Raw genomic sequence first — 143,128 nt, 5'->3', positions numbered from 1 at the left:
TTCAACTGGATCAAGTATTTTATCCAAATATCCATAATTATCTAAATATTCCCTCTAAACCAATATCCAGCTGAAAATCCAGTTTTATTCCCTTTATCCCAATATCCAGCTGAAAATCCAGACGTTTTATTCCTTTTATCCCAATATCCAGCTGAAAATCCGAATGTTTTATTCGCTTTATCCCAATATCCAGCTGGAAATTCGGATGTTTTATTCCCTTGATCCCAATATTCAGCTCGAAGTTGGGATGGTTTACTCCCTTTATCCCAATATCCATCTTGAAAATTGGATATTTTATTCCCTTTAAACCAATATCCAGCTGAAAATCCAAGTGTTTTATTCGCTTGATCCCAGTATGCAGCTGGAAATTGGGATGGTTTATTCCCTTTATCCCAATATCCAGATGGAAATAGGGATGGTTTATTCCCTTGATTCCAATATCCAGCTGAAAATCCAGATGTTTTATTCCCTTCATCCCAATATCCAGCTGAAAATCCAAGTGTTTTATTCCCCTTATCCCAATATGCAGCCTGAAAATCCAAATGTTTTGTTCACTTGATCCCAATATCCAGCTAGAAACTGGGACATTTTATTCCATTTATCCCGGTATTGAGCTTGAAATTGGGATGGTTTATTCCCTTTATCCCAATATCCAGCTGAAAAATCCAAATGTTTTATTCCATTTATCCCAATATCCAGCTGCAAATCCCGATGTCCATCAGAAAATGAAAGCAATAAATAAGGAAGCATCCCATGGGATTTTCCCCTGTTCCCTGTGCAATTCACATCCTGCTTTCCGGGGCCTCCACGATCCCATTGGGAATCACATCTGGGATTCTCTTTATCATGGAATCATGGAATGGTTTGGATTGGGAGGAGCTTTTAAAGATTTAACGTTCAACCCTTTCCCATGGCAGGGACCCCTTCCACTATCCCAGAGTGCTCCAACCTCCATCCAAGCTGGCCTTGGACAATTCCAGGGATGGGGATTAAGGCTGGAAAAGACTTTTAGGACCATTGAGTCCAACTTCAAATATCCTTGAGGGGCACCTTGGCCCCACAGGGACTTTTAAGGAATTTTTCTCCGTTTGGATGTGGATGAACAACTCAGACACTCCCAGGCGCGAACCTCCTGCCCTCTGCGCCTTCTCAATTTCCATGGAAAGAGATAAAAATAACTCCATGGAAAAGCTCCGTGGGCAGGGATGGCCTCGTTTGTCAGGGGTGATTAACGCCATGAATAAATTATCTCCAAGTGCATTAATTAACGCCCTGTTCTTTCCATTCCGAGGGGCATGGATTGAACCTTGGGATTGAGCTCCCAGCCAAAAAAAAATGGTTAATCCCAAAAAATGGGCATGAGCAGGAGCCAAGGACACAACCTTTGTTTTGCCACCAGATCCAGCAAAACAAACGTGGGGTGGGAAGAGAAATCCATGGAAGAATTCCCAGCGGGAAAGGAGTTACTCATTTATCCTGAAGGTCGTTGTTGGCACTGGAAGAGGAGTTAAAGATTGACCCAGCCCGAGCTGAGGTTGGAAAACAGGAGGGGAATTTGGGATTGGAGTCTGATCCCAGGCTAGGTGATCCCAAGCCACAGGAATAACTTCCTACATTTTCAACAGGATCCTGGGAGCACTTGGATAACTCCTGAAGCATTCCCAGAGAATCTGGAGAGCAGCAGCCTGTATGCAGCTCCCTGGTGACTCTGGAATCCCAGATTCCTGGAATCCTGGAATCCCAGAATCCCAATATCCCAGAATCAAAGAACCACAGATTCCGGGAGTCTCGGAATCCTAGAATCACAGGATTCCAGAATCCCAGAATCCCAAGATCCCAGAATCACAGAATTCCAGAGTCCCAGAATCCCAATATCCCAGAATCACAGAATTCCAAAATTCCAGAATCCCAATATCCCAGAATCACACAATTCCAGAATCCCAGAACCCCAGAATACCAATATCCCAGAATCCCAGAATTCCAGAGTCCCAGAATCCCAATATCCCACAATCACAGAACCACAGACTCCAAGAATCTCGGAATCCTAGAATTCCAGAATCCCAAGATCCCAGAATCACAGAATTCCAAAATTCCAGAATCCCAATATCCCAGAATCACAGAATCTCAGAGCCCCAGAATCCCAGAATCCAAATATCCCAGAATCACAGAATTCCAGAATTCCAGAATTCTAGAATCCCAGAATCCAAATATCCCAGAATCCCTGAATCCCAGAGTCCCAATATCCCAGAATCACAGAATTCCAGAGTCCCAATATCCCAGAATCCCTGAATCCCAGAGTGCCAGAATCACAGGATCACAGAATTCCAGAGTCCCAGAATACCAATATCCCAGATTCAAAGAATTCCAGAAACCTAGAATCACAGAATCCCAGAGTAACAGAATTCCAGAGTCCCAGAACCCCAGGATTCCACAATCCCACAATCCCAGAACCACAGAATCCACCCTGGGTACAGCTGGAAGGGAGCGCAGTAGAACCCGAACTCTGATCTGAGCTCCCTGCTCCAGCAGGATCAGATTTTCCCAGTCCTTCCCAACTTTTCCAGCTGCAATTCCTCACATCTCACTTCCAGAGGATCAGCTCCAGATCCACGTCCCATATTCTGGGCTCTCTGTCCCATATTTCACTGGCAGGGGTGGAAATTGTCCCAAAATTATTAAAAAAAAAATTGTCCCAAAAATATCAAAATGTGGTGGACTTGGAAGTGCTGGTTTATGGCTGGATGCGGTTCTAGAGGTCTTTTCCTTAATAATTACCTTAATAATTCTCTAATTCCACAATTTTTAATCTAATTTATGGGATAAAAGATACAGAAACCACTTCAAACCCTCTCAGGACTTGTGTGGGGGGTGGCAGCATTCCCAGAAAACAGCTGAGAAATTGGGAATGTTCTGCTTGGAAAATTCCTTCCTCAGTAATTCATTCCAAAATTATGGAATTTTGAAGTGTGAGGATGAGGAATTGGAGAAAGGGCAGAACTTGAATCCCCCAGCCACAGGGATTTGGGGTGTATTTCATATTCCTGCCAGGAAGGGGCTGGATTGGGATCCTGTGGCTGCTTCCATAGGAATTCCTGACTGGGATTTCCCTCTCCTTAAAAGTATACCCCTTAAAAGACCGTTTATAGTTCAATTTAAAAAATTGAAATTTCGGCTGCTTCCCACTCCCCCAAATCCTTTCCAACAAGATTTTTCTTTTGAAAGCTGTGAGGAGAGTTAAACTTGAGCTGGGCAGGAGAGCTGAGCCCAGCTCACCTGTGAAAAGCCAGGCCTAAAATTAAACTCAGGCAATAAATTCCTTCTTAAAGCTGGACTTTGAGCTGAGGCGAGGTAATTCCTAGAGAGGGGCTTTTATTGGGAACTCTGTGGGTGGCTTAGAGGGATTTGATCCATTTTTGTTCTGCTTTATGTTGGAATTCCCTGATTTTGGAAAAGAGCTTTTTCCTGAGGTTTCTGAATATCCAGCAGCAGGGACTGGAATTCTGTCCCAAGGACTGAGGGCATGGATCACACCCAGAATCACCTGGATATGAGCCCCAGCACCTCCACAGCCTCCCTGCCCTTTCCTGAGGATGCAAACACTCCCATTCCAACAAATATTTCCAGGGATTCGAGTACAGGGATCCTAAAGCCCTTCCCAGAATTCCGGGATGAGGACACGGCTATAGGATTGCAAATTCCCTTTAAGCCAGGCCCAGCCACACCCGGTCTTGGGAAAAGCTGCAGCAGTAAAAGTTGCTGGTGTTGACCTGGAAAATCCGGATTTATCTCTTTATCCAGGGGGGATAAAGGTGGGATTTGTTGGACCTTCCTGTCCTAACGGAATGTTCTGCATCCCGTTATCCGTGAACTTTGCGCTCATCTCAGTCCCACCACATTTTTCCGAGTGCTGGGAAACTGAATTTTCCTCGTTGACTAAAAAAAAATGGTAATCTCTGTTTCAGCAGAAGCACACCTGGGATTTTCCATGGGTTTTATTTTGTTTTGAAACGGGAATATCCAGGTCTGAGCTGCTCCAGGGATGATATTCCCTGATATTCTCTCTGTTTCCCAGCCCCTTGCTGAACTGTGAATTCCCAGATTTGTAGCTCCTCTGTAGAAATCTTCACTCAAAAAGGTTTTCCTGGAGCTTTTCCTTTCAGAAATTGAATTTCGGTCCCATCCAGGATCATTTAAAGAGAATTTCCCCCATTTCAGTTCCCTTCCATTAGTTTTCCTCATTCCTGTAAAAGCTTGAATGCTTCCAAGTGCTTGGAATGCTCCTTTATTCCCATTTTTTTGCAAATCAGAAGGCAAATCCAATGTTGCAGGATGAATATAAATGTCTGGAATTCTTCTTTATTCCCATTTCCTACAAATCAAAAGTTCCCATTTCCTACAAATTAAAAGGCAAACCCAACGTTCCAGGATGTATTTAAATGTTTTAAACTCTTCTTTATTCCCATTTTTTGCAAATCAAAAGGCAAATCCAACATTGCAGGATGAATATAAATGTTTGAAATTCTTCTTTATTCCCATTTTTTGAAAATCAAAAGGCAAATCCAATATTCAAGGATCTATTTAAGCCTCCCTACTGCAGCTGATGGAAATTTAAGAAGTTTTAACATTTTCAGTGACTTTCTTGGGGCACGACTTTCATCCAGGAGCTGCCAGGGAATGTGCAGGACCCTGAATTCCACATGGATTTGCTCATCCCACAAGGAAAACTCAGAAATCACAGACAGCTGGGATTCCATCTTCAGCCTGAACAGATATGGAGACTTTTATTTTAAACACCAATATTTTTAAGCTCAGTTTTATCTCTCATTATCAATATCTGAGCGGTTTGAACCAAAACTCATTCCTTAATTCCCAATTTAATCTCTGAGTGCTTTGGGCTGTCCCAGCACCTCTCAGAACTCCCCCATCCCAAGCCTCCAGATCCAATGCTGCTGTTCCCAGCCCTAGGGAATAATTCTTGGAGTCGGTTGGTATTCCCCAGAGAGCCAAACACTCAGGGAAAAACTGGAATTTGTCAAATTTCCAACATACTGAAGGAGGAGTTGGACTTCTATTGTCCTTGTGGGTCCCTTCCAAGCCTGGATATTCTATGGGTCTATGATTCCACATATTTGGAATCTCACTTTTCCCAAAATTCTTCATTTTCCCTGCTGCCCAACAGGTCCCATTGCCTTTCAGGGAAAGTTTGGAATCCATGGATGCACTGAGCTGCAGATGGCCCCAGGATCTGCTTTCTCCCTTCTCCATCTCTCTCCATATTCTCTGAGTAATTCCTAAAAAAATCCCAACTTTACAAGAGTTAAAATTAATTTAATGAATCCCATCCTTGCTTCCCAAGCCCAGAGCAATTCCATGAAGTTCAAGCAGCAAAAATTGTCAGTGATTCCCTCAGATTCCAGTTCAAGCTTCCATGAAAACAAAGAGGAGCCACATCTGGCCACGAGAAGAATAAAAGCTGTTGATGAAGCAAATCTTTGACTATCCTGGAAAAAGCAAAGCCTGGGGAATAAATCAAATCAGCACTTCCTGCCTGGAAAAAGCAAAAGGTGGGATGCACAAGATCTGATCCTGAGCTGGATTAGCATTCCTTGGAAAAATGGGAAAGGAGATGGAGCTCTAATCTCTTTCAAATGGGGCCTCCACTGCTGACATCACTCAGCATTCCCTGGAAGAATGGGAAAGGAGATGGAACTTAAATCTCCTTCAAATGGGGCCTCTACTGATGCCTTGTGCAGGCTGCCCTAGACCAGAGGCTGGACAGAGCTAAAGAATAAAGCAGGGATTTATTAAAAGCATCTCCTCCATGGATGCACCTTGGGCAGCACAAGAGCCCAGCCAGGGCTGCACCCAAGATGAACCAAAATGGCCCCAAAATGCACGAGCGCTCCCGGGGTCTCTCCCTGGGATCAGTTCTGCTCCATTTGCATCTTGCAGTTCATTGTCCCATTCCAGCTTTAGCCCCTGCAGTCCCACCCTGCTTGTTTTTCTCTCTCCAGCCCACGGTGTTTGTGCTCTGGGGCTGAGATTTGGATCATTTGTCCTTGGTGCCCAGCTGGAGCAGGAATTGTTTTGTCTCCCTGCTCTGTGCACAGAGCTCAGCATCCCCTCATGTGAAGCTCAGAACTCCACACTAAAGCAGCACAGAATCTGAAAATATAAAAGAACAGAATTAAATACATATTAAAAAAAAAAAAACAGAATCTGAAAAATATAAAAGCTAAAATATAAAAGCTAAACCTGAGGCATCACCAATGCTGACATCCCTCAGCATTCCCTGTTCCCTGGATCCCAACCCAGGCACTGTTTGTGTTTTCCTGCTTTGATTCCTGATCCCGGGATCGTCCTGCTGACTCTGGCTTTGTGTGTGGCCGAGAACAGACCCAGCCTAAGGCCTTCGGAAAAAGCTTTGGAGCAGCTGGTTCTGCCTCCAAAAAATGGGGGAAATTAATCCCCAAGGAATAATTGGAATTCAGTTGTAGGCAAAACCAGTGGAGCACTCTAGCCTGGACTACTCAGGCCTGCTCTGAGCTTCTCAGGTCTGCTCTGGGCTATTCAGGCTTGGTCTGGGCTTCTTGGGCTTGGTCTGAGCTACTCAAGCTTGTTCTGGGCTTCCCAGGTCTACTCTGGGCTTCTCAGGCCTAGTCTGGGCTACTCAGGCCTGGTCTGGGCTACTCAAGTTTGGTCTGGAATGCTTAGGTCTGGTCTGGGCTACTCAGGTCTGGTCTGGACTACTCAGGCTTGTTTTGGGCTACTCAAGCCTGGTCTGGAATTCTTAGGTCTGGTCTGGGCTACTCAGGCTGAGTTTGGTCTACTCGGGATTGTTCTGGGCTTCTCAGGTCTGGTCTGGCATTCTCAGGCTTGGTCTGGGCTGCTCAGGCTTGGTCTGGGCTTCTCAGGTCTGGTCTGGGCTTCTCAGGTCTGGTCTGAACTTCTCAGGCCTAGTCTGGGCTAGTCAGGTCTGGTCTGGGCTTATCAGGTCTGGTCTGGGCCACTCAATCTTGGTCTGGGCCACTCAGGCTTGGTCTGGGCTTCTTGGACTTGGTGTGAGCTACTCAGGTCTAGTCTGGGCTTCTCAGGCCTGATCTGAGCTTCTCGGGCCTGTTTTGGGCTACTCAGGGTTGGTCTGGGCTTCTCAAACTTGGTCTGAGCTACCCAAGTCTAGTCTGGGCTTCTCAGGCTTGACCTGGGCTTCTTAGAGCTGGTCCGGCCTACTTAGGGCTGGTCTAGAATTCTCAGGTCTGCTCTGGGCCACTCAGGCCTGGTTTGGGCTACTCAGGGTTGGTCTGGGCTATTCAAATCTGGACTGAACTTCTCAGATCTGGTCTGGGCTACTTGGGTCTGGTTTGGCCATCTCTGGAGCTCTGGCCATCTCTGGCCATCTCTGGCCATCTCTGTGCCCAGCAGGAGTTTCCCTCTCTGTCCCCGTGTCCCCAAACCGTTCCTGGCTGTTTTGCTGAGCTCGCAGCTCGCTCCGGGTCCGGCTGACCCCGGGCTGGCTCATCCCGAAGGAATTGGAAAATTCTCCCTCTCAGGTGTTCATTACCCACCCCGGGTGAGCTCTGGGTAAATCATCAATTTCCAGCTGGATTTTAACCTCAAGTTTGCTGAGGTTTGTGTCGGTGGGGGTTGATTCTTAAAGAAACCGTTCCACAGGCAGGGAAGGAGAAATCGTGGAATTATGGAATGGTTTGGGGTGGATGGGACCTTAAATCCCATCCCAGGGTGCTCCAAGCCCCAATGTCCAACCTGGCCTTGGACACTTCCAGGGATCCAGGGGCAGCCACAGCTCCTCTGGGAATTTGGTGCCAGTGACCAATCTGGAAATATTTTTTAGGGTAATCCCCCAAAAAGCATTATTAATAAATTTCTTGAAATTAATACATAAAAATATTAATGTAAAAATAACATCTATAAAATATCAATACATAAAATAATAATATATAGAATAATAAATATATAACCTAACAAATATATTAATTATTAATATAAAAACAATAAATATATAAAATAATAATATATACTGTAATAATAGACACAGTGATAAATGTATAAATTAATTAATGTAAAAATAATTAATATAGAAAATTTTAAACATGAAAATTAATAATCTATAAAAGAATTAATAATAATAAATAGATAACTTTTTTAACATTAAAAAATAAATATATAAAATGAGCTCTTAGCAGAAACATGACCTGGAGGGAAGGAACCCACACAATTAATTCTGGAAAAAGAAATAAACAGTAGGAGCTTTATATAATAATGGGATTTTATTTGCTCTGTAAATGGGAATTAAGAGCAATCAGAATTTTGGCTGTACCAGGATCATTGGAACAACACAAAATGTCTGTTTATGTTTTGATAAAGCTGGAAAAACTCGGAAGGGATCAACAATAATTTCAGTTTTTGAGCCAGCCTTGTTTTGGCAGCCAATTCCCAAACTTTGCCCGTGGCAAAGTGCAACAGGACACCAGGAGCAGCGGGACGGCTTCTAATAAAGCCTGGATTAATTAAACTCAGACTTTGCAGAGTGTGGGCTGAGTGACCAGAGAGCAGCTGAGCCCAGACATCCTCAGAATCCAAACAGAGGCACAATCCTCGTGTTTCCATGGCCACTTCCACTGCTTTGCTCCTTGCCTTTGTTCTGCAGCTGATTTTATCAGTTAGGCTGTAATTAACGTGATTAATTAATTAATGCAATTAGTTCATGCAGTGCAGGAGGAGTTACTGAGGTTTGCAGGAACCAAACCCTGCAGGTTTGGCTGACAACATGAGAAGTTTCTCTTTGGTGCTGCAGGAACGAGGAGCTGAACCTTTCCTTCTTCACCTTCCTGGATTTGGCGCCTCCAGAACTGACAGGAAAGTCCCCAAAATCGTGCTGCCCCAATCCCAATGGTTTTTTTGGATGTTCATGTTTTATTCCCTTGATCCCAATATCCAGCTGGAAATCCAAATGTTTTATTCCCTTTAACCCAGTATTCAGCTCGAAGTTGGGATGGTTTACTCCCTTTATCCCAACATCCATCTTGAAAATTGGATATTTTATTCCCTTTAAACCAATATCCAGCTGAAATTCCAAATGTTTTATTCCCTTGATCCCAATATTACAAGGATAAAGGCGGATAATCCCTCAGGTGATCGGAGGTTTTCTTGTGTCCCAAACACTGAGATTGTTTTTAGTCCAGCCGGAATTTCGCGTTAAACAAAACCAAACCCCCAAAAATGAGGAATTGTTGGTGATTGGCTGGGAAAACACATGCCAGGCTGGCCCATCCTGCTGGATGAGAGGCTGGATGTGACCCAGCCGCGTGTGGCAGCAGCCCAGAGATCCAGTCATGTCCTGGGCTCATCCAAAGGAGTGTGGGGAGAAGGTCCGGGGAGGGAATCCTGCCCCTGTGCTCAGGTGAGGCCCCATGTGCAGAGCTGCCCCAGCCCTGGATCCAGCACGGGAAGGAGCTGGAGCTGCTGCAGAGAGCCCAGAGGAGGCTCCAGGATGATCCCAGGGACGGAGCAGCTCTGCTGGGAGAGCTGGGAATGTTCACCTGGAGAGGAGAAGCTCTGGGGTGAGCTCAGTGTGACCTGGAGGAGCTGCAGGAAATGTGGAGAGAGACAATTTCCAAGGGATGGAGGGACAGGACACAGGGAATGGCTTCAAAGTGAAAGAGAGCAGGGATGGATCGGATATTGAGAAGGAATTCCTGGCTGGCAGGGTGGGGAGGACATGGGATGGAATTCCCAGAGCAGCTGCGGCTGCTTCTGGATCCCTGGAAGTGTCCAAGGCCAGATTGGAGCAGCCTGGGATGGTGGGAGATGTCCCTGCCATGGAATGGGGTGGGAAGGGATGATCCACAGTGAGGTCACCCCAAAGCTTCTCTTCTCCAAGCTGAGCATTCCCAGCTCTCCCAGCCTTTCAACATCCCCAAATGTTACATATAAATAAACTCTCCCCTTCATCTCCTGCCAAGGAAATCTGAGATTCCATTTGAGATCCAGGGCCTGTGGGCTCTGACCAGGCTCCTGACCCACCTGAGATGTTTTGGACCTTGATTTCACTGAGGGCTCAGCGTTTCCCAAATTATCCCAGGCTGACAAATCCTGGGAATTCTCCTGCTGGTGCTGCTGTTCCCACAGCACTCTGGCATTCCAGGACTCTGGGATCTGTTTTCAAATGACCTTCCCAGCAAAGATTCCTGGAAATCCAGCTCCAGACAGGTTTGTCTGGGACCTCTGCCACTCTTGAACTCAGCGAACCGAGGTGGTGGAGGAGCAGGTTCTTCTTATCACCTTCCCGTGTTTGTCCTGCTTACCTCCTGGAATTCCATCGGAATTGCAGGGGAGGCGGGAATGGAACGAGAAGGGCCAAGGGTTACTGCCATAAAGTCACGTGGGAATCCTGCTCCTGCATTCCAGAAAAAGAACAAAACAAATCCCAGGGAAAATCACGCTGGAAGGTCTAAACCAGCCCTGTGTTGAGATATCCCAGGAATATTTCGCCTTTTTCCCCTCCAGGCTCTGCTTTCCTCTCTTTCCAGCAATCCTGGATGAGGCTTTGGTGTTTTTCTGGGATTTTTCCACGTGTAAAGTCACCAAACAATTCATCCCCACTGCCCCTAAGTCAGCAAAAATTCCTTACGTTGATAAAATTCGAGTCTCCGTTAACAAAGTCAGAAATTCCAAAGGGAAATCTTTCCCCTGGGAAGGTATTTGGGACAAAATGGTGAAATCACCATCCCTGGAATTTTTTAAAAAACAGTGGATGCGGCACTTTAGGATATGGTTTAGTGGGAATTTGGTTGAAGGTTGGAATTGATGCTCCTGGAGGTCTTTTCCAACCTTCGTGATTCCATGGTTGGCCTAAGCCTAGAAAAATCCTACAGGAGAGGGAAAATAATCCAAATATTTCCTTCCAGTTAAGGAGTGTTGACTTTGCAATAATGATCTCAGGAATAATTGAATTTAGGGAATAATTAGGGAAGAAGTGGCACAGACCCAGCCCTGCAGCTCCAGGACAAGAGTGGAAGCTCTTCCCTTCCTGATTCCTGGATATTCACAGGGAGGAGGGTGGGATGAAGGAAGAAAATTCCTTTTTCCAGGTTTTTTGTGTTTGGTCTTGGGTTAAACATTTCCACACGATCCAAATATTTGCACTTGGGTCCAACACAAGGCTGAAGCTCCTCTCCCAATTGGATCATGGGCACGGATATTTTATTGGCATTGCTCCCCAGCCTATGGAAAAGGGAATTTCCTGCTCATTCCTGAATTCCCATGGGAATTTCCCCCACACTGGCTGGGTCAAAGAATTTCTGGAGTTAAAACCAACCCCGAATCAATGGAATTTGTTTTATTCTGGTTGAGTTTTCCTGCTGGTCCAGTAGGATTGGGGTGGTCCAAACATGGATTGGAAGGAGCAGGAATTCAGAATTAATAAGGAATATTCAACATATATTTATTAATTTGATATAATTTATTTATTTGAACATGTATTTATTAATTTATGTATTTTATTTACTTAAATATGTATTTATATATTTAATATCTATTTATTATAAATATTCCCATATATATTTATTTAATATATATTTCTTCTTTTAAAATATATTCATTTAAATAATTTATATTTATTTAATTTATTTAATTAGATTATAGTTCTATTAATTATGAGGAATCTCATCCTGGCATATCAATGAGGAAATTAATAATTCAGCTGGGTTTAAATTGGAAATTTGGCTTTCCATAAAATGTCCATCATGGAATTATTTATAAAAGGGGCTCATGCTGGGGCTGGAAATCCCTTCAAGGCAAATTTCCATTTCCCTTTTCCCGTTGTCCAAATCCTTATTTCCAGTCACAGGAGCGGGATCACTCCAAGCTGGGTATTCCCACCTGAGGATGGATGTGAAACCAAACCTCTGGAGCTCCAACTGCTCCTTGATTTGGGAAAAAAGGAATCCAGGTCACGGATTTCCCCTGGACACCCCCCTTCCATCAGGAGAAAAATCATGGACAGTCTTATTTGAATCACCAGACAAGGATTTATGGGATTTGGGATCAACTCCCAGCTCTATAATTCCAGTTTTTATGATCCCATACCATCACTCCGTTCTTGGGTGACTCTGTTCACCATCTGGGAATGAGACATTTTTCCTTGACTCATCCATGAAATTCTTGGAGTAGGAGCCATAAATCTTCCCATAAATGCAGCACTGAGCCAAACACATTGTCCTGGCTGAGGAGTGCTGGGATTCCTGCTCAGCTTTCCTGGGATTTTCTCTACCCTTTGGGAATTCTCCTTCTCCTTCTCCTTCTCCTTCTCCTTCTCCTTCTCCTTCTCCTTCTCCTTCTCCTTCTCCTTCTCCTTCTCCTTCTCCTTCTCCTTCTCCTTCTCCTTCTCCTTCTCCTTCTCCTTCTCCTTCTCCTTCTCCTTCTCCTCCTCTGTTCTTCCTCTTCTCCTTTTCTTTTTCCTCTTTTCTTTTTCTTCTTCCTTTCCCTTTCCCTTTCCCTTTCCCTTTCCCTTTCCCTTTCCCAGAACTTACAAACCTCTTTATCCCTTGCATCTCCATCCCATAATTTTGGTGGCTGATTTTCCATTGCAGCCTCTCGTTTAGGAGTTGTTTTTTTTTTTCTCGTGGAATTTTCCCTCCACTCTCACGGTCGATTTTGACTGAATTTACACAAAATATTTACGGGACTTTCATCCTTCTGGGAAATTTATTTAAAATTGAGCAACGGGGTCGAAAGTTCCTGGGGCAGGGACTGGGAGGCCTGGGAATGCCAGGGATAAAACACATGGAGTAAAAATATTCAATATCATATGAAAAACAACTGGGATGAACTTGATGGTGTTGATGAGGGAGCTGGGAACGTTCATCCTGGAGAAAAGGAGCTCCATGGGGACCTTGTGGGACAGGAGGGGGCAGCCAGAGGGAATTGGGATCTGCTCCCAGGGGAACAGGGACAGGAGGAGAGGGAACGGCCCCAGGTTGTTCCAGAGAAGGGTTAAATTGGATATTTGGGATCATTTCTCCATGGAAAGCGTGGTGAGGCATTGAAACTGCTCAGGAGGGTTTGGAGTGCCACCCCTGGAGGTGTCCAAGGAATTCCGGGATGTGGCGCTGGGGGCTCTGGTGGGATCAGGCACAGCTTGGACTCGATGATCCCAGAGATCTTTCCCAGCCTCAGTGATTTAGGATTCCCTGGATGCAAGAGCTGCTTTTCCCAGCTCCACTCCTCCTCCACACCCTCCAGCCCCTCCCTCAGCCCTGCCAGAACTCTGCAGGTGAATTGAGGAACTCCAGGAGAGGATTTTCCTGCAGTTTAATCCCAAACCCCTCAGGATTTTTGGGAAGTAATTAACTCCCAGTTCCAGCACACCTGAGGCAGGCTCAGGTTGGACACCAGGAGGAATTTCCCCACGGAAAGGGCGCTCAGGCCTTGGCAGGGGCTGCCCAGGGAGGTTTGGACTGCCCATCCCTGGAAGTGTCCCAGGAATTCCTGGAGGTGGCACTGGGGGCTCTGGTGGGATCAGGCACAGCTTGGACTCGATGATCCCAGAGATCTTTCCCAGCCTCAGTGATCCTGGAATTCCGTGATTCCAGCCCCACCTGCATCTCCCCTAATCCTCAACATGGAGCTTGATCCATCCACTTTAATCCATGGATTTATTCTTTTCCCAGTCCTGCACACGGAGAGGGATCCCAGCGTCATCCAAAGTCATCCCTGCAAGGACGTTTTGGATGCAAATATCCAAATTTTTCCCTAGAAAAGATCTTGTTTCTGATTACCCAAATGCTGAAATAAAAATTCCTGAGTTGGGAATTTTATTATAATCCCAAATTTCCTTTATCACCCATTCCTGCTAAAGCAGCACCGTTTAAAACTAAGAATTTTACCAGACAAGTTGCAAAACATTCCTGCAGTGAAAATTCCTGAAATCCTGGCAAAAAGCAAATGTTCCAAAGGCTGGGGTGGATTTTTTTTTCTTCCTTTCTCCTTTATTTTAATTCCCAATCTGCTCCTTTATCCTTTTGCTTGGCTGAGCTGTTGGAACGTGCAGGAGCCAACTTCCAGCTTTTCCTTAGGCAGCAAAAAATTTTATGGAGTGAAACCATCCCAGATCCCAGAGTATTTTATGGATGGCCTTTCCACATTTCATGGAAGTGTGGAGGCACAGGGATCCCTCTAAATTCCATCTGGAGTTTAAGGAAAATCCCAATTCCCAGCTGCCAGGTGTGAAAAAAAAAGGGAATATAAAAAGATATAAAGGAAATATCAGAACCATTTAAAATTGTTTTAAAATATTTCCATTCCTGTAAAAAGAAGGGAAAATCCATGATTTTCTATTAAAGTCTGTTTTTATCCAAAAAAAAAAAACAAAGTAGGAATTGCAGTTTCTTTTTAACGCAAGTTCTTTAAAGAGTGGGAAATGTAAAAATGGGAATATAAGAGCAACAGGGAATGCTGAATAATTTAATTCCATTTTAATAGGATATAATAAAATAAATCTTTTCTCCCCCAACTCTTGACTTGGAAGAGTTGGAAAGTGATGGATCCTTGGAACCTCTTGGGGCTCCTAAATTTCTACAAATCCATGATAGGAGCTGGTTTGGAGCTTTCCTAAAAGATCTGTGGAGTTTCTTTACTAAAAATAGATTTTTAAGCAATAAATGGGAGAATTCTGTTCAAATAAATCAGTTTGGAAGAGCTGGAAGTTGGATGAAGAGGACATTTAAACTGGGATCATGGATTTTATCCCTGCTAAAATGAATCATGGGAGAATTTAATGCTGAGATTTCCAGAGCCAGGTTCAGACTGATCTCACCAAAACACTGGGAGAGAAAACAGAGGGATGAGCCCTGATATTGTAATATTTCCAGGATATTCCATCTCTGGGAGCCCTGAATTCCCAGGAAAGCAGCCAGTGGGACCCAGAGGGACTGTGGATGCTCCATGGGCTTGGAAAATCAGGAGAATTCCCTGCTCACAGTCCTGGAATTTCAGAGAGGAGTGAGCTTGGCCAGGGGGGAGTTTTCCACCTGGAAAATCCCTTTTTTCCTGAATTTCTTTTGTTTTACCCCAGAACTGCTGATCCATCTCAGATGGGAATTCCACCCTCTGGAATCTCCTGGTGATCCTGGAATCACCAGCAGCACTGGTGATGGATAACGAGGGAACAACAGGCTGGTAACTCCTGGGAGCAGAATTCCTCATGACCATGAGAACAATGGGAACATCCGATGGTTTTCCATGAAATTCCCCAGCCTCCAACAAGTCCAAACTCAAGGACCTCCCAGGGCACAGACGTTTCACCGGGTTTTAAAAGCCTGGAATGTTTTTTTTTTCCTTATCTAATCCCAGCTGGAATCCACACAAACAGAATCCTGCGCAAGGAGTTCCTCAGCTCCAGCAGCCACCTGGGAGGAGCCACCTCCTTCTTTGCCTTGGATTCCTGGAATTTTCAGTGCTGTGTTCCAACCCTTCATTAGGAAAAGCCCCGAATCCCCATTTCCCTGTGGCATTTTCCACGGAAATCATTTTCCATGATTTTCACAGGTCCATTTCCAGCTTGAAAAGCTTTCCCCAAGCCGGGACGGAACCCAACAACCCAAAACCACCCAGGGCTGCCCATCCCTTCTCCAGGCCTGATTTTTCCAGGATGGAGAAGCAGATCTGCCAGGACAAAGGTTGTGGATCCTCCTGGAATGTTTGGGAATGGGATGAAGGCGCCATCCCACGCTCCAGCCGCACAAAGGGACCTCGTTGTCCCCGGTAGCCCCGGCAGGTTTGGGGCCACCACCTTGGAACGCTTATCGGAGCTCCGGCGCACTGTGAACTCCCGGGAAAACTGCCCTGGAAGCAGCTTGGGATGGACCTCACGTGCTCCCCACAGGCTCAGCCCAACGGATAAGCGCGGCTTTATGAGGGTCGGGCAGTAAATCCCGGTTTATGATCCCAGGGAACAGGTTCCAAGCTCAAATGGTAAAAAATAATCCCGTCCCTCGTCGTCCCCTTATCGGAGTCAGCGGTTGGGGTGGGGGTGATTCCAGCTGCTTCCATCCTGCTTTTTCCTCCTGGATCGGAGCATTCCCAGCCGCTGGGAGCTCATCCTTGTGTCTGGGATTAAAAAAATTGGGATTCATCGTCAAAAAATTGGGATTTGTCATCAAAAAAATTGGGATTTGTCATCAGAAAACTGGGATTGCTCGTCAAAAAATTGGGATTGCTCATTAAGAATTGGGATTGCTTGTCAAAAAGTTGGGATTGCTCATCAAAAAATCGGGATTGCTCATCAAAAATTGGGATTGCTCAATAAAAATTGGGATTGCCCATTAAAAAATTGGGATTCCTCATCAAAAAATTGGGATTGCCAATTAAAAAATTGGGATTCCTCATCAAAAAATTGGGATTGCTTGTCAAAAACTTGGGATTCATCATCAAAAAAAAATGGGATTCATCATCAATAATTGGGATAGCTGGTCAGAAAATTGGGATTCCTCATTAAAAAATTTGGATTTCTTGCCAAAAAATTGGGATTGCTCATTAAAAAACTGGGATTGCTCATTAAAAAATTGGGATTGCTCATCAAAAAATTGGGATCGCTCATCAGAAAATTTGGATTCGGCATCAAAAAATTGGGATAGTTCATCAAAAAATTGGGATTGCTCATCAAAAAAATGGGATTGCTCATCAAAAAATTGGCATTGCTTATCAAAAAAATTGGGATTCCTCATAAATAACTTGGGATTGCTTGTCAAAAAAAAAAAAAATCAGGATTTCTCACAAAGGAGCAACTGGACACAGCCAAAGTGTTCAAGGTCCTGGCAGCTCCCAAGGCTGCATTTCATGCTGTTGGAATGGGAAAAACCGACCCATCCCAGAGAATCCCCATTCCCAGATTCCCAGAGAAGTCTGGAGTCAGATTCCCGGCTCTCTCCAGGCTTCCCCGGCTGTTTGAGCTCCAGGATGACCCTGCTAAGGCTCTATCCCACTTTTTTCCGTGCCTGATTCCCTGGCAGCCGGGAAAGGGCTCCTTGGCTGGGACTAACCTCGCTCCAGGGATAATCTCCCAGTCAGAGCTTCTCCCACTGGAAAAACGCTCCCATTCCTTCATGCCAGGCTGGCACTCGGCTCCCGAGGAGTTTCCCTGAATTGTTTTGGTTCCTGACAGTTCCCAAGGGGTTTTCCCGCTCACCTCTGGAGTTTTTCTGTGGATCCTGGCCAGAGTTTGGGAAAAGGGAAAGAAGAATAATTTGAGTGAGGACAGGGACATCAAGGCAGGGGAGGGGGAAAGGGAAAATAATTCTGAAAAGAGGGAATAAAATACTTTTTAAATCTGGAGAAAAACGTGGAGGCCCCAGATGCTCCTTTTCTTATTAGGGTGTGGAGAAACCCCTGGAATGGAGAAGCTGGGATGAGCAGCAGGGACAGCAACAACGGGGAAGGGTAAAACCTCACAGTGCTGCTTTGGGGCAGCAAATTCCCAGGAAATTGGATAAATTATTCCAAGGAATGGATAAATTCTATCTGTTTTGGAAGATGGAGCCTGAAAATCAAAGAAGGAAGGAAGCAGGAAGGAAGGAATGATCCACTGGAACTAAAACTGGAAGTGCCCAAGGCCAGGTTGGACAGGGCTGGGAGAAACCTGGGATAGTGGGAGGTGTCCCTGCCCGTGGAATGGGAACATCCTTAAGGTCCCTTCCCACCCAAACCATTCCATGATTCCAGAAGATGATCCATGATCTCAAACTTCCCTCAACCCCATGTTCCTCATGTCCCTCCTCTCCCAGTCCAGACAACAAAAACGCTGGAAAGCAAATACAGCTCTGGGAGGGGTTTTAGGAGTTTGGATTCTCACTCCAGCTCTCCAGGAGGATTCAGTGGAAGTTCTCCCAGGCTGGATGAGAAACACACAGGAATTTCCCTCATCCCGTCCCACTTTTGCAGGGAATTCCTGTTCCCAGAGTGAGGAATGCTGCTGGAGAAAGTCAGAGCGAGGACCAGCAAGGAAATGACGACTGAACCAAAAAAGGGGAAGTTTTTCCTGTATTTCAGGAATAATTTTCCTGTATTTCCCTGTGAGCCAAGGGAGGGATAGAAGGGATGGAATTTTTAATCCCTGGAAGTTTGACACCAAGGTGAAGCATTTCTGTTTGCCATGGAATTCTGGAAAGTTTGGGATGGAAGGGAACTTAAGGATGACCCCAATCCACCCCTGCCATGACAATCCCAGGGTGCTCCAAGCCCTTGGACAAGATCCAACCTTTCCTTGGACACTTCCAGGGATCCAGGGGCAGCCACAGCTTCTCTGGGAATTCCGTCCCAGTCCTTCTCCAGCCTCCCAGGTGGAGTGTGTCTCTAAATAATAAATTATTTGGGAATTCCTTCCCAAACTCCCCTCTCTCCCTGCCCTTTGTCACTTTAGTGACCAGGAGAGGGAGGACAGAAGATATTTTTATCCAGAACAAGAATTCCAGCTCCCACAGGAGGGAGATGTTCCCCCAGCTGGAAATCAATTTTAAAAATCCAGGGAAAGGATAATTTTATCCTTAAACTGCATAAAAATTCCCTCCAATACAGAGCTGATTCCTAAAAGTGACCATTCCTGACCCAAACTGCAGCAGTTTAAATGGATAATCCCCTTTTTATTTTTTTTTCTCAGGATGCTGATTCCCAACAGTGGAAGCATCCAAACATTTGGAAAGGTTCATTTGAAGCTGTTGGAGAAACATTCCAAGCCCTGCCATTCCCAAGGGGCTCCATAAAACAACAACGTTACAAACGCTCCTTTTATCCCACATTCCTTCCCGCTTCCTTAAATCCTGTTCATGGACACAATCGGAAAGGGAAGCAAAACAAGAGTGTCTGAATTCCCTCTGAGAGGGATGCGAGGCTGGGACAGGGAATGGAGCTCTCCAGAGGGAAGGATTCTGAGGAAAAACCTGCCACACTTGGCTGCATCGTCCCAAACAAAACCAGGACGCGCTGAAGAATTCCCCTTGCCCTCCAAAGGCTGCAGAGAGGGAAAAAAATCCCTCTTGGAAGCAGCTTTGGGATGATGGGAGATGCCAGAATCCTTGGAGCATCCCAAATTCCAGCAGAGGGGGCTGGGGCTGCTCCTGGAATAAATCTGAGTTTCCAAGGAAAAGCCTCTGAGTGCAGGGCCGGAATTTCTGCACCTCGTGATCCTTTGATGTGGGGAAAAGCTGGAGAGGCTCTTTGGGATCATGTGGGTGTGGAGACGCTCACATGGTCCCTCTGGAGCTGGGATGGGATTCCCTGGGATTATAGGGAAAATCTCAGCCCCTCCCCAGGCCTGGGCCTGCATTCCCACTCTTCCCGAAGCACAGGGAATGGGACGAGCAGGGTGGATCCTTCCTCTGGATCTGAGCTCATCCCCAGCAGTGACAGAAATCCATGGGAATGATGCAGATCTGGGAATCAAACCCTAATTCCCAAGGATTCAAGAGAGCACTGGGAACTGTCCACCCCACCTTGCTCTGAGTGTTTGGGAAAAGGATTCCCTGGAAAAATCCATTTGGCAGGACTGGATTTGAAGCTCATCCCGCTCCAAGCCCTGTAATTCCCATTTTTCCAGGAGGAAATGGGGGAATTATTCATTCCCTGGCTGTCCCTGGCAGGGGGGGGGATTTTGGATCTAAGGAGCCTGAGGAGTGAGTTTGGATTTTTGTGGATAAAAGGGATCCAGAATTTCTCAGTCTTGGAGTCAGGGGCAGATACCCCAGGAGAGCTTCTGGTACCAGGATCAAAATGGGAAGAATTTCCTTTTTTATGCCAGGGTTCAACTGGGAAAATTCCCTTCTTGCACAAGGGTTAAACTGGGAAAGTTCCCAGTTCTATACCAGGGTTAAACTGGGAAAATTTCCCAGATTTTTTCCAGGTTTAAACTGGGAAAAATTCCCAGTTTTTTGCCAGGGTTAAACTGGGAAAATTACCCATTTTCACGAGGGTTAAAATAGGAAAAATTCCCTTCTTGTGCAAGGGTTAAACAGGTAAAATTCCCAGTTTTATGCCAGGGTTAAACAGGTAAAATTCCCAGTTTTATGCCAGGGTTAAACTGGGGAAAATTCCCAGTTTTATGCCAGGGTTAAACTGGGAAAATTCCAGGTCTTGTGGAAGGCTTAAGCTGGGAATCATTTCCTTGTGCAGCTCCAGAATTCAGGGTTATCTCCCTTTAATCCCTTAAATATGGGGTAGTAATAAAATAAATGCAAATATGGAAATATTAAAAGAAATTTCAAACCAATAAATTAATAAATTAAATAAATAGTAATAAATTACATTAAATAAATTAAATAAATAACAATAAATTTGAAGTAACTTCTAAATAAATAAATTTGAAATAAATGAATTCTATAAAAATTAATAAATAAATAATAAAATGTCTCTAAATAATAAAATATCTCTGAATTAGAAAATATGTAGAAAACCAAACAGGATCGGAGGCATCCCTGGATCGTGCCCTGGACACGAGGGACTGGACATGGACAGAACACCACAAACCTGGATGTGGCCATTCCCAAACCATCCCAGATCCCACTTTATTCCCATCCCTTCCTGGCACTGGAATCTCTGGACAAGGCCCCTGTAAAATCCTCATTTTTAATATCTGTAAACCTAGGAATGAGATTTTCCCTCCTTTCCCCTCTCTCCAAGGAAACATCCACCATGGATCCCCTGGAATGCTGAAAAGAGATTTCCCATCCTTTTCCCAAGGCTTGTGGATCCCTGTGTCCCTAAACCCACAGAGATCCTGGGAATCCCTGGCAAGGGTTTCCCCAATCCCAGGCCTCCCTCGGTGGGAAAAGCAGCCAGATCCCACAGAATCCCTGGCAGAGGTGGGAATAGCTGCCCAGAAATTCCCAAATTCCCTTCAACCTTCCCTGCTGTCCCTAATGAATAACATTGGAATCGCTGCTGGAAAAGCAGCTTTGGGATCCAGCTGGAATGGGAATGGGGTGGGGTGGGATCGATGGGATGGGATGGGATGGGATGGGATGGGATGGGATGGGATGGGATGGGATGGGATGGGATGCAACGAGATTGAGTGGAATGGGATGCAACGGGATGGGATCCATGGGATGAGGTGGGAAGCAATGGGATGGGATGCAGTGGGATGTAATGGGATGCAGTGGGATGGGATCCATGGGATACAATGGGATGGGATCCATGGGATGGGATCTATGGGATGCAATGGGATATGGTGGTATGGGATCCATGGGATGGGATGGGGTGGGATGCAATGGGATGCATTAAGACGGACTGCAATGAGATGGGGTGCAATGGGATGGGATCCATGGGATGGGATGGGGTGGGATGCAATGGGATGCATTAAGACGGACTGCAATGAGATGGGGTGCAATGGGATGGGATCCATGGGATGGGATGCAGTGGGATGCAACGGGATGCAGTGGGATGGGATCTATGGGATGCAATGGGATGCTATGGGAAGAATTCAGAACCCCCCCCCTTCATTCCCAACCCATCTGCCCCGGATCCTCTGCAATCCCCATGGGGAACTGGGGGGAGTTCACCCCCGTGTGATCCCCCCGCAGCCCGGGAGATCCTTGGGGATTGCAGGCGAGGGGAAGGCGGAGAAGGAGGCGGAGGAAGAGGAGGAGGCAGAGATCGCACCAAGAGCGGCCCTTTTTTTATCCCTTCCCCTCGCTCCCTCTCACAGGAAGCCCAACTCTACCTTCGCTTGGAAAGAGCCTTTCATAAACCCAGCTCAAGGCTCCCATTCACGGCCATGGAGCTGGGGGAAAAAAAAAAAAAAAACGGGAATTAAAAAAAAAAAACCCAACCCGAGCAAGCGGAGAGTTTGGGGTTTCTTTTTTTTTTTTTTTCGCTCTCTGTCGCTTTTTTTTTTTTTTTTTTTTTTTTTTTTTCGGCGCTCCAAAAAACTAACCCAGAAATGCTCGCAGCGAAAATTTTGATGTTTTTACCGTCTGCTCCCCGAGAGAGGAGAGATTGGGATTTTTCGCTCCTCAGCTCCTAAATATCCGCGAGAAAAGCGGGGAAATAAAGGGGAGAAAAAGGAGGAAAAACACGACAAAAAAAAAAGATCCCTCGGAGTTTGATTTTTTAAAGTTGAGTGAGTCAGCCCCGAGCCCGGCGCCTCTCTGTGTTTGCCCGCGTGGTGCATCCCTGGCAGGGTCTGTAACCCTTTCCCAGCCTCGCTTCTCCTCCCAGCATGGAAAAAGGAGCAGGGAATGCTGGATCCCGCCGCAATTCCCAAATAATCCCCCCCTCCACAGCTCGCTCTGGGGGAAGAGCTGGTGGGTTGGAATTTTTTAGTATTTTGTTTTCGCAGCGGAGTTTTATGAATGAAAGCTCCCGGCTGAGCTGGGAGTGATATCCCAGCCCTGGAAGTTGGGAATGCTGGAGAAATCCAGGCTGGGAGAAAGGGGGAGCAGCGGGATGGGATCGGGGGAGGCTCAGTTTGGGCCAATCCCGGCAGCTCCAAACCCTTTTCCCGGGGATCCTGGGATCTCCCGGAGAACTCTGCGCCCATGTGGGTGGAAAAAAAAAATTAATTCCCAAAATCAAAATAACCCCAAATCCCGAGGGTTTCAGGGAATTTCGGAGCGAGGGCAAAGCGCTTTATGCTCCGGGGGGATAAATTAAAAACCAACTCCAAAACCCCTAAAATAAAGGACGGGAAAGGGGTGGAAGGAAGGGACGGGAATGTTCAGCCCCACGTTTGCAATCGGCTTTTCCAAACTGCAGCTCCTTGGAGGTAGAGAGGGAGAGAGAAGCCCCAAAATTCCCGATTTTTTTGAGAATTCCCAGTCTGGCAGAATCAGCTTTTTGAGACAGCCAAGCAGAACCCTCCCCAGTGCCGCCGCTGCGGAGGGAAAATATTCCCAACTTTTGGGGCTTTTGGGAAATTTGGGATTTGTTTGCGTGCGGCAGAGAGGAGGAGACGCGGAAAAAAAAAAAAAAAAGCGCAAAACCCCAAAAATAAAAAGGACGGAGAGCGCGGGGGTGGGGGGAGAGTTTGGGGTTTTTTTGTCCCCTCGGCGAGCGAAAAGATAAAATTACTGCGGCTAAAAATAAAGCGGTGGTTAAAGGTTCCCCCTCCCTCCGGCATCTCCCACCCCTTCCAGCCCTCTGCCTGCTCCCTCCCTCCTTCCCTCCCTCCCTCCCTCCCTCCCTCTCCCGCTGCCCTCTCCGTGTTTGCGTTTGACAAAGAAATGATTTGAACTTCCCGGAGCCGCGGCGAGCCGGGATCCCGAGGCGCAGCCGGGCCCATATGGATGTGATTTCCCAGCGCCGTCCCAGATGATCCAGCGGCACCGGGAGCCGCGGCGCTGAGCGCCTCCGCCGCCTCTGCCCATCCATGGGCTCCGCCGCGGGATTTTGGGAGCTGCCCGCCACTCCAGCCATGAGAAAACGAGGAAAAACGCCGGGATCTCTCGTCATGTGCCTCTCGGGCTGAAAAGCTGGGGAGCCGGAGGAGCAAAATCGCTTCGCGGATCCGGGAGGACGAGGAGAAACCCGCGCCGCTGGAATTCCGAGCTCGCCTCCTCCTCCCGCTTCCCTGCGCGGGGCTGGATGCTGGAAGCAGCCCCTTGGATATGGGATCATATCTGGTGTATCCCAGCCTGGGTTTGATCCTCTGCTGCTCCGTGCTCAGCTCCGTCTACGCGCTGGTGAGTCCCGCTGGGGTTTTTTTTCTTTAATTATTTTTTCTATATTTTTCTTTTCCCCGTGTTTTTGGTTTTTTTCTCCCGGAGGATCCGCGCGGATCCCGCCGCCAGGAGGGATAAACGAGGGGATGAAGGATTAAGAAGCTGTTTGGGGTTGTTGGGATCCGCTGGCGCTGCAGTGAAAATGTCTGTGCTTCCCGGGAGTTGGGATCGCTTGGGAAGCTCCGGGCAGGACGTGCGAGCTTTGACAGGGATCTGGGACCGCGTCTGGGGCAAAATTTCGGGATCTGCCCATGGAGAAAGGACAACTTTGCTCCCTTTTTCATATTTTTATTTCTTTTTTTCCCTCCCCTTTTAAATTTTTTATTCTGCTTTTATTTTTTTACATTTCTCTTTCATTTTTTTTCTCTTTTTCTTCTCTTTTTTCTCCTATTCCTTTTCCTTTAATTTTTTCCTTTTTATTTCTTCCTTTTCCTTTCCCTTCACTTTTTCTCTTCCTTTTCCCTTCCTCATTCCCTTCCCTTTTCCACTCTCTTCCACCTTTTGCTTCCCTTCCTCTTTTACTTCTTCCTTTCCCTTTCCCTTCCTCTTCTCCTCCTTCCTCCTCCCTTTCCCTTCCCTTCCTCTCCACCCCCTCCAAGCCAATTTCATTCCCAATTCTCCTTTCCCTGCAAATCCCAACGAAACTGAGCCTCTCCTCTGGAATTAAATTCAGGGAAAAACAAGGAACTTGTAGGAACCCTTTGCTCCTTGGCCCTTTCCACCCCTTCCTGCACACACTGGGATTCCCAAGGCTGGAAAACCGGGATAAACCCATCCAAACTGGGAAATGGTGTGAGAGCTGCAGCTCCAAAAGCTCCAGGAAGCAGGGAAGGGACATTTCTTAGGGAATCAGCCCCTGGATGTGGAGCCAGTGCTGGAATTCCCTGTGACAGGAGCTCTCCTGGCTTTCCCCATCCCTGGGATTCTCCCTGCTGCTCCCATTTCCCAGCGTTTTCCAGGAGGGAGCCAGGACACCCATGGGAAGCGGGATCTGCTCTCCAGGAGGGATGGAAGTGGGATTTGGGATTTGGGATTTGGGATCGGGATCACTCTGTCTCCAATCAGGCCCTTCCTGACCCTCCAGGATCCACCAGCCTGGGCCTCATCCCTGGATTTGGTAGTTTGGAATCTTGTGCAGAGCTGGGGGGGTTTCCAGCTTTTCCAGAGAGAAATTTCTCCTCACTAAATGAGAAGGAGCAGCCACTTGGAAAACCATCCCCGCCTGAGCCTATCCCTGTTCAAAGTGTGCTGGAACCTCCCAAAATCCAAAGAAAATTGGGGAAATCAGGAGAACCACTTGGAGATTTATTGGGATTCCAGGGATGGATGAGGCTTTTCCCAAATTCCAGGGCTGGATCAGCATCTCCTGACTTTGGGGCCGTGTCCAGGTCCTGCAGCACCTGCTGCCCCCTGCTCCAGGATTCCTGCAATTCCTGCTGCTTTGGGACCGGGAAAATCAGGATTGGGAACCAGGCAGGCTGGAGCTGGGGAAATTTCAGGATGCAAAAAAAAATTGGGCAAGGCTGCATCTCCCATTCCCTTTATTCCCCTTATTCCCATTTCCATTCCCATTCCTGTTCCCATTCCTATTCCCATTATTCCTGTTATTCCCATTATTCCCATTCCTGTTCCCATTCCCGTTCCCATTCCCATTTCTGTTCCCATTCCTATTCCCATTATTCCCATTATTCCCATTCCCATTCCTGTTCCTGTTCCCATTCCCATTATTCCCATTTCCATTCCCATTCCCATTATTCCCATTCCTGTTTCCATTCCTGTCCCCATTCCCATTCCTATTCCCATTATTCCCATTCCTATTCCCATTATTCCCATTCCCATTCCCATTCCCATTATTCCCGTTCCCGCCTCACTCCCCTCTCCCAGTATCAGGAATTCGCAGTGGGATTCCTTTGGGATGCCACATCCCAAGAGATCCTTTCCATCCCAAGGGATGGGCTGGAAGGTGCCCCCATGTCCCCAGCGCCGGCTCAGGGCAAGCTGGACCTGGCAAAAATTGGGAATGAGCTCTTCCTGAATCCCAGAGGGCTGAGAAATCCATGGGATCTGCTGGGAAAGCACAAGAGTTTCCCCAAAACCGCTCCTGGACCTGGATTTGCCGATCCCATGGATCCTTCCCAACCTGGAGATTTGCTGCTTTCAGCTCCTGCTGCTCCAAACTCCGATTGGTTTAGTTAGGCCAGGCTTAAATTCCTGGTTTAGACACTTCCCTTGCTTTTCCAACCGCTCTTGACAGCAGAAGGAATTCCCAGAGGGTTCCTAAATCCATCCTGACAATCCGGGAGCTGCCGAGATCCCGAGTGTCCCCTCAGGCAGGACAATGTCACCCCTTGTCACCCCTGTCCAAGAATCCCCTCGAGCCCGGCTTTTACTGGAGCTGTTGCTTCTTTTCCCAGCTAAATGGATTTTTAAAGGGAGTCTGGAAAGTGGGAATGGGATCCAGAGTGGACAGCGGGGAGAGATTTTATGGATTTATTCTAAAATCTGTTATTATTACTTATTATTATAAAACATGCTATTAATATTTATTATAAATGTTGTTGTTGTTATTTATTATAAAACGCATTGTTGTTGTTATTTATGGAAGGGTCATAAATATATTTCATATTTGGCTCTGAGGGAGTTGCTGCCGTAAATTTTCCCTTTCCTGGGAGCAGCGAGGAAAAATCCATGGATGGATGGGGATGCAGGGATTTAATTCCGGCTCCGGGCTGAGCTTAAAGTGCTCCCGAGCTTTTCCCCCGGGCACAGCAGAGCCAGGCTCAGCCGCGGGCTTGGATCGGGAATTCCCGCAGCCAGAGGCAGCTCCAGGGCACCATTCCCGGCTGAGCCTCGGGAATGCGGGCCGGGATCGCCGGGATCTCGGCAGCTCCGGGATGCCGGGGTGGGGCAGAGCCCGGAGTGTCCCAAAGCCGGCGCTGGTATTCCTGGAATTCCCCTTGGAGCCGGCAAGGATGGTGCCCAAGGCGCTTTTTGAGGGAATCGAGCTGGAGCAGGGCTGGGAAATAATTTCTGGGATATCCCAGGATTGGGAGTTGGGTCTGATCCCTGAGATATCCCAGGATTGGGATCTGGATCTGGTCCCTGGAATATCCCAGGATTGAGAGCTGGGATATCTCTGGGATATCCCAGGATTGGGATCTGGATCTCTGGGATATCCCAGGATTGGGAGCTGGATTTGGTCCATGGAATATCCTAGGACTGGGAGTTGAATCTGGATCCCTGGGATGTCCCAGGAATGGGAGCTGGATCCCTGGGATATCCCAGGATTGGGAGCTGGGATATCTCTGGAATATCCCAGGTTTGGGAGCTGGATCTGGTCCCTGGAATATCCCAGGATTGAGAGCTGGGATATCTCTGGGATATCCCAGGATTGGGAGCTGGATTTGGTCCGTGGGATATCCCAGGATTGGGAGCTGGATCTAATCTTTGGGATGTCCCAGGATTGGGATGTGGATCCCTGAGATATCCCAGGATTGGGAGCTGAGCCTTGGGATGTCCCAGGACTGGGAGCTGGATCCAGATCCATGGGATATCCCAGGACTGGGATCTGAGCCCTGGGATATCCCAGGATTGAGATCTGGATTCCTTGGATATCCCAGGATCGGAAACTGGAGCTGGATCCCTCTGCAGCAGCCTTGGCTGTCCCTGCATTCCAAGCAGGGAGGGAAATCCAGCGGCAGGAAAAACCTCAGGGAAGGAGAGAAAAGTCTGGAAATCAGGGCCCTCTTCCCTGAGGCTCAAATCCCAGTGGGATCAACCTCCCAGTCCTGGGGTTTTAGGGCCAGACTTGAGCAAGGCTCAGTGACAATCCAGAGAAACCTTCCCAACATTTCCCTGGAATAGCCCAATAACACCTGCCTGGGCAATGGAAGGAATTCCACCTGGATGGAGAGCCTGAAATCCAGCAGGGTGAGGGTGGGAATCTGGGACAATTCTGCTCTTTAGTCCCAGGATTAAGGAATTAAGACTGGCCTAAGGCAGAGAGCTCTGCAAGGACGGGTTTGGGGAAGATTTGCGGCACAAGGAGTTTTGAAAGTCGGGTCTGACACCAGCAGAGTTTGGGAGAAGGGAAAATGTGGGAATGATTTTAATTTGGGAGGTGCTGGCAGAGGGAAAATCTCCCCATGTCCTAAAAGGTTGGATTTTAGGATCTGAAAGATCTTTCCGACCTAATCCTGGGATTCACGGAGCCAAAATCTCCAAGGCTTTGCTCTTCCAACCCTTTTTATTTTCCCTTGTTTTCCTGCTTTTGCTCAGCCTGGGAGATCCCAGCCCTGCTGTCACTGCAGGAGATATTCTGATCAATCAATCCATGAATTAATTATTAATAATTATAAAACAGCAGCTTCCTGCAGGGCTTGGGACCAGAATATCCCAGTTTTGGGAAGCAGCTGCCAGGCTGCAGTGGGCCGAGCTCAGGGAAGCCGATCCAGGTGGGAAAGGGGAGGGAAAAGGGACCATTCGCACTTTTTCTTGGCTGCCCTGGCCCTGCTCAGGGTTTTTGGATGATGCTGAACTTCCCTCTGCTTTTGGGACGATCCCAAAAACTCCAATCCTGATCGTTGGGGGATTGGGAATCTTTCCTGGCACACCTGGAGAGAATTCCCCTTTCCATATCCATCCCTGGGTGACTGCAGCAGATATTCTGATCAATCAATCCATGAATTAATTATTAATAATTATAATCCTGCAGGGCTCAGGCACAGAATATCCCAGTTTTGGGAAGCAGCTGCCAGGCTGCAGTGGGCTGAGCTCAGGGAAGCAGATCCAGGTGGGAAAAGGTTGGGAAAAGGGACCATTCCCACATTTCCTTGGTTGCAATCCCAGCCCTGGCCTGCTCAGGATTTTTGGATGACACTGAACTTCCCTCTGCTTTTGGGACGATCCCAAAAATTCCAGTCCTGATCTTTGGGGGATTGGGAACGATTTTTGGCACACCTGGAGAGAATTCCCCATTCCACGTCCATCCCTGCAAGTGTCCTGGGAAAGGTTGGATGGGGCTTGGAGCAGCCTGGGATGGGGGAAGGTGTTGGGGTTGGAATGGGATCATCCTTGGGGTCCTTTCCAAGGAAAAGCACTCTGGAATTCTGTGCTGTTGAGGAAGGTTTGGATTAAGGAGGTGCTGGATGGGGTTTTCCTCTTGGGCTCATTCCTTATTGCTCGGATCAATCCCACAGAACTCCAGAAATCGGGAAAAGGGGAAAAGGGAATGGTTTGAAGTTGGGTGGAAGGAAGGAATGATAATGCTCATCCTCAGAATTCAACCCATGTTAAAAATGTAAAAATAAAAATTAAAAAATAAAATTAAAACAGCAATTAAAACTAAAATTAAAAATTAATAAAATTGATTAAATATAAATATAAATATATAAACCTATTACTACAAATATAAATTTAAATATAGGGTTAGTAAATAACAAGAATAGGTTAAGTAAATAACAAGAATAAAAAATAAAAAGAAGAAAAATAAGAAAAAAGGAAAAAATAATAATTAGAAATAAAAAAATATGAATAAAAATAATATAAATTACATCAATAATAAAAATAATTAAATAATAAAAGTTTCAAGAATAAATAGTCCTGTCTAAAAATCCCACAAATCTCAACTTTATCAAACCAAGACATGTTCCAAACAATGGGAAATGTCCTTTCCCAAGCACATTCCCGGAAAGGAGCCCATCCCTGCTCCTGGATTTCTGAGGGATTCCCCCGCTGTTACTCGGGATCAGCCAAAATCCCTGGATCTGAACCTCTGATATCCCTGCATCTGAAACTCTGATATCCCTGGATCTGAACCTTTGATATCCCTGGACCTAAACCTCTGATATCCCTGCATCTGAAACTCTGATATCCCTGGATCTGAAACTCTGATATCCCTGCATCTGAAACTCTGATATCCCTGCATCTGAACCTTTGATATCCCTGCATCTGAAACTCTGATATCCCTGGATCTGAACCTCTGATATCCCTGCATCTGAACCTCTGATATCCCTGCATCTGAACCTTTTATATCCCTGGATCTGAACCTTTGATATCCCTGCATCTGAACCTCTGATATCCCTGGATATAAACCTCTGATATCCTTGGATCTGAACCTCTGATATCCCTGCATCTGAACCTCTGATATCCCTGCATCTGAACCTTTGATATCCCTGCATCTGAAACTCTGATATCCCTGGATCTGAACCTCTGATATCCCTGCATCTGAACCTCTGATATCCCTGGATATAAACCTCTGATATCCTTGGATCTGAACCTCTGATATCCCTGCATCTGAAACTCTGATATCCCTGCATCTGAACCTTTGATATCCCTGCATCTGAAACTCTGATATCCCTGCATCTGAACTCTCCAGCAGCAAAGGCAAAACCAACAAACCCTGGGGGGGTTAAAGCCCGGCCTGGCAGCTCAGCCCTCGCCAGCTGAGAAAATTCCGGCAAATCCTCGCTGGATTTGTGGGAGCTGCTGTCCCTGGCAGGAGGAGGAGCAGGAGCAGAGCTGAGAGCCCAGGGTGGCCCTGGGCGCCGGCAGTTGTTGTTTGGTTTGGGTTGTCCCAGAATAGCCCGGAGCGGTTTTTTGGGATCAGCGGGATTATCCTGGCTGGAGCACGGCTGTGCCTGCAGGGATCCCCCGGGCAGGGACAGCTGGAGCCAGCGGGGCCACCCCCTGTCCCTCCCTGGGAGGGACATCCCAGAGCTCCTCCCGGGATAAGTGATTGTCCTGCTGGAGAATTCCCATCCTTCGGAGAATTCCCTCCATCCAACCCAGCTGGAATCAGGCCCTGCAGAGGGGTTTGGGACACAAGGGTCACTTTGGTCACCCTGAAATCCCGGCTTTTATGGGGTTTCATTGGGTTTTGTATGGGTTGATGTATTGCTTATTGTATGGGGTTTTATTGGCTCCTTTTATGGCTGTGGAGTGAGGGGGAAAAGTGTCCTGGCACTGACACCCCATGCCATGCCATCCCATGGATCCCATCCCATGGATCCCATCCCATCCCATCCCATGGATCCCATCCCATCCCATCCCATTGATTCCATCCCATCCTATCCCATGGATCCCATCCCATCCCATGGATCCCATCCCATCCCACCCCATCCCACCCCATCCCATCCCATGGATCCCATCCCATCCCATCCCATCCCATCCCATCCCATGGATCCCATTCCCATTATCCCATCCCACCTCCCTGACCCTCTCCAAGTGCAAACCATCCCCCAAATCCCAAGGTTTGGAGTCTTTCCACTGTATAACAATCCCGAGGGTCCAAACTTCTCCCAGAAAAACTCATCCAAAGGAATCTTGGCCTCTGGGAAACGATCCCAGGATCCGTGTCTGGGGCAGGGAAGGGGTCAGGAAGTGCTGACTCAGCAGCTCGGGCTCCTTATCTGGTTTTCCACTCGGCTGCCCCGGCGCTGATCCGGGCTCCCGATGTTATCTCGGCTCCCTCCCCCTCTCTCCGAGAATTCCCAGGGGTTTCTCCAGCCCCAGCTGGATCTGGAAGGGCAGGATTGGGTGTTTGAGTGTCCTAAGGAAACCTTCTCTTCCCTGAATTTTGGCTGGGGACTGAAATGGGATGTGGCGTTTTGGGGGGTTTGGGTTTTTTTTTTTAATTTTTTTCTCTGTTTTACCAAAATACCCAAAATTCAGCTCGAGCTTTTCATGGATTTGGGGATGAGCACTTTGTGAGGAATTCCCACCTAGAAGAGGACAAATGATCAATGAACTGCCATTTGTGGGATTTGGGGAATCTCTGCCACTTTTAGGTGATTTTCCTGCACATTCCAGAGTGGATGGATAAAGTGGCTTTTAAATGTCCCTTCCAACCCAGATTATCTCACAATTCCATGATTTAATCACTTTATTGCCTGGATTTATCCTCCTGGCTGTGAGGACTCCTGGGATTGCAGCATCCAAGGAGATCCCTGGGCCCATCCCCTGCGGAAAACCTGGGAATGGGCAGACCTGGAGCAGGATATTCCTCAGCTCTGCATGGGAAGGCCGGGATTCCTGGATCTGGGAACTCCCTTTGAGCCTGGATTCGTCCCATTCCCTTCCCCATCCCCGTGCTCCATCTCCAATCGGGATCAGACCCTGCTCCAGCATTTCTGTCCCTGGCTTTGGTGCTTTTGTCACAATTCTGGGGACAAAGAATCAACATTTTTGCCCTGGAAGGGCCACGGAGCAGAATCCAGCCTGATCCATGTGGGACGCGGAATTTCCCCAAGGAAAAGCTGGGCCTGGCTCATCCTCAGCCCCACCCCCACCCAGCCCCATTACTTCACTTTCCATAACCCCAAAACCTGGGAATGGTCTGGAACACAGCTTAGGGATACAGCGGGACCTGGGGCTCAGGGAATGCTCAGCTGTAGGAAATCATGGAGTCATTAATTAATTAATTAATTAATTAATCTGCTGAATTAAAGCACTTTAAAAGAGCTGAGGACTAATTTGCTTTCACAGAATCCCAGAATTCCAGGATGGAGTGGCTTGGAAGGGACCTTAAAGTTCATCCCACTATTCAGGTGTCTCTTATTTTTCAAAGCCACAAATCAAATTCCAAAATTCCCTGAAAACTCTGGACTGAGTCCCATGGCCTTTAATTGCCTGAAGTCACCTTGACTTCCTTCTCTGATCCCAATCCATGTTTCCTCTTGGACAGGGAGGAATCCAGGTGGCTTTGGGACTTTGAGCAAGGACACGAGCTCCTTGTCCCGGGTTTATTCCGAGACTCGGATCAATATCCATTACCAGCAGCTTTTATGTTGTGGGCTGCAACTCGACCCCGCTCAATAAAAATACAGGAAAATGATCGCTAAAATAAAAGTGGGAGGGAGCTGGTGGAGGTGGGACTTCCAGGGTGATGATACATGGATCTATAATGGCTTTCAACTGGGAAAGGTGGGGAGAGATGGGATATTGGGGAGGAATTCCTGCCTGGGAGGGTGGGGAGGGGCTGGGATGGAATTCCCAGAGCAGCTGTGGCTGCCCCTGGATCCCTGGAAGTGCCCAAGGCCAGGCTGGACAAGGCTGGGAGCAGCCTGGGACAGTGGGAGGTGTCCCTGCTTATGGAATGGGGTGGAATGGGATGATCCCATAAAATTATTCCAATTTTAGGGTCCCCTCCAGCCCAAACCATTCCAGGGTAACACAGACACAGCTGATTTTCCTGTGTGCTGATTTCCCAGGACTGTTGATCCAGGACAGCCCCTGGATTGGGATAGGCCAGGACTGGGTTTTCCTCGGGTTGTTTGTTTTCCTTGGCTGTAAAAACCCACGGGATTTGGTACAAAACTGGGAGATGTGTTTGTGTATCCAAGCGAGGGTGTTCCTGCAGGGCTCGGGATGGGAAGGAGAGAGCTGGGTCGGATGGGAAGGAAAGGAATTCTGCAAATGGAGAGATCCCAGCTGGATGGGAAGGGAGAGAATTTTCCCAATGGAAAGAGGGTGGTGGGAAGGGAGAGGATTCTGCAGATCCCAGTTGGATGAGAATGGAGAGATCCCAGTTGGATGGGAAGGGAGAGAATTCTCCAGATGGATAGAGGGTGATGGGAAGGGAGAGGATTCTCCCAATGAAGAAATCCTAGTAGGATGGGAAAGGAGAAGATTCTCCCAGTGGAGAGAGGTGGTGGGAAGGGAGAGGATTCTCCAGATGGAGAGATCCAAGTTGGATGGGAATTGAGAGGATTCTCCCAATGGAGAGACCCTCATTGGATGGGAATTGAGAGGATTCTCCTAATGGAGAGACCTCAGCTGGATAGGAAGGGAAAAGGTTCTCCAGATGGAGAGATCCCAGTGGGATGGAAAAGAGAGAATTCTCCCAAAGGAGAGAGGGTGTTGGGAAGGGAAAGGATTCTGCAGATCCCAGTTGGATGAGAATGGAGAGATCCCAGTAGGATGGGAAAGGAGAAGATTCTCCCAGTGGAGAGAGGGTCGTGGGAAGGGAGAGGAGTCTCCAAATTAAGAGGTCCAAGTTGGAGTACACCAAATAGAGAGAAGGTGATGGGAAGGGAAAGGATTCTCCAGATGGAGAGATCCCAGCTGGATGGGAATTGAGAAGATTCTCCCAATGGAGAGATCCCAGTTGGATGGGAAAGAAGATGATTCTCCCAAAGGAGAGAGAGTGATGGGAAGGGAGAGGATTCTCCCAATGGAGAAACCCCAGTTGGATGGGAAATGAGAGGATTCTCCCAAAGGAGAGAGGGTGGTGGGGAGAGGATTCTCCAAATTAAGAGATCCAAGTTGGAGTTCTCCAAATAGAGAGAGGGTGATGGGAATTGAGAGGATTCTCCAGGTGGAAACATCCAAGTTGGATGGGAATTGAGAGGATTTTCCTAATGGAGAGACTCCAGTTGGATGGGAAGGGAGAGGATTCTCCAGATGGAGAGAGCCAAGCTGGATGGGAATTGAGAAGATTCTCCCAATGGAAAGAGGGTGGTGGGAAGGGAGAGGATTGTCCCAGTGGAGAGATCCCAGCTGGATGGGAAGGGAGAGGATTCTCCCAATGATGAGATCCAAGCTGGATGGAAAAGGAGAGGATTGTCCCAAAGGAAAGAGTGTGGTGGGGAGAGGATTCTCCAGATTAAGAGATCCAAGTTGGAGTTCTCCAAATAGAGAGAGGGTGATGCGAAGGGAAAGGATTCTCCAGATGGAAACATCCAAGTTGGATGGGAAGGGAGAGGATTCTCCCAATGGAGAGATCCCAGTTTTCCAGCCACATCTCCAAGCCCTGGTGATCTCCAGCAGCTCCTGTGGTGCCTCCCTGCCCTGGGCAATGAAACTTCCCTGAAATTATTCCAAGCAGAGCCATGTGGGGGCTCAGCAAGGCAGGAATGTCCCTGCTGACCCCGGGAAGGAGGATGGACGCACTGGAATTATGGATTTTCCAAACCACAGGACAGGGCTGGATCCTGTTCTGGATTTGGAGCTGCTTTTAAGGGCTGCCAAATCATCTTGGAGATTTGGGCAAATTGAGTTCCAGTATTTAAAGCAGATTGGTCAGGAAATTATTTTTTCCTGATTTTGCCTCAGTGTCATCAGCAAAGTCCCTGTGATCAATAAATTGAATTTTAATCGCCTTTCCATGGATTTTGGAGGTTTGGATGCAGGAAATCAGCGCCCTGTGCTGTGTGTTCCCAATTTTCTGCGCCACCAGCCAGAGGTGCCTCAGGCTGCTGGAAAAGGGGAGGAGCCGGAGCTCAGGTGCTGGAAAAGCTGCAGAGTTTGGGATCCAGGGAGGAGCTGGGGCTGTGCCAGGGAATGGGATGCAGGGAGAATCTCCATGTGGGATAATGCAGGCTCCGCCAGCTCCCCTGACTCAGCACCCCCAGGGTGATAAGGGCTCTGATAAGGGCTCTGATAAAGGTCTGATAAGGACAACAAAGCCGCAGGGTGACCCGTCTGTCACCCCCTGGATGGCTGAGGAGAGGCCACAGCAGGGACATTCCCGTGTCCTTCTGATTCCCAGTTTTCCTATTCCTGCTCCCACGGAGGTGAATCCCCCATTGTCCCATCCCCCTGTCACTCCAGCAGATATCGGGAATTCCCACCTGGAAGAGGACAAATAATTAATGACTGCAGTCTGTGGGATTTGGGGAATCTCTGCCACTTTTAGGTGATTTTCCTGCTCATTCCAGAGGGGGTGGATAAGGTGGCCTTTAAATGTCACTTCCAACCCAGATTATTCCATAACTCCATGATTTAATCACTTTGCCTGGACTTATCCTCCTGGCTGTGAGGATTGCAGCATTCCAGGAGATCCCTGGGCCCATCCCCCTGCAGGAAACTGGGAATGGGGCTGGAACAGACCTGGAGTGGGACATTCCTCAGCTCTGCATGGGAAGGCTGGGATTGCTGGATCTGGGAACTCCCTTTGAGCCTGGATTTTTCCTTTTCCTTTTCCTTTTCCTTTTCCTTTTCCTTTTCCTTTTCCTTTTCCTTTTCCTTTTCCTTTTCCTTTTCCTTTTCCTTTTCCTTTTCCTTTTCCTTTTCCTTTTCCTTTTCCTTTCCTTCCCTTTCCCTTTCCTTTTCCCTTCCTAGATTTGGTTTCTTCCAATGGGTCACAGTCAGATTTTCTCTATCCAGGGATTTTCCTTCTCCATCCCATAATCTCCTGTGGAAAAGCCAATCCAGATTTCCTCCTCTCCTGCCTTGTCCCGGGGCTTCCCTCACCTCCAGGAGCAGCATCTCCGCTTCTTTCCCAGGAAAAGGAGAGGAGGGAATTCTGGAGCTGCCTGGATGGAGGAGGAGATGAGGGAATGCTGGAATTGAGCAGCTAGAGTGAGGAGATGAGGGAATGTGGGAGCTGATCAGCTGGATTTGGGGAATGAGGGGATCCCAGAGCTGGTCAGCTGGATTTGGGGAATGAGGGATCCCCGAGCTGGTCAGATGGATTTGGGGAATGAGGGGATCCCAGAGCTGGTCAGATGGATTTGGGGAATGAGGGGGTGCTGGAGCTGCCTGGCTGGATTCAGGAGAAGAGGGAGATCCTGGATCTGATTGTCTGGAGCTGGGATATGAGGGATGTCCTGGAGCTGGGATATGAGAAATGTCCTGGAGCTGGGATATGAAGGAACAATGGAAGTGCCTCTGGAGCTCGGATGTGAGAGATGTCCTGGAGCTGGGATAATGTGAGGGATGCCCTGGAGCTGGGATATGAGGGATGTCCTAGAGCTGGGATATGATGGATGTCCTAGAGCTGGGATATGAGAGATGTCCTGGAGCTGGGATGTGAGGGATGTCCTGGAGCTGGGATGTGAGAAATGTCCTGGAAGTGCCCTCTGGAGCTGGGATGTGAGGGATGCCCTGGAGCTGGGATAATGTGAGGGATGTCCTGGAGCTGGGATGTGAGGGATGCCCCAGAGCTGGGATAATGTGAGGGATGTCCTGGAGCTGGGATGTGAGGGATGCCCCAGAGCTGGGATAATGTGAGGGATGTCCCAGATGTGCCTCTGGAGCAGGAGCGCGTGGAGCATTCCCTGCGGCTCCTGTGGCCTGCACAGAGCCGCCCTTGTTGTCCTGAACATCCCAATCCCATTCCTGCTCCGCTCCTGGGCACCGCTGGCTGCTCCCGCCTGGGTTTTTTTGGGAACAGAAGGGCCCTTCCCAAGAAAAGGGAGAGAGAGGGGGGGTTGTGAATCGGGACATGAAGCAGCATTCCAGGGATCGGGATGGGGTTGGATACCTGTGGTTTGAGGCATTGCTGGAGCCAGAACACCAAACTCTGCCCCTGGAGTGGGAGCTGCGGCATTCCGGCTGGAATCCAGCCGGGAAAGGGTTAAAGAGGGGAAAAATAAACAAAACAAAGTGAGAGGGAAAGGAAAGGAAAGGAAAGGAAAGGAAAGGAAAGGAAAGGAAAGGAAAGGAAAGGAAAGGAAAGGAAAGGAAAGGAAAGGAAAGGAAAGGAAAGGAAAGGAAAGGAAAGGAAAGGAAAGGAAAAGGAAAGAAAGGAAAGGAAAGGAAAGGAAAGGAAAGGAAAGGAAAGGAAAGGAAAGGAAAGGAAAGGAAAGGAAAGGAAAGGAAAGGAAAGGAAAGGAAAGGAAAGGAAAGGAAAGGAAAAAGGGAATTTTCCATGGATTTCCCAGCTCTTCTCCAGGATTCTGGGAGGACTCCCTGTTTTTAACCTGATTGTTGAGCCTTTGCCTTGATTTGTTTTCCTTTTTGTTCCCTTATTCTGGCACTCTGGAATTCATCTCCAGCTTCTTCCTGTTGCCAGGGCAGGTAAATTTTAGTTGGGAATTTTGTATCTCTCCATAAATAACTCTGGAAGTCGAGGCTGGAGGGAAACCACTCCTAAAACACGGCAGAGAAAGGAATGAGAACTCACAATCCTGACATTCCCATGTCCTTAAAGGGGAAAAGGAGTAAGGAAATCCCATTATCTCCTTCCTGTGTGTCCTTCAGCAATTCCCCCTCTGTAAGCAAAGCAGATATCCAAAGATTTGGGGGGAAATTCCTGGATTTAAAAGCTCTCTTGCTGTTGTTGTTTTAATTTCTTTCACCTTAACCCTTTGGTCACTGTGGGGTAGAGGGAAGTGCCAGGGCAAATTAGAGAGATCCCAAAAATCCACATTTTAATTCCTGTGGGGATTTGCGTGTACAGGAGCTGGGATCCTCCTGGAATGAGTTGGATTTTTTGGGGGTTTTGGGCACGGTTTGGGTTTTTGTTGAATTTGTGGTGATGACAGTGGGAAGATTTGGATGCCAGAGTTTTTGTGGGAGTTTTTGTGGGATTTTTCCCAAATCCCCTCGGATTTGGGAAATGCACCTTTGGAAAGAGCGAGAGCTGCAGTTTGGATGTGAATTAAATTTGAAAAGATTCCCAAAATGGGTCCTGAAGGGAATGAAGGGGACAGTCCCAGTCAGAACTCCAGAGCTGAAAGGAATCAGAAAATCCTGGAATGGTTTGGGTCGGAAGGACCTTGAAGCTCATCACATTCCCAAGGGCAAGGACAGCTCCCACTGTCCCAGGCTGCTCCAAGCCCCACTGTCCAACCTGGCCCAAGGATCCAGGGGCAGCCACAGCTGCTCTGGGAATTCCATCCCAGCTTTAAATCCCAGCCAGGAATCCCTTCCCAAATCCCACCTTGCCTTGCTGTCCCTCAGAGCTTTTTAGGGATCTCAGAGACCATCCTGGCCTAAGCGAGCCCAGATATTCCAAGGAGCTGTGTGAGCATCTCCCAGCAGGATAATTAGGGCAATTAGGATAATTAGGAAGCTGCTTTCCTTTCCAGGTGCTCCTGGTTCCTCTTGGCTGGATTTTTTTCCAGGCAGAGATTCCTTTTGCCCTGCTCCCAGTTCACCCCATGGGAAGGAGGTTCCCTGGGATGTCCAGGTGTCTCCTGGGCTCTGTGGTGGGAATTGATCCACGGAGCTCCTGGGGAGGGATCCAGCTCCTTCCACGGAGGCACTGAGGGCTCCATTCATTCCTTGGCCTCCCCAGAGTCATCCAGAGGCACCCAGGGTGTCCAAAAAAACCTTCCCAGGGAAGGCGGAGCTGGCACCAGCAGGAAGCCGTGGAGCATCAGGCAGCACTCGACACCTCGCTCCCAGCAGCCTCTGGAAGAGCAGGAGCCAGGATTTTCCCGCCTGTGGTCGGGGAGCAGGGCAGCCCCTGGAACGGGAGCAGCACCCTCACACGCAGGGTCTGTCCCTCTCTGTTCACTGAGCCGGGCCTACCCCGGGACAGCTCCGGATCTGGTGGAATTTTGCTCCAAGATTTCCCATTCCCACTCCAAACGTGCAGTAATTCCGTTTTTATCCCAATAAAAATCCCTCCGAAACTGCAGCGAGGGTGGGAATTTTATCCTTCCTTTCTCTCCCAAATATTGGACTCCAGATTTAACGGGGTCTTTTCCAACCTTGGTGATTCCATGAGATCAAATGTCCTGGATGCTTTTGGTGGGGAAAAAAGCCATCTGGAATCCAGGGATTTATCTGGTTGTAAATGAAATTCAAAGAGCAGAAGGAAAACACCCAGTTGAGCAGGAAAATCACGGCACATCCCTGTTGTCTCCATGCATTTTCATGGAATGCTGGACAGTGATTGGCCCAATCCCAGAGACTGAACTTCAGGAATATTCTCAGAAACACCTGGAAGCACAAATGAAATCTGCTGCCTCCCTGGGTTTGAGCTCAGCTCCATTGGCCACGGAGAGACTGGAGAAAGATGGATAAAAATTCCCAAATCCATCATTAATAGACACAGGTTATGAGGCAAGGTCCACATCTCCCAAAAAAACAATGGATGAAGGCTGAAAGCCTCCACTCAATCCACAGTTAATCCCCAATATTCCCTTCCGACCACTGGGATCTGCAACCTCCAACCTTTAGCTCCAAATCCCAGTGGTTCCTCTGGTTCTGGGGGGAAATTTGGGATCAGTTGTGGATCATGGCATGGGAGCAGCAGGCGGTGACCTGCAGGAGAACAGGGATGAGAATATTTCATCTCACTTGATCCAACTTTTATAACTCATGGAGGTTTCTCCTATGGCGTTTCAGAGTTCTCATTCCATGGGATTTTGTCTGTCCTGCTGCTCATTCCTGCTTTTCTCTGAGATCCATGGGAACAGCCTGGGCTGGATGTTCAGTCTCTGGATGGCTCCGCCCCTGCTCGTCATTTCAGGCACTGGGGTGGCTTTGAGAAGCTCCTTCCCTCTTTTTTGGTCCTTCCTTCCTTCCTTCCTTCCTTCCTTCCTTCCTTCCTTCCTTCCTTCCTTCCTTCCTTCCTTCCTTCCTTCCTTCCTTCCTTCCTTCCTTCCTTCCTTCCCCTTCCTTCCACTTCCTTCTTTCAGCTTGGCTTTGGAAGCATCCAGGAATTCCCCGAGATCTGAGGGAATTCTCCCCAAAACCACTTCCCAGCCAATTGCTGGCCCCTGAGCCAGGAGTTCCTCCCAGGACAGAGATGTTTCCTGTAGATCTGTGGGAATTCAGTGGCTCAGGGCAGGGCAGGAATGATTTCCATTTGGGGAGGATCCTCTGTGGATCCAGAGGTGAGGAATTCAGGGACACGCTGAGATCCAGCTGCCAAATCCTCCTCACTTCCTACAATTCCCTAAAATCAGCTGTGATCAGGTGGGGCTTGGTCCTTTCTTCCAAGAAATCAGTGGTGGAAGGAGAGGAAAAGCCTCCAGCTGTGCCAGGTTGGATACTGGGAATATTCCTCATGGACTATTATATTCATGGACTATTATATTTAACATCCACATGGATGTGGAGCTGGGAATGCCAGTCCTGGTCCAAGGGCTTTGACAGCAGCAGAGACACAGTGGGAATCCGAGGGAAAAACAAGGATAGGGCTGGAATTCCCTGGGGAGAACTCCGTGTCCCTGGGCTGGATGGAGCCTGGCCAGGGAAGCTTTCTGCTCCCTGCAAATGAGCCAGGATGGGAAGGAGGGGGAGAAAGGAATCCCAGCTAATGGATTTGAGGGATCATTAGGGCAGGAACCGGGCCCGGCAGCGCCGTGGCTTCCGCAGCCACTGGAAAATTCCCATTTTCTCTTCCCCCCTGCACCAGAGTGATCCTGGGTATTGTTTCAGGCTGAGCAGGAAAAGCTGGGTTTGGGGTTGTTTCTCTCCTGCTTCTCCTTATTTCCCATGGAAAACCTGTGGAATATCCAGGAGGGCCAGTTCCTTTTGGATCCAACATCCCTCCCTCCAGCAGCCTTTGGATGGAATATCCCTCCCAAAAATCCCCATTTTCCCTCTCCTCCTGCACCAGAGTGCTCCTGGATATTGTTCCACACTGAGCAGGAAAGCTGAGCTTGAGTTTTGTTTTATCCCAAATTCTCTCCTGCTTCTCCTTATTTCCCATGGAAAACCTGTGGAATATCCAGGAGGGCCAGGTCCCAGTTCCCTTTGAATCCAGCATCCCTCCCTCCAGCAGCCTTTGGATGGAATATCCCTCCCAAAAATCCCCATTTTCCCTCTCCTCCTGCGCCAGAGTGCTCCTGGATATTGTTCCATGCTCCTGGCCAGCTGAGCAGGGAAAGCTGGGTTTGGGTTTTGTTTTATCCCAAATTCTCTCCTGGTTCTCCTCATTTCCCATGGAAAACCTCTGGATCTGGGGAATATTCAGGAGGGCCAGGTCCCAGTTCCCTTTGGATCCAACATCCCTCCCTCCAGCAGCCTTTGGATGGAATATCCCTCCCCAAAATCCCCATTTTTCCCTCTCCACCTGGCCCAAACACTCTCCTGGATACTGTTCCACACTCCTGGTCAGCTGAGCAGGGAAAGCTGGTTTGGGTTTTGTTTTATCCCAGATTCTCTCCTGGTTCTCCTCATTTCCCATGGAAAACCTGTGAACTTGGGGAATATTTAGGAGAGGCAGCTCCTGGTTCCCTTTGGATCTGACATCCCCCCCCTCAGACCATGGCTGACCATTCCATCCCTGGGTTTCTTTCCCATAAATCCCTTTATGACCAGAGGTAGGGAAGAATTGTTGGAGAAACCCCTCCAGACCTTTAAACCTCCCTGAGAACATGGAGGCATCCAGAAAAATCCCAGATCCTTTGGGTTTTCCACCTGGATTCCAAGGCGAGACCTTGCTCCTTCCCTTCCATTTGGAGCATCAGGGAAATTTTTACTGTTGGTGCAGACTTGGAGAATGCCAGGATTTTTGGCTGCCATCATTCCTTGTGGCCAAGGTCACCCGGCTGTGTCCTGAGGTGGCCCTGGAGCACCAGGACCTTGTGATCCATAATCCAGGAGAGACGAGACAGGGAGATGTCTGGGCTGGAGGAGATCAAGGGGGACACATGACCCCGATTCCCAACACATGAAAGGAGAGGGAAAAACCTTTCCTCAGCCCCTCAGGGACTGTCTGGGACAACCTCAGATTGCTGGGAAGGAAACTGGGTGAAAAGTCAGAAGATTCCTGGGAGGATGGTGGGGCTGGAATATTGGGAAGGGAGGGATTGGTTCTCATGGGGCATCTCAGCTCCAGAACCTCATCAAAGGAACTAAAGCAGAGCTGATCCTGGGTTTAATTAGGAAAACGGGCTCAGTGCTTCCCACAGATCCGTGTTTCCAACAGCTCAGCAGTGCCAGGATTATCCCAAAACCCCCCCAAGCCCAGTGTTACCTCCTGCCCGAAGGGAAGTTCCCAGAAAAGGAGGATGAAGGATGTTCCTGGAGAAAAGGAGCTCAGGAAGGACCTTCTGGATCTCCACAGCTTCCTGACAGGAGGGGGCAGCCGGGGGGAATCGGGATCTGGGAACAGGGAACAGGGACAGGAGGAGAGGAACGGCCTCAGGGGAAGGTCCAGGTGGGACATGGGAAAATTCCTTCCTGGAATTGGCTGTCCGGCCCTGGCCCAGCTGCCCAGGGCAGTGCTGGAGTCCCCATTCCTGCAGGGATTTAAATCCCTGTGGATGTGGCAGGTGGGGACATGGTCAGGGGTGGCCTTGGCAGAGCTGGGCTCGATCCACCTCAATAATCCTGGGATCTGAAGGAAAAGCAAGCAGCATCTCCCAAACAATTCCCCCTGAATTCCCCCTGCTCTGAGGAAGGAGAGCAGGGCACAACCCTGGATAAACCACAGGATGTTCTCCAGAGGCTGGGGAGGATGGGGGTGGGATGAGCTGATGCCTCCATCCCAGAAGGACAACCCTCAAGCACAGGGAGGCGCTGGAGAAAGGATCTCCTGGAACAAGACGTTTTGTGGGATTCTCTGAGTGCTCCTGGCTGGAAGGAGATCCCGGGGCTGTCAACAAATCCTCCCCTTCCCAAGCGGAACAAAAGCGCTTTCCCTGCAGCCCGGCTGCTTTTCCTTTGTTTTGTAACTCCCGGAGTTTTAACCATGGAATTGCACTCTCCAGAGCATGGGATTGCAAATTCCCAGCCCAGAGCTGCCAGGCACTTCCAGCATTCCAAGGATGCAGAGGAGACCCCTCAGTGACCTGAGGAATGCGCAATCCCCGGAGCACATTCCCGATATTCCCAACCCCACGTGCAAGGCTTGGCTCATCCCAGATGGTTTTTCATGGGAATGACCGAGCTCCAGCTGCTTTCCATCACCAGAGCCCTGCAAAGCACTTAATGCAGGTCAGGCAGAGCTTTCCCTGGAATATTCCCGAGGTTTTCCGTGTTTCTGGGATTTTAAGGACATTTAGATCTTCTGCTTCACCTTCTGGTTTTCCTGGTAGGAACAGTCAGGGGCTCTGTTCCCAAGGAATGGGGGCAGGATAATGGGGAACATCCTCAAGTTGTGCCAGGAGAGGGGGAGGTTGGATAACAGGGAAAAGTTTTCCTAAAAGGAATGTCCAGGCCTGCCACAGGCTGTCCATGGAAGTGGAAGAATACTGATCCCAGCAGGATTGGAAAGTGCGGATGTGGGATTTGGGGACACAGAGTGGCGGCCTTGGCAGTGCTGGACTCCATGATCCTATGGGATTATCCAACAGAAGTGATCCTGGGATTCCATAATGTGACAGAGAAAACGGGAATGTGGGAATGTGGGAATGTGGGAATATGGGAACATGGGAATATGGGAGCAGGGACCTGGCTCCGTCTCTGCTGGCGATCATTTTCCATCAGGAAATCTGGGAATTCCATGAAGAAATCAGGGAATTCCATGAGGAAATCTGTGTTCTCTGAGTCTCGAGCTGATTTCCCGGTGGTTGATCTGTATTTTCCACGCATCCACATGGATGTGCAGACTCGATTCCACAATGTCCCAGCAAAGCGCAGGAATGTGGGAATTGGGAGCACGGACAGAGCTGGTACTGGGCTCAGCCTCTGGTTCTGCTCATTTTCCATGAGGAATTCTGGAAATTCCGTGAGGAATTTTGGAAATTCTGTGAGAAATTCTGGAAATTCCATGAGGAATTCTGTGTCCCCTGGCTCTGGACCTGATTTCCAGGCAGTTGATCCATATTTTCCAGACATCTCCATGGATGTGCAGGCCCTCTGAAGGTGCTGCAATTCCAGAGCCCCAAAAGCCAGGATTTCCTGACAACTCTGGGCCATTTCCACTGGAATAAATCTGGAATCTCCCGAATGGGAATCTCCAGAGGGAGAACCAAGGCTGCCTAAACTGGTGCCACTTCTGCTCCCTCGGTCACCAGCATTTTTTGGGAATATCCCCAGTTATGGATCAGGATGATCCTGTGCTCCATCTCTCCAAAGTGAAACCAAGGGATTTTTCCAACCCAATTCAGGCTCCCACTCCTCTTTCCCTCTTTTTAATGGATATTATTTCTCCTTCCTGCCATTCTATCCAGGGAAGGTTGGGATGTTGCTTTTCCTGGAATTCCCAGGAGGCAGAGCTGATCCATTTTTAATTCCATTTCCTTCCCTTCTCTGGCAGATTTCTCTCATAGTGAAAGCACCTAAAAGAGGCAAAAGGCTGGAAAGTGGCAGGTGGGAAATATAATTCCCAGAATTGTGGGAATTCTAACTCCCAGAATTGTGGGAATAAAGGAAGGCCAAACTGTAGATTCCTATTAAATTTGGGGGAAAAGGAGGATTCTTTTCCTGTAAAAGATTGGGAAATGGGATTCGGCTCAGAAAAGGGAAATTTTTTGTGCTGCACTTCTTAAAACCACACCAGCTTCTCAGGGGTGCAGCTGGAATTCCGGAGGGAGCAGGGAATCCAATCCCTCACAAACACAGAATATTCCAGTCTGAAGTTCCCACAGAACTTCAGCAGCCCCAGCATCCGAACATTCCGTGCTGGGCTCGGTCAGACGAGATTCATCCTCCTCATCCCAAGGCTTGCTCCAAAGGCAGGGAATGACTCTCCTGAGCCTTTGGGAAGGCTGGAATGGAGGCCGAGAGAGGCTGAGCTCTGGAACTGGTGGAAACTCCAGTGTTTATCCCATGGGAGATCTGCTCTGGCTCCCATGGATCAGGAACAGAAGGAATTCCATCAGTGGTGATGGGACTGCAGGTGGGAAGGATCCTCCCTCTCCCACATGGGATGGGAACAGAGCAAGGACAGGGAATGTTCAGGCCATGGATGCAGAACCTTGAGTGGGATAAACAGGATCCTTCCCATCCCAAAATCTGCTCCTTCCTGCCTGTTGGAACCCTGGCTGCTGAGAATTTCAGATTTCTGCGCTGCCAGGCACTGACCCCCAGGAGAACACTGCATTGACCTGAGGCCGTGGAGAAGCTTCCAAAATGGAATGAGAGAACTGGGATTGTGGGTGTGGAGTTTGGATAGAAGTGTGTGAGATCACAGGGTGGGAAACTCAGAGTTTAAGGGTTTAGAATATAGCAATGGATATAAAGCAAGATGGAGGTTTGGGGGTGGGGGCTGCTCCTTCTTCTTCACCTTCGCCTCCTCCTCCTCCACTGCCACCTTTCTTCTTCTTCTTCTTCTTCTTCTTCTTCTTCTTCTTCTTCTTCTTCTTCTTCTTCTTCTTCTTCTTCTTCTTCTTCTTCTTCTTCTTCTTCTTCTTCTTCTTCTTCTCCTTCTCCTTCTCCTTCTCCTTCTCCTTCTCCTTCTCCTTCTCCTCCTCCTCCATGGGTTTGGGTGGTTTTGTGTCATTGGATAAAAAAGCCCCCATTGCAGCCGTGGGTGGTTGGTTTTTGGGTTAAAAGTGAAAATAATTGAGGTGTCATTTCTTAATTGGACAGTTGATCCTTCAAAGGCCTTGTAGAGAGAGAGATGGGGCTCCATGTTTAGTTTGTGAGAGTGAAGTGCTGCAGAGCTCAGGGTTTGTGATGCTGTGACAGAGATAAGAACTGATAAACATCTGAGTCCCAACAAGAAATTCCGTCCTGAGAGCTTCAATCCCGACCCTCCAATCCCAAGGCAGGAAAAGAAGATGAAAAACCAACACCTTCCTTCTCCATCTGCTCCCGCCAGGCAGGGCAATTCCAGGATTTCCAAAGGCAGCAGCTGGAGAAGGGATGGAAAGCAGGAGGAGGGATGGGGACACACAGCAGAATTCCCTCTCCGTGGGCTCTCCTGCTATTCCCTATCCACAGAAAAAATCTGGGATAAATATCCCAAGGAAAAAACCTCCTGCAAAGCATTCCTTTGTCCAGCAATCCCCTCTCCAGAGACAGGGAGCCATTCCCATGGGAATGCTGAGTCCTGGTGGCTTTGTTTGGGAATCTGGGATATCCCAGCAGCATTTTCTGATCCCATCAGCACCTGGATTCTGTGGCTTGGAGAGTCTCTGGTGCATTTTTAGGGAGCTGATAGGATATTTTATTTTTAGGGAATTTAGGAGATATTTCTTTTTAGGGAATGATAAGGTATTTGTTTTTAGGGAATTTGTGAGATATTTCTTTTTAGGGAATTTAGGAGATATTTATTTTCATGGAATTATGAGATATTTATTTTTGGGGGAATTTGTGGGATATTTATTTTTAGGGAATGATGAGGTATTTATTTTTTGAGAATTTGTGAGGTATTTATTTTTATGGAATTATGAGGTATTTCTTTTTAGGGAATTTGTGAGATGTTTATTTTTATGGAAATTAGGAAATATTTACTTTTAGGGAAGTATGAGGTATTTCTTTTTAGGAAATTTGTGAGGTATTTCTTTTTAGGGAATTTAGGAGATATTTCTTTTTCGGGAACAATGAGGTATTTATTTTTAGGGAATTATGAGATACTTCTTTTTAGGGAATTTGTGAGATATTTATTTTTATGGAAATTAGGAAATATTTCTTTTTAGGGAATTTAGGAGATAGTTATTTTTTAGGGAATTATGAGGTGTCTCTTTTTAGGAAATTTGTGAGGTATTTCTTTTCAGGGAATTATGAGGTATTTATTTTAAGGAATTTAGGAGATACTCATTTTTAGGGAATTTGTGGGATATTTATGAGGAGCATTGATCGGCCTTGTGGGTATTCCAAGGACAGGGAGCAGAGGGAAGTGAAGGGAATTCCACAATTCCAGGAGGCTGCTTCAGTTCTCTGCTGAAATCCCCATCCCAACTCTGGGGGAAAAGTTTTCCTTTAATTAATGCTGGAATTAAATTATCTTTAAGCTCCCTTCCCACCCCAACCATTCCACGATTCCACGAATATCCAGCTTTATTGGACACTTCCAGGGACAGTCATTCCATCATTTCCCTGGGCAGCTTTTCCAAGGCTTTGCTCTCTCAGGGAAGAAGGAAATCCCACACTTTTCAGAGCAGCAGCCCCCAAAACACCCGGAAAATGCCACAATTCCCAGCCCTGCTCCATGAAATATTCCAAATATTTCTGCTCCTCTCTGTAGGTGGCCAAGAGCTTTGGAAACAAATCCTGGGTCAAGGATAATGGAAAACTTCCTTTCCAAATCCAAAACAAAGTTCAGGGATTTCCTGACCAAGGCTTTATTTTCCCACGGAATTCAGGACCCGAGCGGGATTTTTTGGTGCTTTGTTCCTGAATCTGTTCCCATAAAATTTTAGCATCCACAGGGTTTTACACCCAGAAGTTTTCCAGCTTTCCCAGAATTCCTGCAGAGCTGGAATTGCCCAGGCAGGCTGGTGGGATGAGCTGGAGGAAGCTGATTCCTGGATTTCCCAGAGGAATCTTGGCCATGCCAATTCTTTTTCCCAAAGGAATTGTTGTGTTCAGAATTCCATGTGGGATCAGGACACATCCTGCTGGATCAGGGATGATCCATTGGAGCTCTGGCTTTTCCCTGCTGTGCCTGAGCTCCGTTTCACTTCCCGGACTCAACATCCCAAATTTTTTTTTCCTTGGAATAAAGAGCTGAGCGGAGTTAAAAACCTGGATTTCTTGGGATAACTCGGGAGCAGGGAATCCGCAAGGAATCCTCCGGGATTTGTACAAAGGGAAACATCCCAGGGATGGTTTGGGGCTGGACATGCCAAGATCACCACAGCAGGAGCAGGAATATGTGGGAATTTTCTGTGGGAATTTTCCGTGGGAAGTTTCCATGGGAATTTTCCATGGGAATATTCCATGGGAATTTTCCATGGGAAGAGGGCTCAGGGATCAGCTGTGGAGGAGCCAATCTCTCCCTGGAGCTGATCCCTGATCCAGCCTTTTCCAGGGAAGCTGGAGGGATGGGACATTTCCCTGCGGCTCTGAGCTCGCCCTGCCACCCAATCCCATTCCCGTTTCCCGGATTTTTGGGATTCAACAGAGCAATCCCACACCAGAGTGTCCCAGCCAGAGCTGGGGTTTCCCACAGGATTCTCCCAGATATCAGAGGGTCCCAGGGACTGGGATTTGGAGAGGGAAAAGGGAGGGAAAGGGACGGATCCGGGATCCTTCGCTGTCCCCAAAGGGTGTCCCAGCCCTGCTGAGCTTTCCCAGGATCCCAAATTCCTTTCCCCTGCCTTTATCTTGGAAAGGTTCAGGATTCCCTGGAAAGGAGCTCCCGCCTCTCTGGGAATGGGGCGGCTCCGGGAGCATCCAGAGGCGGATCCCCGATCCCGAGCTCGGGAAGCGGAGCCTGCCAGGGAAGCGGCTCCGCGGGCTCGGGATCCTGCCAGGACAAACCGCGGCGCTCGGGATTCCCGGGAATTCCACACCGGGAATTCCACACCGGGAATTCCACACCGGGAATGCGCTCCTGACTCGCCGGGAGGGAGGGGGGCAGGAAGGGAAGCGCCGCCCGTTCCCCGCGCCGATCCCAAATCCCAGTATTCCCATCCTAAATACCCGGTGCTCACATCCCAAATCCCGGTGCTGTCATTCCAAATCCTAGGTGCTCACATCCCAAATCCTGGTGTTCCCATCCCAAATCCCGGTGCTCCCATCCCAAATCCTCAATGTTCCCATCCCAAATCTCCGGTGCTCACATCCCAAATCCCCGGTGCTCAAATCCCAAATCCCAATGTTCCCATCCTAAATCCCCGGTGCTCACATCCCAAATCCCAGTGCTCATATCCCGAATCCCGATGCTCCCATCCCAAATCCCGGCGCTCCCATCCCAAATCCTCAATGTTCCCATCCCAAATCTCCGTGCTCCCATCCCAAATCCCGGCGCTCACGCAGCCCTTGCTCCCGGAATTTTGGTCAGAATGGGAGGATGCAAATTCCCAGGGAAATGCTGGTGAAACACCGTCAGGACTGGAAGTTTTCCAGGCATCTGCTCAGGAGAAACAAGGAAAAAGGGAATGAGAAGGAAGGAGAAGGGCAGGAATGTTTTCCAAAGCCTTTCAGCTGTGCTCCCTCCGGAGCAGCGTCATTCCCAACCCCAGATTATCCCGGGGAATTCCTCTCCCTTCCCTGCACTTTCTACCCGTTCCTGGCGGGCTCTGTGCATCCTGGGATGGAAGTTTTCCATGGAAAAGGATTTCTAGGAATTCCTTTGCAGACAGCTCCTCCCCGCTCCCCCATTCCCCGTTCCCAGCTTTCTCCAAGCATCCCAGTGCCCGGGAGAATCCAGCCTGGAGCCAGAGCCAGGTCTCTCCCGGCTTTTGCACTATTTGGGATTGGCCGTAGATGGCAGCAAATGTCTCGGAGCTTCCCGCTGAGCTGGCCGCAGCCGGGAAAATTCCTGCATCCAGGAAAATTCCATCATCCCAGAAAATTCCTGCATCCCAGAAAATTCCCGCATCCCGGAAAATTCCCGCATCCCCCTGCTGCGCGGGAACGGTCTCTTCCTTAAAGGGAGAGGGATCACAGCTGCTCCTATCCCGGGATCTCCGGAGCAGCTCTGGCACCACCGGCAGCATTCCAGGCTCCTCAGCTCCTGGATACTGGGATGAACTGGGGGATGTGGAGGGAGCCAAGCCTGGGGAGATCCTTGGGAATGGTCCCGGAGCTGATCCGGGAGGGATCGCCCTGCAGGGACAGCACGAGGAGCAGCAGTTTCAGACTGGGAAAGGGGAGATTTACATGGGATATTGGGAAGGAATTCCTGGCTGGGATGGAATTCCCTGAGCAGCTGTGGCTGCCCCTGGATCCCTGGCAGTGCCCAAGGCCAGGCTGGACAGGGCTTGGATCACCCCGGGACAGTGGAAGTGTCCCTGGAACAAGATGAGCTTTAAGGACTCTTCCAACCCAAACCAGTCTCAGATTCTGTGATTCCACGAAAAGTCTGCCCAGCCTGAGGCCCTAATTCCACAGAGGATATTCCCAAGTGTTTGGGAAGAGGACGAATAGAATTGTTGGGAGTGATCCTTCTCCTGTCCCTGCTGTCATTTCAGGGCCCCATCTCATGGGATTTTGGGAAGGCTCCCAGTGTTTCCCAGCCATCCCTCTGCTCTGGGATCAGTTACCAGGAGCTTCCTGGATCCTGTTTCCAGAGTGGAGCCATGTTCCAAGTTCCACGGAATCCTGGAATGGTTTGGGATGGGAGCACTTTAAAACCCATCCTATTCCAGTCCCATGTCATGGGCAGGGACAGCTCCCACCATCCCAGGCTGCTCCAAGCCCCATCCAAGCAGGGAATCCAACATTTTCCCGATCCCTTCTCACCGAGGAGAGCCAGACCTGCTGCTCCTCACTTTGCCTTGGCTTTCCCAAATCCCTGAATTCTCTGCCTCCAGCTCTTTCTTGTGCATTCCCTTAGCCAGGCTCAGCCCCTGGCTCTTCTCCAGAGCCTGGAATGCTGATTCCTGCCTGGTCCCTTCTCCTTTCATTTTCCTCTCAGGAGCAGAACCACCCAGGGAGGGGAGAGATGGGATGAGCGGGAGTCTGGATTCCCCCATACAATTCCCTCTGGAATTCCAGAGCAGGAATGCTATGGTTCCATAGGTTTTATCCCACAATTAGCAGGGTCTCTGTAATTAGCCCAGAGCAGGAATGCTGTGGTTCCATAGGTTTTGTCCCACAATTAGCAGGATCTTTGTAATTAGCCCAGAGCAGGAATGCTGTGGTTCCATAGGTTTTATCCCACAATTAGCAGGATCTCTGTAATTAGCCCAGAGCAGGAATGCTGCGGTTCCATAGGTTTTGTCCCACGATTAGCTTAATTTTCCCATAATTTTCTCTCTGTAATTAGCCCAAGATAGACAGAGCTGGCAAGGAAACTCCTCATCAGCCTAATTCCAAACTGTTGTAAAACCAGGGAATGGAAAAGGGACAGCGTCCATTTGTTTCCAATCAGGAAAAGTGCAGGGTTGGGATCCTTTGCCTTCCTGGGACACTGGGATACTCCGGAGTCAGGGGGTGGGGTCAAACCCAGTCCCGAACTTTCCTCGCTTATTTGGCTGCTCCCTTTCTCTATTTGCCTCTTTCCCCATTCCACGTCTCATCCTGATTTGGATCCCCAAATCTCCTCCATTCCAGCCACAAGGCTGGTTTAATTCCAGGGAGTTTGCAGTTGGAAAATGCTCACGTTCATCCCATGAATCTGTGTCAGAGGAGAGATTCCGGTTCCTAAATGTTCCTAAATTTTCTCCTGAGCTGCAAGGATCCGCTGAACTTGGAACTCGTCCCTTTCCCAGCTTTATGGCTCTGCTCCCTTCTCCCAGTTTTCTTCATCCCTGCTCTCCTCTCCCACCAAAATTTTTGTTCCCACCCTATTTCCTGTGTCCAGCCATGGAGACATTCCTGTGTCTCAGGGGCTGGACAATCCCATCCACTGCCTGCGGCTGCTCATGGGATGGGATGGGATGGGATGGGATGGGATGGGATGGGATGGGATGGGATGGGATGGGATGGGATGGGATGGGAGCAGGGAGGTCATTGTTCCCCTGCCCTGGGCACTGCTGGGGTCACACCTGGAGTGCTGTGCCCAGCTCTGGCCCCTCAGCTTGGGAAGGACCTTGGGACACTGAGCACATCCAGAGGGGGCAGCGAGGCTGGAGAGGGGCTGGGAACACAAACCCTGTGAGGAACCCCTGAGGGAGCTGGGGGTGCTCAGCCTGGAGAAAAGGAGACTCAGGGCTGCCCCCATCACTCTCTGCAGCTCCTGAAAGGTGCCTGTGCTCAGCTGGGGCTGGGCTCTTTCTCCAGCAGCGCTGACACAACCAGAGCACACAGCCTCAAGGGAGATATAGACTGGAAATTAGGAAAAAGTTTTCCACAGAGGAAGTGATAAAGTTCTGGAATGGCTGCCCGGGGAGGTGGTGGAGTCCCCATCCCTGGGTGTGTTTAACAAAGCCTGGATGTGGCACTGGGTGCCAGGGTTGAGTTGAGCTGTTGGGGCTGGGCTGGACTCGATGATCTTGAAGGTCTCTTCCAGCCTGGTCATTCTGGGAATTCTGGGATGATTGCCTCTGGGATCACTGTCTGGAGATGGAATTGTGGCTCCCAAATGTCAGCTCTCCCTCTTTCCCAAGGAAAGCACTCAGAGATTGCCTCAGCCTGGGATTTTTTGTCCCAGGGTAGCTCTGAGCTCCAAGCCCAAGCTCTGCGGTTCTGCAGCCCCAGGAGATCTTGTCTTTCAAAGCTCAGGGATCAGCTTTGGGCTGGATTTCCTCTGGCTCCACAGGAAATATTCCCAGAATCCAGTGAGACCCTCACTGTTCTGTCCTGGCACAGGGAACCAAAGGCAGCCTTTGGAATAAAATCCCATCAGGGCAGCTCAACCTTCTTGTTCCAGGCTCCAAACCCCTGCCAGGTCCAACATTCCAAGTCCTCTGAACCTTTGGAGCTCCCCAGGAGATGCCGTGGGGGGACAGGGAAGGGCTGGCATTACAAACAGCACATGGGGATGGCACTGGGAATTCTCTCCTTCAGAAACCTTTGGAAAAGGTGTGGAAAAGCAGGATCTGGGCCTGGCAGAGGTGCAGAGGGAGCAGTCGGATTTATTTGGGACACAAAGGAGGCTGGAAGTCGTTTTGGTTTATTCCTGTCAAGAGAAAAGCCAAACCCAAAATGTGTGGATGCCTCCGGAGTGTCCTGGAGGATTCCTTCCTAATCCAGGCAGGAATTCCAGGCTGAACTGGCCAGGGATGATTTCGTCAGTGTTTTTTCTAGAAATTCTGGATTTTGACCCCAAATTCCAGCAGAAATATGAAGAGGCAAGTTCACACCTGCCCTTAGGGAGAAATCCATCAGGATTTGTAGAATCCCAGAATGATTCGGGTTGGAAGGGACCTTAATGAAACAAATCCAATTTCTTTAGGAAATTAAACTTAAAACCCCAATTTTGGACCGATTAAAGACTCCTCGGGATTCTGGTTTTTATTCAGGAATTCCACCCCATTCCAAGGGCAGGGACACCTCCCACTATCCCAGGCTGCTCCAAACCCCGTCCAGCCTGGCTTTGATCAATCCCAGGGATGAGACAGCCACAACTTCTCAAGGCCAGCTCAAATCCAGCTTTTCCCAGCAGCCAGTGTGGGCTTTTCCAAGAGGAGCCATGGCTTGGGCTGGGCTGACTCGTCCCACAGAGCCCATCCCTGCCCTCGGTGGTGAGCAGGGGCTGCCACAAACAAACTCTGCTCCCGATTCCGTGCCGTGGGAGGTGAGGTGAGATCAGAGCAGCCGGAGCTGTGGCCGTGGTGTTCTGGAAAGGAAACCAAACCCCTGGATCTCCATGTCTTAGGATTAAAGCCCAAATCCCAATTTACTCCAGAATGTTGTGTTCCCAACCAGGAAATCCTGCCTGGTTCCTCAGGGCATTGCAGCACACGTCTCCACCTCCTGTGGATGTGCTGCACACCATGATCCAAAATTCCCCCCACATGCCCAGAACTCCAGAACTCCAGAATTGCTTTTCTGCCATTTCCAGAATTCCAGAAACTCTTCCCAAGTGCCTCAGGGTTTCTCCCAGCACAGGGAGCTCCTCCTTAACCAGAGGAATTCCCCCCAGATGGGCTGAAGCCATGAGGAGCAGGGATCTCCTGGCTGTGAACCTCCAAGAGAAGCCCAAATCCATCAGCATGGATTGAATCCCATCAGATTTGGGGTGGGGAAGCAAAGCACTCTTGGATCCCTGCCTAGAGGGAATGCGGCGATCCATTTTCCATCTGAATTCCCATTGGAATTCCATCTGAATTGGAATTCATCCATTGGAATTTCCACCTGAATTCCCATTGGATCCTATTGTGCCCAGGGTGGGTGACGGGGGTGGAGGGGCTTCCCTCAGGTCTGCTGTGAACCCACCAAGACCCTGAGCCAGCTCCTGTGTCCCGGGAAACCTGAGCTCCCTCCCACCTTTTCCTTTCATCCCTCCTCCATCTGCTGCCCTAAGCCTGGCTTAGAGGCAGGCTCAGGACTAAAGCCCTTCGGATGCTGTCTGGGGCTGAGTTAACCGAAGTGGTTTCCCATTGCAGCTCTTTGTTTCGGGGTCACCAGCTCCAGGTGCCAGAGGCCACATTTCCCCTTCTCCTTCCCAAGCCCTCTTTCCGTGCTCGCTGCTTCCAGTCGGGATTCGTCACCCATGGGAACAGCTGCTGTGGGAGCCGGGAGGCCACCACTGCAGGCCACCACTGTCCCACGGTGGGGACAGGGGACAGCAGTGGGAATTCTCCCAGGGAAAGCAGGCCCAGGCTCAGCTGAACCCAGCTGGGCTTCTCCAGCCCCATTCCTGGCTCCCATGGGGCCAAACTCCACATTTAAGGAGGTACAGAAGAAACCCCATCGTAAAAATGTAACATCCCTCCCTCCCCTCCATCCGTGTTTATTTTCCAACTTCTGATTCCTGAATAAAAACCAGAACCCTGACGAGTCTTTAATCTGTCCAAAATTGGAGGTTTTTTAATTGAACTCTCTAGAGAAATTGGATTTACTTCATTTTGTGTTCGTGCACATCTGGGGTTGGACATGGATCATCTGCAGAGTCCCTTCCAACCGTGACCACGCCAAGACCTTCCCTTGCAATTCTAACTTTCCAAAAGCTTGGAATATATCGGAAAACTTAGAATCAATCTGATTTTTAGCTGAGCTATTGAAGCTGGTCAGAGTCTGGAAAATCCCCCAGGAGTGAGGGGAGAGAAATGGAACCGTCGGTGACCTTGAGAGCTTAAAGTTCAAACCTGCCCTGGGTTTTATTACCCAGCGAGGCATCCAGGGTCCAGGCTGGGATAAACTGGGATTCCCTGCATCCATTGTTTACTCACGGATTTGCTGGCGTGAACTATTCCTAGATACAAAACTCCAGACGGAATTCCCGCCGTTATTCCAGAACAAAGCCCATTTCTTACAGATGAGATCCCCATCTCTTTTTCAGGAGGCCTCCAATCTTTTTTTTTTTTTTTTTTTGGATGGAGAGGAGTCTGTGCTAAATTTAAGGCCCAGACAGGAGTAAATTCATCACCCCAAAGTCACGGGCCTGGGCGTGCCCTGAAATTCCCGGTGGTGCTCCGAGCGTTTCTAACCGCGGCACCAGTAACGCGATATCCGCACGTGCCGAGAGCCGGCTCCGTCGGGATATTCCTGGACACAAACCCTGGATTGTGGCTGTGGGATTCAGGGCTGGGGTCTCAGTAAGGGATCCTTCCCCAGCTGACGTCAGCAGGGCGGCTCGATTTCCACTGGCCGAAATTCCGGGTCTTTTTGCCGTGTCTCGGAGGGGCTGGGGATGAATGCTGGGAGGATTTGCGCCATTCCCGCTGTGATAGGGATTGGAAAATAGCGCCCATGGCTGGAGAAAAAATGCAGCCCTGCATTTCCCAGCTCCGGGATGAGGAGCACAAAGGGGAGATGCCAATGGATGTTGGGTTTTTATGAGCCCCAGACTTGCTTGGGTTTGGATAACTCCAAACCAGACCTGGGAATGTGAGGCTTAAATGTCCTTTTTCCCTTGGTTTTAAGGTGAAGGAGAGTGCACTGAGATTGGATTTGGGGAAGGAAGGAATTCCTGGCTGGGAAGGTGGGGAGGATGCGGAATGGAATTCCCAGAGCAGCTGTGGCTGCCCCTGGATCCCTCGAAGTGTCCAAGGCCAGGTTGGACACTGGGGCTTGGATCACCCTGAGATAGGGGAAGGTGTCCCTGCCCATGGAATGAGATGGGAATTAGTGATCCTTAAGTTCCCTTCCATCCCAAACTATTTCTTAATTCCCTGTGTGGGACAGCCAGCCCAAGTTCAGCCAGCCCTGAGGTGCCTAAATCAGGCTCAGCTTCTTCTGGGAATGACCAACAGATTGAGGGACACCCCCAGATCTCCAGTGGGAAGTGGCTGGAAGGATTCTCATCCCAGCGATGGGACAACCCTGGGGAGAAATCCCAGGGTTGTCCCATTGTCTGAGAAAAGCGGGACGAACCAAGCTCAGCAGTGACCAGGAAAGGCCAGCAGGACCAGGTGGCCTCAGCTTTGGTGTCAGAGCTGGGATAGTCCAGCCTAAAATCCAAACAACAAAGAGGTGGAAAGTTGGGATCACAGGATGTTGTGGATGTGCAGTGCAAGGAGGAGAACAAGGTGGCCCCAAAATTGTGGGGTGGTCACTTGGGGCTGGCTGGGAAGGCTCAGCTCAGGGAATTGGCACTTAAGCCAGACCCAGGGAGAACAAGGTGTTAGGGTGGTCAGAACAACTTAAATGCATCTTGTTTCCCAGAAAAAAAAAAAAAAAAATAGGGAATGGCCTTTTCCAGCACACACCCAGAGCTCCTGGCAGCATCTTTACAGCTGTGTCCAAAAATCCCAATCAGGAATAGTCACAATTAAGAACATTCCCTGATGGCAGAACTGGGAGATTTCCAGAGCCATAAAAACTCATTCCTTTCGCCTCTGATTTCCAGAGTTTTCCTTCTCTTGTTTTCTGATGGAAAATCCCACTTCACCTGCAGGGGAAAAGTGCAGGAGGAACCTGCCCAGCTCAGGTTTCCTTTCCCAATATTTCCACGTCATCCTGATCCCAGAGTCACAGAATTCCAGACTGGTTTGAGTCGGAAGGCAGGGAACCTTCCACTAACCCAAGCTGATCCAAGCCTTATCCTTGGACACTTCCAGGGATGGGGCATCCCTTGAGTCCTGCTCCACTCTCACCTTCTCACAGCTCCCCGACATCCCCGTGATTCCAATGGAATTTTTTCCCCCTCTGTTTCTTGTTGACAGCCAGGTGGAGCCTCCAAAGCAGGATGTGAGCACTGTTTGTTGGAATCCCTGCACCAACCTCATCCCAAAAAAAGTCTGTTTTCATCCAGACAAAAACTCATTACTTGTTTTACGGGCTTGCGGATGGGCACTGGCCTTGTTTTGGAATCCAAGGGGAATTTCTGGAAAAGCTTCCAGCTGGGACGGTGAAACGCAGGGAGATATTTTTAGTGTGGGGTTGTTGGGGTTTTTCTTCCTTCCCATAAATCATGAGGATCTGCCTCTGTCCGTGCTGAAAAGGTCACGGGTAGCCGGGAATTTTGGCTGTGCTGGAGGGATCAGCACATCCTTCATCCTGGAAAAGGTGATGGAATCTCAAGTGGGGGGTCCCCACCACTTGCAGGAGAAGCTGGTGATTAATAAGTGGCTTTTTTAGGGAAAGCAGCAGCAGCAGCAGGAAATAAATCCCAGCCCCAGCCAGGTGATCCATGATTCCCCACCACAAAGCTCTGGCTCCGGCAGGGAGCACTTGGAAGGAAAACTCGGTTGCAACACTTTTAAGGAGGCCGTGGCTTATCAGGAACATCTGTCCCTGCCTGAGCCGGGCTGTTGACTTTATAAAGCCCGAGTTAACGGGGCAAAGCCAGGGATTGGCATGGGGAGCAGCAGTTCTGGGGAGGGCCCGTGGAGAGGAGGGTGCCGAGGAGCGGGAGGAAGGCTCGAGCCCCTTTGGGTGGTGGAGCCGCTCCCTGTGAGCTCATCCCAGGCTCCCTTTACGGCCTCCCAGGGAAAAGAGGCACTTTTAGGGAATGATTTAAGGAATGATTCATGGCCCTGTTTACGTGTCTGGGTTAGGAGGAGATAAATCACTCCTGGCACTGCAGGCACCGCCGGGCTCCAACAAACCAAACACCGCCTGGATCCGCTCGGGATTTCGCTCGGGATCAAACTGCTCCGGCCTCCGGCGGCGCGTGGCCCCAGCCCAGCACGGAGCAGGGATGGGGTTTATGCTGTGCCCAGGAATAATCTGGGATGAAGGAATGGGGCAGCCCACGGCTCTGGGTGCTGCTCCGCAGCCAGAGGGGTTCCCCAGCTGTAACTCATCCCCTCAGGAATATAAATCCCAGAGATTTTGAGCAGATCGGGGCTGGCATGGATGCGGCTCCAGGTGCCCGGTTCCAGTAGGATCTCCACGGATCAGCCAGATCCTCCCAAAATGGGATTTTTAAAAGGCTTTGGGCCATGCGGACTTGTCTGGTTTATTTTATATGGTTCCAAACAGAGTTGCAAATGGGAAGGCAAGTGTGGAGGGGATAGAGGAAGGGTCAGGTGGGATGTTGGGAAGGAATTCTTGGCTGGGAGGGTGGGGAGGAGCTGGGATGGAATTTCCAGAGAAGCTGTGGCTGCCCCTGGATCTCTGGAAGTGTCCAAGGTTGGACATTGGGGCATGGAGCAGCCTGGGATAGGGGAGGGTATCGCTGCCCATGGCAGGGGTGGACTGGGATCATCCTGAAAGTCCTTTCCAACCCAAACCATTCCCTGATTCCATGATTAAGCAGTAAGATGTGTTATTTCCTCTGATAATCTCCCTCACCCCACTCGTTTATTCCATGTTTTTCATGGAGATCAGTCTGAGCCTGGTTTTCCCTGTGTTTACGGACAGTCTGGGCCAGCAGTGTCCCCTGGAATTTGGGTCACTGATGGATCGGGGGAGCGCTGAGTCACAGAGCGAAGGCACCACCACCTGCAGCCTCGTGTCTCACAGGGACACATCCGGGGGATTTTCCACACAAATCCAACAGGGAGGCAAGAATAAGAAACCTTCAGGGATTGACCAGACTGGGGAATTTGTTATTCCAAGAGAGGGATGGAAACCAGGAGCTGGAGTCAGAGGGGGAATCTGAAGAGACAGGAAGTGTCCGAGGTCAGGTTGGGCACTGGGGACATTGGGACAGTGGGAATGGTCCCTGCCTATGGAATGGGGTGGCACTGGATGATCCTTGAGGTCCCTTCCAACCCAAACCATGCCGTGCTGGTGCTGGATGTTTGGATTCTCCAATGCAAACCCACAGCCCCTCTCCCAAACGTGATTCCCGGGACTCCTGCCTTGGATAAGATCCAGACCCAGGATCCTTCCCGTGGCTGCAGCGATGCTCTGACCTCGGCCAGTGAGCAGACTCTGTGACACCAGCCCTGCTGGGGTGACATCCAGGCCACGAGGGGCCCCCTCCCACTCTGGAAATCCTCCTTTTCCTGCCCTGATCTCCGGGATGTGGAGCTCAGTGGTGCAAATGGACGGGCACAGCCCCACCCCACCACGGCAGCTCCCATCCTGAGGGACAATTCCACGCTGGATCGTGTCCCTGCTGTCCCCGGTGTCTCCTGGGACGTGCCCTCATTCCTGGTGGTGCTGCCCACGCGGATGGTGATCCCGAGGGAGCAGCTGTTGGCACTGGGAGCTCTCTGAGGTTTCCCTGCTCCCGGCTGTGGCTCCTGGCACAGGCAGAGCAGCGGGAACGTGGCCCGGAGCTGCCCCATGGCCTTGGCACGGCATTCCCAGGGCACGGATCCCGCCTCTCCCCGCGGACATGACCTGGCACGAGTCAATCCCAAATCCCTGCTGGGGCAGCGGGGAGGGATGTGGGGTTGACCATTCCAGCAGGAATATCTTGGGATCATCCCCCAAGCCCCTTCAGGGACATCAAGGATGGCAAAGGGAGAGTTTTGCTTCCAGCTCAATTTCTACGAATGGGAGGGAAGAAGGGAGGGCTGCTGCAGGTCTGCGCCTCTGGAAAAGGGAATTGCTGGGATTAGGGTGCAGCTGGGTGTCTGAGCAATTGCTGGGATTAGGGTGCAGCTGGGTGTCTGAACAAATGCTCCAGGGAAAGGAGCAGGTTATCCTGACCCGAAGGATTTGTGCTATCCCAGGTTCCCAAGCTGCAGCAGGGAAGCCATGCCAAGGTTTTGCCTCTCTCCCAAAATTCCTGGGCTGCCTGAGGCCACGGAGTGATCCTGTGTTGATTCCCAGTCAGGGCTGCTGGAAGGTGAGGGGTTGGTGTTCTGGAAGGAGGAAAAACCAGGGAAATGGGGGGAAAAAAGGGGAAAAAATGCATCAATCCCAGCATGGGCTGGAGCAGCTGCATTGGGATTTCAGTCAAACCTTGGGATAATTCACCCATGGGAAGGTTGGAATTTGGGAGCAGGCGCTCTTTTCCCATTCCTGGTGCAGGCAGAGCTCCCCCCAATCCCAGGAGAAGAGGAATTCCTGCTTCTCCAGCTCATTGCTCCCAAATCCATCTTTTCCTCCCCTCCTCCTGAGGCAGAGGACCAAAAACTTTGGGATAGTCCTAAGGGATAAGGCAGGGAAAGGGGAGAAGCTTTGCTGGGCCTGTGGGAAACTGAGACAGGATCTGCTTTTCACATTCCCAGATGGAATTCCTTAGGGAGCCTGGGGTCACAGAGGTGTGCAGGATCTGAATGTCTGGAGTTCAGCAAGACAAGATCACTCACAGCTCCCAGGCGAATCCTGAGGATGTTTTGTTTCTTGAGGGATATTCCAGGTTTTTACCTGGAGCAGGGAGGTGCAGGACCACAGGTGATCCCAAATCCTGGCTCTGCTTCTTCAGGAGACTTGGAGTCACCTCCACAGGTCCCTTTTGGCTTGAAAAGTTGGGCTTGAGGAGGACGAGGACTTCTCCAGGATGACCAGGGTGGGATTCCTGGGAATATCTGAGACATTTTGGTTGGGATCAATCATTCCTGAAGGGTGGAGTGCCATGGATGTTGTTGATGATCCAGGAATAGAATCCCAACCCCTGCTGACCCCTCTGCACCAGCTCCATGCTCTGATCTCTGGGAATGACATCTCTGCTCAGGCAGCCTGAGAGGAAATCATGGGAATTTTCTCCTTGCTTGGAAGTTGATTTTTCCATAGCTCAGCCTCTCGGGTCCCGCCTCGTTTGCTCCAGAAGTGAAAAGCAGGAAATCCTTTGGGATTGACAAATGCCACCCCCAAATACCTGTTCCTGGAAAGGCACCACAAATCCCAGTTCTCCTGGATAAGTAGCATGAGCTGACTGCAAATCGTGGGTTCCCAATCCCTGGAAGTGCCCAAGGCCAGGTTGGACACTGGGGCTTGGAGCACCCTGGGATAGTGGAAAATGTCCCTGCCCAGGGCATGGGATGATCCTTAAGGTCCCTTCCTCTCGGGGCTTTAGCTGCTCACAGTGACCCCGAGATGTGTCAGAAAGTCTCTTTTCCCGGCCTGGCGCTCGAAGAAGGAGTCAGAGCTCTCCAGTTCTCATTCTCAAGGTTGTTCATTGTTTCTTATCTATAAAATTCTTTTTCTGGCCTGCCAGGATCTGTTCAGCAGGACAGACAGAAGCACTCTGCCTGCTCCCTGGGCAGTGTTATCTTTTTATACTAAAAACTACATGTACAATATTTACAATTACTTCCCAATACCATCACCTGTGTTAGACAGTGAGCTTCTGCTCTAAACCAATCCCAAAGTGCCACCAGCACAGCAGGAGATGGAGGCCAAGAAGAAGAAGGACAAAGGCTGGACACACCCAGATTCCTCCATCTTGCCCCCTGAACCCCCATTCTAAAAACCCCAAAAATCTATTTTTTCACCCCGTGATAAATTCACTATCATTCCACTTAGACTTTCATGGCTTCAAATCTTCATACAAGGTTGGTAACTTGCTCCATGGGTCATAATCAGAGTCACAGGGGCCTTGGGCTCTGTGCCAGGGTCCCTGAGCCCCCTGGCAGGGTCCTGGCAATCCAGGACAGCCACAGGGATGTGCTGAATTCTGTCACCTTCCAGCCCAAACCACTCGAGAACTGCAATGCTTTCCCTTTTCCCTTCTTTCTTCTGCCCTCCCTTTCCCCTTCCCAGCAATTCCCTGCTGCTCTCCCAGCGGATCCCAGCATTCCCTGCCCTCAATCCCAACCAATCTCTTTGCCTGGAGCTGCTTTTTGAGCTGCTGCCAGGCGGGTGGCACAGAAAGGACCCCGTTATTCCCCAAAATCAGGCCCATAAACAAGGATAGGCCAGGACCTCCCCAGGGACATTTGGGGTTTGCTTTCATGGCTGGGACATCAGCCAGGGAATGGAAATTCCAGAGGACATCCTCATCCCACCCCACAGGCTCCAGAGGGGCAAGGAGAGGTGGAAAAAGGATCCAAATGGATTTTACAGCCTCGGGATAAAGTTGTTGTGTCCCCCTTCCCTTTGGCATTTCTGCTTTCTCCAGGCAAAGAGGGAAAATCGACATTCCCAGACCTTTTTTTCCCACAAGGAACTTTTATTTTCCAGCAAAACCCAGCACTGGGAAGAGAGAAGGGGGTGACTGAGCAAGAGGAGCAGGTGGGATTTGACTGGAAAACCAGGAAGCCCAGGGTGAAGCCTCCATCCCTTCCAGGTGCTCCTGGGATTTTGGGAACGAAGGGAAAAACATCCCTCAGGATAAAACTATTCCTCGGATAAACTGAATGCCGAGGAACTCAGAGCAGGAATTTCTGCTGGGGAAATTTAGGGAGAGCTGATTTAGAGGGATTTGCTGAGAGCTTTTAAAGGGATTAAGTCTGCAGGGACAGGATAACCTCGACCTCTTCCTCCTAAACAGCTGGATTTGGGAGCTGGACCCGTCTGGGACAATTTCTGCCTTCCCTTGGATGCTCCTCTTGCTCCCAGAATTCCCATCAGCAAAAATTCCTCCTCAAAAATCTTCTCAGTGCTCCTGAGTGGCCAATCAATGGGAAAAAATGGGATGGGGGAAAAAGAAGTCCCAAAAAAGGCTGATCCAATTTATTTCAGGTGCTGGTTTGAGGATGGAATAAATTCCAGCTGCTCTGGGCAGGAAAATACTGTAGGAGGAGTTCTGAAGGAATATCTGAGGTTACTAAATCCCATCCTGGATATTCCCAGTTTTTCATCAGGGCAGGGATTACTGGGAAAAATAATTATCCTGTATTTATTCCTTTCTGTTGGATAAAGGGTTTAACCAGGATGAGGGATTTTTGGGGGGGATAAAAAGGTGAAGGCACTTGGGAATTCGATAAAAGAGGAGGGAATTGTTGAATATGGGAATCTTGAGGAGGTTTTGGTCCTGGAATTCACTGGGATGAAAATTTCCCAGTACCTTTTATCTCCTTTTTCATTGTCCTGAGCAGAATGTGCAGGGAGCTCATGGAATAAACACAGCAAATTCTGGATATTAATGTGGATTTTGGGATTCTCATCATGGCCTTAAAGGTGGCCTTAAAAAGAGAGGAAATCCGTGGATATTGATGAAAATATCCCTTTTTTTGGCCAGTTTTCTATCCTAGCCCAATTCCAGGAGGTGCCAGTTTAGGAAAAGAGGGGACACTTGAGGGCCGTCACCCTGTCCCAGCTTTGGGGCAGTTTAGGACATTCCTGCCCCCAAAATTTCCATCCAGGCTCCGGATTTTCCCAGCTCCTGCTGGATTTGGGCTTTGCTCATTTGTCTGATCCTGGTTTGGATTTGTTGGCATTTTTCAGTCCTTGCTCTCTCCGTCTGAATCTCAAATGCTGCAAATTAGGGGTTCATTTCCCTCCTCTCTCCATATCCTATGGACATCTCATCCTGGGACCTCCATCCCTGTTTCTCTCCCATCCAAAGGGATCCAAACCCTCTCCAAAGCAGTGGCTGCTTCATTCCCAGCACTTCCCACCCATTCCCAAATCCTGAAGCCCCACCTGGGCACTCCTGGAAGTGAAGCCACTTCTTTGTCTGCCTGGGAATCTCCAGATTCCCAAAAAATGGCACAAATGGTTTAAGCAAGGCCGTCCCTCGGCATTTTTATTTTTGGATCAGCTGTTGGGATTGTTTTTCCAAGGAAAAGCTTTGCCCAGCCAGAGCCAAACGTGCCTTGGATCAGGAATTTATCACAAGGAAATCATTCCCATGGATTCCTTTCCCCTTGGACAGGAGGACTGGGAAGAGGAGCAGGGGATTTAATTTTGCCTTAAAATCAGGAGATCCAGGGCAGGAAAATCCAAGGAAAATTAGGAAAATGTGCAGTTTGGGAGGCGAAATTCCCCCAGCAGCTGGAAGATCCAAAGGTGCTCCAGATTTTTGAGGTCTGGGTGTTTGTGCTGTCCCACCTGCTGTCCCTCAATCCCAAATCTGAGGATGCCAGGGTTGGATAATCCCCAATCCCTGGGGATCTTCCAGCCCCATGGAGGCACTGAAATATCCTCACAAGGGGTTGGGACAGAGGGAATGCCAAGTCCCGAACTCCCAGCTCCCAGCCTGGTTTTCCCTGGATTTTTTCAGCATCAGTTTAATGGGATTTCTCCAGCACCATTCCACAGTTTTCCCAAAAACTTTTGAGAACTGATGTCTTCAAACACCAGGATTCAGTGAAAATCTCTGGTTTAATCCATAAATTTATTTACATTCACATTTCAACCCCTTTGACCAAGAGGAAACCTACAAAGCCAGGTCCTAAATTTTTTTTTTTAATTTAAATCATTTTTTGGGAGGAGAGGAGGGAATGTGGGGTGGTTTTGGTGGATTTTTTTTAAGGATAGGTCAGGTTTAGGAAATTAAACCTGAGCTGAGCTCAGAGCTCTGTCTCTGCCCAGCTCCAGACCAGCCCTGGGAGACTTTCCCCTTTTATTTTTGGGAATAAAAATGTGTTTTCTGTGCATCCCTCCAAGCAGAGCCAGAGCAGCCGAGGGCTGAGCGTGCTTGGGATGAATCCCTTGGAATTCCTGAGGTCCCATCCCTCTAAACCCATCCTAACTCCTCCAGCTCTGGCGGAATCGCTCCGGCTTTGTACAGCCCCGAGCGCCAGCGGGAGCTGACCCCGAGCTTTTCTGTTCCCGATCCAAGCTGAAATGAGGGATGGTGCCTCAAATGTGGACAGGCCAAACATCTGGGAAGGGCTGGAACCGTTCCCATTAACGTGGACGCGGTTTGGAAGCGGCTCCCGCTTGGGAAGGGTTTTCAGCCTGGATTTGTTCCAAGGACACCAAAACCCAACTCCTGTTTTACTCCCGGCCCCTTATCAGATTTAACTCCACAGCTGCATGTCGGCTGCCCCCATTCCTCCCCCTGGGAGCCCACTGGGAAATGGAATCCTGGTTTATTTGGGAGCTGGGATTCATTAACCCTCGTTGTGTCGTTTGGAGGGAGTTTGTGTCGGGAGTTAATTGGGCCTCAGCTGGTTCCTGTTACTGGCTTGGCAAAGGGGATGGACTGGAAAGGGGGGAAGGAACCTGGATTTGGGATGGCTTGGGGAGTGCAGGGAATCATGGAATCGGTTGGTTGGGAGGGATCTTAAGGATTATCCCAATGCCATCCCACTCCATGGGCAGGGACAACTCCCACTGTCCCAGGCTGCTGCAGCCTGGCCTGGGACACTGCCAGGGATCCAGGGGCAGCCCCAGCTGCTCTGGGAATTCCATCCCAGCCAGGAATTCCCAATTCCCAATCTCCCACCCATCCCTGCCCTCTGGCACTGGGAGCCATTCCCTGGGTCCTGTCCCTCCATGCCTTGTCCCCAGTCCCTCTCCAGCTCTCCTGGAGCCCCTCCAGGCCCTGCCAGGGGCTCCAAGGTCTCCTGGAGCACAGGGTGGGGAGATGCTGTCAGCTCCCAGCTCTCCCTGGGACAGATCCCTCCACACATTCCTGGGATTCAGGCAGGATTTTATGGAGCCTGACTCTCCTGTGGATGAAATCTCCGTGCAGAGGAGGAAGCAGCACGGGAGGTTGTAGCTCCTAAGAGGAGAGGGGTCCTTGGCGTTAAATTATTTACTAGGAATGTTTTCCTCCTGGAGAGCAGCCTCATCCCTGCAGTCTGGGATGCTCCATCCCAAAATTGCTGCTTCCACGTGTGAATGTGCACGGTGGGATCAGCCCCAGCCTGCGCTTCCTCTGCCACCTCCAGGGATGGCAGTTCCATGGGGGAGCTGCTCCTTGGGACACGGCTGCACAGCAAACCGGGATTCTCAGGGCCAGGCTGAGGAAATTACGGATGCAGAGGAGGGTTTGGAACTGGAGTTTGACCTCTCTGTCCCCTCCCTGCAGGTGGATGCCGACGATGTCATCACCAAGGAGGAGCAGATCTTCCTCCTGCTAAAGGCCAAGGCCAAGTGCGAGCGCCACCTGAAAGCCAAGGTGCCCAAGGTGCACGGTGAGTGCTCCCAAATTCCAGGGCTGGAGCCAGCCCTGCTCCTCCCAGCCCTTCCCCTCAGCCCCACATGCAGAGCAGGGAGGGAAGGAGGCGCTTGGAGCATCCCAGTGAATCGGTTTTTCAGGATAGTCCATGGGGAGGAGGTTTGGAAACAGAGCTGTCCCAGACTTGTTCTGCTCTGGAATTCCAAACTCCAAGGGTCCAGGAGGATGCAGAAGTTGTGGAATTATAGCTCTGGTTGTTATACCCAGTGCACAGGAGAGAGCACCAACTACCAGTTGTGCTGGGATCACAGAATTCCAGGATGGGTTGGGTTGGGAGGAACCTTAAAGATCCCGTTCCACCCCTCTGGAATGGGCAGGACACCTCCCACCATCCCGGGGTTAGACCACCAGGTTATCTGCTGTCCAAAGCTCCAACCTGGCCTTGGGCACTGCCAGGGATCCAGGGGCAGCCACAGCTGCTCTGGGAATTCCATCCCAGCCAGGAATTCCCAATTCCCAATCTCCCATCCATCCCTGCCCTCTGGCACTGGGAGCCATTCCCTGTGTCCTGTCCCTCCATGCCTTGTCCCCAGTCCCTCTCCAGCTCTCCTGGAGCCCTCCAGGCCCTGCCAGGGGCTCTGAGCTCTCCCTGGAGCTTCTCCTCTCCAGGGGAACATTCCCAGCTCTCCCAGCCTGGCTCCAGCCCTGCAGCAGCTCCAGGGCCTCCTCTGGACTTGTTCCAGAGGAAAGCCACTATTCCAAATCCCAAAAATCCTTTGCAACCAGCGACAGGGAAAGCAAAACATCGCTCCAAGACCTTTCTCCTTCCCCACTCTCTCTCCCCTCGGAAAGGCCCGAGCTCAGCTGAGCCTCTTCCTTCCCCTTCCTTTCTATTTTGGGCTGCAAAATCACTCCCAGCTGTGGGATTGAGGGGGAGGAGGAAGGAGAGAGCTCTCTGATGTGGGGAGCAAAGCCCTCACCCCTCGCTGGCTCCTTCCCTCACATTCCCAAGTGTTAATTCCTGAGGGACCCTTCAGTCCCGGGGTGGGTGTCCTGTCCCACTTCTCTCCATTTCCCGGGAAAATGGGACAAACCACAATGTCCCTGCACCTCGGCTCTCCCTTCCCTCAGGGAATGCTGTGGGAAAGGTCCCCAAGTCCAGTTCCACCACCTGCCCTCCCGGTGCCTTTGGAAACGCCAGCAAGGGCCATAAAATCCCAGCTTTCCTTTGATTCCCAGCCTCCTGTTTTCCATCAGGAAACCTCAAGCCACATCCTCTGCTGCTCCTTTGTCCCCTCACCCCGTGCCCAATTAACACCTCGTTAATGAGCACATGTGCGAAGGCATTTCCTGCTGGTATCTCTGCCCACCTGGTCCTGCTCCCGCGCCCCTTTTCCAGCTTTTCTGAGGCAGCATTTGGGATCGATCCCCCTTCCCCGTGGGCAGGGATGGGGATGCGATGGACAGACGGATTTTGGGCTCTTCCCCAACGGCAGAGCAAAGGGAGCAGATCCCAGGTGGAGAGAAAAGCAAGGCACAATTCTTCCCAGAAATATTTCTGGGTTTCACATTCCCTGAACCTCAGAGAAAGGAAAAACAATATTTCTCTCATTTGCTGCGCCTGTGTTTGTGCAAAAGCAGAATGCAATATGGACATTGTTTACCCACAGTGATGTGTTTTGGTTCCTTGGCCTGTCAGGGCCAGGTGTGTAACCCCACATTTCTCTTCACAGAGAAAAGCAAGGCACAATTCTTCCTAAGAATATTTCTCAGATTCACATTCTCTGAACATCAGGGAAAGGAAAAACAATATTTATCTCATTTGCTGTGCCTGTGTTTGTGCCAAAGCGGAATGCAATATGGAGATTGTTGGTGTTTTGGTTCCTTGGCCTGTCAGGGCCAGGTGCGTAACCCCACATTTCTCTTCAGAGAGGAAAGCAAGGCACAATTCTTCCAGAGAATATTCTTATCTCATTTTCTGTGCCTGTTGTGCCAAAGCAGAATGCAATATGGAGATTGTTTACCCAGAACGATGGTGGTTTGGTTCCTTGGCCTGTCAGGGCCAGGGGTGTGTGTGTGTCGGGACTGAGGGTGACAGCCACGAGATTGTGTGCAGGGTGTGCAGGGCTGGGTGCTTGGCAGATTCAGTTTAGATGTAATGTAACATAGTGTTATATAATATATATTATATTACACTATATTGCAGCAGTATAATGAAGTAATTAATTAGCCTTCTGATGTCACTGCAGTCCTCCTCATCATTCTCACCCCTCATCTGAGGTTCCCTGCAAAATTCTATACCCAGGGATTTGGAGATCCTGTGGTTTTGGTACTGGCTGGAGACCTGGGTTTGGGACTGGGACAGAAAACTTCCAATCTGTGGTGGTTTAATCTCATGGACACAAATCCTGCCCCTGGAAAAAGCTGTCCTGAACTCCTCAGAGACCTCCTGCTCCATCCTTTACAGCAAATCCAATCCCGAATAGTCCAAGAGGAGGAATCACCTGGATTTCAAGGCTTTGGAGGCTTCACTCATTAGCAGAGGAGAATTAGATCCGATTAATCTGCATTAATCCAAAGGCAGAATGAATTCCCACTCAACCTTTCACAAGGAATGGTTTTTTAGGATTTAGCACCCCAGAAATTCCCTCCAGGAGCTCCCAAACAAGGCAGGGGTTTGCCAGACTGCCTCTGAGATGGTTGAAGGAGTTTGTGGTCCCAACAAAGAGCAATTTGGAAAAGTTCTTCCCACTTTCCAGAGGAGCTGCCATCCACAGATTTTGGGATTTCAGATGCCCTTGAACACAGGGAAAGCAGTTGGGCCCAGCGCTTTCTTCCTTGGATGATCCAGAATTTGGGATGTGTCCGTTTTGGGACATCCAGACCTGTGCCCTCCTCACCCAAAAGGAAGGTGCTCATCCCGTTACCTCTTCCCTCACTGCAGGTCCCAAAGAAAAATCTGGGAAGGGCAACAATCTTCACCATTATGATGCTCCAGCTCCTATTCACAGATAGGATTTAAAAGGAAAAAATTCTGAGGGAAAGTAGGGTTGATTTGGAGCAAAATAAATCCTGGATGTGGATTCCAGTTGAGCCATGGTCAAATCCATGCTGGGTTTGTCATTCCAAAGAAGGGAAAAGGACAGGCCCACAAAGAGGCAGCAGTTTTGGGGAGATCCTCAGGAAAACACATCCCACAGTTATCCAAAGATGGGATTTCTCCAGCCTTTCTTAGGGAGTGGTTTGTGGTGAGGGATACGGTCCACGTTCAGCTGTGCTGGAAGGGATCTTCCTGGAGAGCCAGAATCCCTCTGGGATCATCCTGGAGGAGCTCCAATCGAGGGCCAGCCCTGCCGACAGCCCAGCGGTGTCGGATGTTTGGGAAAGGAGAAAGTTTCCACTTAAAATTCCTGACCCAGCTTGAGGGGGATCTCTCCTGGGAAGATCCTCACCACAAGGGTCATAGGAAAAGAGTCCTTGACCCCATTCCAGAAAGTGGGAACATGTCCTAGCTGGCTGGGTTGATATTCCAAAGAAAAATTGGAATTTTTCTTAGGAAAAAAAAGAGATTTAAACGCTCTGAAATTTCAGACTTTCTTCAGCCACTGTTAACGTGTAAAAACTCCAAATCCCCTTTTTTTCACCCCCTAAAAAGGTTAAAATTCCATTTTATGGGAGGATGAGGTCCCTCCTCTCCTCCTGGAGGGCTCACAGGGATCCTCTGGCCCCTGGCCACCTCCCAGGTGTCTCTGAGCCCTGGCTCCTGATCCATGTGGCTCCCACATGGATCTGTGCCATGGGGAGCCGAGGCTGAGCTGCTCCAGGAGCTCCCAAAGAGCCCCAGCAGGATTCGTGCGTCATCTCCACCTTTGGCTGAGGCACTGAGGGCCGGAGACCCAAAATACGAAACCAAAAAAACCCCAGAACCCTTCCCCCACAAGCATTTGGTTTCCTCCTTTTCTCATTTTTTTTTCCTCCCCCCTCCCCCTTTTTCCCTTAAATTTAGTCTCCAGATGAAAGCCTTTGGGAAAGAACAGGAAACCCGAAAATTTCTCTTCTCCCGACACAAATATTCCGTCCCAGCCATGGTGGGCAGCTGATGCCACCCCAAAGTTAAACCTGGAAGGGGATGAAGTGAAATTCCCAGCCCTGAGCCATCAGACCTGACTTTTTTTTTTTAATCCATGAATTAAAAGCTTGTCTTTCCCTGGTTTGGAAAAGGAGATGGGACATTTTGTGGGGAAAGAAGAGGGAGTTTTGCACAACCCTGTCATTAGCAAAGGCCATGGCCAACCCTTTCTCTGAGCCCGAGGTGTTGCAGCTCCAAACTGGGCTGTTTTTTTAATAAATAAACCTATTTTCCCAGGAAAGGTGTTATTTTTAGTTGGGGATCTGGGTCTGTTTACCTGGGTTGTGCAGCCCAGTTTGGTTTCACTGTCCCGAAAGGACCCAGAGCTGATTCCAGGCTCTCGCTGGCCTTGAGGAACCCAAAAATCTGCTCCTGGTTTCCTCTCCAGAGGGTCCAGCACCATTCCCTGATGCCAGGAGCCTCCAGAGATTGGGAGAAGCCTCAGGCACCTCAGGAATTAAGGGAGACAGAGGCAGCTTAAGCCCTAAACACCCCAGGCCTCTATAAATCCATCATTCATAATTTCTCCAGCTATTTCCATCTTCTCCCAGCTCCTGTTCTCAGTCCTTGCAGATGTGGCCCAAATTCCACAAAAAAAACCCCAAACCATTCCTTGTGAACATATTCCCAGCACAGTTTTGGCTTGGAAAAGCTGTCACTGCCCCAGTGGACACCAGCTGGGGGGTCAGCATGGACCAGGAGACTTTTCAGGATGGAATTATGGACCAGGAGAGCTTCTAGGATAGATATCTGGACCAGGAGAGCTTTTAGGATGGAATTATGGACTGGGAGATCATCTAGGATGGAATTATGGACAGGGAGAATTTCTAGGATGGAATTATGGACCAGGAGAGCTTCTAGGATGGAATTCTGGACTGGGAGAGATTCTAGGATGGAATTATGGACCGGGAGAGCTTCTAGGATGGAATTATGGACCGGGAGAGCTTCTAGGATGGAATTATGGACTGGGAGAGCTTCTAGGACGGAATTCTGGACTGGGAGAGCTTCTAGGATGGAATTATGGACTGGGAGAGCTTCTACGAATGAATTGTGGACCAGGAGAGCTTCTAGGATAGAATTACAGATTGGGAGAGTTTCTAGGGTGGAATGATGGACCAGGAGAACTTCTAGGATGGAATTATGGACTGGGAGAGCTTCTAGGATGGAATTCTGGACCAGGAAAGTGTCTAGGATGGAATTATGGATTGGGAGAGCTTCTAGGATGGAATTATGAACCAGGAGACCTTTGAGGATGGAATCACAGACCAGACCATTCTCCTGCAGTGTGAGGGAGTTCAGAGTCATGGATATGAGCCGTGATGGCCTTGGAAGGAGCTGAACCTGGGATATGGCCTCCTCCTGCAAAGTTTTATGGGCCTGGAGCTCCCAGTCCTGCTGAGGAATGTCCACAGAGCGGCTAAACAGGGTTTGGAACACATGGGAGGGATGGATCTTAGGAATTGGGATCTTGGGAATTGCGAGAGGCACAAGTGGTCTGTGGTTTAGATTTGTAAAGGAACACTGAGAAAGGGTGGAAAACATTCCAAAGGGTGGCTGAACTCTGGTGCCGATTATCAACCTTGTTTTAATGACTGAGATGGTATTTTGGATGGTATTTTTCCCTCTCAGAAGGAGGCTGGGGGGGGTTTGGAAGGACTGGATGTGCTGGAATGAGGAAAGAATGGGATGTGGTGCAGTGGCAGGTCGGGAGTTCCCAATGGGATATTGGAGGTTGAGTTTCTGCTCCTGGATTGGGAAGTTGGGGGGTGGATGGGCAGTGTCCAGAACTGGCTGGTGAGGTCAGGAAGGTGTCTCCAGAGCTGGGTCATGGAATTGTCTGGTGGCTGTGACCTGGAACAGCTCCTGGGCTGTGTCCCTCCCTCCAAAGTCCGTTTCCTCCAGGGCTGAGCATGGAAGGGATGTTTGTTCTGTCCATGAGACACTGGGTGAAGAGCAGCAAAGGTCTTTGAGCAGTGACACACGGAAGCTGCCTCTGCCCATGGCCATGGAACTTCTGGAGTGGGTCCAATGGAGCTGAGCAAGGGCCTGGAGCATCTCGGTGCCCAGGAAAGGGTGAGGGAGCTGGGGCTGCTCAGCCTGGAGAGGAGCCCCGGCTGAGAGGGGCCTCAGCCCTGGGTGTCCCTGGGTGTCCCTGGGTGTCCCTGAGTGTCCCTGAATGTCCCTGGGTATCCCTGAGTGTCCCTGGGTGTCCCTGTCTGTCCCTGGGTGCAGGGAGGGTCAGAGCAGGGCCAGGCTCTGCTCCAGGGGCCCCAGCAATGGCACCAGAGCCACGGGCAGGGACTGAGCCCAGGAATTCTCCCGGCACAGGAGGCAGAACTTCTGCCCTGGGCAGTGCCCAGCCCTGAGCAGAGACCAGAGAGGGACTGGAGTCTCCTCCCTGGGGATATTCCAGACCTGTCAGGATGTAATCCTGTGCCCTGTGCTCCGGGATGGCCCTGCCGGAGCAGCTGATCCACTGCGGTCCCTTCCAACCTGATTCTGTTGGATCAGTGAGGATCCCAGTCCTCACATCCTTCCATCCCAAGCAACGGGATCCGCACACAGCCGGGTCACACAGCTGAGTCACACCCCCTCTTCCTTCAGCCACATCCCCTGTAGACAAAGACGGCCCCAAAAGCAGCCCCTCATCCCCCCTGCCCTCACAGCCAGGTTTGAAATCCATCTGCAAACCCCCAGACTTAATTCCTGCCCCTCCAAGCCCCCATTTCTCCCTATCCCATCCCAAAATGATTTCTCCCCCATTCCTATCCCGAAACAATTCCTCCCCTCTTCCTGTCCCAAAACAATTCTCCCCCATCCTATCCCCAAATGATTTCTTCCCCTTCCTACCCCACAACAATTCCTTCCCTTCCAACCCACCTACCCAAAACAATTCCCTTTTTCCCCAAATTTTTTCCCTTCCTCTCCCAAAACAATTACTCCCCTCCCCCTATCCCAAAACAATTCCTTCCCCTTCCCATCCCCAAATGATTTTTTCCTCCTCCTATCCCAAAACAATTCCTTCCCTTTCCTATCCCCAAATGATTTCTCCCTCTTCCTATGCCAAAACAATTCCTTCCCTTTCCAATCTCAAAATTATTTTCCCCCTTCCTATCCCAAAACAATTCCTTCCCGTTCCTTTCCCCAAACGATTTTTCCCTCTTCCTATGCCAAAATTATTTCCCCTCTTCCTATCCCAAAACAATTCCTTCTCCTTTCCTATCCCCAAATGATTTTCCCCCTTCCTCTCCCAGAACAATTACTCCCCTCCTCCTATCCCAAAACAATTCCTTCCCCTTCCAATCTCAAAATTATTTTTCCCCTTCCTATCCTAAAACAATTCCTCCCCTTTCCTATCCCCAAAATGGTTTCTCCCCTTTCCCATCCCAAAACGCTGCCTCGTTTTTGTCGGTGGCTCCTCCCCGCCTGCTTGCAGTGTCCTGAATGAACTTCCCGAATGTCCTTCCCGTGCTGAAGTGACCACAATCGCACAGCCCATTCCAGCTGTGGTCTCCCGGGGGCCGGAATGAGCCGCGCAGATTGATATTCCGTGCCCCTGGATAAACACCTCCAGCCCGTGTTTGCGTTTGTGCAGCTGCCAAGGAGCCTCGCGGATGGTTTGGATGCCTTCTCCACATGCAAAGGGTCCCGTTCCTGCTGGAATGGGGGTTGAGGCTGGGGGAAAGGGAAGGGAAAAGGGGGATGGGATAGGAGCAGGAAGGAGGGAATAACTCTCCGTGCGCCCTGAGCAGGGGTGGCCCAAATCTGCTCCTGCTTTTCTCTCTCCTACTAAAGCAACCTCTGGGATTCTGGGATTCTGACTCGGCTCAGGTGGGGGAGCGAAGTCAGGGAGTGAAATGAGGGATGCATTTGGGACAGCCCCTTCCCAAAGTGCTTCTGGAATTGGCCTTCCTGCCCTCCAGAGGGAAATCCTGCAGCAATGACATCCAAGAGTGTTTTTGCTTGCTCCCGTCTTGGAATGACTTCGGCTTCCATGATTTCAGCCCTGAGATTCCAAACTTCAATGGGAAAGGATTGATCCAAGAGATGTCTTGGTGGACAAGAACCAGTGGGATCCTGGAGGGATCCCATGTTTCCCTTCTGATCTCATTTCTTCGGGAATGTCATCCAAGAGTGTTTTTGCTTGTTCCCATCTTGGAATGACTTCAGCTTCCAAGCCCTGAAATTCCAGCCTTCAACGGGAAAGGATTGATCCAAGAGATGTCCTGGTGGACAAGAGCCAATGGGATCCTGGAGGGATCCCATGTTTCCCTTCAGGACTCATTTCTCCAGCACTGCAGTGGTCGGGGATGTCCTCAAACCATGAGGAATTCCAGTGCCATTGCCACCTTCTGTGTCTCCATCCATGAGAGATACAGCTCTGGATTTGGAAGAGACAAATCCCTGAGGATAAACAGGACCATCCCTGGATGATGGATGCACAGTATCCAATCCAGTATTGCCTGGATGATGGATACACACCCAAAACACTCTGGGGTGTGGGATAAGTGTGAGATTTCTTTGTTTTCTTAACAGCTTATGAATTCCTTTGGACTTCCATCATCCGTGAATCCTACTATTTCTTCCAGGGAAAGAAATGTTTGACTTTTCCAGCTCCATGTCCTGAACTACCTGGATCCATTCAAACAGCACAGTGGAAGCCTCGAACTCAGTTTCACAAAAATTCCAAGAGATTTTCAATAAGCTTTCCCAACTGGATCCTTTGGAATTCCCTGTGCTTTGGAATATTGTTACCAGTGTCTCAGGAGGGACTGATTTATCATTAACAGGCCAAGCTTCCCCAATTTTCTGCTTTCTTCTTGGAATTCAGCCTGGATCTCCTTGGAGAAATGACCGGGAGAAAAGGAAAACAAAGGGAGAAGCCAAGTTGTTGATACTGTGAATGTTTTTATAAATTCAGGGGAAAAACTGTTTGGAGGAGCTCTTTGGGCAAACAAACAGAAAGGAATGGCTTGTTTGGATTCCAGCACAATGGGAAATACGGGATTTTCCTTTCCTGCTTTATCAGAGATTCATGGATTGATTTGGGTTTGGGAGGGACCTTAAAGATGATCCAGTGCCACCCCCTGCCATGGGCAGGGACAGTTCCCACTATTCCAGGGTGATCCAAGCCCTGTCCAGCCTGGCCTTGGACACTTCCAGGGACCCAGGGGCAGCCACAAATTCTCTGGAAAGGCTGTTCCAGTGTTCCACCATTATATAAAAAATTATTAAAAATTCAAAATTTTATAATAAAATATTTTTAAATCATTATTAAAATTATTAAAATTATACATTTTTATAATTGTCATTATAAAAATTTCTTCCTTTTAATCAGTGGGAATGAACCCTCCTGTGGTTTAAACCCATTCCCTCCTTGTGCTCCCAGGAGGTCTCCTTAGATGGGAGGACTGGAGGGATTTGGGATAGGAGAGGAGGGTGGTGAGGCTCCTCTCCAGGACACAGAGGGGACAAACAGCTTTTGGCTTGGTTGAGCCCCAGGAATGTGGATCCAACAATCCCAAAGTGCAGCCGCTCCTGATATCAGTCCATATTTCCATTTGAAAAAGGTTTTCCAAGAGTTTCAGTCAATGTAGGAGCTCCAGAGGCACCTGTGGATATTCCTCACCAGGTTCCCCTACCTGCAATCCCTGTTCCCAACCCAAATCCTCTCTCCTTCCCCCGTCGCTCCCAGGATTTTCAGGGAACCGCTCTGTTATCCTGAATTTTAGGGCAATGTCCAGGTAGCAGCTCCCAAATATCCACCCGCCCTTCCCTCAACTCGTCATCCATCACTGGGGAATTCCAGGAAGGAAACCACCACTGAGATGTTTTATCCCTCCTCCACATTTTCCTGGAATGGCTTTTCCAAGCAAGGAATGGGGGAGAGAGGCCAGAGGTGATGGAGGGGAGGGGGAAGAGATTTCTCTGGCAGGGGGGTTCAGGTCTTGGTAACAGAAACGGATCCCTCTGTTGGGAAGCTCAAACACTTCCCAGATTTTGAGTCCCACTGGATTCTTATCAGCACTTAATATTCAGGATGACTCAGGATTAAATCATTTAAAGAATCATTTCCATGCAGAGGTCACAATTTTAAATGCAACAATCATATTTTTAACTATTTCTAGGGCAGCTCTTGGCTCCCCACATTGTCCCCCCATAAAGCAGCAGTCCAGAGGTGTCCCACCACCGTTCCCTTCAGCTTTTGGGGAGGATTTAGGGGGGCTCAAAATACCCAAAAATCAATGATTGTGTGCTTCGTTATCAGTTTTTCCAGTACAAGGAGGATGCACCCACCACAAAATTTAGCACTTTCTTCTTTTCTGGCCACACATTTCGGTGGGATGAGAAACGAAACCTCTTAAAAATGAAATTGCCCTTTGCAATTTGTGAAGATTTTGGAAAAGTGGGAGGTTTCCCCTCTCATTTCAGAGCACTTTTGGAGGACTGTTTTTCTCTCAGAGTTGTTTCTCCACTGTGTTTCTTTTAAAGTTTACTCAAATTGATTTATTTTGTCATAAGAACTGATTTTATTTTAGGCAAGAGCACTTTGAGGGCTCCATTAAATCTTTATTTACTTTCTTGTCTGCAGAAAAGACGTCAAGGACATCAACATTTTGTCCTGAGCCAAATTTTGTGGGGCCCTGTGTTGTTTTTCAGTTTTTTTCCTTTGTCTTTTGTACCTTCCAGAGAACTGAGAAATAAGTAAACTCTTTTTTCCCAGTGTAAATTATCCTGCAAATAATGAGCCAGAGGGAAGGGTTTTCCTAGTTTTCACGAATAGGAAATGTATTTTTCTTCTCCCAAGAAGCAGAGAAAATGCAATGAATTATTTCCCTCTTTTTTTTATCACGTGGATGTTGAGGAATTTTTGCTCCTGACCCGCACTCCCAGCCGATGCTTTAGAAGAAAGGCTGCGATTTGTCCGGTCCTTTTCATCCACACTAAATTAGAGATAAGGAATCAGCTGCTAAACAAGGAGATTTTCAGTGTTTTTCACGTCCTAAAAACCACCAAACTGAATTAATCCGTGTCGGCTCTGAGCCTGGACCAGCCAAAAGGCTTTGAAGCAATCCTGGTTTTCCTTTAATCTTGCGGAATCACATTGGTGAGGAAGGATGAACTCCTGGGTGCTGGGAAGCTTTGATATCCATGGATCATGCTGAGATCTTGGTTCTGTTTGGATTTCCACAAGTTTGGATTTTTTTCACGAGTTCCACGAGGATTTTTTGGCGGATAAGAGCAGGTGGTTGTCACCGTCATATTTTCTGGAAAATCTCTTTGCCCAGGATTTCTTCTCCTGGGAAGCTGAGAAGCCTCAGAGAAAAAGGAAAACAATAATTATCTGATTTGCTTCTCCTGTGTTTTGCTGCTTTGGAATGTGTTTGGACATTGTTTACCAACAGATGATTGTTTTGTTGGTTTCATGTGAATTGTTTTTATTTAATGACCAGTCACCATCAAGCTGTGTCGGGACTCTGGAAGGAGTCACGAGTTTTCATTATTATCTTTTTAGCCTTCTGTCTGTATCCTTTCTGTACTCTTTGGTATAGTATTCTTTAATATAATATAGATCATAAAACCATAAATTAGCCTTCTGAGAACATGGAGTCAGATTCCCCATATCCCTCCCTTCGATGGGGGTCTCGGAAAATCCCACAGGTGATTCCTGTTCCTTTTGCTTCCCAGGTGACTCCTGTGTGCAGCACTTGATAACCTCGTCAGCTATTTCACTTGATAACCTCATCCCTGAGGGCAGACACAGTTCTGGGAGCAGATTTAGGGCAGATCTGCCACTTTGAGCGTTTCATTCTCAGTATTGCAGCTGGAATTCCATGGGTGGGTGCAGTTACCCAGCCCAAAGCCAAGGAGTTCCCTGAGGGCACGGAGCTGGGAGCGAGCGATGCCTTGGGGGGTTGTGGAGCCCTTCGGAGGGACCTGGACATGCTGGAGAGATGGGCAGGGAGGAAACTTCTGGAATTCAGCAAGGGCAGGAGCAGGTCCTGGACCTGGGGAGATCATCGCATTCCACCCCTGCCATGGGCAGGGACACCTCCCGCTGTCCCAGGCTGCTCCAACCTGGCCTTGGGCACTGCCAGGGATCCAGGGACAGCCACAGCTGCTCTGGGAATTCCATCCCAGCTCCTCCCCACCCTCCCAGCCAGGAATTCCTTCCCAATGTCCCATCTAAATCTACTTCTTTCAGCTGAAAGCCATTCCCTGTGTCCTGTCCCTCCATGCCTTGTCCCCAGTCCCTCTCCAGCTCTCCTGGAGCCCCTTTGGGCCCTGCCAGGGGCTCTGAGCTCTCCCTGGAGCTTCTCCTCTCCAGGGGAACATTCCCAGCTCTGCCAGCCTGGCTCCAGAGCAGAGGAGCTCCAGCCCTGGGAGAAACTTCTCTGGAGTTGCCTCCTCTGCATCTCTCCAGCAGTTCCACATCGTTCTGATCCTGACAATCCCAGAGCTGGACACAATTTGTCCTTGTGGAATAAAACTTGGGATAATTCCCACCTTCTAGAGCCACACCCTGAGAAGGAATTGCAATATTCCTAGGACAGGTTTCCCAACGGAACACCAGCGCTGGTTCTTCACGGGCAGCCCCCCAAGCAGGGGGGGCACCGGCGTCACCTCCGCAGGTGCAGTGACTCCTCTGTGTCCCCGTTCTCTCCCACAGATGGGTTCTGCCTTCCAGAGTGGGACGGCATCGTGTGCTGGCCCGAGGGCGTGCCCGGCAAGGTGGTGGCCATGCCCTGCCCCGAGTACATCTACGACTTCAACCACAAAGGTGGGTGTGCAGCCCCAGCGCAGGAAATTCCCGACAGCCAGGAAATTCCAAATTCCCCTCCCACCGTGCGTTGGGTGCTATCCCATCCCAGCAGGCATTTTATCACGAGCGCACTGATATCAGCTATTTCACTGAGCATAATTAACAACAGAAATAAAAATTGTATCTTTATAACAAAGTTCCTTTAACACCACACATGTAAAATCCGTTTCAATATTTGTGAAAAGCCAATATTATAATATATGGAGCCTATAACAGGCTCCACCGGAGGATGAATTTCTGGCCATTTTCCCACTCATTCCATGTCTCCTCTCTGTCAGCAGGGATTAATTTGGGATGAATTTCCTGCCATTTTCCCACTCATTCCATGTCTCCTCTCTCTGGGCAGGGATGAATTTGGGATGAATGTGGGATGAATTTCCTGCAGTTTTCCCGCTCATTCCATGTCTCATCTCTCGGCAGGGATGAATTTTGAGTGAATTTTGGATGAATTTGGGATGTTTGGGGTGAATTTCCTGCCATTTTCCCGCTCATTCCACATCTTCTCTCTGTCAGTAGGGATGAATTTGGGGAATTTGGGATGAATCTCCTGCTGTTTTCCCATTCATTCCATGTCTCCTCTCTCTGGGCAGGGATGAATTTGGGATGAATTTGGGGTGAATTTTCTGTCATTTTCCCACTCATTCCACATCTCTTCTCTCTCTGGGCAGGGATGAATTTGGGATGAATTTGGGATGAATTTGGGGTGAATTTCCTGCAGTTTTCCCGCTCATTCCATGTCTCCTCTCTCTCTGGGCAGGAGTGAATTTTGGATGAATTTGGGATGTTTGGGGTGAATTTCCTGCCGTTTTCCCACTCATTCCGTGTCTCCTCTCTCTCGGCAGGCCACGCTTACCGCCGGTGTGACCTGAACGGGAGCTGGGAGCTGGTCCCGGGCAACAACCGCACCTGGGCCAACTACAGCGAGTGCGCCAAGTTCCTCACCAACGAGACGAGGGAAAGGGTAGGCATTCCCATTCCTGCACACAGCAGGAATTCCTGGCCTCACGCCGGGCTAACCCACGGACCTCTGTCTCATTTAAAACCCCGGATGAGCTCCAGCTCATCTTCCTCCTCTTGGAAACCCGTCCTGAGCTTGCCAAAGCCACATCGTGCTTTGATGGGCAATGGTTTGATTGGAAAATTGTCCTCAAAGGCAGAAAAGTTTCCTGCAGCTGCCATGATCCCATTCCTGAAGGGATCTTGGGGAAAATTGGAGCGGTCTCAGGGACGCTCAGAAGTGGTTGGAGGTTGTTCCATGGCATTGAGACTCCCTCTGCCGCAGCAGGAAATCATTTTGCTGCCAGGTTGTTATCAAAAATTCCAATGTTTTTGTGGCTGTCTCTGGGAGGGGATGTCCAAACACACGTGGAGTCAAACCCAGAGCAACTGGTCGCCCAAGCTGGGAGCGTCCAGCCTGGAGAGGAGAAGGATCCAGGGAGAGCTCAGAGCCTCTCGAGGGCCTGGAGGGGCTCCAGGAGAGCTGGAGAGGGACTGGTGATAAGGCATGGAGGGACAGGACACAGGGAATGGCTTTAAACTGAAGGAAGTAGATTTAGATGGGACATTGGGAAGGAATTCCTGGCTGAGGGGATGGAGAGGCCCTGGCACAGGGTGCCCAGAGCAGCTGTGGCTGCCCCTGGATCCCTGGAAGTGCCCAAGGCCAGGTTGGAGCTGCCTGGGACAGTGGGAGGTGTCCCTGCACGTGGCAGGGAGTGGAATGGGATGATCCTTAAGGTCCCTCCCCACCCAAACCTAACTGGTATTCCATTATCTTGAATTAATTCTGATGTAGTCACAATTTGGAAACAGCGACACGGTTCAAAGTTGGAAAAGGGTTTAAAAAATAGAGAGGGTCTGGTGTGCTCCAGGGAAAAAAAAAAATTAATAAATTCGTGAGCCATAAATTTACAAAAATTCAGATAATGATAAAATAGCAGTTGCCAGAAATTTCCTACCTCCCCATGAGCCAGCCTGGGGCTCTGTAGTGCTGGAAGTCTGGAAGGAATTCCATGCTAAGGTGGCAGCAAAGCTGTCGCTGGTGTCCCTTGGGAGGATGTGACCTCCTTGTCCCACAGAGAATGACATTCCCACCCACACGCACCTGTAATTCCCAAAGAATTTACCCAAACCCTCTGTTTCTCCAGTGGCTCTTGGAAGAGTCCCCTTGGACACGGGGCATGGCATCAGGAGCTGATCAGCTGCAGGGAGGATTATCCCAGACAGCTGGAGATAAGGATCTAACCACAGCTTCCTTGAGGATCATCCAGGGGCCCTTTGGGACAATGTTTTAATTTTAAATTTAACCACAGAATAGGGCTTTTTGGACTTGGGTTGTTTTTATTTGGATTTTTTGTTTGGGTTTTTTTGTTGTTGTTGTATTTTTTTTTTTTTTTTTTGGGTTTTTTTTGGTTGGTTGGTTGGTTTTGGTTTTCTGTTGTTGCTGCTTTTTGTTGTTGTTGTTGCTTTTTTCTCCTTAAGAGTGAAGCAACTCATGAATGCAATGATTGAGGAAAATAAGGAAATGAGGGAAAGGAGGAAATGAGTTCTTTGAGCTGCTGAGTGTTTTCTCACATGTGGACGAGGAGTAGAAGGTTGTGTGCACTGTGTGCTGCTCCAGCCACTCCAGCAAAGGCCTGGATGGCATTCCCTTCCAGAACCAGTTTGGTGGGATTTTCCCAGTTCTTAGTGGAAAGAACTCTTTAAGTCCCAGACTTTTCTGGGAAGGTCCTGGAGCAGGTGTTGGGGTCATGGAGCACTTTGATCAATGCACAAACTTTTGACTTCTCTGAAATCATCTCCCCCATCCTGCTACCCTAAGCCGCACCCTGGGGTGGGAATTGTCTGGCTGATTTCCAAGATTTCCCCCAGGGAAACGACATCCTTCCTTTTTAACCTCCCACTGGCAGGATTTGTCAGGGTGACTTGCTAAAGGAAGGGCACAAACAACAACAGAGCTGCCCATTCTTTTTTTTTTTTTTCCCACCACAATGAAGAAGTGGAGACTTTCCACCTCCAGGGTGATTTAAAAGGCTGAAAGCAAAATCTCCTGTGGTGGGTTTGATGTGCCTGACTCTGTCTGCGTCCCCTGAGTGGTCACAGGGTGTGGAGTCTTTGCTTCTTTTTGCCAGGGTTGGGGTTAAATGTACGAGACAGTATTTCTTGTTGGGACTCAGATGTTTATCAGTTCTTATCTGTGTCACAGTCTCACAAACCCTGAGCTCTGCAGCACTTCACTCTCACAAACTAAACATGGAGCCCCATCTCTCTCTCTACAAGGCCTTTGAAGGATCAACTGTCCAATTAAGAAATGACACCGAAATTATTTTCACTTTTAACCCAATAACCAACCACCCGTGGCTGCAGTGGGGACTTTTTATCCAATTACACAAAACCACCCAGAGCCATGGAGGAGGAGGAGGAGAAGGGAAGAAGGAGAAGGAGAAGGAGAAGGAGGAGGAGGAGGAGGAGGAGGAGGAGAAGGAGAAGGAGGAGGAGGAGGAGGAGGAGAAAAAAAAAAAAAAAAAGAAAGAAGATGAAAGTGAAGAAGAAGGTGAAGAAGGTGAAGAAGAAGGACCAGCCCCCACCCCAAAACCTCCACCTTGCTTTATATCCATTACTTTATTCTAAACCCTTAAACCCTGAGTTTCCCACCCTGTGATCTCACACACTTCTATCCAAACTCCACACCCACAATCCCAGTTTTGGAAGCTTCTCCACGGCCTCAGGTCAATGCAGTGTTCTCTTGGGGGTCAGTGCCTGGCAGCGCAGAAATCTGAAATTCTCAGCAACCAGGGGTCCAACAACAGGGGAGTCACAGCTCAAGGGACTCGGGCTGTGCTTCCCAGCAGAGACATTTACAGGAGGTGTCACCTCATTTTTGTTCTCAACCTCTTGGAAAATTACTGCTCCTCATGAGCTCTCCCTCAAGGAGCTGTTTTATTAACCCATCCCAAAATCTCAGTCCTCATTATCCTGTTGCCAAAGCTGAGGCCTCTTTTGCCAAGAATTTTCCATCATAGCTACAAAGGTGAATGGAATAATATTTATTATTAAGACAAATTAAAGCATCATCACTGTTCAGATTAAATGACCAGGCTGGTCTTACTTGAAGTGGTGCTTACCTAGGACAAAGAACACGGAAAAAATTGATGTTTCTGCCAGCTTTGAAATCGTGTCTTCATCAACAAATGCTTTTTAATGGCATCTATTTATCAATTTTTATTCTTATTCTAATTATTAACTTTATATTTGCAAGAGGTTTCTTCCTCACCTCAGCGATTCTGTGCCTTGTCACAGAGTTCCCTGAGTTTATCACAGAGGTGGCTGAATTATTGTGACAATCCAATTATTGTGAATTATTGTGACATCCTCTGCAGGTCTCTTGGGCCTTGGGCTATGAAAACCACTCTGGAAATAAAAGAGAGGGGAAAAAATGTTATTTTCCCCTCAGTGTGCTGATGCCTTTAGTCACAGAGAGCACACAAGGCCTCTTGTCACACTTCAATGTGGCACTGCAGCCCTGGGATTAATAAACCTTCCTTTGATATCTCTTTTTCATGGAGCAGATTTTCAACAACATCTCTTTATTATTATTATTATTATTATTATTATTATTATTATTATTATTATTATTATTATTATTATTATTATTATTATTATTATTATTGTTATTATTATTATTAGCCTTGTATTTGCAAGAGGTCTTTTCCTCGGCCCTGCCCTCAGTGATTCTGTGCCTTGTCATGGAATTCCCTGATTTTATCACAGAGGTGGCTGAATCCTGGGGACAAATGAAGCACTATCTGTGCATCCTCTGCAGGTCTCTTGGGCCTTGGGCTATGAAAACCACTCTGGAAATAAAAGAGAGGGAAAAAAATGTTCTTTTTCCCTCAGTGTTCCGATGCCTTTAGTCACAGAGAGCACACAAGGCCTCTTGTCACACTTCAATGTGGCACTGCAGCCCTGGGATTAATAAACCTTCCTTTGATATCTCTTTTTCATGGAGTAAATATGTCCAGAGATGTCAGAACAGGGGAATTTGGCCACATTGAGCCGTTGTCTTGAGCGAGAGATGGTTTTCTATTATTATTTCCCTCCCTGGGGAGCAGCATCTTTGCGTCACCACCAACAGCTGCATTTACCCAAGGTTTTGCCAGGAGATCGTGGCTGACTCCGAGCAGATGCAACCAGAGGGAATTTTAAGAAACTGGGCTTTTAGAAAAAAAAAAAAAAAAAAAAGAAAAAAAAAAGAAAACCAACTGTCTGTGGCTATAAATATATGGATTTGCTGGCTATCTCTGGAAATAGGCCTGAACCTATAGATAGCTGGAGATATCCACACCTAAATAAACACCACGTGCGTGCACACATCTCCAGCCAGGGATGTTTGTTTAGGTGGGGAGTTTTCCCATTTTAGCCATGCTGGGATAATTTTAAGATTGGCCAAAGCAGCAAACAGAGGGCCCCAGAGCAAGCTGGTGTCCTGCCCCGAATAAATGGGGATTATTCCACACAGAGCAGCTCGGAAACCGCTCTCTGCAAAGAGCAAAGTGTGTTAAAGCCATCAGAGCCTGCAGAATTAACAGCTCGTAACTGCCCGGGGAGCTGCAGCTCCTGCGCTGCTTCCTCAGGGAAAATTACCACTGCAGGATGGGAACTGACAGCCCTGGGGGCTGACTCCTCCTTTAGCCAGGTGGGATGAAGCAATGCAGGGAAGTGTTTCCTCAAATTCCTTCCAGATAACATTAAAGAGGAAGTGAACAATCAGCTGGCAGGGTCCAAGGCCACGCTGGACAAGGCTTGGAGCAGCCTGGGACAGTGGGAGGTGTCCCTGCCATGGCAGGGGTGGCACTGGGTGGTCTTGTCCCTCATGGCAGGGTCATCTCCCACTGTCCCAGGCTGCTCCAAGCCCCGTCCAGCCTGGCCTTGGGCACTGCCAGGGATCCAGGGGCAGCCACAGCTGCTCTGGGAATTCCATTCCCATGCCTCACCACCCTCCCAGCCAGGAATTCCTTCCCAATATCCCATCTGAATCGATTCTCTTTCAACTTGAACCCTCATCCTGTCCCTCCATCCCTTGTCCCCAGTCCCTCTCCAGCTCTCCTGGAGCCCCTCCAGGCCCTGCAAGGGCTCTGAGCTCTCCCTGGATCTTCTCCTCTCCAGGGGAACATCCCCAGCTCTCCCAGCCTGGCTCCAGAGCAGAGGGGCTCCAGCCCTGGAGCAGCTCTGTGACCTCCTCTGGATTTGCTTCAGCTGCTCACCATTATTGTGGATTTGTTCTGTTCCCACACTTCTTCCCTAAGCACCCCTTCCAGGCCATGAAGGAGATGGGGAGCAGATTTAAAAGGACCTCTGGCCAGGCCCTTCTCCTTTGTTCCCTGAATTCCCTTAAAACCAGGAGGGAGGGTGACCTGTATTCCTGGAGCTCCTGAATCTTTGGACAAAATGCAGCAGAAATTATGAGCGATGAACCTCAGGCAGGTTTTTAGCCCATTTCTCCCCAGATTCCACACAACCACAGACTGTGAATCCCTTACCTTCCACACATCCAGCCAATAGCAGCAGGATCATTTTTCAGGTCACTTTTTCCAACAGCGGCAGCAGCAATGGCATGTTTGGGTCAAAACCCAGGAATTTCCCCCACTCCCATCTCCCCCAAAAGATCAGGGATGCCAAACACAGCTGGTCTTAAAGCAGGTCCAACCCACGCTCTTCCCAAGGGTGAGCTGAAGGGTGAATGGGATCTCCACCTCCCTAAATCCCAGGAAAGGGGAGTCGGAGCCAGCAACTTGGGAGGTTGGCTCAGCTTGGGAACCACCACCACCAGCAGGACGGGCCATGCTCAGATCCAGCCCCAATCCTGTCTTCATCTGCTCCTGCTTGTCTGTAGCGTGAGGGTTTGACGGCTTCCCGGGAACTCGGAGGGGCCTGGAGAACCCGTCCCCTTCCAAACACAATGGGAAGGGCCCAGCGTGTTGCGGGGCTGCTTTATCTAAACCCCATTGTTCCAAGCAGCAGTCCTGGAGCTCTCTGGGGTCCTGGGAAAAGCAAACAACTTTGTGGAGCCTCAAAGTGACGGCACAGGAACGGGTTTGGATTGTTTCATCCCCAGTTTCCACAAAGGAATGTCAGCAAAGTGTCAGGCGTTTGCAGCAGGACACGGGCAGAGGTTTTAAAGTCTGTGGAGGAATTAAAAAAATTATCTGGGAGATGTTTTGTTCATAATTTCAATTAACCCCGAGGTGCCATCCTCATTCCATGCCTATGGATTTGGTCTGGAAATAGAATCCGAGAATCCTGGAATGGTTTGTGTTGGAAAGAATGATTTTTATGGACATGCGTGTCTAAATTGGGGTGTCTGAGAGTAAATGGGAGTGTCGGGGGCTAAATTGGGGGTCTTTTGTGAGAGCTGATCCCAACCTGGGAGGATTTAAGAGCCTGGAATCTCTGTGGATGAGGGGAACAGAGTCCTGCAGGAGCAGGGTCATCAACACTCAAAGTTTTCCCTGAGGCTTTGGAAATCAGTGCCTTCTGTGAATATCCCATTTTGTGAATATCCCATTTATCTTTTTATCCAGTCCCATTTTCCTGTTAAAAAAAAATACAAGAAAAGCAAGGACAGAGATTTTCTGGCTTTGTTTATCACTCCAAGCAGCAAACCCCTGATTCCAAATGTGTCCTTAACGACATCTGAATCTGCAGCTCGCAGAAACTTTGCAGAAATTCCATCTGGGAAATCCTTACTTATGCTTCCCTGTGCTGCTGTGGATCCCTCCCAGCTTCACAGCCCAAGTGCTGCTGGTGTCTCACTAAAGGGGAATAAAAAGGATGAAAGGAAAAATTTGGATGCAGGGCACAGCTCCGTGAAACTCAGGATAGGATTTGCCACCAGAAAATTCCTGCTCTGTCTGGTTTTCCTTTTCCTTTTGCACACATGGCAAGAGTTGAAAGAGGGGAGGGTTCCTGCAGGAATCTAATTCATGGAATCCTGGAATCCTGAATCGATTGGGGTTGGAAGGGACCTTAAAGTCCAGCCAGTTCCAACTCTATGTCATGGGCAGGGACACCTCCACCAGCCCAGGTTGCTCAAAGCCCCGAATATTCTGATTAAATTATAATTCAATTGAATCACATTGGTTTAATCATCACACTTTATAGACCAGGATCTCGTGGCAACGCCAGGTTTGGCCTCTTCCAACAAGGGATGACCAGGGATGGTCAGTGTCTCCTCAGGGTGGATTTCCAGGAGACTTCCAGGGAACTTCCTGGAGTGCTGGATCTCCAGGTTGTGTCCATGGCTTGGCCATCGTGGCCTTTGTGGTTTTCTGGGAATTATTTAACTTCCCATCCATCTCAGCTCCCTAAGGACAACCCTCAGACCATGGAGATCATCGTTGCAGCTGGCAGATCATTCAATATTTTCCTGCCTGGAGGATCTTTCCTGGTTGTCCGCTGTGGTTTTCATGGAGCTGGGATCTCCCTCAGGATACATGGAACTCCTTTGGAGATTTTGTCCCCTCGTGGGTAAATCCAGGGAGGAAAAGCTCCTGGGAACTCCAAGTGAGGGAGAAGTGGAAGTGGAGAACCTCAATTTTTTGCTCCAAGGGGTTTCCCCAAGGATCTGAGCACCACCTCTAAGAAATCACATTTCCCGGGGGCTTTCCAGAGTGACTCCAGGTGGGATTTGGGGAACCTCCTCCAAGGAGAGCTCCAGGAGAGGCTTTCTGTGTCTTGGCTCTTGGTGCTCAACCTCCTTTCGAAGAGAGGCCCTGTGGTCAATCAGAGCACCCCACTTCCCAAAACCTCCTGCCAATCCAGAGGCTCTTCCCAAGGACATTCCCGCCCATAGGAACGTGGATCTTCCCAGTGAAATTTCTGAATGGGGCTCAGGGATGTTTTGCTAAGGCCTCACGATTTTTGTTTTACTGAAAATTCCAACCTTGGAGTGAGATTATTATTACTATTAATTAATTTTTTTTTTCTATTTCATTTTTTACTGTGGAGGGAAACATTTTCCAGCTCCAAGAGGATTCCAGCTTGGCAGCAGGAAAATCACACCAGGGTATTTTTCCCTAAAAGCTTTGAAATCTCTTCTTCTTGGCTTTTCAGGGCCTGCTGCCTGCACAGACAGATCTATAAAAATCTATAAAAATATCCCATAAATACGCACAGACACACTCAGTAAATTAATATTGGCAAGGGCTTCGCTCCTCCAGCGCAAACCGCAGAGAAACATTCCCAAATCTGCGGATTCTGATGTAATAGGGCTGAGGTTTGGCATTCCAGGACAGCGTTCCAAGCCTCAAATCCCAATCAGAGCTGTCATTCAGAGCCCAGCATTCCTGACGTTACTGCAGCCCCGTGGGCAGGGCGAGGGAGAGGAGGGAATGAGGAGAAAGATGCTGAATTGGTTGGGTTTTTTTGGGATTTTTTGCTAAAATCAGGCTGGGAATGGCAGGGCAGGCTGGGATGGGAGCAGGCATTTTAACCCTTTCTAGGGATCCCTGAGTTCAGCTGCAGGATCAAGGCAAATATCCTGATATTTAATGGAAACCTCAGGGTTTCAAGGCCAGCTTTAGAAAATAACAACCTAAAACTTCCTAAACTATTAATTATTAAGAACTCTTCTGTGACAGAGCCTTTTCCAATGGGCTTTTGGCAAGCTCGGGTTGTGTCTGGATTGGATAACCACAGGCAGAGGCTGCTTGGGATTTAAAAAAGGGAAAAATAAACGCAGGTGATTTTTTTCCTCATATCCCATAGCCAAAGTATTTCCTTCCCCTGTTTTCTGGTGTGGGTTACGCTCCCCCAGGCTGGACATCAGTCATCCAGCAACAGCTAAATTGTGAAATTCCAGCACAATTCCCAGCTCAGCAGGCATTTTGTCCAGGTGAAAATTCCCAAGTGATCCCTGGACACGGCCAGGAGTTTGTAAAGCGCTTTGGGTTCCTTTGGGATGAAAACTCTGTGAAATTCCCAGGCATTGGATTAACCCCACTCCATCATTAATCCCTTGCCAAATTCCCAGCTCAGCAGGCATTTTGTCCAGGTGAAAATTCCCAAGTGATCCCTGAATTGGGCCAGGAATTTGTAAAGCACCTTGGGTTCCTTTGGGATGAAAACGGCACAAAACTCCCAGGTATGGGATGACCCCCACTCCATTGTTAATCCCTTGCAAAATTCCCAGCTCAGCAGGCATTTTGTCCAGGAGAAAATTCCCAAGTGATCCCTGAATTGGGCCAGGAGTTCATTGGTTTGTTGGAACCACTCTGGGTTCCTTTGCGATGAAAATGCCCGCGAAACTCCCAGGTATGGGATTAACCCCACTCCATCATGAATCCCTTGTGAAAATCCCACCTCCCCACCTCAGGGAACACAAACCCCGCTTCCCAAGCTGCCAAAAAAGACGGGATTCCCGAAGGATCTGGGCTCTGCGTGCTGCCAGGGTTGTGTGGTGCAGGAGGGCCGCGTTCCCCATGTGACGCTGTTTTCTCCATCGTTTCTGCTGCAGGAGGTCTTTGATCGCCTCTATTTGATTTATACTGTTGGATACTCCATCTCCCTGGGATCCCTCACAGTTGCTGTCCTTATCCTGGGATACTTCAGGTAGGCGGCTCTGTTTTTACCTAAGCAACACCGGAGAAGCCGCGGCTTTTTCCGGAAGGATAAAACTGGGGTGGAACAGTTCAGGAAGCCACCAGAGGTGGTGGCATCTGTGATTTGGGCTGTTTTAGGGTATCCCAGAGCAAACTTCCTGCGGGATGGTGGGTGGGATGTTGGAACTCCTTCCGCTTCCCTCAGGTGGAGTTTTCCAGCCCCTCTTTGTAGCAAATGGGAAGAGGAGCATCTCCAGGAATCCTTTGGAATATTGTCCAGGATTTTCTGTCCCTGTTGTCCCTGCAGGTGACTGGCTTAGCTTCAGATGGCTGATTTGCAGAGAAATAAGATTCCCTGAGGGAAATCCCTAAGTCTGAATTTTCATGAAGGATAAACCAGTTGAAAGGGATGGAAAACTCCCAGGCCAATTCCTCCAGTCTCCCCACACTGCTGCTCTTCCCAGGGATCCAAAACTGACCCTCCTGACTCCATTGTGTCCCCTCCCTTCCCAACAGCCCTTTGAAGGGATTTAGACCCCTAAATGCCACTTTGAACCCTCATTATCCATTCCTCAATCCACTGCTGCAGCTTCCATCCCTGGAAGTGTCCAAGGCCAGGCTGGACAGGGCTTGGAGCAGCCTGGGATCGTGGAAGGTGCCAGGGTTGGAATGGGATGATATTTAAGGTCCCTTCCAGGCCAAACCATTCTGAGATTCTTGCTGGCACAGACAGCATGGGACGGGAGGGATTAAAGGTGTCACTCACATCCAGGGATTTGTCCTTTGGGAATGTTCTATCTGGTGACCCCATAGAGCAGGGTGACCCCAAACCCCGAGTCCCAGATTTGCTTCCCTTCAATGTATGCTCGTGTCTTCTCCTAAAAAACCAGCAGGACCTGGACAAGAGCTGGTGGGGGCCAGAACAGCCACGTGGTGTCTGCAGAGGGATTTGGGAGGCTTGAGCCAAGCCCCGGACACGGAACACTGGGAATGAAATGTGTGGCTTTGGGCTCTGAAAGTGCTCAGAGCTCTCAGCAGACAGCAAAAGGTGTCGGGGGGTTTGCTTGGACAGCAAATCCCAAATCCGTGACAGACCAAATCCAAAGGGCACTGCAGATCCCATTCCTCCACCACACTCCTGTTCTCCCAACCTTTTCCCTCCGCTTCATTTCCCACTGCACGCTGGCAAGGTTGTTAAAATATTCCATGCCCACATGTGCAAGAGAATTCCTGCTTTTTCTTTATCCATATCTTTATCGCACTTCATTTCCAGCCCAGACCACCTGGGCAGCAGTGCTGGAGCATCTTTATCCCAAGGATCAGAGCAGCAGCAGGGATCAAGCCAGATTTTATCCTCGATAATCCAGAGATTCATTGACTCCCTTTCAAATGCAGGGAACAAAGCCAATCCTCATTCAATAAACCTCATCAGTTCCATTTGGTGTAATTTGGATTATAAAAGCGCAGAGAACAGCTGGTGTTGTTATCATAACGTCCTGCAAAAGGGATAAAAAACCAGCCTTTAATTAGTGCCGATTATTGGGATTTAAGAGGAATATAAATCCATTCATAAATCCAGGCAGGGCACCAGAGCTCCAGAGAACAGAGGGGACCCCAAGAGGTCAGTTCCTTCTTCCCCAAATCCTGATTCCTGATTCCAAAATACACCTCTTCCTCCTGGTTCTGACCCATTCACCTCTCACCATCCCCAAAAAAGCTTTTTCTCCAAAAAGGACCTTAAAGCGCTTTACAACTGGGATTTGTGGGGTCACTGCTGCCACTGCTGGGGTGGAGCCCAGACTGCTCCAAAGGATGGCATTTACAGCAGGAAAACAGGGACAACAGCCCAGCACACCCGAGTTACTGCTGGAGTTGCTCCTAAATTGAGCTGGACAAAAAAATTAATAGTTTACAGGAAGCTCTGCGAGGTTTCCAGTGGCCCCAGGTTGTGGAGCCTCTGGAATCCAAGGGCAGGAGTGGATTGGAGAGTGGGAATGGCTTTTCACTGCCACAGGGCAGGGTTAGAGAAGATTTTGGGAAGGAATTCCTGGCTGGGAGGGTTGGGAGGCCCTGGCACAGGGTGCCCAGAGCAGCTGTGGCTGCCCCTGGATCCCCTGGCAGTGCCCAAGGCCAGGCTGGACAGGGCTTGGAGCAGCCTGGGACAGTGGGAGGTGTCCCTGCCCATGGCAGGGGGTGGAATTGGATGGGCTTGAAGTCCCATCCATGCCAAACCATTCCATGATTCCCCGAAGCCCCTGGAGAAGGTATCAATCCACTTCCCAACCCCATGGGAGAGCAGGGAGCCGTGACCCTCGCTCTGCTCCCCATGGGGACACGGTGCCAGTGGGAGGAGCTGGGGCTCTGCAGGGCCAGAAGTGACCCCGGCTCCATCCAACAGCTGGACTGAACTTCCCAATCCTTCTTGTCCTCTTCCAGACGTTTGCACTGCACTAGGAACTACATCCACATGCACCTGTTTGTGTCCTTCATGCTGAGGGCCGTCAGCATCTTCGTGAAGGACGCGGTCCTGTACTCCGGGTCGGCCCTGGAGGAGATGGAGCGGATCTCCGAGGAGGACTTGAAATCCATCACGGAAGCACCTCCAGCGGATAAATCGCAGTTTGTGAGTATTCCCAGAGCAGTGGTTTTCCAGGATTCCTGTCTTTGTCCTCTCTGTTCAACACTTACCCTCTTTTGGGGAGTTTCCCACCCTACTCATCTTTCACAGCCTCTTCCCGTCCTTTCCCATTCTCAACCCATTGGTTCAGCGGGATTCCCAATTCCTGAACTAAGGAAAAGCTGCTCCCGTGGCAGGCAAGGTTGATGGTTTGATTCCCACCTACGTTCCCCTGATATCCCCTGGAATTTATGGCTGTGGAAGCATTCCTGACCATCCCAGCACAAGGCACATCCAGCCTGGCTCACAGCACTTCCACGGATGGGGAATGCACAACTTTTCTCCCTCCCATTTGGAGAAAAAGACATTTTGGAAGGGAAAATGGGGGAGGATGTGGTGTCGCAGGAAAGGGTGGGGCTCATCTGCAAAGAGGAGGTGGTGTCCATGAGAGGGACCTCAGACAGAATCATTGAGTCAGAAAAGAATTCCAAGGTCATCCAACCTTGGAATTGCTGGTGGGTCCCCAATCCCAGCCTTGTCCCCAGCCCAGAGCACTGAGTGCCACCTCCAGGAATTCCTCAGACATCTCCAGGGATGGCAACTCCAAACCTCCTGGGGCATCCCCTTCCAAGGCCTGAGCACCCTTTCCATGGGGAAATTCCTTCTGGTGTCCAACCTGAGCCTCAGGCTCCATTTATGGTTGGGTTGGGTCAATGCAGTCAACCCAGGCAGACGAGTCAACATCCCAAAAATAAAAATGGAAGTGAGGTCAGTTGGACTCTTCTCCAAAATTCCATGGGGGTTTCACTGTATAGAAATCTCTGGTGGCAATATCTGCATTGTCCGTGTGCTTGGAGGGATGAAACCCATCCTCACATTTCCCACATCCTAGAGGTCTCAGCTCTCCTTATTCATTGGTCCTCTTATGGATTTCCCATGGAAACCCAGGAGTTTGTAAAGCGCTTTGGGTTCCTTTGGGATGAAAATATCGCCAAACTCCCAGGCATGGGATTAACCCCAGTCCATCATTAATCCCTTGGCAAAATTCCCAGCTGAGAAGGCATTTCATTCAGGAGAAAATTCCCAAGTGATCCCTGAATTGGGCCAGGAGTTCGTTGGTTTGTTGGAACCACTTTGGGATGAAAATGCCATGAAACTCCCAGATATGGGATGATCCCAACTCCGTCATAAATCCCTTGGGAAAATCCCACCTCCCCACCTCAGGGAACACAAACCCCGCTTCCCAAGCTGCCAAAAAGATGGGATTCCCAAAGGATCTGGGCTCTGCGTGCTGCCCGGATCCTTCTCACCTTCTCACTTCCCACAACTCCTGCCAGGAGGGGACAGCCGGGGGGGTTGGGCTGTGCTCCAGGGAACAGGGACAGGAGCAGAGGGAACGGCCTCAGGCTGGGCCAGGGCAGGCTCAGGGTGGGCACAGCAGGAATTTCCCCATGGAAAAGGTGTTCAGGCCTTGGAACTGCCCAGGGAGGTTTGGAGTCGCCACCCGTGGAGGTGTCCAAGGAATTCCTGTCTGTGGCACTCGGTGCTCTGGTGGGGATCAGGCACAGCTTGGACTCGATGGTCATGGAGGTCTTTTCCAGCCTCAGGGATTCTGGGATCAGCTTCCTGCCTGTGGATTTGCTTGGCTTCTCAAGTCTTTCCCAGTGCTACAACCAGGGACCAGCAACACCCTGTGAAAAATCAGAGGGTCTGGGAACGTCCCACTGCGCATCTGAGTGTCCCAGCTGGAGCTTTGTCATTGTGTTCCTTTCCCAACCCGGACATCCGTGTCATTAATCTACAGAGTCTCACTCAACATGCTCCAAAACTCTCATTTTTTTGGAAACACAAAATGTTTCACTGCATTGTTTGGTGTTTCTCCTCTTGTTGGGCTCATTATAAGGAATAATTAGGATAATCTATGGCATTCTTTGGATATTAGCATTTAATGGCATTTCCCACTCTTTGGAATTGCAAGGCAAATAAGCAATGAAGGGGACAATGAATGGATTTCTGTTGTTTCCAAGCAAAGTGGGAACTTTTCAATTAATGCCTCACATTCCCTGCGTGAGGCAATAAATATAAAAAATAAATACAGAAAATATTATCAAACCTAGATGAGGATTTTTTATAAATATAAAAAATATTACTTAATTTAGGAGGATTTTTAATTATTCGATTTTAACTCCCTCTGTCTATGAAAGAAAATGAGTGTCATGTTTGCATATCTTATCAATATGCAAATATATGTCTATATTGATGTATATATTGATGGACAAAAAATTAACAAAAGAGCTGTGCCAAGATAAAAAAAATCTCTTTTTATTTCCAAGGTATTATTACTGGTATTTTGTGTCAGTCCTTTGTATTCCTCTGAAAGGAAGGGACAGCACAAAGATGGACCGAGGGATGTGGCAGCCACAGAATTCCTGGGAAATCCCAGACTCCAAGGACATCCACACTGACAAGAGCTGGCTTTGTACTGATTCATCCCAAAGTGGCACCAATATTTTGCAGCCTGTCTCTACTGGAGCTGAGAAATTGGGAAGAAGGGTGGCTTTGTCCAAAGGGAATGTTGGGCCACAGTCAGGGGTTTGCTCCCAAAAAATCAAAGTATTTCAGCTCAGTGTGGAGCAAGAGCTCAGCTTAGGAGCCCATTTAACTCCACAGTGTCCTGGAAGTCTTTCCCCAATCCCCCATCTTGCAGCTCAGATGGGACACCTTGGAATTTCCAGGGAAAATCCTCCAGATCCCGTTTGCCCTTGGAACACCCGGCTCTGAAAGCAGCAGGAGCCTTCCCAACAGTTCCCAGTTGTTGGGGACAGACAAACAGCCCTGGAGGATCCTGATGTGGACATCTGTGACAGGGTGGGGTGACTCCATCCCACCTTGGTCTCCCCATGAGCTGAGGAAGGAGTTGTAATTCCAAGTGCTGTGGCTTCAGCAGGACGCCCAGACCGGGACAACTTGGCCAAGGGCCTTTGGCCTCCAACATGGACAAGGAACACGGGGAAAAGATGAAATAGAGGGAGAGATGAAACACAGGGAAAAGATGAACCCCAACTGCTCTAGGAAGCGTGTGAGCCCCTCATCACCAGGTTGGGAGAGAGCAGGATCAGGCCATCATCGTTTTTCTCTACTTCTCAACTCACCTGCTGTAGGAGAAACCATCTTTGGCTCAGGATTTTTTTCCCAACAGTTCATCTTTCCTGCTCTTCCACAAGTTTTCCCCCTCACAAAAACCCCCTGAAACTGAATTTTCTGATTTAATTCCTTCCTCCACCTTGCTCCCCACCCCACCTCATTATGTTTTGCACAGCGCAAGAATTTCACCCCGTGTTCCTTCTCTGTGCTTCTGTGGTCGCTGCAGGTGGGCTGTAAAGTAGCTGTCACCTTCTTCCTCTACTTCCTGGCTACCAATTACTACTGGATCCTGGTGGAAGGGCTCTATCTCCACAGCCTCATCTTCATGGCATTTTTCTCAGAGAAGAAATATCTCTGGGGATTCACATTATTTGGCTGGGGTAAGTCATGGCTGCTCCTGGAAGAGCCTCCGGGAGGTGGTTCCTGAAGGAAACTGTGGATGTACAGAAATTTGGGAGAGGGGATGGAGGCAGGATGAGCAACTCTTGCAAGGACAGGCTTTCCATCCTGGGATGTGATAATTTTTTTGTGGGGAGTTTTGAATAAGTTAGAGATGGGACTTTTGAGTTTTGAAAAATAGGACTTTAAAAAAAAATCACAAGGCCTTTAATTATAAGACTTTTTAAGGAGCTATTGATTAATAAAACAGTATTAATAAAATATTTATATTTTAAAGTTAATATTTTAATATTTTACAGTATTAATATTTACAGTATTAATATTTAAGTATTACAGACATATTACAGTATAAACTTTCTTAGTTAATTACATTACACAAACTCATAATACTAAATTCTAATCTTTTTGTTTACTTCTATAACTACTTTCATTTCTTCTATATCTTAAACTCTAAAACTCTAAACTTTATTTTACTTAGTTTAATGTGTCTTTACTTTAAACTATAAATCTACATTTTATTTTTAATACCTAAATTTAAAAGCTTTTTCCAAAGTCTTAAATCAAATCCCATGTTTAACTCTAAACTTTGACTTACGAATTCAAAATTCTAATAATTCCTTATATTTCGAATTCCAACACTGGGAAGCCTTTATCATTCCGGAATTGTGGTGTTACCATTCTGGAATTGTGGTGTTATCATTCCGGAATTGTGGGGTTATCATTCTGGAATTGTGGTGTTACCATTCTGGAATTGTGGAGTTATCATTCCGGAATTGCGGTGTTTCCATTCTGGAATTGTGGTGTTATCATTCTGGAATTGTGGGGTTATCATTCCGGAATTGTGGTGTTACCATTCTGGAATTGTGGAGTTATCATTCCGGAATTGCGGTGTTTCCATTCTGGAATTGTGGTGTTATCATTCTGGAATTGTGGGGTTATCATTCCGGAATTGTGGTGTTACCATTCCGGAATTGTGGTGTTTCCATTCTGTAATTGTGGGGTTATCATTCTGGAATTGTGGGGTTATCATTCCGGAATTGTGGTGTTACCATTCCGGAATTGGGGTGTTATCATTCCGGAATTGGGGTGTTACCATTCTGGAATTGTGGTGTTTCCATTCTGGAATTGTGGGGTTATCATTCCGGAATTGTGGTGTTATCATTCTGGAACTGGGCTGTTTTCACTGTGGCTCTCCCAGGCTCTCCAGAAGGATCAGCCCAGGATTGGAGACGCGGCACAAAGAGCCAGGGAATCCCAGGATGGGTTGGGGTTGGGAGGCACCTCAAATCCCATCCATTCCCACCCCTGCCTTGGCAGGCACACCTCCCATCATCCCAGGTTGTTCCAAGCCCCAAGGTCCCACCTGGCCTTGGACACTTCCAGGGATCCAGGGACAGCCACAAATCTCTGGTGGTGCCTCACCACCCCCAACATTTTGCCACCCTTCCTGGGCAGGAAATATGAGGGCTAAATTTGGGATGAGACAGCCAATTTCAGGGATTTATCCCCACCTCTTCCCGGGATCTCCTGCTGAGAAACCAGTGCTGAGTGGAGGGGCAGAAATCTGTGTGAGGTTTTGAGCATCTGCTCCCAATGAGAGCCCCAAGCTCTGATTTCCTCCCTCAAACCTCAGCTGGTTCAAATCCTTGAGGCCTCCAGAGCCTTGGAACACCACTGGAAACCTGCAATTTGTGGGGAAGAGTTTTTTATTTTCCTTTTCTTTCAACTTGGGCATCTTTTCCCTGAGTAACGAGAAAGGGGCGGGATGTGGGTGCAGGGAAGGGGCTCATTAGGAGAAGACGTTTTGGGCACGCACATTTCAGAGGAGAATGGGATTTCTGTTCACTCCTGGCTTTAATTTTGGCTTCCCAGGAGTTACGAGGTGCTGGGACAATAAAACAACTGCCCACAGTTGTCCCGGAGCCTGGAGGTTGGGAGGAGAACAGGGAATGTTTCCGATGATCCCTGAGGATGTGAGGAAGGATAATGGGGTGTGGGTTTAAACAGAAATTAGCAGGAAAACCTGTCCAGAGGTCCAGGGGGGCTGTGGTTACCTGGCACAGCCCCACTTCCCAAATTCCATATCCCAAATCCACCTGGCCACATCCTGACTGCATTTTTAGGACAAGGTTGAGGTGTGCACCACCCCTACCCCCGTTCCAGAATGAGATTTTTATGGAAAAAAGTTGGTGGCTCTCCCTAACGGTGGAGCTTGGAGCAAGGCAAGGAACCCAGAACCGAGTTCATGAAGGGTTGCAGATTTTTGGGATTCAATACTGCAGGGCAGGGCTCTCTCCAGCCTTTCTCCTTCCCCAAATGAGGAAGAAGCTGCCTCCAAACCTCCTGTTCAGCTGCTCCATAGGTCAGAAACTGCCGGTGCTGACAGATGATAAAGATGGGAAGTGTGAATATAGAAATATTCCAAAGTGGGAATCCATCTCTCAGGAAAAGCCTGGTCCTGGACAGCTGGAAAAATGTTGGGAAAATCAACAAATTAAGAGACATTTGATGGGGTTTGGAGCAACCTGGGACAGTGGAAATTGTCCCTGCCCTTGGCAGGGGGTGCAATGAGATGGGATTTCAGGTCCCTTGTCACCCAGATCATTCTGGGATTCTATTTTGGGGATTTGGCATTTCTTATCTCAGCTGCTGAGGGCCGGAGAGGGCTTTGGATGGCACCTCTTTGCTAAAGCAAATGAACAAAACCCCAACTAAATTAAATTAGAAAAGAGAAATAAACTCATCTTCCTCCAAACCTTCAGGCTCTGTAAAAATTCCCTCTCAAAAAAAAAATAACATTAAACTGCAAAGAGCAGACTTGAAGAAGCAATTCCCCAGAGGGAATTCGGGAGGAGAGGGAAGCAGCTGGAAAATAATGCCATGTGTTTAACAAGCAAAACCAAAGGGGAAAAAGCTGGGACGGGCAGGGATTGCTCTCGTTAGCTCTCCCAAGCTCTGCCAGGGAATAATCATTTTATCAGAGCGACCACAGGGCTGGAGTCACACCTGTCACAACAGCCAGCATCCCTGGGCTTCCAGGAGCCTGAGGCTGCCCCGTGGAAATTCCTCTGGAATGAGAACACACAATCCCTCCGGGGGCAGTCGGGATTGCTTTGTTTGGATTGAGATGATGATGTCCACACAGGCACCCGCTCAGGCGGATTGTTTGGATAATTTTTGGGCACTGGAAAGGGCAAACCAATCCAGGAGCCACTGGAGACAGTGGAAAAATTCCAGTTCCCTGCAGCGGGCACTGGATCCTGCCCACACCGCAGCAATGAGTGACAGGGAATCGGGGATAAATAGTTATTCCACAGAAAAGACGGATTCGCCCCCAAAACTGGAATATCCTGGCAATAATCAGCATTGAATTTGTCCTGCCTGGAAATCTCCAAGGTGGAAACAGGGAGCGAAAATCACCCTGAAACATCTTATTTCTGGGAAAAGCGAGACAAAGAGCAATTCTTTGATGTCATCTCCATGGATTTCTGTCCAGTATTTTCAATCCACATCCTCACTGGCACAAGCTCCATCAAAGTCCTCAACTCCCTTCTTCCAAGGGAGACCCTGCTGATGGAAAGGAGCTCATTCCATGCCAGCACCCACCCAAAATAAATAAATAATGACATTATGGGCAACAATAAATCCCTTGGGAGACTCCCAGCTCCCTGCAGCTGTTTTTTGAAGGAAGTTTAGGAGCCATGACCAATAGCCAGGAAACCCAAGCTGATTCCATTGGCGTTTTCCCTTCACACCACGTTAATTCCCACACACACGGCTGGGCTGCCCTGGATTTCAGCAAATTGGGGATTGCAGGGACACCTGGAAAAGATAAAAAGGATGGTGGGAGGTGCCCCGAAAATCCATGATGATGATGAACCCTGCATGTTTATCCAAGCAGGAATAATCCTGCCCTGAAATATATGTACCAAGCAGGACCAGAGGCCTTAAAAGTATTCTTGTTATTCCCATTAAACATCAGGAAAAAGAGACACAGAGGGACTCATAAAACACAGGCATTGTTCCTCAGAGAAGCTTTTAAATCCCAGGGAATTGAGACCAGAATTCCCAGACCTACACAAGGTCTTTATTCCTAAAGTCCCTTCCAGCAGTCGCTCCACATGCATGAAACCCATTTTTCCAGCTGCTGGGAGACACAGACACAGGAAAAGCCCTCAAGGGGGTGGGGTGGGGTGGCCAGCAGAGCTTTCCCATTTTCCGGCTGCTGGGGAGATTCCTGACTTTATAGCACCTGCATTGTACACACTGTGTGTGTGGCTGGAAATGCACAGCGCATACAATGTGGATTCTGTACAAGTCGCTCACAGCACGGCGGGGGCTGGGCTGGAGTCAGGGGGCACATCCATCCATGCATCCATGTATCCATGCATGCATCCATCCATGTATCCATGTATTCATGTATCCTTATATCCATCCATCCATCATCCATCCATCCATCCATCCATCCATCCATCCATCCATGTATCCATCCATCCATCCATCCATGTATCCGTGCATCCACCCATCCATGTATCCATTCATCCATCCCTGTCCCCATCCATCCATCCATCCATCCATCCATCCATCCATCCATCCATCCATCCATCCATGCATCCATCCATCCATCCATCCATCCATCATCCATCCATCCCTCCATCCATCCCTCCATGTATCCATCCATCCATCCATCCATCCATCCATCCATCGCCCATCCCTCCATCAATCCATGCATCCATGCACATGTTGGGGTTTTTAGGGATAACTGTTTTCCCCTGGGTGTTTTATCGTTGCTTGGGACCTGGAAGTCGGCACAGGGTTAGCAAGAATGGGAATTGTGTCTCTTCTGATCAGGACAGGCAAGAGAGGAACAGATTCCTGTCAAGTATATCCAAATCTCCAAAAAAATCCATCCTTCAGACTTAGAGCTTCACTGTAGTGGGAATATCCAATATTCCATGGACAGCCTTTCAACATGGCAGCTCCTCAGTGGATATAAACTGAAAGAGCACCAAAAAATTCAATCTGTTTAAACCTTGGATGGTTTTCCAGAGCCTGGAATGGGTGGATGGCAGGGAGGAGGAAAGAGCTGGTGCCTGTCACCTTCCCTGAGCCCTCACTTCCCTCTCTCCAAGTTCCCAGTGCGACAGGTCAAGGATTTTCTTCCCAGTGCCAGCAGCACAGGGAATTGTGGAGCGGGATGAATTCCTTATAAATGTGGCTTTGTAGGAGCGCTGGGCCTGAGTGAGGCTCTGTGTTTAATTATTTATGCTTTCTTATATTACCTCGGCATTCCCAGCTCCCAGCCTGGATAAGGGCCCCGTTGTCCCCGGGTTTGGGACACAGCCGTCCCTGCTCCACACCCCGCGGCCAGGAAAACCTTTAAGCACCCTAATGAGACTTAAGTGCATGCTGAAAGTTAAGCCCAGGCTTATCCCCGAGCCCCAGTGAGCTTAGACTGGGAACAGCCTCTTCACAGTCCCCGCTGATAAATGTCGCCTTTATTTATTTTTTAATAATTTTTTTTTCCACCTGAAAGGGGTCATTCTTCCCAAATTTGTGGAAGCTACTGTGGATTGGATCCTGCTTTTTAAGGGAAGCCAGTAGGGGACTCAGTTGTACAAATAACTGGACCCTAAAGAAAAATAAATACAAGGTTGCATTTGGATATTGGGGAATTTTTTTCCACATTTCATAGGGAAAAGATGATCGCCTGGGGTAGCTGTCCTGAAATCAAGATGGTTCCTTTGGGAATGAACCTTTGGCTGGATATTTTGGAAGCATAATTCTAAATTTTAGCATTTCTCTGCTTCGTGCAGCAGCTCTCTCGTATTTAACACAGCTTCCAACCCATCCAGGGATTTTCTGGGAGAAACTGTCGGAGCCTGACTCCTGCTCTACCTTTCCTTGATGTGAAGGAAGGGAGGAAATATCTTGGAGAAGGTGTGCTGCATAAAACCATTGGAATCATGGAATCATGGAATAGTTTGGGTTGGAAGGGTCTTGAGGATCATCCCATTCCACTTTCTACCATGGGCAGGGACACCTCCCACTGTCCCAGGCTGTTCCAAGCCTCATCCAACCTGGCCTTGGGCACTGCCAGGGACCCAGGGGCAGCCACAGCTGCTCTGGGAATTCCATCCCAGCCAGGAATTCCCAATTCCCAATCTCCCACCCATCCCTGCCCTCTGGCACTGGGAGCCATTCCCTGTGTCCTGTCCCTCCATCCCTTGTCCCCAGTCCCTCTCCAGCTCTCCTGGAGCCCCTCCAGGCCCTGCCAGGGGCTCTGAGCTCTCCCTGGAGCTTCTCCTCTCCAGGGGAACATTCCCAGCTCTCCCAGGCTAGCTCCAGAGCAGAGGTCTCTGCTTCCCATGGGATGAGTTGGCCAAAGCCAGTTTCAGTCTCTCAGGTTCCAGCACTCTCAGGCCTCAGAGATCATCGAGCCCAACCATCCCCAGCACTGCCAAGGCCACGCCTGACCATGTTCCCAAGTGCCACATCCACAGGGATTTAAATCCCTCCAGGGATGGGGACCTCCCCTGCCCTGGGCAGTCCCAATGTGTAACAGCCCCTTCTGGGGGAGGAATTGTTCCAAATTTCCAACCCAAACCTCCCCTGGCCCAGCCTGAGGCCGTTCCCTCTGCTCCTGTCCCTGTCCCCTGGGATAAGATCCCAAATCCCCCCAGCTGTCCCCTCCTGTCAGGAGCTGTGCAGAACCACAAGGTCCCCCCCTGAGCCTCCTTTTCTCCAGGCTGAGGCCCTTCCCAGCTCCCTCAGGAGTTTTCCAGACCGTTCCAGCTCTTTCCCTTCCTCAACACACTCCAGCCCCTGAATGTCTCTGTTGTGAGCCCCCCAAACTGAGCCAGTTCAGCTCTCAGATGTGAAAGCTCAGCCACAATTATGCCTGAATAATTAAAAGCTGCTCCTCCCACCTTCCCCTAACCCACTCCACCTGGAATTTTGGTGCCGGAGCCCTCGGTCCCCGCTGACCTCGTGTCCCCTGTGTTCTTTTGCAGGACTCCCTGCTGTGTTTGTCACAGTGTGGGCCAGCGTCAGAGCCACTCTGGCCGACACAGAGTAAGTGCCACTGGGTTTCCTTCTCTCCCTCGTACGTGCAGAGTTTTGTGGGATTTATGGGTGAATCCAAAAGGAGAAAGAGCCAGGCAAAGCTGGAATTCTACTCTGACGTCATTAACTTTTGGAGGAGGACAGTGGATGGAAGGGAAGGATAATTTTTCCTTTCTGTTTGCAGGATCCAATAAATGGGAATACCTGCAGTTGTTATCCCTGGGGATAAAGGGACTGTGTCACAGCTGGGCAGGGACAAGACAGGGATCCTTAAAATCCCGAATGAGCAGGAATGAATTTGGGACTCAGCAGCTGCAGCACAGCCAGAGAATTTGGTGGTGATAGAACTGTAACTCCTCCATGGATTTTACGATCCTAGGATGATTTGGGTTGGAAGGGACCTTAAAGCTCATCCCATTCCACCCCTGCCGTGAGCAGGGACTCCTTCCACTATCCCAGGCTGCTCCAAGCCCTGTCCAACCTGGCCTTTCCCCCAAAACTCACAGGCTTGACCACACAGGAACTTCCATGTTCCCAGGATCCTCCCTCTGAGGGTCCCTGGGCATTCCCAAATGGCTCTGCCTGGGAAGGCACTACTTCCCAAAGGTGATTTCAGCTCCAGGCTTGGGCGGGTGGACCGGCAGAGCTGCTGAAGGGTGACACATCCGTGACACCAGCTCATCCTCACAGAGTTCCAGGGAGCACTGGTGGCTTTCCAGCCTCGCCTTCCCTGAGGAGCTGGCCTGGGAAAACTGCCAAAGCCACATGGGGGTTACCTGGATCAGATATGGAAAAGCTGTGGCATTCCTGCTTCCAGAGCTGGAGAGAATTCCAGCAGAATAATTAACACTGGAAACACAGGAGTTTCCAGCAGCTCTTCCAGCGGCTGCTGGAAACTCCTGGGAGCAAATAGAGCCCGTCCCTCCTTGGCAGATGGAGGATTGCATCCCAACATCCCAACGTCCACGTCACCAACCGGCCCTCCCAGTCCTCACTGGGATAAGGACTGAAGGTGGATGGAGATAAAAGATTTTGGGGGATTTTGGTTGAAGGAAACCCCCAGGAAGTGAGTGTGGAACCCCAGCATTGTCCCCATCACCACCTGTCCCCATGGGAAGTTGTGCAGGTTCATTCCAAGGGGAAATCATGGAATGGTTGGGTTGGAAAAGACGTTTAAATGTCATCTAATCCAACCCCCTGCCATGAGCAGGGACATATCCAGGACTGAAGAGGCCCACAGGGAAACTGAAGGGATTATTCATCAGGAACTGGAGGGACAGGACACCGGGAATGGGTTCCCACTGCCAGAGGTCAAGGATAAATGGGATATTGGGAAAAATTCTTCCCTGTGAGGGTGGGGAAGCTGTGGCTGCCTCATCCTTGGAAATGTCCAAGGCCAGGTTGGACAGGGCTGGAAGCAACCTCTCTCCCATGGTTTGGAATTAAATCGTTTTTAAGGTCCGTTCCAACCCAACCCATTCCAGGATTCTGCGATCCCACATCGGTTCAGCCTCTCCCGTGTTCATGAAACCTGGATTACTTTTAATGGAGGGATTTTTTTCTGGTGAGGAAGTGAAGAAGTGGAAAAGGATTTGTTCCTGCCCGGAAGGGATGAATCTGGATGGGTGTGGAAAGAGCTGGAAAGAGCTTCACCCTCTGGAGAGCAGAACCATCCCGCCCATGGGAATATCCTCATTTTTTAGTAGCATTACAGCAGGAAAAGGGATGTTCCCAAAGTCTCACTGAGTGCAGGCAGGGTTAGAGCAAGGTCCTTCCATCAGGCTTTGGAGGAACTCCTCCTCTGGAGTCGATTGCTCTTCCAGTGCTTTCCTGACAGGGTGTCCATCTCTCCTCAGGTGTTGGGACTTGAGTGCTGGCAATTTAAAGTGGATTATTCAGGTGCCCATCCTGGCAGCTATCGTGGTGAGTATGGGATGAGTGAGGGGCTGGGAGGCCTTTGGGTCCTTGGGAAGAGCTGATCCAGGATTTCCTACTCTGATCACCCTGTTGTCAAAAATCCTGCCCTATAATAGTCCCTACATGCCCCTCTTTGAGGGGTTCATGTTTGTCCTGCCTGGAATTTTGGCAGCTGACTATGGCAGAAGGGTTTGTGAGTGACTTCAAGGAGAGAAAAATCCCACATTTTTAGGGCTAAGACCCTAAAATCATCAATGAAACCAACATTCAAGGCAATATTTCCAACCCAGATGATCCTGGAAACTCTCAGGGATCATAACACATTCTTACCAGGCATCTCCAGTGGGAAGAGATGGAATCTGGGACCTGTAGCTGGACCAGAGCTTTTCCCAAGCACGTTTCAGGGTCATCCCTTTATTTCTGAGCTGGTAAAAGCTTGGGAAGCCTGAGGTGGGCAGGGAAATGAAACCATCCCAGCTTTGATTGGATCTTTAATCACTGAGGGTGGATTATTCCAACCCCCACCCAGGAGCCAGAGGGGAAAGGGAGGATCCAAGTGACATTTTCCCAACACAGGAGGAGCTCTCCAGAGCTGGAGAGGGCGTTATAAGATTTAATTATCTGCACCAGGTGAATTCAATTCCTAATTAATGAATTCATTAATTACCCTCTTCCCCCCTCTCTTTATTTGGGGTTCTCCATTGCTCAATCTCCTGGTGGAATCCATGTCAAAGAGCTCATGCACTCCCCGAAATCCCACCTCCCTCTCCACTCATCCACCAGTGGAGCCAATAGGAATCTCCCCACAGTCCAGAGGGTTTGGAATCAGGCTCTTCCTCCTGGCCTCCCAAATCAGGAGGCCTTGGAAGATGCTCAGTGTGGGTGAGAAGAGCACCAGACACACAAAGAGCAGGAAATTTTCCGAGGTGGATGCGCTCATCTGGTGCCATTAGGTGAGATTTTTGGGGTTTGGGGGAGGGCTGGATTTCATCCTTTCGGTGGAAATTCTCCACCTGGCTCCAGCAATTCCTTGGAAGAAACGCGTCACCGAGACCACATCTTTGGAAATGGAACAGCAGAGGCTGGAGAAGAAAGTTCAGATGGTTCAATTAAATTAATTCCAGCGACCTCGTCGCATTTCATTTGAAGGCCAATTAGCAGAGGAGAAAGAGCCCAATTGAGGCTCATCCTTGGAAAAATAAGGTTTCTCCAGGAGGCTCTGCCTGTGCCCTGGCAATTTGCAAATCCAGCTGTTTATTATGCAAAAATATTCCATGGGCTGTGTCTGTTTAATTTCCGTGGGTTCGTATTGTTCACTTGGCTGCTTCTGCCATTCCCACATTGCTGGACAAAGTCCTGCATTTTCTGGATGAGATTTTGGACGCTGAGGGGTTTAAAGTCTCTCCACTTTCTGCTAATTTGGATGTGATTCCTTTGTCTGGATTTCTTTTCAAATTTAGCACATTTGGGGAAATCAGAGGAGTTTCCCTCCTGGGTGTGATAATGTTTGACATAATGAATTTTGCCGACAACTGCAGAACAAAATCCCACTTTGGAGCCTTTAAAGCTAGAAAAGCACCTATGGAGACATAAATCCTGCTTGGTTTTTCCCTTTCAGATGGTCTCCAAGGAATTAAATGCCCCCAGGCTCTGTCCTTCCCTGCCCATCAGTCTGTCCGTTCCTCCTTTATAATTCCTGTGCCAGTCAGGGAATTTCAGCCAAATGGAACTCAGGGAATGGGGTTGCAGGGGTGTAAAATTCCCACAAACCTCATGAAAACAGGGAAATGGATGTGGGAGAGAATTTTCACTCATATCCCAGTGATAGAAATGGCACGGCCTTCCCTGCTTTTTTATGGACAGCAGTTCCAAACGAGCTCGCACCTACTCAAAGGAGGAGGAATCCAACCACAGGAGACAAAGCCATGGGAAACCAGGCCCTGCTGGCTCAGCAGCTCAGGGAATTCCTGGTTTTACCAGGGAGGATAACTGACCATGGTGGGATCTCTGTCATGGAAATGCTGGAACGCGGATCTGCTCTGGCTCCAGCTAAAATGGATCCAAGGAGGTCTCCTGGACAATCCAGCTTGAGGTTCACAACGGTTCCTCCCTAAAACTCCTAGCTGGTGTGTGATGTGGTAATTTGGTGTCTTGAAATGCTGGAGGCTCCAGAGGAATCCGTAGGCATTATCCAAAAACATGGATCTGCTCCCTGAGGTTACGGGATGGTCCTGCCTGATCCCTCTCCACGAGTTGGGTTCACGGATGTGTCTCCCTGAAAGGCAGGGATATTCCCTGACTCCCTGATGATATTCCCTGACGGTCCTTGTCTGCTCCATCCTAAACACTTCCCAGAGGAATCTTGGCAGTAGAAATACGGGAGAAATCCAACAGTTTCATTGTCCTTCTTCATTCTTGAGCTGTCATCTCCAGTTAGGTCCATTCTCTGTCTTCACCACGGTGCCTTGGGCTTGTTCCTCTTTCCTTTTGCACATGGAAATGTGGGAAGACATCCTACGAGTGCTCCTGGTATCCCAAGGGGATCTCAATCCCAGCTGGGCTGTAAAGACAAATAAAACTTCTTTTTCACCTTCTCTAGGTGCCTGCTGGGCTCAGATGGCTCAGATGTTTCCATGGGAGATGCCCACACCTTGTGAGCCATTCCATATTCTCCCTGAAGGTTAAAAACCTTGGGATCATTCCTGGAACACTCATCCCTTCCGCAGGAGGGGTTTCCTCCCCAATCCCAGCCCCTGCCTCACCCGGGGGAAACACCAACCGAACAACTCCACCATTTTCATCAATTTTTTAAACAGCTCTCATTTCTTTGTTGTTTGTTTTCTTTTCCCTGCAGGTAAATTTTATTCTCTTTATCAATATTATCAGAGTCCTCGCAACCAAGCTCCGAGAGACGAATGCAGGGAGGTGTGACTCGAGACAACAGTACAGGTGAGTGTCACCTGCCCTGTTCCCTTTCTGGGATGGGACAGAGTCCTTGTTCACCCCCTTGGCTGTGGGGAAAGCCCAGGGTGGCACTGGTGCCACCTAAAATAACTCAAAAACTTTGTTGTCTTCCAAGTGTGGTAATGCAGAATGGACCAGAGTGATTTAAAACTCTCCTCAACCTTTCAAATCCAGCCTGCTGGAGGTTAGGGAGGAATCCCAGCTCTTCAGCCAGTTTTTGAACCCAAAGTGCAAAAATGAAACATTGTTTGTGCTGTTGAAGGCCATAAAACTTGTATCAGTTTATTTGCTTATTTTTATTTCCCTCCTGGGCTTTGTTAAGCTTGGCCTATTGGTTAAACCTGCCCTTGAGCGGGTGTTTTCAGTGCCTTGGCTGAACCGAAAAAAAGATTCCAATTTAGTTTCGTTTTTTGTTTGGTTTGCCTTTGTTCTGCCAGCTCGTCTCCCTCGATAATTCGGGTTATTTGTAGCATGGTCAAAAATTGGACAGAAAATTCAGATTGCTGGGACGCCACGGCTGCTTGAGAGCTCCCAGGGCTTCTCAGGATCTCCTGGACTGCCCAACAGGACACTTGGGAAGGGGGGAGAGCGGAACGGTTTGGGATGTAAACCATGAGCTCATCGCTCCCACCTCCCTCTCCAAACACACATTCGAGGCAGGAGGGGGATTTGGCAGGAAAACACCTCCCGGTTCTCCTCGCTGCCCCGTCAGGGCTCTGATTTATCCATTTATTTACTTCTCCCCGGCCGAAGCTTTGCCATTAATTATGGTTTGGATGGGGCCTGCTCCTTTTAAAGTGTTAAATTCCCCGGGTGGTTTGCAGGACAGAGGCGGTGCCGGCCCTTTCTGGGAGCCATTCCTGCCCTTCCCCGTCCCTGCTGCACTCGGGCGCTTGCTGGAACTCTTGGCACGAGGTCTAATCCCTCAATTAATGGCACTTCCAGGCAAAGCTGATTCCCTCCGGAGCCAGCCCAGCCAGATTCTCAGGGTTGTGGTGCCTCCGTGGAGCCCCCAGCACCGATCCTGTGCTGAGGTGGAGCTGCTCCCTGGAAAAAGGAGCTTTTCCAAGGGATGCTGAAGCCCGAGGCACCTCCTAGGAGTGTTCACTCTGCTCTGTCCTCTTCCCTTGGATATCTGGAGTAATTCCACTCCGAACTCACCTCCCTCTGCTCCAGATCTGTTGAATTTGCAGGCAACCCCGACAAGGGAAGAGATGGGAATCTTGACTCCGTGTTTCAGAAGGCTGATTTTATTATTTTGTGATATTAAAAAAAAGATATATTGAACTATACTAAGAGAATAGAAGAAAGGATTTCATCAGAAGGCAGGAAAGGAAATTTTAAGGAAAGGAAAAGAAATTTCAAGGAAAGGAAATTCCAAGGAAAGGAAAGGAAATTTCAAGGAAAGGAAATTTCAAGGAAAGGAAAGGAAAGGAAATTTCAAGGAAAGGAAATTTCAAGGAAAGGAAAGGAAATTTCAAGGAAAGGAAATTTCAAGGAAATTTCAAGGAAAGGAAATTTCAAGGAAAGGAAATTTCAAAGAAATTTCAAGGAAATTTCAAAGGAAATTTCAAGGAAAGGAAATTTCAAGGAAATTTCAAGGAAATTTCAAGGAAATTTCAAGGAAAGGAAATTTCAAGGAAAGGAAATTTCAAGGAAAGGAAAGGAAAGGAAATTTCAAGGAAAGGAAAGGAAATTTCAAGGAAAGGAAAGGAAAGGAAAAGGAAAGGAAAGGAAAGGAAAGGAAAGGAAAGGAAAGGAAAGGAAAGGAAAGGAAAGGAAAAGAAGGGGGAAGGAAAGGAAAGGAAAGGAAAGGAAAGGAAAGGAAAGGAAAAGGAAAGGAAAGGAAAGGAAAGGAAAGGAAAGGAAAGGAAAGGAAAGGAAAGGAAAGGAAAGGAAAGGAAAGGAAAGGAAAGGAAAGGAAAGGAAAGGAAAGGAAAGGAAAGGAAAGGAAAGGAAAGGAAAGGAAAGGAAAGGAAAGGAAAGGAAAGGAAAGGAAAGGAAAAAGAAGGGGGAAGGAAAGGAGAGGAGAGCAGTGGCAGCCACTGTGGGTCATGTAGGACCACAGGAAGATGGAGAACCATTAGGGATAAGGGGATTTGGTGGATTTCAGTTGGAGCCTGAGGGCTGGAATTGCAGCACAAATTCCTTTCCTTCCTTTCCCCCTTCTCCCCATGATCCTGACCCAGGCCTGGCGTTCGTCTGAGGCTGGAAAAGCCACCTCAGTGTTGTCACCTCCAGCATCACACAGGACCATGCTGAGGGTTGGACTGGCCCACGCTGGAGCATGAGCCTACAGCTTGCAATTCCAGGTGCAATTCCACAGCACCTGTGTAGACATCCCATATCCAAGGGGACAAGGAGAAAACCGCGAGCAACTTGTGCTCAGTGACAAACCTGGCTGGGCTGGTGATGCTGGGGAGGTTTATCCTTGCACTAATTCCATTTTCCTCCTTTTCTTTTCCCTTTTCTTTCCCCTTTTCTTTCCCCTTTTCTTCCCCTTTCCCCCTTTCCTTTCCCATTTTTTCCTTTTCCCCCCTTTTTTTTTCCTTCTTTTCCTCCTTTCCCCCCCCTTTTTCCCCCTTTTTTTTCCCTGCAGGAAGCTGCTGAAATCTACCCTCGTCCTTATGCCTCTGTTTGGCGTTCACTATATTGTTTTCATGGCTATGCCATACACAGATGTGTCAGGGATTCTTTGGCAAGTTCAAATGCACTATGAAATGCTGTTCAACTCTTTCCAGGTACTGGAACTCTGGGGAAAAAATGGGAATTTCAGCGGGGAGAGGAGGGAAATGTGGGTGCAAGGCTGCTTTTGGAAGCAGGGCTGGGTTTACAGTACTCTAGAATTAATCCATGAGGGGATTTGAAAATATTTGAGCCTCAAATCTGTTTTCTGCTTGCAAAATGCAACGAGAAAATGGGAAATTTGTCCAGCAAAAAATGTTCTTCCCAATTCTTCCCAATGCACCCCAAGATCCCATTGGCCTCTTGTCCCCCAGGACACTCTGCTGGCTCCTGGTCCACCAGGAGCTCCATCCACAGGGAATTTTCTCTGTTTCCCTCTCCTGCCCCACTGAGCAATCCCACATTTCTCACACACAGAAGGTTTTGAGTTTCCCCAGCCTCAGAGAAGCCTGGGGGTGCTGGGCAGAAAAGAGACCCAAATTTCTCTAAATTCCCATTAATTTGCTGTTTCTTCCTCCTTCCAGGGATTTTTTGTTGCCATCATATACTGTTTTTGCAATGGAGAGGTGAGTCACGAACATCTTCATTCCCTCCCTTCCTGGGTTAATTCCACACCCAGGTGGATGCACACCAGCACATCCTCATTTTTCTACAACAAACATCTTTATTTTGCAGTCCAAGGTCTCTCAGTCCACATAAAAAATTCAAATCTCCATTTTTTTTTTTTCTGGTGGAAAACCCCCAGGTCAGCATGGCACCGATAAATGAGCTACTGGAAGCAGCTAATGGAGAAAAAAAATGTGGAATTTTTCATTTCCTAGCACAAGTGCTGCTTAGTGGAATTCCAGGTGCAATTTCATTTCAAATTAGGAAGAAAAACAGATTTATAGAGTCACTGATTAACTAAAAAAAAAAAACCTGGATTTTTCTGGGCTCTTTTGACTTTTTTATCTATTTCCAGAATAATATACTTTATTTTCCTCATTTCCATTAATTCCCTCTATTGCTGCTAATTAAGAAAGTGGATGGTCAGTGGCTGCACCCCAGGGAAGAACTTCCATGGATTGGGATAAAATGAAATTTATGGATTTTAAAGAGAATTTATGACCTAAATTTATGTATTTTAAGGGGCATTTATAACCTAAATTTTTGGATTTTAAAGAGAAATAAAACTAAAAAAATCACTGGTTTTTTTCTGCAACTAAAACAAAGATAAAATCTAAGGGGAATTGATCTCATCCTAAATTTAGCAACGTACTTTAGGCCCAGTCTAAAATTCTTATTCCAGGGAAATTTCTCGGTATTCAGGTGCCTCTCAAGGCGGTTTTCCCACTGACATTTGATTTTTATGGGACATTGAGACAATTCCCTCCTGGATGTGCTGCTTTCCATCCCTCAACCCTTGGGCAGAGCTATCCCGCCTTTCTGGCCACATGTTTTCAGCCATTCCAACTTCCCAGTGTCCAATATTTCATTTGGATAGGGCAGATTTAACGTGAATTTATTATTTATTTAATGTGAATTTGTTATTTATTTAATGTGCATTTATTCCAATTTCGTGGAATCACAGAATCTCCTGATTTGGAAGGGGCCCATAAAGACCATAAAATTCCAAGTCCCCACAGACTTTCCCACCTATTCCATCCATGGACACCACATTTTTCTGGCATTTTTCTTCTCCCAGTCATGGGGTTTTTTCCCCTCTCTCTTTTTTTTTAATGTGAATTTATTATTTATTTAATGTGAATTTATTATTTATTTAATGTGCATTTATTCCAATTTCATGGAATCACAGAATCTCCTGGTTTGGAAGGGATCCAAAAAGAGCACAAAATTCCAAGTCCCCACAGAGTTTCCCACCCATTCCATCTATGGACACCACATTTTTCTGGCATTTTTCTTCTCCCAGTCATGGGTTTTTTTCCCCTCTCTTTTTTTTTTTTTTTTTATGTGAATTTATTATTTATTTAATGTGAATTTGTTATTTATTTAATGTGCATTTATTCCAATTTCGTGGAATCACTGAATCTCTTGATTTGGAAGGGGCCCATAACGACCATGAAATTCCAAGTCCCCACAGGGTTTCCCACCCATTCTATTTATGGACATCACATTTTTCTGGCATTTTTCTTCCCCCAGTCATGGGTTTTTTTCTTTTCCCCCTCCTTTTTTTTTTTATGTGAATTTATTATTTATTTAATGTGAATTTATTATTTATTTAATGTGCATTTATTCCAATTTCGTGGAATCACAGAATCTCCTGATTTGGAAGGGGCCCATAAAGACCATGAAATTCCAAGTCCCCACAGACTTTCCCATCTATTCCATCTATGGACACCACATTTTTCTGGCATCTTTCTTCTCCCACTCATGGGTTTTGGTTTTTCCTCCTTTTTCTCCCCTCAGGTCCAAGCAGAAATAAAGAAGTCATGGAGCAGGTGGACTTTAGCACTTGACTTTAAAAGGAAAGCCCGGAGTGGGAGCACAACCTACAGTTATGGACCAATGGTTTCCCACACCAGCATCACAAATGTAGCCACCAGAGGGGCGCTTGCCCTCCACCTCAACACGAGACTTATTCCAGGGACCCTCAACGGCCACAGGAATTTGCCAGGCTATGTGAAAAATGGCTCCATTTCAGAGAATTCCATGCCTTCCTCCGGCCCGGAGCAGTACAACAAAGACGAGGAATACCTGAACGGCTCCGGGCTCTACGATGGAGACAGACCCACGGTCCTGGTGGAGGAGGAGAGAGAGACAGTGATGTAAAGACAGGAGGAGGAATGGAAAAATTCAGCCAAAGGATGAAAAAAAAATGGTTCCTGGAGAGGATTTAGTGGGAAAAGACCATCAGGCCATGCAGCGGATTCCGAGGGTTTCTATGCAGCGCCTCTGTTCTGTGGAATGAGAGATTAAGTTATTTGGGGAAACAAAAAAAAAAAAACAACCAAAAGTGAGCCACCAGCGTGGCCAGTGGGTGATGCCATCCGTGAATTCCGTGTTCCACGTTCTCCTGGTGATAACACTCTCCAGACCTGCTGGACACCCGGAGATCCCGGGAGCTCACCAGGGAGGCCTGCAAAGCCCTGCGTGGTCCTTGGATCCCTCGGAGAGCGTGGGCGGCCGAGGAGGACGGGAGCGTCCCCCAGGAAAGCAGGAGGCGCGGGGAGGGTGCAGGGCCATTGTCCTGGCAGGGGACAAGCCACCCTCGGGGGCAGTGGCTTGGGGTTGGTTTGTTCTCTGCCTGTGGATCTGCCTGGTGACACACACAGGGCTGGGAAAGGCCCCGCCATCCGTCGGTCAAGGGTCATGTTGGGTACCACCATCCCACGTTCCTTTTCCCTTGGGAGTTCTGACTTCTTGGCAAAATGCTCCTCTGGGGCGGGGAGGGTTAACAGCTCATGGAGGCAGTGAGGGATTGTCCTCTCCTTTCCCCAAGTCCTGGGGGCAAGGCAGGAACCGGTACAATTTTAGTGTTGGATGTGGGAACCAGTACTATTTTAGGGTTGGATGTGGTTATCGGAATGTGCGGCATTCCTGCTCTTCCAGAGGGGCAGGGGAGAGGGAACCACCAAGGGCACGGAATTTGCACGTCCCAGAGGGGTGATTGTGGCTAAAATCAGCTCCCAGGGTGGGTAACTCAGCCCTGCCTTTTTGTGGGAGCTCCTGGAAAGCGGCTTCCATCCCTTCTTAAAACTCGGGGTTGTTCCTCGCTCTGCCCTCTGAATGTCCTGTTCCACAGGCTCGTGGAATTCCAGAATGGTTTGGGTTGGATGGGACCTTAAAGGTCACCTTGTTCCACCCCCTGCCATGGCAGGGACACCTCCCACTATCCCAGGTTGCTCCAATTCCTTTCCAAGCCCTCCCAACACTTCCAGGGATGGAGTATCCACAGTTTCTCTGGACAATTAATCCAAACCCTAATGAGGAGAAAGACTCCACCAGCTGCCCTTCTGAGGGCTAATTATGATTAATTTTCCAGATTCTGAAGGAAGTCAGGAAGAGCAGGTGTGATCCTGACCTGGTGTCCCAAACCTTTATCAGCCTCTCAGAGTAGGACCTGACCAAAACCCGGTGGAATCCAGGGTGAAGTCTCCTCCCTCTGACATGTCCAAGGTTTGGATTCAGACCTGGAGGGGATGTGGTGGCTGTGAGGTTCTGACAGGAGCTGGAGCTCCTCTCCATCTTCACAGAATCCCAGAATTCCTGAGGTTGGAGAAGCCCGCCAAGGTCATCAAGTCCGAGCTGTGCCCAATCCCCACCAGAGCTCTGAGTGCCACATCCAGGAATTCCTTGGGCACCTCCAGGGATGAGGGCTCCAGACCTCCCTGGGCAGCTCCTTCCAAGGCCTGAGCACCCTTTCCATGGGGAAATTCCTGCTGGTGTCCACCCTGAGCCTGCCCTGGCCCAGCCTGAGGCCGTTTCCTCTTGTCCTGAACAGAAATCTTTGACAGCCAATATTTTTTTGTGATGTTCTTCTCTTGTTTTGCCTCATCAAAAGAAATCAGACCTCATCATAACAATTTCCTACCAAATAAGAATTATCAGAATGTCAACTTTTCAAAAATTAATCCAATTTTCCTGCTCTCTTCTTCTACCCCTCCTGATTTTCTGGCTCTAAGACATTTCTAAATTATCATTTCACTGCTGGAACAAAGCAAAAATACCAAAAAACCCCAAGCAGTGACTCACTCTTTGCTTGTGTTTGTTACTCAAAGATTGAGAACATTTGACAATCCCTCAGAAATTCAAGGAATCAGCAAAAGCCATAAATTTATTTATAAACAAACATAACCTCTCTCCTAAAATGCAGCTCTCACTGAAATGAATTCAACGCTGGATTATTTAGGATTAACATAAATCAAACCTCTTTTTAAATGTAGATGAAAATTATAGGCCCTAGTATTGTGCAGGGGGAAGAAATATTTTTTTAAATGCTCCGAATTGCAAATCATAGATAGATTTTTCTTTCCTGGATGTTTCTGTGAGTGAGCAGCATCCATGTAAAAACTGGGATAATGCTGACACCAAAACAGAGGGAAAAGTGCCACTAAGGCCCAGCAGGACCTGTTTGTCACAGTGTGCTCCCATCATCCCTGGGCTGATCCCAAACTCTTGATTGAGTGTATGGATCAGGATTATCTGGAGATCCAGGGCCATCCCTCCTGGATTTTGGTGAGGAAGAACCAGAGCTGGGATGTCTGGAAAGAGAGAAGAAGCCCCAGTTTCGGGTTGGGATTTGCCCTGGAATGACAAATGGAATGATCCTGTTGAAGCTTAGCCAGAGCCTTTGGATCCAAAGCAGGCTCCTCTTCCCTTCCTCCATCTCCAGGAGTTCAGGACATTTCCCAAGGAGTTTGTCCCATCCAAAGGTCTGAGTCCCCCTGGGATGACAGTTCCTCCCCTGTGGGGTTTTCCTGTGGAAACACAGCCCCAAAGGCCGTGGGAAACAGAAAGCCTGGAGGGGAGGATTAATTTGCTCCGAATTCACCCACTGCCCTCCACAAACCCTGCAGGAGTGACAGGGCTTGTGCCCATCCCAGTGCAGATCCAGCAGGGGATTGTGGAGCAGAGGGAGTAGATTGGAGCTGGGGTGTTACTCTATAGTTGGGGTTCCCCGTGGCAGGAAGGAATGATGGATCTGACTCCATGTTCTCAGAAAGCTAATTTATTATTTTATTATCTATATTATATTAAAGAATATTAAACTAAACTAGACTAAAGGATAGAGAAAAGATAGAATGCTAAAAAGATAATAATGAAAACTCGTGACTCTTTCCAGAGTCCCGACACAGCTTGGCCCTGATTGACCAATGAGTCAAAACAATTTACAGCAGAAACCAATGAAACAATCACCTGTTAGATAAACAATCTCCAAACCACATTCCAAAGCAGCAAAACGCAGGAGAAGCAAATCAGATAATTATTGTTTTCCTTTTTCTCTGAGGCTTCTCAACTTCCCAGGAGAAGAAATCCTGGGCAAAGGGATTTTTCCAGAATATATGAATGTGACAAGGTGTAGCAAACGTGGCAGGGAATTGTTGTAATGGAATCATTGTCATGGAATTGTTGTAATGGAATCATTGTCATGGAATCGTTGTCATTGAATCATTGTCATGGAATCATCCCAGAATGGGTTGGGTTGGAAAGGACCTTAAAGCCCATCTCATTCCATAGGTGGGAACACCTTCCACTACCCCACGTTGCTCCAAGCCTGTCCACCTTGGAAAACAGGGGAAGAAACTTTCCCAAGTTCACTTCAAGGAGGAGGAAAAGATCCAAAAGAGCTGTTCCCTGGTTTTCCCTGGTTTTCCTTGGTTTTCCCTGGTTTTCCCTCCTCCTCTGTGTCAGATCTGTGCCCATTTTCCTCCCATCCTAGAAAACATCTGGCAATACTCCATGGAGTATTTCCATGGAGCCTCTCACTTCCCCAGGCCAAGCTGTGCATTGCAGTATCCCGGCTGACTAGCCCACATGGAATCTCCCTGGAATCTTTTGGATCATCATCCTCTTCTCCAGAGCCACATGTTGGGCTTGGACGGGGAATCTCACCCCTGGCAGGTTCCTCTATTGTTCCTCTTCTATTCCCATCCACAGCAGCAGAGTTCTCCTCGGGATTCCTTGCTCCATGATCCCGCTCTTTTCTGGGATTTGACAGCTGTTTAATCTTCCTTTTATTTCTTTGGGATGACTTTTGGCAGCAGTTTCACCGTTCCTGCTTCTCCTGGATAAGGGCAGACAATTGTTTTTCTGCCTCCTCCATTCCCCTTGGTCCGGGTTCAGATGAGATCATGTCTTCTCCTACCCCTCATCATTCCTCAGCTCTGCTCCTTGTCCTGTTCTGGAGCCAAAAAAAGTTCACAAAGATCTCCCAAAATCGAATTTTTTCAGCCAGGGATTGGCTTTATTTATCTGTTTATGGGCAATCAGCTGGAGGTCAGGGAACATCCACAGCGCTGGGAAGAATTTTCCACTTTACAAACCATGAAAATCCACAGAGAGGGAAGATCTCCAAAGTTTTTATTCCTCTTGGTTGTCTTGATGAACTCGGTGGCCAAAAGGGTTTTTAATTTCAGATTCAGATGTTTCAAAAAGTTAAGAAACCTCATTTATAGGTTGGGTTCTTTTTCTCACGCGTCCTCCTTGGTGATTCCATGTTCTCTTTGAGGTTTTCATGTCCTCCTTGATGTTTCCAGGTCCTCCTTGGTATTTTCATGTCCTCCTTGGTGTTTCCAAGTCCTCCTTCATGTTTCCACATCCTCCTCAGCGTTCCCAGGTCCTCCTTGGTTTTTCCAAGTCCTCCTTGGTGTATCCAGGTCCTCCTTGGTTTTTCCAAGTCCTCCTTGGTGTTCCCAGGTACTTCTTGGTGATTCCAGCTCCTCCTCAATGTTTCCATGTCCTCCTTGGTGTTTCCATGTCCTCCTCAGGGTTCCCAGGTCCTCCTTGGTGTTCCCGGGTCCTCCTTGGTGTTCCCAGGTCCTCCTTGGTATTTTCATGTCCTCCTTGGTGATTCCAGGTCCTCCTTGGTGTTCCCAAGTCCTCCTTGGTGTTTTCATGTCCTCCTTGGTGTTCCCAGTTCCTCCTTGGCCACTTAAAGCTCAGAGACACCAAACAAACTTTGCTGAGACACAAATCCTTCAGCTGTGCTTCAGTTAGTGATTAACTCCAAACTAATTTGCTGTCAAGACTTTTAATGGCCCTTGATGAATCTCCTAATCCCGGTTTTCCTTCCCTCAGTGCTGACAGGAATCCTCACTGGCTGCTCTTTGCTCTGTAGGAGGTTTGGGACGGTTTAGAGCTGGGATTTTCTTCTGGGAGTCATTCCCCACACTTCAATTCTTTTTTTTCCCAAACTGTCCCTCCAAAACAACCCCAAAATCTTATTTAACTTAATTCAGCATTTAATGTCTTCTTTTAACTGGGTGCAGATTTGGCTGGAGGAAAGGGTTTATGGTTCAAAGCCAATCTCAGCTGGCAGTTCCCAAACCAATCCAGAGCTTTGGGATGGGAATGGGATTCCCTTGGATCACCTTGGATCACTCACTGTGCTCATCACACCTGGGGCAGAGTTCAGGTATCCCGAGGTGGGAGATGACTCCCAAGTAGTCCTAAATCTTGGTGGATTTATGGGAAAAGGGCGCAGAGAGCAGGGAAAACACTCATTGTGTTTGTGCCCCATTCCAGGAAGATTTCAAACAACAAAATAGAAATCTTGAGCTATTTTTGTTTATTTTCTGGGGTCCTGCTGAGAGCTCTGCTGGGCTCTGGACAGTGTCTGGAATTCTGGCTTCTCCCAGTTCTCTGTGCAGGATGAAGCCTCCCCAGTGAGTGGGCAGAGATGTTCTGAGCTGAGTCCAGGGCAGGACAGCTGGAAGCAGCTCCAAGGTGGATTTGAGATTCCTTGGCATGAGGCAGGAGCTGCTGAAGGGAATTGGGGTAACTCAGAGCAGGGAAAAGGCAGAACAGCTCTGGAGCTAAAGCACAGCTCAGGACTCGTGTCCAATTTGCAGAATGGATTTCAAATTCAGTTTCCAACTGCAGCTCCAGAAATGCTCTGCCGAGAATTACAGACCAGGCTTGGTGTTGGGATTAAATCCAAGGACATCCAGTGATCAGCTGGACAGAAAACAATCCCATTTATCTGTTCCTTTCCTTTCCTTTCCTTTCCTTTCCTTTCCCTTTCCTTTCCTTTCCTTGAATTTCCTTTCCTTTCCTTTCCTTGAAATTTCCTTTCCTTTCCTTTCCTTTCCTTTCCCTTTCCTTTCCTTAATTTCCTTTCCTTGAAATTTCCATTCCTTTCCACTTTCCTTTCCTTGAAATTTCCTTTCCTTTCCTTTCCTTGAAATTTCCTTTCCTTTCCTTGAAATTTCCTTTCCTTGAAATTTCCTTTCCTTGAAATTTCCTTTCCCTTTCCTTGAAATTTCCTTTCCATTCCTTTCCTTTCCCCTTTCCCTTTCTCTTCCCCTTTCCTTTCCTTTTCCTGTGAATTCAGATCCTCCAAGTTTTCCCACTGTTTTCCAGGTTTCCAGTAGCCCCAGAGCACTCAAAGTTCCCAATAATATCAACATTTCGCCAGGATTTGGGAGTCAAGTGGAGGAAAGATTATCTTGGGGGAGCATTAAAAGAAATTCATTAAAATTAACTCGGGTTCCTCTGGAATCTTTCCCATGGAGCAGGGAAGGTTTTCCATCCCAGCATTTCCTGCTCCAGGTGAACTCCTGTTTTCCTCGAGGATCTCAGTGTTCCAAAGTTCCCAGGAATCTTTCCAGCATGCCCAGGGGTTTGGGATGAGAGCTGGTACATCATTAAATATTCTTATTTAATTTGAGTTTCACCTTCTCATCTGCCCCTGTGGTTTCTGACCCAGCTGTGGGTCAGTGATTCTGCTTGGAGTCAATGATCCAATGGGGCTTTTCCCAATCCCAGCAATTCCCTGATTCTCTGATAGGTCTTCTTTGGGAACACCTGTCCCTTGAGTACCCGTGGCACATCCCAAAATCTGCCCCCAGCGAGGCATTTCCAGGGCTGGAAATCAGCTGAGGGATTGGCAGGGCCAGGAATGAAAGGAAAAGTTCTGGAAAACTCACCCAGTTAATCAGGAGTAACTCCAATAAATCTGAATTCTTTCCATACAGACAGATCTGACAGGGGTAAATTAGTGCCTAATTAGGATTCCTCCTAATTGGAGGAATATTAAGAGAGCAAAAGGGGGAAGGTGGGGTGTGGCAAAGCCAGTACAAATTCCTCCTCCTCTTCATCCTCACTGCCACTTTTCCTTCTATTTTTTCTCTGGAAAAAGAAATAAATTAGAACAAACCCAGCTTGAGAATATAGAATTCTGACCCATTTTTCCTGGGTCCCACAGAGAAACTTCTCCCTTCCACTGGAGCAATGGTTTTCCTGGCACATTAACTAAGGAATTCAATGGAATTTAATTATTTCTTCAGACTGGGGTTAATTATTCTGGGCTAATGGTGGGGTGTGTGAAACCAGAGGTGCTAACACAATCTGGGTTGAAATCCCGATCCCAGGAAAATCAACACCGAGGTATCTGTTGACTTCCATGGAGTGGCCTTCACCCATAAATTCTGAAGAGGAAAAGGGGAATTATTCAAATAAATTCCCTGTTCCCAAAACCTTGATTGGCACTGGGATTTCAGGGTGTCTTTATCCTTTAGATCCAGAATCCAGCAGGATCCCTGATGTCCAGAGGCAGGAGAAGGTCTGAGGGGAAACTTCCTCTCCTAAAATTCTTCATTTTCTCTTGGTGTCAGCTTCTCCGTGTGGAGATTCAGGATGTGGGAGACACTTGGCTGGAAATACCTGGAACTGAAATGTTTGGGATGGAGGGATCAGCGTGTGCCTCCAAAATGCCCAGGGTTGCATGCTCTGAAATAGGGATACAAAATCCACTGGAAAAGCAGCTTAAGCCCAGCTTAACTGAAGGGTGGCCCAAGCAGGCAGGCTCAGGTGCCTGAAGAGGACACAAAACCATGAGAAGCAGCATCGATTTAAAGCAGAGCTTTATGAGACATGAGCCAGCCTAAAGATAGAGCAGAGCTTTTCTTGCCAGGCCAACCTTTTACCTCATCCTCTATCTAAACAAATCCTTCTTCCTTTGAGAGCTGCAGGAAAGGAGCAACCAGAGAATCCCAGGATGGGTTTAGGTTGGAAAGGAGCTTTAAAACCACCCAATTCCAGTTCTACGGAATTATCCCAGGTTCTCCAAGCCCTGCCCCACGAGTCCTTGGACAAGAAGCCATTTGTTGTTAAAGGTGGGGTCTTTGGGAGGCCAGGTTGGATGAGGTGGAGCTGGTGGGACAGGAGTGGTGGGAGAAGAGGAAGGACAGGCACAGCCGAGCACCAAACCCATCCCAAATTCCAAATCCTTGGCCAAGCCCTTCCCATCAGGATCCATGAGGAGACAAACCTGCTGCTGAATCCCTTTGCAGCTTCAGGGTGACCCAGCCCTGGTGGTCACCACAAATCACAGCAATCTGGGCTTTGGGAAAAGGGTTTTTCCAGGATATTGGCTCCTTTTTCCACTCGGAGCAGGAGGGAGAGGAGCAGGGGGGTGTTTGTCCCTCTGCAACACTGAAGTGGGTTTCAAGACCTTCTTCCCCTCCAGAAGAGGGACAGACCCCAAAAAACTACAGGATGAAAGTGTGATTATTCCAGGGGTGCCATGTGTGTGTCTCCAGGCAGGAATTTGGTTTACATTCCTCCACTTCTGCTTTCTGCATGGACCAAAGTAACGAGCGGGAAAAGGCAAACCACAGGTGTATGTAAAAGGGAATTCCAATAAAAAAGAAACCTTTATTGATTCTCATGGAATCTTTCTGCCGTGTCCTTTGCTGTCTCTTGGACTCAGAACCTCAAAAATCCCATTGGGAATGCTTGGATGGGTGTGGGTGAATTATTCCTCTGAGCTCATGAGGAAGGAGCTCCATGGGATCCTCCGGTTCATTAAGGACACAGAAAGATTGGAACGAGTTTCTCTGGGAATCCTTCAGGAAAACCTCACACTGGGTGGCTTCAAAACCTCCTTAGGCTTGTGATTTTCAGGAGCACTGGGAACAACCCTGGTCAGCTCCCATCTGTGCTTCCAGCAGTTCTGGAGATGTAATTCCACTGCTGGCATCCTCATCCCTAGGCCTGGTTTGGCTCCTTCAGTCAGAGAATCCCAGAAGGGTTTGGGTTGGAAGGGATGGTCCAGTGCCACCCCCCTGCCATGGACAGGGACACATCCCACTATCCCAGCCCTGTCCAACCTGGATATAGAAGGGCCCCAGTCTCACTGAAACAAAATTCACCATTAAACTGGGCCTGGTGAAGTTTTGGATTCTGAAGCCACTTTGTTTTGGGATCCAGGAGGGAAGGGCTGCAGGAGCAGTGAATTCCAGGGAGGGTTTGATGGTACTGAGCAGCCAGAGCAGTGGGAGTGACATTCCATGAAGCACTGCCTCAGTTTCCCTGGGATTGTATTTCACATTCACAGGAGGAGCAGCCTCCGCTCGTGCCCTGTTCTGGCCTCCTCCCCGTGCGGGGCAGAGCTCCAGGGGATCCACGAGGCGCCCCCAATCCCAGAGGATATCCATATTCCTTCAAAATGCAGGGCTCCGTGCTGTGGGACATTTGGCCAGCTCAGCTTTTCCCACTGTTTTCTGTTAATTCCTCCATTTCTCCTGAATTCTCCAGCTGGGATTTAGGGCCACGCTCAAGGAGATGCTGTGCAGACTTTAATCCAGGGAAACTTAAGGAAAATTATGTGGGAAAGGCTCAGTCTTAACATGAGGCGAAGGAAAGGCTCAGATTTACTGAACTGAGCCTTCCAAGAAATTGTTTTCCCCAGGGTTGGTTCATGGAAGTGGGTCTGGAGTGATCCCGCTGTGATCCAATACGGCCAGGACTGGGAGAAGGGCTTTTAACTAAATAAGGGAAGATTCAGATTGCATAAAAGTGTTTTTAACTAAATAAGGGAATATTCACACTGGATAAAAGGGTTTTTAACTGAATAAGGGAAGATTCACACTGGATAAAAGGGAGATAATTTTAAGATGAAGGTGGAGAAGGGCTGGGATGGAATTCCCAGAGCAGCTGTGACTGCCCATGGATCCCAGGTAGTGTCCAAGGCCAGGCTGGACATAAACCATGGATAATTTTCTCCCTGAGAAACAGGGATTTCAGTTCGAAACAGGGGTTTCAAACAGATTTTTCAGCAGCTCCAAATCTCTGCAGTTCTCTCTCGAAGAACAAAACCTTTGGAAAACATTTTCCATCTCTCTTGGCCCCAGGGAATGCCACAAGGATTAACAAGTAATATCAGCTCTGCTGAAGGGCCTTCATCTGCTCCTGGAAAAGAGGGAACATCCAGGCAGCCCCTGGAAAGGAGGGAACATCCAAGCAGCCAAACTCGGAGCAAGAAAACGGAATTCAATCCAAACAAAGTCTGTTTGGAATCAACAGCCCTTGGAGAGGGGAAGGGCCGAGGTGTGCCAAAGTGCTGACAAACAGCTGGGTTCCACATGCAGCACTGCTCAGGCTTTCTGCAGCAATCCTGCTGGATGCAGGGGTGGGGAGCAGCTTCCCTGGAGCAGCAGGTGGATCACAAAGCACCTTCTGAGCTGGTTTGTGTGGGAGGAATGAGGGGCTTCAGCCAGGGGTAAACTGAGGCCGTGGATGCAGCCAAGCAGGCCATTCCATGGGTCCATCCAGACTCTATCCCCAAGTTCCAGCACCCAAACAGCTCGTGCAATATTCCTTGGATGTATTTGATCCTGTCTGGGAGATGGCAAAGCAGTGAAATCACCGTGGTAAAGGAGGAACCTGGAATTTTCATTTTGAGAGGCTCTGTTTGACCTGGAGCTCTCTCTTGAAAGGCTGCTCATTCCCAGTGGACACAGTTCCTGTGAGTTTGGGGAGGATATGAGAGGGATGGAGAACCTTTCCTATGCGGGAAGGCTGGGAGAGTTGGGAATGTTCAGCCTGGAGAGGAGAAGCTTTGGGGTGACCTCACTGTGGCCTTCCAGGACCTGAAGGAGCCACCAGAAAGATGGAGAGAGAAAATTTCCAAGGGATGGAGGCACAGGACACAGGGAATGGCTTCGAACTGAAAGGGAGTAGCTTTAGATGGGATCTTGGGAAGGAATCCCTCCCTGGGAACATGGGGACGCCCTGGCACAGGTTCCCAGAGAAGCTGCAGCTGCCCCTTGAGGACTGGAAATTTCATTTGGATTTTGAAGGAAATCCCACCTCCTCGGGAACAACCACAGGGCTCCAGAAGCAGAATCCTGAATTTTCCAAAATTCTCATGGAAAAGCTGCTGCAAATTCAGAGGAACCAGCAAGGCCTGAAGGGCAGCAAGGGTTATTTGAGGGAGTGACTGGCAGGGAAAAGCCGAAGGGAAAGAAGACACGAGATAAATCCCGAGGGATCCATCCCATCCAAAACAATTCTTGTTGTTTGTTATTGTGCACATTCCCTTCGTCAGCTCCTATCTGCCAGCAGGATCCGAAGGAAAAACAACTTTGGTGCATTCTGAATCATTTTCCTTGACAAAAACAGCTGAGGGATGTGGGGAACGGAGTCTTGAGTTTCAGGCAAAAAAAAAAATCCAATGTTAAAGAGCTGGAATGCTGCCAAGGGAATGCTGAAAATCCCTCTTTCCCTCAATCCCACTGGTAATCCCAACAATGTTTGGAGGTTTTGAATTCTCTTGGGTTTGGGTCTGTCCTGCCTTGTCCGTTCATCCTCCCTCCAACACCTTTCCTGACCTTGGTGTGGGATTGGGGTAAAGGCATTTCCATAAATCTCCCTGTGCATCCAAGATCTTGAGAAGTAGGAGCCCTGGGGAAGGTCCCGAAACACGAGGGGATTTTTTTGAGACAAAAAATTGCAAAAAAGGATTGGTTCAGAGAAAAGGACTTGGGATTTTTGCAGTCAAAGCTGGAACGTGCTGAAAATCCAGGATGATTCCAAACAAAGGTGTGTTTCCAATAATTTCATGGAGCACTATAAAAATCAGGATAATTTTTTATCATTATTATTATTATTGTTGTTGTTGTTGTTGTTGTTGTTGTTGTTATTGTTATTCCTTTAAGTTTGACATCAAGGTCTCCATGCCTCTAAATCGCTGAAATTCTAGGAATGCCAGCTCTGGAATTGACTCCTGGATTTTAATCAGTCTGGATTCTCTTATTGTCCCCAAACCCAAGGCAATGGGGACGTGGGGGGACACTGAGGGACAGTGACATCACTGAGGTCAAATTTGGGGATTAAACTATCCAATTTCTTTTAAATCCCACAAATCCACAAGAGGCTGCTTGGAGAATTTTATTACAGAGACAAAACTGTTTTTTATTCTCTGCCCAGATGACTCTTTCACAACAGGTAATAAACAACCTTATTTTTATCTTTTGATTGGATTATCCTCTGGATCAAATCCAATTCCAGGGGCAGCTCCCGTCTCCAAACATCTCTGATTAGTTTATGCTGTCTGAAATTATTCATTTCCTCAATAAAGTCCTTTTCCCTAGTAAATTCCATATATTTAATGCATCTCCAGCTTCATTGGCCCTGTCCAGGGCAGGAGAAGCTTTTCCATCCCCCAGAATCAGGAGATTCCATGAAATCTCTCTCTGGAGCAGAGTGAGGAGGTTTTGTCCTCGTTCTCAGGGCTTTGGACACCCAAAAAATTCCAGCCAGCTCCAAACATTTCCCTTTGTGCTTCTCCCTGTCCTTGCCATGTTTATATCCAGCCCCATCCACAGGGGAGATTCCCAAGAACCTGGAAGAGATTAAAGGCCTAAATCCATATAAAATCCTATAGAAATTCAGGATGCTTTGCACTCCTGAATCTTCCCTGGAAAATGTTACTGATGGCATTTTCCAAATTCCCTTTCTCCGCATCCCACCAACTTCCCAAGATATTTATGGCAGCACCAGCTGTTCTTATTTCCACCTGGATACCTTCAAAAGGTGAATTGAACCCAACCCATGTTTATTTTGTTCTCTCTTCCCAGGCAGGAATTGAACCCTGGAAAATTCCCTTGAGTTAGAGGGAATTAGAGGTTAAATATCCTTTTTTCCCCTGAAAATCTGGGAGATTCCTGGTGCCACCACCAAAGGAAGAACTCCAGCTGAGAGACCAGGAGCCAACCTGGCCACAGCAGAAGGGTGGGAATCACCGCATCTCCAGAATGGGAAAGACATGGATCTGTTGGAGCAGGTCCAGAGGAGGCCACAGATTGCTCCAAGGGTGGGAGCTGCTCTGGAGCCAGGCTGGAGAGCTGGGAATGTTCCCCTGGAGAGGAGAAGCTCCAGGGAGAGCTCAGAGCCCCTGGCAGGGCCTGGAGGGGCTCCAGGAGAGCTGGAGAGGGACTGGGGACAAGGGACGGAGGGACAGGACACAGGGAATGGCTCCCACTGCCAGAGGGCAGGGATGGGTGGGAGATTGGGAATTCCTGGCTGGGATGGAATTCCCAGAGCAGCTGGGGCTGCCCCTGGATCCCTGGCAGTGCCCAAGGCCAGGTTGGATCACCCTGGGATAGTGGAAGGTGTCTCTGTTCCTCTGTTCCTCTGATCCTTATGAACCTTTCCAACCAAAATTACTCTGGGATGTTGAGATATTCCCGTCATATTCTGGATATTCAGAGCGTGACCACTCTTTTAATCAAAATCTCTGATTTTCTCAGCAAAACTCTCCACAACCAGCCCATGGAAAAGCAGAGCAGGTTCAGCACTCCTGCAGGAAGCTCACCAACATCCCAGCTGATCGCAGCCAGGAATAACACTCTGATTTGTCCCAAAAGAGGGAAAATTCTAGTTCCCATTCCATTCTAAAATATTTCCCAGCCAAAACAAGGAGAAGGAATTCCAGGGCTCTGCACAGTTGGGGAGCTGTCGAAAAACAAAAAAGAAAAATATTCCAAGCCAATCAAAAGCCAATTAATGGTAATTTGCTTGTATCACTAAGCAAACCCTGCTGAGCTGCGGGGATAATGTTCCAGGAGAAGCCAGGGAGTGGGGATGTGAAGAGATTCCCTTTCCTTTGTCTGGAGCTCCTGAATTTTTCATTGCTCTGCAGGAGGAGAGATCCCAGGGACGTGTCCCTGGCTTCACCTTGCCTGACACCATTCCTTCCTTGGGAAGCAAAGGAAAAGGGGATGTTTCTCCAGGGTGGTCTGTATCCCACTGGGATGAATCCTGGGATTCATCCTGGGCTTGAATTTTCCCTTCAGACAGATCCAGCAAGGAGGAAGTTCTGCCTTCCCTAGAGCCAGAGGGTCCCAGGCATATCTGGGATCTCCATCCCTCTTCATCCTCCCTCTGAGTGTGTCATATCCATATCCCTGGACTGATATCCATGGATTGATATCCCTGGATTGATATCCATGGGTTGATATCTATGAATTGATATATCTGATTGATATCCATGAGTTGCTATCCATGGGTTGATATCCCTGGATTGATATCCATGGATTGATGTTCATGGATCGATATCCCTGGATTGATATCTCTGGATTGATATCCATGGGTTGATATCCCTGGATTGATATCCATGGGTTGATATTCCTGGATTGATATCTATGGATTGATATCCATGAATTGATATCCCTAGATTGAAATCCCTGGATTGATGTCCATGGATTGATGTCCATGGATTGATACCCATGGATTGATATCCCTGAATTGATATCCCTGGATTGATATGTATCCATGGATTGATATTCGTGGATCAATATCCCTGGATTGATATCTCTGGATTGATATCCATGGATTGATATCCCTGGACTGATGTCCATGGATTGATATTCCTGGATTGATATCCCTGGACTGATATCCATGGATTGATATCCCTGAACTGATATCCCTGGATTGATATGTATCCATGGATTGATATTCGTGGATCAATATCCCTGGATTGATATCTCTGGATTGATGACCATGTATTGATATCCATGGATTGATATCCATGGATTGATATCCCTGGATTGATGTCCATGGATTGATATCCCTGAATTTATATCTCTGGATTGATATCCATGGATTGATATCCCTAGATTGAAATCCCTGGATTGATGTCCATGGATTGATACCCATGGATTGATATCCCTGAATTGATATCCCTGGATTGATGTCCATGGATTGATACCCATGGATTGATATCCCTGAATTGATATCCCTGGATTGATACCCATGGATTGATATCCCTGAATTGATGTCCATGGATTGATGTCCATGGATTGATATCCCTGGATTGATGTTCACGTATTGATATCCATGGATGGATATCCCAGCTCCAGGACAGCCCTTCCACCTCAGCCCGTCTGTTCCCCCCCCAGTTTGTTCTCCCCAGCAGGAAAAGGTTACTTTTCAGTGGAATAATTGTCATGTTTTCCCTGTCCTGAGGCTCCAGGCAGAGTCAGGATCCTCCATGTTCTCCCCACAAGCTGTGAAACCAGGTTAAAAAGACACCCCTGTTCCCAGGAATGCTGAGCTCCTGCAGCACCAGTGACAATCCAAGGATTTTAATTAGCAATGGGATCATTTATAACCACCAGTTTTTCCGCTGACAATCCTTTACTCCAAGAACCCCTGGCTCTGCAAATCCATGAATTTCCACTCCTCCTAAATTTGGCTTTCTGGGGCCCTTTCCATGGCGACAAATTCCATGAAGCCCCCCCAGGCACGTTCCCTGATTTAATCAGGAGATTAACTAGACTCAGCCCTTGGCCTGAGCTCAAGTTTAATCCCCCTCAGCCCTTGGTGTGCTGCTTTCCTGACAGCTCCTTCTGGAGACGCTGCCAGAGGCTGGAGAAGCAGCAGCTCCTCCTAAAAACATTTGTTCCACCCCCGGCACGGAGCACCCAGCAGGAATGTCGGGATGTAAGACCAGCAGCCAGCTCTGGATCCTCCCTCTCCATGGAAAAACAGCATCCAGACAAAAGGGAATGGCTCCCGAGGAAGAGCAGGGCTCTAATGCACTCACCGAGTAATTACAGTGACAAAGCCGTGCCCCGAGCTGGGAATTCTCCTCCCTGGAATAACGAGGAGAGCGGATTTGGGGCCTTTTTGTGGATCTTCACTGCTCCCTATCCATGCGGGCTTTGGGGCCTTACCAGAGCTCTCCATGGGAAAGAAATCACATCCAGGAAAATCTCTCCCACTTCTTCATGCAGATCCCAAAAAGCACAACCCCCAGGACAGGAAAAAAAGGGCAGAAAGAGAGAGGGTCCCTTTGGAATTTCACCTCCAGAGTCATCACCTCCCTCAGTTTTCCATTTTTTTTCCCTTGCAAATCTCACCCTCAGGGATGAATTTCCTCCCGTTGGATGAGGCTCTGAGCATCCCTCTGGGTTGTGGTCTCAATTTGGGAAGCAGAGTGTTGCTAATCCAGGGAGAACAATTCCTCTGCCTTAAATCCCCTCTGGACTCACCATCCCTGGGGATTGCCATTTCCCATGGAATGCTAAAATAACACATTTAGGTGAAGAGATCTTGTGACATACTTGTAAAACCTCTCCAGAGAGTAATTCAGGGTGGGAATCAGAGAATCCTGGAATTTTTCTGTTGGGAAGGACCCCAAAACCCATCCCATTCCATGGGCAGGGTCACCTCCCACTGTCCCAGGCTGCTCCAAGTGCCCAACCTGGCCTTGGGCACTGCCAGGGATCCAGGGGCAGCCACAGCTGCTCTGGGAATTCCATCCCAGGGCCTCAAACCGTTCTGGGATGATTCCATGATCCAAGCAGGGCCTCCCAGTAGGGCCCAGCTGCTCCCTCAGCCTTGCCATTCATGAAATTTCATTCCATGTACCTGTTTAGGGAGCCAGCCATGGATCACTGCTCTGGATCCACAGTTTGTGCTGTGAGGGTCAGGTCAGCCAGTGCCAGGAATCTTCATTCCTGGGAAAGTGGGAAAAGTGTTTTTCCTGGTTTTTTCCCCTCTTCTGCCTGACTGGATTTGCCGGATCCCTTTCCAAGGCCCCTCACCAAAGCCAGGCCCACTTAAGCTCAGCTCTAATTTAAGCAGAGAAGACCTTCCCAGCCTGGATCCCAGCACACTCCAGTCCTCCCTCCTGGCTCTCTCCTTGTTCCCTCTGCCTCCTTTTCCCTGCGCTCTCCACAGAAAGGATGGAACATCAGCTCCTCCTCTGTTTACAGCTCCAGTGACTCCACTCCATGCTTTTCCCTGGCAAAACTGACACCATTCCATGAAAAAACAAATAAACAAACCCTCAGTCCAGCATGTTCTTCTGAACAGGACAAAAAGTCCGAACCCTGTCCTTGGAGACAGAGGAGGACAAACACAGAGCTGATCCTGGAATTCCCCCTCCTGCTCCTTAAGAGCAGCATTGTCCTCGGATCCACCGGGAATGGCCGCGGAGCTGGGATCAGCTGGGAGGAATTAGAGGCAGGAAAAGCTGCTCAGAGCTCCCAGCTCCAGAGCTCAGCTCGTGCTCCAGCCCCGGAGCTCGGGACATTTCATCCCTGACTCTTTGTTATAGATACTCGTTATAATATTGGCTTTTTGCAAATATTGACATGGATTTTATATGAGGGGTGTTAAAGTAACTTTGCTATAAAGATATAGTTTTTATTTCTCTTGTTAATTAAGCTTAGACATAGTGAAAGAGCTGATATGTGTTACAGATAGGCATTATAATATTGGCTTTTTGCAAATATTGACATGGATTTTATATGAGGGGTGTTAAAGTAACTTTGCTATAAAGATATAGTTTTTATTTCTCTTGTTAATTAAACTTAGACATAGTGGTGAAATAGCTGATAAGCCATATTATAATGTTGTCTTTTCACAAATCTTAAATTAAATATTATTCAACAAATATTAAATATTAATTGTGGATTCTATATGTGTGGTGTTAAAGGAACTTTGTTATAAAGATATCGTTTTTAATTCTCTTGTTAAAAATTAAGCTTGGACATAGCAGTGAAATAGCTGCTCTGTGTTATAGATACATATTATGATATTGGCTTTTTGCAAATATTGAAATGGATTCCATATGTGGGGTGTTAAAGTAGCTTTGCTATAAAGTTTTTTTTCTCTTATTAATTAAGCTTGCACATGGTGAAATTGTTGATATGTTTTATAGATGCACATTATAATATTGGCTTTTTGCAAATATTGAAATGGATTCTATATAGTTTTTATTTCTTTGTAGTTTTTATTTCTATATCGTTTTTATTTCTTTATAGTTTTTATTTTATTTTGCAAATATTGAAATGGATTCTATATCATTTTTATTTCTTTGTAGTTTTTATTTCTATATCTTTTTTATTTCTTTATAGTTTTATTTCTATATAGTTTTTATTTCTTTATAGTTTTTATTTTATTTTGCAAATATCAAAATGGATTCTATATAGTTTTTATTTCTTTGTACTTTTTATTTCTATATAGTTTTTATTTCTTTATAGTTTTTATTTTATTTTGCAAATATTGAAATGGATTCTATATAGTTTTTATTTCTTTGTAGTTTTTATTTCTATATAGTTTTTATTTCTTTATAGTTTTTATTTTATTTTGCAAATATTGAAATGGATTCTATATAATTTTTATTTCTTTGTACTTTTTATTTCTATATAGTTTTTATTTCTTTATAGTTTTTATTTCTCTTGTTAATTAAGCTTGGACACAACAGTGAAATAGCTAATATGTGTTATAGATACATATTATAACATTGGCTTTTCACAAATATTAAAATAAACATTATACAAATATTAAATATTAATTATGGATTCTATGTTATGTATGTTATTCTATGTTATGTATGTTATTCTATGTACACATTATAATATTGGCTTTTCACAAATATTAAAATGGATTTTACATGTGTGGTGTTCAAGGGACTTTGTTATAAAGACACAGATTTTATTTCTGCTGTTAATGAAGCTCAGTGAAGTAGCCGATATCAGCGTGCTTGTGTTAAAATGCCTGCTAAAATGTTAAAATGTTTTAAATGTTAAAATAAGTGTGCTTGTGTTACAATGCCCGCTGGGATGGGATAACACCCAGTGCACGCAGGATGAGCACACCTGGACACATCTGCCAGCCATCAGCACTCACCCTCTGAGGGCAGCATGGGCCAAACCCCAAAAACTGAAGGTGATGATAAAAAAGGACTAAAATCACAACCGAGGAATGTGCATGCTCTAAAAAGGTGAAACCGAGGAAGAGACATGTTTAAAAATTCTTGGAGCATGTAAACTAGTTTGGGGAAAGTTTGCTATGCATAAAGGTCTATGAACATGCAAAGGGCTGATGTAATTAAAAGGTAATTAAGGGCTAGCCCCAAAGAGAACAGGGTGCTCTTGGCTGATGCCATTACAACCTTTGCTCTGTGGTCCTTGTCTCCCATTGTCCTTTATTAATTTTTTTCTATTTTCCATTCTTTTTCACAGGAGTGTTTTTCACACTCAGCATTCCTGGGAGCATTTCCCAGCCCTGACCCTGTGGGGACACTCCCAAACCTGCCCTGGGCCTCTTTCCCTCTTCCCAGTTATGTCCAAGGAGCTCCGTGTCCCAGCATTCCCAATTCCCACAGCTCTCCAGTTGGGATGTCTCCAGTGAGTCCTGCTCCATGCTGCTGGCTCCCAGGGCCAAATCCCTGGAGGTGGCACCTGGGGACATGGATCCATCCTTGGCAGTGCTGGGCTCGATGATCCCAGAGATCTTTCCCACCCTCGGTGATTCCACAGCCTCTCCTGGCCCCCAGCACAATTCCCAGGGTGGGATGGGAGCACCCAGAGCTCCCAGCAGCAGCCAAGGGTCTGGATGGATCCAAATGGGAGCTGTGGGACACAGGAGCTGCTCTGGAGCACCAAGGAGAGTCCTTGGCCAAGCCCACAGAGTCAGGGAGCATCCCAGCTTTCCTTCAGGAGCTGCATTCCCACCTTTCCTTCAGTTCCTGCATTCCCACCTTTCCTTCAGTTCCTGAATTCCCACCTTTCCTTCAGGAGCTGCATTCCCACATTTTCCTTCACCTCCTGTATCCCCACCTTTCCTTCACCTCCTGCATTCCCATCTTTCCTTCAGCTCCTGCATTCCCACCTTTCTTTCAGGAGCTGCATTCCCACCTTTCCTTCAGGAGCTGTATTCCCACATTTTCTTTCAGGAACTGCATTCCCACCTTTCCGTCACCTCCTGCATTCCCACCTTTCCTTCAGGAAATGCATTTCCACATCCTCCTTCAGGAGCTGCATTCCCACCTTTCCTTCAACACCTGCATTCCCACCTTTTCCTTCAGGAGTTGCATTCCCACCTTTTCCTTCAACACCTGCATTCCCACCTTTCCTTCAACACCTGCATTCCCACCTTTTCCTTCAGGAGCTGCATTCCCACCTTTCCTTCAACATCTGCATTCCCACCTTTCCTTCACCTCCTGCATTCCCAGCTTTCCTTCAGGAACTACATTCCCACCTTTCCTTCAGCTCCTACATTCCCACCTTTCCTTCACCTCCTACATTCCCACCTTTCCTTCAGGTGCACTCAAATTCATGGAATTTGGTTCCTGTGTTGAGCAGGAACAGGATGGAAACTGGAAGTTTTCCATGGGCAGAGTAGAGGGCTGGGATCCTGGTTTATAAAAAAGGAGATTTGAAACAGAAGGAAAGGGGTGCAATCCAAGGAACTCAATCTAAAACTATCCCTGGGTTTATTTAACTGTAAAATCATGGAATAGTTCAGTATTGGAATCTGCTCCTGGATCATTCCCAGACAAAAGGACTGGGAATGGGCAAGGGCCAAGGCAAACTCATGGAATCATTTGGGATGGAAAACAAACCCCCACTCCCTTTATCCCCATTTTATGCATCCAGAGGAAAATCCCTGGAGATGTCAGAGCCTGGGGCCAGCTGCTGCTCCTGTGAGGAATTTCACAGATCCCAGGATTTACACCAGAATAACAACGGGGTTTGTTTGGATCCAGGGATTTATTTATTTCCCTATTTCTGTCCTGTCTGGGAGTGAGAAGGTGGGAGGGAATTCCTGGGCTGGTTTTAAAGGAGGCTCTGTGGAGGCTTTTGGAATTCCCACCCCTCTGGAAAAGAAAACAGACTGAAAATTCCCTCCAAATAGCCCAAAAAACAAACAAACAAGCAAACAAACAGGGGTTGTTTTTAGGGAGCAAATGGTTCTGGAATGAAGGGAATGAGGTCACAACCCCGCTCCCAGTTTGGTTTTGTGGGATTTTTTTAGGAGAATGGAATATCCAGACTGGGAAAGGAGCAGCTCAGTTTTTAGGGAAGATTTTGGCTGGGGGAAATGTGTGCCTCTGGGGGAAGAACCTGTTCCTGATATCCAACCTAAAAATTCCAAAGAATAAAGGCCCACAATTCCCAAAACCTTACAACTACACAGCTAAAAATCCAGAATTACAATTCCCAAAAACCCTACAAATAGACAACTAAAAATCTGGAATTGCAACTCCCAAAACCCTAAACATCCAGAATTACCATTCCCAAAATCCTACAACTATACAACTAAAAATCCATAATGGCAGTTCTCAAAAACCTACAAATACACTACTAAAAATCCAGAATTGCAATTCCCAAAAACTTACAAATACACAACTAAAAATCCAGCATTTCAATTCCCAAAAACTTACAAATACACAACTAAAAATCCAGAATCTCTGTTCCCAAAAAAACCTACAAATACACTACTAAAAATCCAGAATTGCAATTCCCAAAACCCTACAAATACACAACTAAAAATCCAGAATTGCAATTCCCAAAAACCCTCCAAATACACAACAAAAAATCCAGAATCCAGGGAATCTGGAGGCTTCCTGTGCCTCTTCCCACCAGCACAAAGTAAGGAAAGAGTGGAAAGGAGGAAATTCCCAGGGGTTTGGAAACTGAGTTTTTTTCTCTTCCCTCATTGTAAATTTGGAGGGAAGTGGAACAGAATTCCTTGGCTCTACTGCTGTTCTGGCCAGTTTAGGTATTTTTTAAAATATGAAACCCAAATCCCATTATTGCCTCCTTGCCTGGGCTCTCCAGAAGAAATCCCAGCCCTGCTCCGTCCCAGGAATGGGAAACCTCTGGATCCTCAGGTAAATGTGAGGAACCTCTATCCCAGATCTTCTCCAGGCAGAGCAATTCCAGATGCCTCCAACAGCCCCTGCTCCAGCCTCCAGCCATCCTGGTGTCCCTTCACTGGGCTCCCTCCAGTGTTTCCATGGATTTCCTCTCCTGGGAAGCCCCAAACTGGGCAGTGTTGGTCCATAATCCCCCTCATTCTTTTCCATAAATCCCTTTTCCAGCTCACAACAGAGCTGTGGGGTTGGGGATCCCAAATAATGTAATTACTCCTTCCAATCCTCTCCCTCAGCAGTTTTCCATGATTTACTCCTCAGTAATTCCTTCCTTTGTCTTCTTTCCCTTTTCCAAGCCCTGCCTTGCACTTTTCCCTCTCCCCAAGTCCCTCATCTGTGTTCCATGTGCAACAGCCCTTGGAAATCCTGCAATTCCACTGCCTGGCTCCTAAAATATTTAAGGATGGAGCGAGGGCAGCCAGCTGGAAATCCTCTCAAGCGTTGGAGTGTTGAAACCAGCTCATTCCCTGCTCCAGACTGGGATTTCCCTCCTTTATCCCTGGTTTTAATGCTCCCTGGTCCCAGATGAGATTTTTGGGATACCCTGCATGGAAAGGGCACTTTGGCCTTCCCAGGAATATCCATTCATGGATCCAAACCCAGCTGCCTCCCAGATCTCCAGCTGGTGGTGGCAGGGCCATAAAAGTGCCTCTAAAAGGGGTTGGTTTTATGGGATTCCTTTGGGAATTCCCTCGAGGTGTCCTGGGATTCATCCCCACACAGAACACACCCGAGGGGTTGTTCCCAGCGCCCCGGCCAGATGGGACACACATTTCGGGAATCCAGATTTAAAAGCTCCATGGAATTCCTTTGTTTGTTTTCTTCCCAGAGTGGAGAGATAATTTAATAACCCAGCCCTTAATTAGTACCACGATTAACGAGATTTAGGAGCTGCAGCATGAGGACGTTCCCTGGAGCTCCTACAATCCCTTTCAAGTCCCGTTGCTTCATCCCGGCCTTGGAAATTCCCAGGGCTCTGCTCCCCGAGCTGCACGAAGCCTCTGGAGCAGGTCCCACCCATCCCAGAGGGTCTCCAGGCTGGAATTTGGCACTCCTGGGTTTATTCTCCAGCAGTGGGAAGAGCCTGGAGTGGAGGTGTGGGTACGGACACAACTGGGACAGCAAGGTACCTGGAAAAATCCTTCCTGGACTTTTTCTGGAATCTTGGAGGGGCACATCCAGCTCAGGGCAGGACAGAGAGACCCTGAGCTGGGACAGGGCAGAACTTCTGTGGGGAATCACGGTGGGACTGGAATTTAATTCACATTTCCCACAATCTCCATCCCAAGAGCGTGCGTTGGGTTGGCGTGGCCAGGCTTTGGGAGTGAAGGGAAATCCCCGGGCAGGGACAGCTCCCATTATCCCAGCTTGGCCAGAATTCCATCCGGCCTGGCCTTGGGCACTGCCAGGGATGCAGGGGCAGCCACAGCTGCTCTGGGCACCTGTGCCAGACCCTCCCCACCCTCACAGACAGGAATTCCTTCCCAATATCCCATCCAACCCTGCTGGTTTTCAGTTTGAATCCATTCCCCCTCATCCTGGCATTCCAGGTTCTTGGGAAAAGCCGCTCTCCATCTTTCTCGTAGCTCCCTTCATGTTCTGGAAGGCTGCAAAAAAGAATCTAGGAATGGTTTGAGCTGGAAAAGCCCATCCAGTGCCACCCTGCCATGGCAGGGACACCTCCCACTGTCCCAGGTGCTCCAGCCTGGCCTTGGGCGCTGCCAGGGATCCAGGGGCAGCCACAGCTGCTCTGGGAATTCCATCCCAGCCCCTCCCCACCCTCCCAGCCAGGAATTCCTCCCCAGTATGCCACCTAAACCTTCCCTCCTTCAGCTTTCAGCCATTCCCTGTGTCCTGTCCCTCCATCCCTTGTCCCCAGTCCCTCCCCAGCTCTCCTGGAGCCCCTCCAGGCCCTGCAAGGGGCTCCAAAGTCTCTCTCCTCCAGGCTGGAATGCTCCTGGGTGGGATCCACCTGCAGCTCCAGTCTCTCCCACTCTGCATCCCAGTGGAACAGAGGCAGAGGAGCTGCTGGGTGGTCCCTCCTGCAGGACACGGGATCCCAGGGGTGGAAAAGCTGCTGAGCTTTGGGAAAGCAGAGCCTGCAGGAAGCTCTGTGGTGAGCACACACATGGCAGCTGGATGAGATTTATTCCAGCGGTGGGAATGATTAGGATCAGGGAAAAAAAAAACCAGCTCACACGACTTCTTCAAGGAGGAGGGAAGGACCACATACCCCCTGCAGAATCCCAGGGAAAATTCCAGAATTCCAGGCACCTTTCTCCCAGGAGTAAGGATGCTGAAGTGCAGGTGCCAGGCACTCCCTGGATTGCAGCTCTCCGGCCTCTCCCTCACACCTGGGCCTGGAGCTCCAAATCCCAGCAAAATCCCAAACTTCAAAATGGCCCCAAAATGCACGAGCGCTCCCGGGGTCTCTCCCTGGGATCAGTTCTGCTCCATTTGCATCTTGCAGTTCATTGTCCCATTCCAGCTTTAGCCCCTGCAGTCCCACCCTGCTTGTTTTTCTCTCTGCAGCCCACGGGGTTTGTGCTCCTGGGGCTGAGATTTGGGTCATTTGTCCTTGGTGCCCAGCTGGAGCAGGAATATTTTTGTCTCCCTGCTCTGTGCACAGAGCTCACCATGCCCTGATGTGAAGCTCAGAGCCACACACTAAAGCAGCACAGAATCTGAAAATTAAAATAAAATTAAAATAAAAATAAAAGCTCAAACCTGAGGCATCACCGTAACTCCCTGGATTTTTTTTAATTTTTTTTGTCCTTCCCCTGTGCTCCCTGTCTTCCCTCCGTCATCTATCCCTGCTTCCCAATCCAGCGGGGAAGCGAGAGGAGCTCGTTCAATTTAAGGATTTGCCTTCAGTGTCACATCATGGGACAGCCGGGAATGCCACAGAGGGAGAGGGCACATCCCAAAATTCCCTCCTCCTTCATTTCCCTCCGCCGGGGAGCCACCCATGCGGATTTGAAGGCTCTGCTCTGCGAGCTCTCGGGCCCCCGTTCCATAGGAATGTTTTTCCCTCTCACAAAGGGGAATAATTGAAACCGAGGAGGGAAAAAAAAAACAGAAAAAAAGGGAAGAAAGACTGGAGGGAGAGCTACGAAGTCTCCCAGGGATTCTCTGGAAAACAGGCAGCCCCCTCCAGGCCTGGATTGCATCCCGGCCTCGGGAGCAGGGCTGGGAGGCTGCGGGCTCGGAAGGGACAATTCCAGTTGTTCTGGAATTCCAGGCTGCATCCTGAGCCACGGGGACGGAAAGGCCTCGGGATGAGGGGCATGAGGTGGGATTGAAAGGCAGGGAAAAGCAGGACAGGTGGGAAATTGTGCCTGGAGGAGGCTCCGAGTCCTTATCAGAGCCGGCACAGCCTCACGGCTCAGGGGCTCGTTAACGTATCATTTGCATATTCATGAATTCATTACCATCTCCAGCCAATCAGCAGGCTGTGCTGGTGTGATGCAATGCAGGGGAAACCTTGGGCTGCCCAGCAGCTCCTTCATCCCGCTCCGAGCCCATGGACATGGGATGGTGTTGGGATATCCCATAGCCCATGTCCCATACCCCATATCCCATACTCCATATCCATATCCCACACCCCAAACCATATCCCATATCCCATAAGCCATTTATCCCATATCCCATATCCCATATCCCATATCCCATATTCCATATCCCATACCCCATACCCCATACCCCATATCCCATATCCCATTCCCCATATCCCATATATCCCATATATCACATATACCCCATATACCCCATATTCCATACCCCATATCCCAATTACCAATAATTATTTAATTAAATATTTACATCATTCAAACAAATAAGTTTTTAGATAAATAATACATTTTAATTTACACTATCCATATACATATCATATTATACCCATATCACATATCCCATATATCCCATATATCCCATATATCCCATATATCCCATATCCCCATATATACCCCATATCCCATATATCCCATATATCCCATATATCCCATATATCCCATATATCCCATATATCCCATATATCCCATATATCCCATATCCCATACCCCATATATCCCATATCCCTTACTCTATCCCATATCCCATACCCCATATCCCATAATTCTAATGTGACCACTTTGGGACGATAATCCCGATTTTAATTCCAGTTTGGAGGATCCTTGGAACACTCGATGGATTCTGTCAGCGCTCCCATCATCTCCAAACAGGACAAGTGCTGGAAACCCAGCTCTGCTCACAGTGTCAGTGATAAATACCCCATACCCCATGTTCTATATCCCATACCCTACATATCCCATATATCCCATATATCCCACATATCCCATATATCCCATACCCCACATATCCCATATATCCCATATATCCCATATATCCCATATATCCCATATCCCATATCCCATACCCCATATCCCATACCCCACATATCCCATATATCCCATATATCCCATATATCCCATATCCCATACTCCATATCTCATACCCCATATCCCATATATCCCATATATCCCATATATCCCATATATCCCATATCCCATACCCCATATATCCCATATCCCATACTCCATATCCCATATCCCATACCCCATATTCCATACCCCATATCCCAAGGTGACCACTTTGGGACGATAATCCCCATTTTAATTCCAGTTTGGAGGATCCTTGGAACACTCGATGGATTCTGTCGGCTCTCTCATCCTCTCCAAACAGGAGAATTGCTGGAAACCCAGCTCTGCTCGCAGTGTCAGTGATAAACATCCCCCACTCCTGATAATCCTTTGTCCAGAAAAGATGGAAACCCCAGCCAAGGAGAGCTGGGCCATTTATTTGAAGATTTAATCTCTTTCCTCATGGACAACCTGTCAGAGCATCCAAACACCTCCCAATCCGTCTGTTATCCAGGGAATAACGAGGAGAGCAAGACTCACGGCCACAGAGGGATTTTTATTGCCACTTCAAGGAATTATCCAGCATTTATCCTGTTTTGTCTGGAATTATTGACACCCCGCCGTCAGCCCTGCCCTTGCTGCGAGCGGTCTGGGATTTTCAGACTCTGATGAGATTCCAGGGATTGTCCATTAAATCCTCACAGCCAATTAAGGCTCTGTTCTGCCAGGACTGGGAAAATATTGGAGGGGAAAAATATTTGGATTTGAACATTTTTGTTGCCCCAAGTTGAGATTGTTGTGATTTGAATATCCAATCGTTGTGATTTGGGGGTTTTCTACCACACTGTGACTTTTTAATCCTGGAATCATGGAATGGTTTGGGTGGGAAGGGATCCTAAGGGTCATCCAATTCCACCCTCTTCACACCTTCCAGACAGTTCTAAGCCCCATCCAACCTGGCCTTGGGCACTTCCAGGGATCCAGGGGCCTCCCCACCCTCACCCCCATTTGATGGAAAGGGAGGAGGGGAAATCCCAAATCCCAAATCTTTGTGTCCGGATTCCTCCTGATTTTTTTTTTTTTTCAGAGTCCCTGTTTTCTCCCATGAGAAACGTTCCCTAAAAGTTGTGGATTTTTTCTGTTCCCTCCTCATGGAGTTGGCCCATTTCCAGCCTAAATGTTCTCCCGAGGGTTTCTGCCTCCAAATTCCAGTTCTGCCTCCCTTTGGATCACGGCCTTGCCCTTAGGATCAGCTGTTTGCTCCCATGGATTTCCCAGCACCATTTCTCCATTGGCCCATGCAGGAATTTCGAGGGAGTTCCGCTCCTTTTTGGATCTGGTGACCCCTAGGGAGGTGTTTTCCCGACTCCAGAACTTGATGGAGGCCACCAGAACTCTTGGATCACCACCTAGAAGCAATCCAGCCCCCTGGCAGCGGGAATTCCTTCCAGGCATGGGATGCCGGAGCCATAAATATTTTTACAGCTCCAAACATTGAGCGACTCCAATGGGAAGAGCCCACGGTTTCTCCTGAGCAGACCCAAACAAGTGGATAATCAGCTTCTTAGGGGAAAAAAATGTCAAAGGGAGGGATGGGAGAGCTGAGCCTGGAAAAACAGATCCCAAAGAAACATGGAAAAGTCAGGGCAGAGCACACCAAGATATCATATGGAGGGAAGGAGCCTTTCCAACACGTGTTGGAAATGTTGGAGGTGTTCCCTATCCCATGGAAGTAATGGCTCTGTGTGAAACCATCTGTTTCAGTTCACAGGAACTGGATTTTTCCCAATCTCCACAGGTTCAAGGCATTAATTCTTGGGGAGTCTTTGTTTTTTCCTTGTTTTTTTCTGGTGAGGGCACCTTGGAATGCTCCCACCTGTAAGGGATGCTCCAACACCCATTAGCATCCAGCCCTTGGCCCAGGAATTCTTGGCCCTCCTGCCTCTCCCTTTGGGAATTCTAGGTCCCCACCTGCTGCACAAGACTTTTCCCTTCCCCAGGAATCTTGGAAACCAAACCTAAGCTCCAGCAAAACGGTGGCATTTCATCCTTGCAGCAATTCCCTCATTTTTAGCAGGAATAAGAACAGCAATTCCTGGGGATTGTCTGGAGCAGGAATCACCTCGTGGCCAGAGAGCTGCGGACAGCTGGATTGTCTGTTTGCTATTAATCCCTGATTTTGTGTTTTCCCCGGAAGGGTGGGGGTAGGAATGCTGTGTTTACCAGCCCTGCTCACCTCCCACATTCCCCACGCTTCCCAAGGCAGTCAAATCCCTCCATCAGGTGCCTGTTCCTGTTTTCCAGACCCTCAGCAGGGAAGGAATCGCCTCAGACCCCCCAGGTGCCACCTTGGGCACACCCTGCTGGTGCCATCTCCGGTGTTCCCATGCCAGGATGTGCCCCAATTCCGGCTGAAATGATGTGGGATGGAGCAGATTCCAGGAGCTGCCTCCCTCCTTCCCACGGCTGGGATTCCAGTGCCCGGAGCCTCCCTGGATTCGTGAGGAAAGATGAGCTCATGAGAAAATCCACGTCAGGCTCCATAGCCTGGCATCCCTCGTTGCCAGAGGGCGGGATGGAGGTGCTGTCCCTGCACGTGTGGGATGAGGGAGAGGAACAAAAGCTGGGAATTGTTGGCCGCTCTCCCTTTCCCTCGGTGTTCGCGGAGAATTCCGCTCCTTCCGGACAGGGAGACACAAAGGGTGCGGGGTGTCGGTGACATCCTCACCCCTCCCGGCTCTGGATCCATCCCAACCCCTCCACACCCACCGGAGCGAGGTCAGGGAGCCCTCAGGGAGCTGTGGGTTCACGCAGCGGTCAGGAGAACATTCCGAGGGCAGCCGGCTGCTCCGGGTGTGCTAAACCAGGGAATCATGGAATCATTGGGGCTGGGAAAGCCCTCCAAGATCATGGACTCCAACCATTCCCCAGCCCTGGGGCCGCCACTGAATCCTGTCCCCAGGTGCCACATCCACACAGCTTTTAAATCCCTCTGGGGACGGGGCTCCACTGTTGGAGTTCAGCACATCCCTGTGGCTGTCCTGGGCTGCCAGGACCCTGCCAGGGGGCTCAGAGACCCTGGCACAGAGCCCAGGACACCTGTGACTCTGATTATGACCCGTGGAGCAAATTACCAACCTTAGATGAGGATCTGCAAGCCACAAAAGTCTAAGTAGAATGATAGTGAATTTATAGTGTGAAAAAATAGATTTTTGGGGTTTTTAGAATGGGGGTTCAGGGGGCAAGATGGAGGGATCTGGGCGTGTCCAGCCTTTCTCCTTCTCCTTCTTGGCCTCCATCTCCTGCTGTGCTGGTGGCACTTTAGGATTGGTTCAGAGCAGAAGCTCACTGTCTAACACAGGTGACAGGTATTGGGAAGTAATTGTAATTATTGCACACGTAGTTTTTAGCATAAAAAGATAACACTGCCCCGGGGGAGGCAGAGTGCCTGGGACTGTCCTGCTGGACGGATCTTGGCTGGACAGGATTTTATAGATAAGATACAATGAACAACCTTGAGAATGAGAACTGAAGAGCTCTGACTCCTTCTTTGAGTGCCAGGCTGGGAAAAGAGACTTTCC

The 143,128-nt window shown here is 48.6% G+C and overlaps 1 protein-coding gene across 1 annotated transcript; it reads left to right on the top strand.

The window, feature by feature from the left end:
• Nucleotides 1–23,198: 23,198 nt before the first annotated feature.
• PTH1R (parathyroid hormone 1 receptor) lies at nt 23,199–116,374 on the top strand. Its single transcript, XM_030943339.1, has 13 exons — nt 23,199–23,687; nt 66,106–66,211; nt 78,996–79,106; nt 79,991–80,109; nt 89,659–89,753; nt 92,180–92,366; nt 95,731–95,884; nt 102,917–102,977; nt 104,825–104,891; nt 107,740–107,834; nt 110,449–110,590; nt 111,059–111,100; nt 112,941–116,374. The coding sequence occupies exons 1-13, from the start codon at nt 23,613–23,615 to the stop codon at nt 113,301–113,303; spliced, it is 1,617 nt and encodes a 538-aa protein (XP_030799199.1). The 5' UTR covers nt 23,199–23,612; the 3' UTR covers nt 113,304–116,374.
• The last annotated feature ends 26,754 nt before the right edge of the window (nt 116,375–143,128 follow it).

This window comes from Camarhynchus parvulus, chromosome 2, assembly GCF_901933205.1.
Source record: "Camarhynchus parvulus chromosome 2, STF_HiC, whole genome shotgun sequence".
Taxonomy (NCBI): Eukaryota; Metazoa; Chordata; class Aves; order Passeriformes; family Thraupidae; genus Camarhynchus; species Camarhynchus parvulus.
Note: the sequence above shows the minus strand (reverse complement) of the source record. Positions and strands in the feature narration are given on the sequence as shown.

What these genes read in the sequence shown, in the direction of transcription:
- PTH1R (XM_030943339.1), top strand. Translation starts at nt 23,613, where the DNA reads ATGGGATCATATCTGGTGTATCCCAGCCTGGGTTTGATCCTCTGCTGC. An exon ending in CAAGGTGCCCAAGGTGCACG is followed by an intron (nt 66,212 to 78,995) that starts GTGAGTGCTCCC and finishes TCTCTCCCACAG; the next exon opens with ATGGGTTCTGCCTTCCAGAG. An exon ending in TGCTGTTCAACTCTTTCCAG is followed by an intron (nt 110,591 to 111,058) that starts GTACTGGAACTC and finishes TCCTCCTTCCAG; the next exon opens with GGATTTTTTGTTGCCATCAT.